The 144,179-nt window shown below is 44.3% G+C and overlaps 2 protein-coding genes and 1 long non-coding RNA gene across 5 annotated transcripts in view; 1 reads left to right on the plus strand and 2 right to left on the minus strand.

Moving 5' to 3' along the window:
• Positions 1 to 3,540: 3,540 nt before the first annotated feature.
• NUMBL (NUMB like endocytic adaptor protein) lies at positions 3,541 to 57,013 on the plus strand. The gene is made up of 10 exons (XM_044268615.1): positions 3,541 to 3,655; positions 37,940 to 38,083; positions 42,907 to 43,048; positions 43,815 to 43,889; positions 44,571 to 44,645; positions 45,991 to 46,131; positions 48,191 to 48,395; positions 48,652 to 48,951; positions 51,256 to 51,417; positions 51,701 to 57,013. Exons 3-10 carry the CDS (start codon positions 42,923 to 42,925, stop codon positions 52,414 to 52,416), a joined length of 1,800 nt encoding a protein of 599 aa, XP_044124550.1. The 5' UTR covers positions 3,541 to 3,655; positions 37,940 to 38,083; positions 42,907 to 42,922; the 3' UTR covers positions 52,417 to 57,013.
• A 5,903-nt stretch (positions 57,014 to 62,916) lies between these two features.
• PRX (periaxin) lies at positions 62,917 to 110,749 on the minus strand. 3 transcript variants are annotated; one of them, XM_044268830.1, is made up of 8 exons: positions 110,648 to 110,692; positions 86,747 to 86,903; positions 79,841 to 79,896; positions 79,661 to 79,756; positions 73,607 to 73,720; positions 73,038 to 73,197; positions 72,382 to 72,575; positions 62,917 to 71,368 (listed from the first exon to the last, which is right to left on the minus strand). In XM_044268830.1, the coding sequence occupies exons 2-8, from the start codon at positions 86,763 to 86,765 to the stop codon at positions 65,186 to 65,188; spliced, it is 6,822 nt and encodes a 2,273-aa protein (XP_044124765.1). In that variant the 5' UTR covers positions 86,766 to 86,903; positions 110,648 to 110,692; the 3' UTR covers positions 62,917 to 65,185. The 3 variants fall into 3 exon arrangements, with proteins under 3 accessions (XP_044124765.1, XP_044124766.1, XP_044124764.1); XM_044268831.1 differs by lacking the exon at positions 86,747 to 86,903 and having other exon boundaries at positions 110,648 to 110,749; XM_044268829.1 differs by lacking the exons at positions 86,747 to 86,903; positions 110,648 to 110,692 and adding an exon at positions 86,586 to 86,658.
• A 24,519-nt stretch (positions 110,750 to 135,268) lies between these two features.
• LOC122946636 overlaps positions 135,269 to 144,179 on the minus strand; it is an 11,643-nt gene continuing 2,732 nt past the window's right edge. The window contains exons 2-6 of the long non-coding RNA XR_006391248.1: positions 143,456 to 143,534; positions 140,912 to 141,003; positions 139,412 to 139,516; positions 136,676 to 136,771; positions 135,269 to 135,749 (exon numbers count right to left, since the gene is read on the minus strand). This is a non-coding gene — a long non-coding RNA (uncharacterized LOC122946636). The remainder of the gene's footprint in view (positions 135,750 to 136,675; positions 136,772 to 139,411; positions 139,517 to 140,911; positions 141,004 to 143,455; positions 143,535 to 144,179) is intronic.

Raw genomic sequence — 144,179 nt, forward strand, 5'->3', positions numbered from 1 at the left:
TTGCAATCGCGCATACAGAGACAAGCGAACGCCCATTGTCGCGCGTTCCCGAAAGTCTATGTACGGGAACGCGCGACAAGACGCCCCAAAGAAGCTCATGTACTTCTTGGGGCGTCGGGCGTTTTACAGCGCGATCGTACGCGCTGTAAAACGCTCAGGTGAGAACCATTCCCATAGGGAATCATTGGTTTCTCGTTGTTGAACGTTTTACAGCGCGTAGGAACGCGATGTAAAACGCTCAGGTGTGAACCCAGCCTAAAACCTGACATTATGTGTCAGAATTGTGCCAAATTTAAGCGCGTTTTATGACGGTTTTGGAGATTTTCCCAATTGTTTCTTGACATTCTCAGAACTGGCTGATAAAAGGGAACAATAGATTGCGTTACTTAAAGGGCTAGCTTGCTTTCAGCCAATAAAAGTTATTCGTTGTGAAATGAAAAGTTCTACAACTTTCCAATATGCGTTGTGACAATTCCTCACAATCTCTGCTTGCTGTCATTGAATAAAAATCTTTAACGTTCACTACCAGTGATTGAAAAATGTGTCCCGGCCATGTGATGGACACACACGTGTAAGGGCTCATGCACATGAACATGCAAACAGCGGGTTCGCAGTATACGGGCACTGGCCCTGTGCACACCGTATCAAGGATGCTGACCCATTCATACGGTGCGTAACGGAGGCATGGATTAGAAACACTATGGAGTGCGTCCATGGGTTTTCTGTGCGTGCCTCCGCTCTGCAAAAAAAGTAGTGCACGCACTACTTTTTTTGCGGTGCAGATTGTCGTATGCGGATCACGGACCCTATTCAAGTTAATGTATCCACGTCCGCAGACGGTGGGCACACGCTTGGTGCCCCTGCATTGTGGACCGCAATTTGCGGTCCGCAGCACGGGCCCGACCAGCACACCTTTGTGTGCATGAGCCCTAAGAATCACTAAGGACAGATTTTGAACCCCTGGAAGTAAATCACAAGGTCTAGATTCAAGGACTGCAAGCAGAGATCTTGACAACTGCAAGGATCTTACTCAGATGCAATTGCGTCAAGAGCAGCAGGTCAATACATATGGCTTTTGCTGCGCTTTTTGAATTTTTTTTAGGGTAGGTACGTCTACCCAAACATATTTTCTGGCCCTGAATCCGGGACTGCAAGCAGAGATCTTACAAACTGCAAGGAAATGATACAAACTGCAGTTGCGGCAAGAGCGGCATGTCATTTTTTAGTGCGTTTTCCATGCGGATTCTGATGCATTGCAAATGACGAAATCCACGGGGAAAATCCATGGAGAGAATTGAAATCCTCACTGCAAATCAGGTCCCATGCGTTTTTTTTCTTGTGGCATCCTCCATACATTTTTATTAGGATCCATATGTACAATTCGGGAGGAGCAGGGTAGATGTACGGAAGGGGATTCATCGGGGATTACCACTTAGCGGAGAGGTGAGGAACTGAAGAGGAGCCTGGCCAGGACATGCTGAGGCTTCCACGTTCTTGATGACCGAGTATAATACAATATGATCTGACTCCTGCTTGTTTTGGTTTGTAATCGACATGCTTAGGCTACATGCACACGAACGCTGTTTGTTTCCGTGTCCGCTCCGGTCTTTTTGTGGATAGGATGCGGACCCATTCATTTCAATGGGTCCGCAAAAAATGCGGACAGCACACCATGTGCTGTCCGCATCAGTATGTCTGTTCCGTAGCTCCGCAAAAAAAATAGTGCATGTCCTTTTTTTTCTAGTTTGCGGACAAGTATAGGCATTATTACAATGGATCCGCAAAAAAAAACGGATCCGCAAAAAAAAAAACGGATGCCATACGGACTTCATCATACGGACGGATGCCATACGGACCGCAAAACACATATACGGTCGTGTGCATGTAGCCTTAATTTAATTGTATGTGTGAAAACACCCTTTGGCTTCCTGCACACATAGCGGGTTAAGCACGCAAAAAATACGCAGCGTAGTACCGTACCAGCAAAGTGTGTGAGATTTCAGAAATCTCATTTACTCTTTACTTTTTCGTTCCATGCGGAAATTGACCTGCCGTGTCAATTCTTTGTGCCGTTCGTTTGTGCAGATTTAACCCTTTGCAATGCAAGAGCGAGATCTGCAGCAAAACCGCATCAAATCCGCACCAAAAACCGCAAGCGGCACATGTCATTATTGGTGCGGATTTAGTGCAGAGCCACATGCAGAATTTCTGCAAGACAGCCCCGCAGGTAGCCTTAAAGGGGTTGTCCGGGCTTTTACTACTAATGATCTATCCTCAGGATAGGTCATCAATATCAGATCGGCGGGGGTCCGACGCCGGGCACTCTCGCCGATCAGCTGTATGAGGAGATGCGCGCAGTGCGCACGTGACGTCTCCCTTCTGTCTTCCTGTCCGCTGCTGCGGCGGTGAACAGGAAGAGTGACGGCACGTGCGCACTGCGCGCATCTCCTCATACAGCTGATCGGCGAGAGTGCCCGGCGTCGGACCCCCGCCGATCTGATATTGATGACCGGTTATATAAAGTTATCTCCTCTCCACAGCATAGGAGACAGATAACTATTAGATCCGTGGCTGGGATAAATGAACAGAACATTTGCACGTCCGCTCCATTAATTTCTATGGGATGTACTCACCTCTCTCCGGAATTTCCATAACATGAATAAAGCACCTGTACACATGCCCGACCGGCTGCTCCGTTCATTTAGAGGGGCTCCACAGGGGCCCTGGTTCTCATGATCGCGGGGGTCCCGCTGGTAGGGCTTCCACAGATCTAATAATTATCTCCTGTCCTGTGGTTAGGAGATCACGTTATATAACCGGAATACCCCTTTAAGGCTACCCTTTAAGGCTTACCGCATTTACAAACATAAATTTCCGTGCAGATTTCTCTGCATTTACGCACCACATCTGCGGATTTGATGCGGTTTTGCCGCAGATCTCACCCTTTTAAGTGCAAACCAAGAATTCACTGCAGATTTCTAAATCCACCCGGCAGAGCGTACACGAGATCGGTGTAATCTCATACACTACGCTGGTGCTGTATTACGCTGCGGTTTTTCAGTGCGAGAATCCACGCGGAATCCGCTTCGTTTGCAGGGAGTCTAAGATTTCTCTGATCTTGACTTCCCGTTGGCAAATTGTAAAGATTGCTAAAAATTGGATACAAAAAGATCTGATTTTCCTAAAAACATTTCCTAAAAACATTTATATCTATCTGTAGCGAATCGTAAACCGCCCGCCTTCTGTTCATTGATTGCAATGTATCTTCCGAAATCCAGGCTGCAAATGTTTATTGACATGATTTCCTGTCCGCTTCTTCTGCTTTCTAAATTTAGGGAGAGGAATTCGTCAGATTCCAGATACTTTGTAACAGAAGGAAAGGAATCTGAGCCCCTCGAACAGGGGGGAGGGTCTCAGGAAGGGGCCAGAATGGACCTATTTGCATATTCCAGCCTCAGGGACCAGTCAGCAGGCAGGTGGGCGGGGTTATGGTGATTGTCTCCTTCCTAAGGAGCATGCGTGGATTCATGGGTAACAAAGCAGAGCCTCAGTCACTGCATTTGGGATTATCCGTTGGGAAGGACGGAACTGGGATTGTTCTCCTGCAGATCCTGTGGATCCGCTCACCTCTGGAGTGAGATCTGCTCTGCCCCCGGTGAGTACATGGCTGCTCGCCTGTGGCATGAAGGGAGGGGACGGTCACACAATGAATGAGTCAGGGTGGCATTTATTTTGGATTTGCAGGAAGGGAGAGTGGGCGGATGCTGAATTCTGCATCTTGGAACCTGAGGAGCTATGTTGGTCTTGATAGACCCGCAGGTGTATGATGTGGCGGGTTTACACATTTCTAACCTGGATGCATGTATGTTACGGTTCTTTTTTTTTTATTTTTAAAGGGGGTTAATGCAGTCCTGGTATTGCGCAGGCAGGTCTATAGGACGAACGTAGTACGCGCATATACGTCCAACTGCGGGGACGCTTACGGTATATTTCCCTATCGCCGATGTTGCATGCACCGACGATAAAGAGGAGGATGAGCGTCGGCGCCGAAGATACGAGGTGGATGTGTCACATTTGGCATACGTACGCCGTTACGGGGTATGCAGGGTATGCAGTTATGTCTACTGTACACAGTATGTGTGTGGCCTCATGAAAAAGACATTAACCACGCGTGTGCTGGCGGAGGAGAGCGAGGGTGGCTCCTCCACAATTCATCCCAGCTGCCAAACTGTTTGGGCTCTGGGATTTACTGGCATTTCATTCAGCCACAGTAATAAGTGCCAGCTATCCCGGGGCTCGCAGTGCGGAGCAGGATGCTGCATGCGTGTGCCCTGTCTGTGTGCAGGCGTCTATGTACGTCAATGTTCATATGCGGTTCTCCGCCATGCACTGACCAGTCACTGTCCATTGGTACTATACTGTCTCTACTCATGACCCAGAACACATAGGGTTAATCTATACCGCCATCTGCTTCTGTGCCAGTGTGGAAAAGTACATGGGCTGTCACCCATGTGATGCCCAAGCTCGGTCCTCGCCCCGTAGGTGTCCTGTCAGTGTACACCAAGACCCGTGTTGGTCAGCGCTGGTGACAACTTCTGATTTTGATGCACACGTATACCCAGAGCTCAGGCGCATCCCATGTGCTGCCAATAGTATGCCCCTTGTAGTGTACCCATCCACAGCCTTGCTGCCTTGTGCCCTGGCACAGCCTCTGCCAATGTCTCCTGGTGTATTGTGTGGATGGCAGCCGTGGCTGCTCCTGTCCGTGATCAGCTTGTATGATAGATTTCAGCCAGACAGAACACGTGTGTTTCATACATCATCATCTGTCTGCAGCGCAGGACTGAGCCGAGGCCTGGCCAACAAGTCCATTATATCTATGGGGGTGGGCCTCTCTGAAATAGCCATTATAGGGGTCTGCATGGGGTCTTCCCATACTGTTTGCTGGGTGGACAGTGTGGGGGATGATGAGACTTCCCTGGGCAGAATTATATTGGTTGTGGATCTCTACATTGAGTGATGGATATTGGTCTTGTATGACATCTGCATGCAGCTGAGCCCCTGAGGACCTCTCGTGTAGGGGTCCGTAGAAGATCGGTATGTGACACCTGGTGGTACTGGTATACCTCCTATGGCCTTCTTTTTCCTAGAACCTACACTATAGTCCTTCTGCCGGGATCTCTGTGGAGTCCTGCGCATTACAGATGTAGTGTCCTACAGAAAGGAGGGTCTCCTCAATAACCTGGCTGGGGTGTAGCTAGGGGGCGCCACAAAAGTGTTACTAGTAAAGAAGATACATAACGGTAGATGATGAATGTGCCACTGAATTACACATCTGTGTATGGAGGTGGCATACAGAGCTTTAATAGGTATACAGGGGGAGAGGTACCCAAGAGAAGGGTTTCATGACAATAAGCTGATTACAAAGTGTCATCCTGAGAATCATTAGCAATCAGCTGTAATCTCTTTGAAAGGAAGAGTTTCGTTTTCTGGCAGCGCCACCACAGGTGAAACTAAGCATTACACATTCAAATCAATGGGCTGGACAGGACAGGTCCTCCAAAGCAAGAGATGCTCTTCGTGACTGCTCTCCATTCTGGCCAAGGGATGAAGACCCTGATCAGGGGGGTTCCCTTTATTAAAAGGGTTGTCTCATCGCAAACTTTGATGGCAGGCATTTCGTTAGGATATGCCATCGAAGTAAGATAGGTGAGGGAGGGTCCCCCATGTATCTCCAGAACAGGACCCCCCAAAGTGAAGGAGAGCTCACTGCGTATGCACAGGCGCTCTCCATTCACTGCTATGGGAGTTCCAATTGATCTGGAAGACCCATAGCGGTGAATGGAGAGTGGCCAGCTTGGGTAGTGAGCTCTCCTTCACTTTGCGGGGTCCATTCTGATGATAGGTGTGCGTCCCACCTATCTCTGACATTGACATCTGACATTGATGGCATATCCTAGCGATATGCCCTCAAAGTCTAAGATAAGATGAGACAACCCCTTTAACTCCTTTTAGAATTCTTTAATATGGTTATAAAATGAGGTTATTAACCCAACGAAACAAGTCCCTTTAAGTGTTTGCCTCGGACTAGCGTCATCCATGGTCTGTAATATAGCATTATAAAGTATGGGTGGCTATGATCAGCACAGGCTGAATTAAGAGCCACACACAAGTCCATACTGACCGTGGTTAGTCACCCACCTGTCCGATATGCCAAAGAAGTCCAGTCTCACATATCAGACAATGGCAGATAACTGCACACATATTTTCCACCCTTCAATAAAATTCCCTACCATTTAGTGTTACTCTTCAGATGCAATCTCCGCTACAAGGCGGCATCGTCGGCTGTGCCGTGTGGTTTGGCCCAAAAAAAAATCAACATTTCAGTCTGTTAAATGACAACCTTTTCACACCAAGAACCATGGCTATTCCAGCCCATCCATGCATTACACAGACAGCCCAGTGATTTCAAAGGGCACCATGTAATGCTTCAAATCCCCTCTAGAGGCACTACAGAGAAACTGAACACTTGCTGCTAGGTTCCCTCCCCGATCACAGCTGATCACTAGAAAAATCTGTAATCTTCTTATCTTTTGGGAGACATTTTGTGCTATAAAAGGATGTTAAAAGTGGACACCACCATGAATGATATAATAGAGACAAGAAACAAGTCGGCAGTTGGGCAGTTGAGCTAGGCAGGGGCGTAACTATAGGGGAACCAGGGGAAGCGGCTGCTTTGGGGCCCTGACCCAGAAGGGGGCCCATACAGGAAGAGGAGGACTAATAGATTTTGTCAGGGCCCCCTCAACAGTATTACATAATGAAATTATTTACAGTGACAGTATAGACAGTGTAGAAAACGGATGGAACTGCTGCCGGGCCTGAGTGAGTGATCTTTACTAGCCACAGGAATAGGGGCGGCATGAAAAGAAGGAGTTGCGAAAAAATAACTGGAGGGGGGGGGGGCCCATTCAAAAATTTGCTGTGGGGCCCAGTCATTACTAGCTACGCCACTGCTGCTAGGCATACATTTCTACAATTCAAGCAACTATCTGATTGGTTGCTATGTCCCGGTGTAAATTATTACACGTTGTGTCGTATCCGTATCAATCGCCATATTACAGCACTCGTTTGAAATTTAGGGGGAGATTTATCAAGACCAGTGCTTTCTGCGCCGGTCTTGATATCCTCTGTGCTGCTGGAGGATACGCCTAATTTATGGCGAGGCGCAGGCCGCATCATAAATTAGGAGCTTCCTTCAGCAGTCCGCAAGCCTAAACAGAAATCTCCAACAGCTCTGAGCTGCCATAGATTTCTGGCTTTATTTACGCCAAAAAAAAACTGGTGTAAATGAAGATAAATTTGTCTTGGGTGTTGGTCGCGCCCATTTCCCACCCTTGTCAGGCGCCTCCCCCCCCTTTTTTTTTGTAAGTGGCGAGGGCAGAGTCAAAAGAGGCACTTGTTTTTTGTTTGTGTTTTTTTTTTTTCAAAAAGTCACATTTAAAAAGTTACAAACACACAGTTTGCAACTTTTTAAGGCCACTTTTCTGCCGCAGGTGTTTTATTTTGTGCTAAATAATACATTTCTTGCATACAATAAACAGGATATTACGAGTCACCCTGGAGCTCCCCGATCTGTGTGAAGGCATTCATGAGTATAATAATGGACCCCTATGGGATTTCTAGTATCCTTATTTATAGAAATAGAGGTTGCATTGTTCTCCATCGCTCTGTATATTTCACCTTCAGAGGGACCCGCTCCTTCACGTTCTTCAAGTTCTGTTCTCACCATGTGGGTTTTGCTACTGGCACTTGCGCGGTTCCTTGTAGCGAGTTTCAGTCTCTGGATGCAAACAAAAATGTTTCCATTCACTGACAGCTAGCAGACATCTTGGAAATGGTGGGAAACCAAATCACAAAGTATATTCAGCAGCTTTATTGCTTTTTCAGTATATAGTGGTCGTGGTCCTAACCCTCCACCGAGGGTCTGTCTACGTGTTGCTGAATCCGGCTTGCCGACCAGGGGTAAGGGGACTCCTCCCGATAGGTAGCGGTCCCAGAGGTGGGACCCGCACCCCCCACTGTCACTCATTTATAGCACATCCTGCTATTCAGCAAAAATCCAAATCTAGCTTTCTGGCTGAACAGAGAATAAAATGTGATGTTATTGCTAGTATATGCCATCACTTTACAGTCAGTCGGGGGTCTGACCTTTGAGACCCCAACTGCTTCTAAAAATGAAGGGGCCACAGCGCTGATGTAAGTTTTCCCTGCCCCGTGTTACCCCAATTTCAGCTGGATCCATTCACTGGCATAGCAGGTGGCCGTGGGGACGGGGGGCTAAATAGGCACTGTGGCCCCTTCATTCTCAGAATGGTTGCGGGTCCCAGAGGTAAAATCCTAGCGAATACTGTAAATATGTTATGCCAAAGCTTCCTGCCAACAAGCCACACACACGAATGTTCATATTCACTGACAGCAAGCTGAAAATTGTGAGAAGTTTAAGCATAGAATATATATAAATACAGGATATGATGCAACGCGTAATCTTCCTAGCGGCTCGAAGGTGGAGCGTCACTTTAATACTAGTTATGTGATACTTTTCTGTCCATGGTTTTGCAGAATAAGCGTTCATGCGTCCTTCTATGGGACAGGAAGTCTGCGGTGTCGGCTAAAATAACATCTCTGCCCATCCTCCCAAAAATGACAGCCGCAGGAGACTTTTCCTTATGGATTTTTTTTATTGGCATAGCTTTTTTTATGTGTATTTGCAGTAATATGGGCTTGGCCAGATATGACGGAAGCATTACACACCTCATTGATCCCCTGCCGTACGCAATATAAACTGGAGTTCTGGAGTTTCCCGTATCCAGTATAGCTGGACATGGCCGCGGATCCTCATTGACTCTAAAGGGATTCGACTGTGACCTGGCTGCCTTCCGGGATAAATGCTGGTTTTAGGCTGGGCAAGCAGGACTTTTTTTCCGTCAGAAAGCCAGCATGTACGCAGAAAAGTGGCCGGATCACCATTGTATCCCATTATAGTCAATGGGGATCCAGCGGTGCGCCGTCATGTCTGGTTATATCGTATAGTCCTCTGCCGGTACAGAGTACTGTGGTTTATGCCGCGTATGTGGACCTAGTCTTCCTAGATCCTCTGCGTGTCTGTATTTCCCAGTGCCTCTCTCCATCTGACGCTTCGGCTGCGTTCACATATGCGGCATAAACTGCAGTACTCTTTTCCGGCATACTAGAGTACTGGAGTGTTCTGTATCCAGCATAGCCGGACACGGCCACACACACCGCCAGATCCCCATTGGCTATGATGGGATCCAATGGTGATCTGGCTGCTTTCTGGTATAAATGTCACCATGGTATCCCATTAAAGTCAATGGGGATCTGGCTGTGCGAGGCCATGTTATGCCGGATACGGTAAACTCCAGTACTCTGTTCATCTGCCGGAATAGAGTACCACAGTTTATACTGCGTATATGAACGTAGCCTTCCCCGGTCCTCTGCTGCTCTGTATTTCCCAGTGACTCTCGACAAGGAAGAAGTGACCACTCAGCCAATCACTGATCGCAGCAACGATCAGACTCAGCCAGTGATTGGCTGAGCAATCATTTCCTGTTTGTGGAGAAGAACCAGGAAGTAAAGACCGGCATCAGTACAGTAGCGGCAGTGGATTGGCAAGGTAGGATTTTTTTTTTTCTTAACATTTTTTTCCTACACCATTTGGAGCCTAAATAATTTCTTTTGGCCTGGACAAGCCCTGGCCAAAAGTGGCACCACAAAGCACCTCACCTTAATCTAAACTTGATCATGTTGTATTTAGGGCCTATATATATCGTTATTATTCCGACAGTACATAGCACTGTTATCTTTGCTCTGTTTGGCACTATTAGGTAGGCGCTGTTTGGCGGTATTATGTGACCGCTATATGGTATTGCCATTAGACACTGTGGAGTGGCTAGATTACAGAATGATTCCTCCCCATCCTGCTCCCTGGGAAAAAAGATTTACGGAAGCTCCTACATCTGCCCCGGGGTCTTGATCAGACCCTGAATACACATTTCTCCTTAGATGAGTAATATTCCCCAGTTGTATGGAGTCAGGCGGCATTATACCACGTAGACCGGGCCAGAGAACTGAAGTTGAAGGACGGCCGCTGACAATTGCATATTGCTTATTAATGAATATGGAACAGAAAGCCCGGTCAATTTCTTAACAGACCCGGCTACATTATGTCAGATAATAAGCCGAGGACAGGAAGTTTATTCTCCAGAGAGGGATTGAAGTAAAAGTCGATCAGCCATGGACGTCTATGTGTCCTCCATACATTAAATGAGCTTTCACTCAGGGACTTATTGAATATTATTTGTTACTATGTATGTTCTTTTATTCTGCTACAGTAGACTATGTATTGTGGATCTTATGGGGGGTGCGGTGGTAGCTGTTGTATCTCGTATTTGTGCCTGATGGAAACCAAAGACCCCTCTTCTACCACACCAGCATTCTACATTGTAGTTGGGGACTTGCTATGGCGTTTGCATTAGGACCCATGAGCTTCAGGTTTCCTCTGGTTCCAGCAATCAAGGTGTTTTTGGCCGTATCGGGCGGTCTGCAACTTCAGGTTCATTCCTCCATGGCACTTTTCTTCCAGCATCATCTTCAGGTTCATTCCTCCATGGCACTTTTCTTCCAACATAATCTTCAGGTTCATTCCTTCATGGCACTTTTCTTCCAGCATCATTTTCAGGTTCATTCCTCCATGGCACTTTTCTTCCAGCGTCATCTTCAGGTTCATTCCTTCATGGCACTTTTTCTTCCAGCATCATTTTTCAGGTTCATTCCTCCATGGCACTTTTCTTCCAGCAACATCTTCAGGTTCATTCTTCCATGGCACTTTTCTTCCAGCATCATCTTCAGGTTCATTCCTTCATGGCACTTTTCTTCCAGCATCATCTTCAGGTTCATTCCTCCATGGCACTTTTCTTCTAGCATCATCTTCAGGTTCATTCCTTCATGGCACTTTTCTTCCAGCATCATCTTCAGAACATGTTATGGTGAGATGAAAATCTTAGTCTTTAGAATCTCTAGTTGCAAGAAAAAGTAAGTGAACCCTTTAGGATAGGTTCACATGGAATTTTTTGGAGGAGGCATTGAGGCAGATTTTTCTACAGGTTTTTCAACTAAAGCCAGAAGTGAATCCAGCAGGAAGCAGAAGTATAAGTACTTCTTTGATATTTCTGATTCCTTTTGAATCGACTTTTGGCTTCGGATGAAAAACCTGCAGTAAAATCTGCCTTAAAACCTCCTCCAGAAAAAGCTTTTTGTGAAGTACCCTTAGAATGACCTGCATTGATTACTAATAAAATGTGATCTGATAAGTCACAATTATAGACAAATGCAACATAACTAAAGCATGACACAAACAGTTGAGCAGATTGAGTAAACAACCACAATGCAGGAAGAAAAAGTAAGTGAACCCCTGAGTTTAATAAGTTGTAGAACCCATTTAAGCAGAGATTGCCTCTATCAGATGTTTCAAAATACTGCAAGTAAGATTGGCACAAGATTGAGGAGAGATCGTGGACCATTCCTCGCTGCAGATGTGTTTCAGGTCATCAATATTTCTGGGATGCCTTGCTTGTTCACACAGCCCTCTTCAGGTCATGCCAGAGCATCTTGATAGGGTTAAGGTAGGGTTAAGGTAAGGACCTGGTCATTCCTAAAGACAGATCTTCTTTTTCAACCGTTCTTTAGTTGTGCTTTGGGTCTTATTTCATTATCTAATTAAAAAAGTAAATAGACAAAGTATTACCTCACTGATCCCTTATATTCCAATGCTTTCCCGATCCCCGATGGTGCCTACTTCCTGGTCCATCTGAACACACAGGAAATTAGAGCTCAGCCAATCATATGCCACAGGAGTGACCCATCCCAGCCAGCGATTGGGTGAGCGGTCATTTCCTGTGTGTCAAGAAGGACCAGAGATAAGTAGAGACCAGCTGGGACCTGGAAAGCCATTCTGACCTCAAATTATTACCTGGATAAGTTCTTTAAAGTTTATGGGAAGTCCAGGAAGAGTTAAGCAAGAACACTGCATAAGCCTCTAAAGTTTCTGTTTTGTGGTCATTCCTAGATCAGAGGTAGGGTTCATAATGTCCAGCAAATGGGACTTCAAACCTCGGGAGGTATGTGGTTAGTCGGCTACATAATGACATAATGTCAATGATGACATGCATCCAGATATTTGGATAGCTCCAGCTTTTTGGCTTGGCAAGCAGGTTTACATTACGTTAGCTGGTATTTCAAGCGGCATAACATAAGCAGATGTGGCAGACCACCCATAAGCATTGCAGACTGGTCATAGATAGCACAGGTACCTGCTGCTATGAGAAGCCATGTACAGACACAAACCAGACACAAACCAGACACAAACCAGGCGAGAGCTGGATTTCTGCCTCTCATAACAGTCAGTGTAAGCCACTTACCAGCCGTTTAGCTTTGGAAATGAACGGCTATTTGATTATTGAACGTAGTGTAGTATATAAGACCTGTAAATATTTCCTAAAAGAGGGTGTATGACATTAGAAAATCATGTTTGTTTTGCTCCAGAAACAGCGCTACTCTTGTCCATTGGCTGTGTGTGATATTTCAGTGTTCTCAGTCCTATTCACTTAAAGGGCACAGGTCAGCATGATTAACCTATTAAACCAGATATACTGCCTAATAGATTTGATCTTGCCGATTAAAACGATACCTGTCTTGTGAAAATCAGTTGCAGCGTTCCCGAGAAAAAATACTTTTATTCTATAAGCAAATAAGTTCTTCTGTGCGTCAAGGGGCAGGACCAGCACTAGAAAGCTGAGGCCCCTCCCCTCAGTGCACTGAAGCTTTCATTTGCATTACAAATAAAAGTAATTTTTTCTCGGGAATGCCGCAACCGATTTTCACAAGACAGGTGTCATTTTAATCAGCAGGATCAACTCTTCTAGACAGTATGCTTGATTTAATAGGGTTGATCCGGCTGTTGGTGCCCTTTACAGTATCCATTTTGCTCATTACGAGACAAGCCAAACAAGAACATTAACCCCTTCTCATGTAACAGTACTGAGGTAGTTAGTAGTACCAGTACATCAATATGAATTTGTGGGCACTGCTAGTGTGCCCTCGTGGGTCAACTGCGGGTGGATTTTTGTAGTACACAGTTGCATTCCCATAGCAGCTTCTGGGCTCAGAGAAACCTATTTTCCCAGCAGTTAACCTTCTCAGTGCCATGTTCACCAGGGCCGGTGTCACTATGGAGATAGACTGGGATGAGATAGAGCTCGCCAGGGCTGTCTCTTGTAGAAGTCTCTTAAGGTATAACACTGATAAGCCCTAGCAGGTGTAGGTGTATATGTGTGCAAGTATATTGTAATTAGAAAAAGTAAAGAAATACAATTAAAAAGTTCTGTTAAAAAATGTAATAAACATGGCACAAAACACAATGGGGCAGATCGTAAAAAGACCACTGGAGGAAGATGTGCCATATCTATTAATTTAAATCTAAGCCATTTATGAGCTCATGTAAATACTCGTACTTTAATAAAGCTGCCCCAATTGTTTAAAAAACTAAAGAGGGTGCATGGGATTAAAGGGGTTGTCTCACTTCAGCAAATGGCATTTATCATGTAGATAAAGTTATTAGAAGGCCCTTACTAATGTTTTGTGATTGTCCATATTGCCTGCTTTGCTGGCTGGATTCATTTTTCCATCACATGGTTACGACCACCATGCAATCCAGCAACAGTGGTCGTGCTTGCACACTATAGGTTAAAGCGCCAGCCTTACTGCTGCCCTGGACTGCGCATAGGCACCCTTGCGCAGCAGACTCCTTCCCGGCCACCTCGTATCTGTGCTGCAGCGGTGGTCATAATCCCTGGAAAAGAGCAGTGTATAATGCGATGGAAAAATGAATCTAGCCAGCAAAGGAGGCGATATGGACAATCGCAATATATTAGTAAGAGCCTTGTATTAATGTTGTCTACATGATAAATGCCATTTGCTAAAGTGAGACAACCCCTTGAAGAAAACATGGCTGCATTCCCTTATGCGGAACCATTCACTTCAATGGGGCCACAAAAAACGGAAATGACTCCATGTCCGTGTGTTCGTTCCACAAAAAAATAGAACATGTCCATTACGGACAAGGATAGGACTGTTCTACTAGGGGTAAGCCATTCCGTTCCGCAAAATGCGGAATGCACACGGCTGGTATCTGTGTTTTGCTGATCTGCAAATTTCGGACCGCAAAACCCCTAACTAAAGAAAATGTTGTTGTACGCCTCTGGCACCATTTATCTAGGAGGCAGCAATGGAAAAAGCCCAATCTTATGCCACTGAACAAGGCATAAAACTTTAGATGATTGACGGCATCTTATGAGCAGCTTTTGTGGTGAGACACCAAGTACCTCGTGCCTCTGTGGGGTTACATTTATAGGACATGTTCATAAATTAGGAAAGGCTAAAAAAAATTGGTTTCATTCAAGGGCAATGAATTGTGCGGTACAGGAAGACAATGAGTATTTTTTGGTCATACTTCCACCATTACCCATATTTCGGAGCTCGTAACCCTTCTTTATTGGCTCAGCTTTCTGCAATGTAAGCTCCTCGACATATGCATATTATCTAAAAATTTGTATCGCCAGGAAAAGCATTACAAGTCAACCTGTAACACAACCCGATGTTCTATTGATCCACAGTCATGGAAACCTGCGACGGTCATGAAATCTATTCTAGAAAGGAGGAGGATGGAAAATGTAACCTCCATTTCCAGTAACTGAATCCATTAATTGCCTTCCATGTTATTAAGATGTTTTGTCCATACGTGTTACTTACATGCCCGGCTCCTGTCTGTTTTTTTTCTTTTGGGGTTAAAAGAGTTGTCTTTTTGCTGAATGAAACCAGTGCATACTGGAATCATTTTATCTATTAACTGGAGTTTCTGAAATCAGCAAGTCAGTCAAAATCTATATGATACGACGCATCCAAAGGGCAACCGACAGACTCTGATATGAGGCAGTGAGGTCCATTAATCATGATGGATCCAGCAGAGCATCATGCCCTCAGTTATAAATAGTACCATGATGCCAGTGTGAACCTTGCCTTAGCATTGCCATCAAAAGTAATGGACGCGCCGATGGAGATGCAGAACAGCAATGTGAACAGAGCTTAATCAGTAAATTGCATCCATTACGATCTCTGATGCAGAAGCAGAGGCCTTAGTCATTTAACCTTATAGCTTGTATATTTCATACGTTACTGGTATTTAAATGGCAGCTCTGGCAATACTCATGTGGACCATATGTGGTGTTTTCTTTCCAAGGACATCTGTGGTTTGCCAGTTCCACCCTATTTTCCTGCAGTTTTCTATAGGCATGTTTATATATCATTTAATTGGGAGTATAGTTGATAGATTTGTAATAAAGTTCCACCAGGTTTTCCCTCCAAACCTGGGTGTTGTTACTCACCTCTCTTCATTTCAGTGGTGGGTCACCACTTGCCGTGTAAGTTTGTTGGGCCATCTGACTCGCCTCTCGTAACTCCAGTGATGCCTTCCGCTCTCAGCTGCGGCTCAGCTGGCCCTGACCTTGGCCTTCCTCCTCCTCACTGCCATCTGGAACTTTTTGATAACATTGTTCATGGTGGTCTGTTGAAGGGGACTCCGGCCTTACTACCTCACTTTCTAATCGAGGTAATCCATTTTGTGGCTTTTCTCCTTACTTCTTATATTCATCATGGCTTCCTTATTGGATCTTGTTTTTGTATTTACCTGGTTCCTGTTGTCCTACTTCCCTAATTTCATCCATATTATCTTCAGGCTTGTGCCATCCTGACTGCTCTCTTGATAACGACTCTTGGCTCAGTTTGTAAGTACGTTACAGTTTCCTCAGTGCACCCAATGCCAATCTGCAACTATTCTGGGGATCATGACCTGGATAAGGAAGTGGGTAATCCTAAAATATAACATTTAATAATTTTCAGGATAAAAAACGAGAAAATCCTAAATAAAGTGTGCAAAGACAAACCTTGGGATAAAGGGTGATTGAGCCCTACGTAATACAAGGATAATTATCCCAAATGAAAATACATGAATATATTGAAAATATAGTGCACGGCGGCACTAGTAACCAGTAGGTCCTACCGGTGCCACGGGACAGGAATCAGATAGTTCACCACCAGCTGTACTCCAATAAGGATTTCTCCACGGATGAAAAACGATGAAGAAGTGATATCAGGCAGTGATACACAGTTGTGTAGGGTCCCTGTACAAGCCCTATGGCTGGCTAGCAAAGTGGCCCTAATACTAGATATAGGTAGCAGCCTCACCACAGGGCACTCGTCCTAACAAGGACGACCCCGTCCGGAACCTGTCCCTGAAGATCTAAATACTGTATGTCCCTAAAAATCTATGAAACGCTCCCCTGGGACTAGGAAAGTCCATACCTCCTTGCAGGAGTAAATATTGAAGAATGGGGGGGATACTTCAGGCTGCACACTCTAGTCTAGCCAGTGACTTTGCTCTCTAACTGGAGAGGTCTGTCCTCTAACAGGTGTTACTGACTCTCGTGAGGCTATTCAGTATTATCTGCCCTTCCGCCCTATAGCATCTAATTGAGATCTTTATAGCTGGAACACAGAAATATTTAGTAAAGAGTACTGTTTATAAAGGAAGAATGAAATTCAGATTTCTGGATATAGGCTGGTGGCCATTATAGCACCTTGACCAGGAATTTACTAGGTAACCGTGGGACCAAATTGCAAAAAATCCAATGGGACTCCTATAGGCAAGTAGCAAAAATGGTCTGTCCTGTTTTTTCTTGGGCTTATTTTAATACTTTTTCTAATCCCATTCAGTCTGGCAGCTTTTACTGGGTGTGTGCCCTTTGTGGTGTAACTGTCACAGCTTCTAGCTGGCAGTTGAAAGATAGAACTGAGCACGTGTGACCATCTCAGTGAGGTGGACAGAGAAATAAGGAAAAGAACAAACAGCAGGTGGTGCTATAGAGATACATTTTATGGTATAGCTCAGTGTCCACACAAAATTTTTAATCACATGCAATTACAAAATTATTTAGATCCAGGTGCTGGTTTGAAAAAATTAGTATTTTTTTCCTGGGACAACCCCTTTAAACTTCTCCCCTAAATTCATATAATCTTAAACTTCAACCTGGGGCCTAAGGAGATCAAAGGTCCCTCTCTCGCACATGACGAGACCAGTATTATAAATGATGCATCATAATTGGGGTACTGTGTTTTAGATTTTCTTCGGGGCACCTTTAAAAACGATTGTCTTGACTTTGAAGCCTCTAACATTATTAATTTTTTTGTTCTTGCTCCATTTTTCGGTTATGGATAGAGTGATACAAGAGTCCCTCTTGCTCTGCTGTTAGATGAATGCATACGATTAGGCCTCTTGTCCTTTTTCTATGCATTGTCACAGTTCTCGTCGGCTCTCTCACTCTGCCAGTATGCCGTCCTTGCACATTTTCCTTCATTCATTGAAACCCTTTCCTCCATTCATGCACTTTTTTAGGAAGCTCATTACCATATAATTGGGGGCTTTGAATAACGAGTGGGTGAGTGAATGAATGAAACCATGGTTTACTAAGACATAAAGAAAATTGTCATATCTCTCGCCCGCTGGTTCCTCAGCACGGTCTATGAAAAGCTGCTTGACTGTGTGTTTGCCGTTTATGGGAAGCACAATATAGAAATACATAGAATATCTGAACAGCATGTCCTCAAATGCCTCATTGCTTGGCCTATAAGAATTAATATGGTAGGGATTGCCTTCAGCCCACAAGATGCTCCTTGTTACACTGATCAGGCCGAGTGATTTTATGGTTCTCTTCCTGCAGGCGCCTGAAGGGCAGGAAGGAGGAGCTGTTAAGGAGTATTTTTATCCTTTTGTAAGTGCTGAGGATGCTGATTGACAGATTCATCCTTTGCTGCAGATACCGGAAGTAATAAACCATTAATATGTCACAGTGGACATTGCCGTGCACTTATATGACGCCTGGCAAAAAAATGAAGAAATTGCAATTACGAGGCTTCCCATCTGTAATGACAGTTGGTTTCATCCGATCCATCAAAATAATTTTTGATCCATCATCACTTCCATAGCAGTTGTCATGTTTGACTATAATGGAACATTACGGATGAATATTGGTTCGTTTGTCTGAAATCTTCAGGTCTTTGCCCATGCACATAAAATATTGGCCGACCGAAAGTTGTCTTGACTGCCGAATAGTGAAGCAGATGGGTTTAGCGCCGATTATCTGCTGAGGAAGGATTTCGTCAATGGAAATGTCTTAAAACCCAAGTTGGGAATTCGTCTCACCTTGTCTCCATCTCAGCTAAAAATGGATGGATCCACCAATATCAAACTGAATATGGAAGATTGGAAGCCAACCATGCACTTTAGACTAATGTGTATGGTGGCAGCTGAAATACCCTCGAGCTTACTATGGGGGTGGATAATATGTTGGCAAGTTGGGTTTCAACATTTGTTTCCTGAGAGAGGAGCCACTGACTAATAGGCCAATTTAATTATGTATATTTATGGGATAGCTCTGCTATGTGTATGTCCAGCTGAAGGCCAGAAGCATATCATGAAGCTCTAGGAGCCATGTGCCATTTATAATGTTGGTGTCTTCTTGGTTAGCAGAGGTATTTTTGGTTCCTTCCATACACCAGGCCCAGATGCCACTGCTTCCTCTCCACCTTGCTTGAGGTGTACTGCAACTTAGTATGTGGTATGGCTATCCAGACCCAGTGAAATCCAGCTTACTACCAACTTGGGTGATGGTCAAAGGTATAATGTAAACTAGCATCTACAGCTGAAGTTACAGGTGCAATCACTATTACTATTCTTTACAAAATGCTTCACCCTTGGAGCTGAATACTGCACAACCATGGAAAGCTTTTTCCAGATCTTCTGCGTCTTCCCCCAGCAGGTCCATAATTGAGTTTAATTAAACATTTCCCATCTGAGAGATATTGCACTGCTTATTTTTCTTGCTGTTCACACCAAAGAATCAAAATAGCAATTTCCCCCGGGAGAATACAAAGGGTGAGGAGGAGTTTTAAGATAATTTTTGCATGAGTCACATTGTGCAGACGTTCATGATCAGGTTACAAGAACCAGGAGATGTAAGGAATCTCTTCCCCAGTATCTTCCATCTTATATGGACAGGGTATTATTACTGTATGTCTTTGCTTGCTATGGGAAATAATTGCTCGAAATATTAGTCTCTTGCCTTGTGAGCTCCCACTAGATACCACAAGTTCTTGGCAGGATTGTAATTGTGGAACAAGGAGGATTTTAACGGTAAAATAAGGCGTTGCATTTTATCACACTACATTTTTTTATGGATTCCATTTGATGGTCCAAAAATATTCAGAAGAGGACAGTATTTTTCATGTAAATGGCCTCTTCCACCACCTGAGGAAAACTCACAGGTCTGTATCGCAACAAATCTAAAGGCAGCAAATAAGTGTTGGTCAACATTGACAGCTCCACCATCTTTTTGTCCAAATGACCAAATCGGTCTAATACATTTATTTTTAAGATTTTGAGTAATCAACCATGTTCATTAAAAAGTTGAATTAGAATTTTTGTTTTGTGCCAAATGAAATATACACAGAGAGATTCTTCCCAGACATCACTAAAAGCAAAGTTCCAGGATCTTCCTGGTGCCTCTCAAGCTTTTATTTCCTACATCCCTGCAGAAGGCAGTCAACATTGGCTTATGGAAAGTTAACAGACCTGTCTTCTTTCCTCTGAGGTCAGACTTCCATATAATTCCCCATCCCTCTAGCGGAAGGAAATCCTTTTGTTGATGTAAAAATAGAGACCCTCCCTGACGTCTCTCTAGCAGTCTCGGGGTCCGCACCCTTAAAGACGTTGAATGATGGTGATCGAGGAAGGAAGTGAGGAGTTAGTCTTTCTGTAGGAAGTTACACTCCCTGAAGAGCATTTTTTGGTCTTCCACAGTAGCACTCTGAAATCTCTTAATGATGTCACCAAAACAATGAATGATCTGTATATGTAAAGTCAGTTGTGTCCTTCATAGTGGTGACATAACGAATGAGTATTTATTATATGATGACTTTTATACTATTGTATAGTATATTGTTTTTGGTGTTTTTGTTTCTTTTTGTTTTGTATTTTTCGACCTAGACACCCAGTACAATGACTTGAAGTTTAGGACTGTGATGCTTAATGGCTAGTCCCCAAGTTAAACTTTTGCTCTGTGTTTCTTCCTCCAGGTTGTGAGAATTCCATATCCCCTGTTCTTCCATATGGGAGAAGCAAAATCACCACACTTATGGCCATCTCTCTGAGATGTTATCTGTTCCAATCTTATATTAGGATTGTAGCTATTTTCTTGAAAACATCATTGTTTTTCACTAAGTTTGATATGCATTATGGCTTTTACTCTTCTAATGTCATATTCGTAATGTAAAAGGTTGTCCTTTATGTAGGATTTTTCTTCTAATGGGGTTAAATTATTATTATTATTTTATTTATTTTTTAGAAAGGAATTACCGGTAATTGTGTGAATGTTAGGTTGCCCTTGAAAACAGTAAAAATAATTATATCTACCATGTGTTCTAGCTGGGGCTCCAGCAAGTGATCCCTGTCCTACATATGTTTTCATGCCTGCTTACCTATTATCAGTGCCATATTTGACAAAGAATCAGCAATACTACACAGATGATGGATAGGTATGATATAAGTGCTGGAGGGCATGTAAATTTCAAGTCGACACAGTGGACCAGTTACATAAATTACTGTACAGGTTGGCCAACTGCTGGTTTTCGGGTGGTTTAGGACTATAGGTGCAGATAGGGTTAAACTGCTGAGCTTTGGGGTTTTCTGATATTCATTCCTTATATGAGTTATTCCCAACCTTATTATCATGGGCGAGCTTCTAGGAAACCCCTAGAGGTTTAGTGTAGCAAGAGGTAAATGCTTGGCCAGGGCTATAGTCAAGCTGTTTTGCCAAGAATTCCTGAGCATGAAATTATTCCATCCCTAATATAAACGTGAGGTACCAATAATTCCAGCCATAGATATCTAAAAAGATTTTCCCAGGTCCAGTAGTTTCCGCAAAGACACTTTAATTCTGCAGAACTTAGCCTGAAGGAGAAAGTTTGTAATATACGACTTACCATTGTATGGATCGGGAACCTGGTCACATGATGCTCCCCTTCTGAAAATACAGCTTCTGCCAACGTCACATTCTTTAGCAGGTTTTCACACTGAGCTATGGATGAGACGTCACTTCCGCTGTGGATGAGGACAAAAGTATTCCTCTTCCTAGTTCATGTGCAAACTTCTCATGCACCAAGTAGAGGAATTGTTCTGGCCCAGTCCACAGTGGAAGTGACGTTCATCCATAGCCCAGGCTGGAAATCTGGTAAAGGACGTCACATCAGCAGAAGCTGGATTTTCAGAAGAGGAATATCATAAAGTGGCCGAACCACTCAACTTCAGAATGGTAAATATTTTAAATATGTTCTCCTACAGGTGAGTTCTGTGTAATTAAGGTGGCTTTGACGGACCCTCCAGGTCAAGGAAAACTCCCTTAAGATCCAGAAATAAGAAAAACATGGGTAGCATTTGATGTGTGGAGTTTTTGTATTAAACCCTGACGTCGGGGTTTATGTGTCTCCCATAGACATGCAAATTACTTAGTTATTCAGTACATCAGGTACTTATTATGATGTGTTTGCTGTGGGGGAACCGCAATGGTTGCATTACAAAGTCCTCTATGATCATAAGATGCCCATACAGGGCGTATGACAAGGCGTGGCTATGGTAGACAGGACATGAAGATGACGGTGAACTTGTGGACTTGTGTTCACCAAAGGAAGCCAAAATGGGGGGCTGCCAAAGTCAAAGCCTGTGATTCCCACGCATTTTAAGTTATGATCATCATGTAGATATGTCCTTCACATTAAAAGTGGATAAAAGTTGACTTTTTTTAGAAATTAATTCTTTATCTCTAGGAGGGGGTGTTTGATTGGATACGTCCTTGGTGACTAGTAGTTGTGTCTAGATGGACTTCTTAGGATAAAAGACTGAACCCTGGCCTTACTCCTGCCAACTGCTGGTTATCTGTTAACCTAGGGTGGGGGAGGAAAGTCTAGCAAACAGCTGTCCTGATTTTTTTTGTGTGTCTACGTTACTCCCCAGCTGCTTTCCATACCCTCTCCGCTGTCCGAATCCTTTGTCCCATCTCTCTCCGACACCTCCCTCGTCTATGCACAGCTGTTGCCAAGTATGACTTTTCTTGGCCTTAATTAAAACAAGGATACACAATGGATAGGAAGGGGGGCATCAGTCACACCTTCCCCGGCAACCACCCTCAGTCAGCTTTGAGGCCTAGTGTGTCCCTGGAAGGCCTATGGCTGCAGTAAATGAGATTTTAGTTGTTAAAGGGGGGGAATGTTTTGGGGAGGAATTACTGTTGTCACAGCATCTGTGTCCTATTCAGACACTCGTGCTGGAACTATTCAAGTGACATAAAAGGAAGGGAGATGGGTATTGTCTATGGCACACGCTGCCTAGCTCCTGCTACCCCCCTGTGAGTGAAAGGTCATTTATATTAATTATTTGTGTGGTAGAATTAAGTGACTTGCACTGGCCATCTGTAAGACACCACTCGGCTTGTGTCTTCAATGTTATTTACATGCTTATGTTAAACCCTTGACAGTCTGCACACGGTAATTTTTAAAAGAAAAAAAATATTATGGCGTCTGCTGAAATGGGATGGGCTATAAAAATATGGATTTACAGAATTTTCTAGGTCACCTTCTTGCTCGACCAGGAATCAGAAATCTCAAAATGTAGTAGTAAGTGTGTCGTTCAACTTTAAATGACATTTAGATGCAAAAAAAACATTAAAATAAAAAAATTGTCCAAAAAGTGCCCCTTTTTAAATTCTTGATTTGGGAAAACGTATATTTTAAAATTTTTGGAATATTTTCAGCTATTTTGCACCTACTTCAGCTTGACGTAGCAACCCTTTAAGATATAACAACATGGAAAATTGATATAAGTTCGCTTCCCCCTTCTGTAGTTGATTTGAGGTCTCCTACCTCCACCTCCTTCATCAGTTACAATTAAAGGGACCCACAAAATAACATGGGGAAGTCCAAACCGGACAAGCTTTTTAAAGCTTGATTGATGTGACGCTTGGTCACAGATATTTGACTTCTGGGCTATAATTCATTGGGAATAAATGGCTGATGCATTGTTTTAGGTAGAAACCATGGAACAGCATGTTGTCCTCCAGCCATGACGGCATTTGTTATTAGGCCTGGTCGGCCTGTGTCTTTAGAAGGGAGAGGTGCAGAGTCTCTCTCAATGGTAAATAAACCGGTACATGGTCAAATGCTGGTGGGATGAATTCTGTAGGGTTTTGGTGAAAGCAATGCGTTTTCTACAAAGTCTAAGGGGTACAGAATTCATGAAGGAGAACCAGATTGCATTTTTATAGGCCCCTTTAGGCCTATAAGTATGATATGATGCAAGTCTCTTCAAGGGGTTGTCCACTTTGGTAATCTCTCCTCAGACTGCTATCACATTGTTCTCTCTGCTTTGATCCACCTCCACAGAAATGAAAGTGACCCTCTGGTTCAAGAAACAAAATATACATGAACTGGGCAGTCAACACAATACTTACTTGGTGCCCACCTTTTCATCTGCAGATTTGTAATTTCCCTGGCTTCACGGCTTCTCAGACTATCTGAAGCACACTTGCACTTAGTAGTCCAAGACACGTCCTGCTTCCTTTGGATTGGCCAGCACTGTTTACTTGAACAGTACTGGCCAATCCGAGGGTAGGGCTGGACGAGCGGGAAGGGTCTTCATCTTGGAGGACAGAAGAGGAGCCCGAGAAATGGTGGATCTGCAACTGAAAAGATGAAAAGGAGGGCACCAGGTAAGTGTTCTGTTCGGTTCTCAGTTAATTTGTTTTTTTTCTTCTTGAAATGGAGGGTCACTTTAATCCTTTAGAGGCTCCAGTATGCCACGCTCGTACCATGTGACGTGGGCCTCAGGCTACTGTATCTTACAGGCCAATAGCAGCTCCAGTAGGTGCCATACAATGTCTATGCACGCTTTGTCTTTTGGAGCAAATCCCACCTTTTATCCTCTTGCCATGACTCCTCCTAGGTTGATGATGCAGCTCAATGGTGTCATGGCGCACATCTTCCTCCTTTGTGGGTCCAGGCTCTTCCTTTACCTACTTACCCTCTGTACCTCCTTCCTTCTTGCTAACTGAAGAAGACTATGTATTCCACCTCTAACTACTGCAGCTTGTCTTGGCAGCAAAGCAGGGCATCACCACCTACCATCTGGGCAGCCTGCAAAACGAGAACATGGAAACACATATACAGTATATACTGTATACAACCACATATTATACTAACACATATTGTAAAGCCCATGCCCGTGCTGTGGACCGCAAGTTCTATCTTTTTGCGGTCCGAAAGCACGGAACGGAACCCCAGAAAGCACTTCTTTAGTGCTTCTGTAGTGTTCCGTTCCGTTCTTCCGTTTCGCATCCCAGGATTTGCGGACCCATTGAAATTAATGGGTCCGCATCCGTGATGCGGAATGGCCACGGAACAGTGCCCGTGTATTGCGGATCCGCAAATGCAGTCCGCAATACGGCAAAGGGGCAGCGCACGTTCGTGTGAACGAGCCCAAAGCTATACACGTTACTGAGCAGTCTCTCTGCCATTAGCAAATCCATTAAAAGAAACTGATAATAGCCAACAATACTGCAAATTTTGAATTCTTCTGCAGCACCACAGCAGGTGAAAGTAAGCATTAGGCCTCTTTTTCAGTGTTTTGCGGTCCGTTTTTCACGGATCTGTTGTTTCGTTTTTTGTTTCAGTTGTGTTTCCGTTTCTGTTCCGTTTTTCCGTACGGCATATACAGTATACAGTAATTACATAGAAAAAATTGGGCTGGGCATAAAATTTTCAATAGATGCTTCCGCAAAAACGGAACGGATACGGAAGACATACGGATGCATTTCTGTATGTGTTCCATTTTTTTTGCGGACCCATTGACTTTATTGAAGACACGAACGTGATTTGCGGGCATTAATAGGACATGTTCTATCTTTCAACGAAAAGGAAAAATGGAAACGGAATGCATATGGAGTACATTCCGTTTTTTTTCCGGAACCATTGAAATGAATGGTTCCGTATACGGACCGTATATGGAACGCAAAAAACGGCCCGTAAACTGAAGAACAAAAACGGTTGTGTGAAAGCGGCCTTACACTGTTCTTACAGAAATTGGTAGGCTCTCTGTGTAATGCATGGGTGGCCGGGTCCTCCAGAGCCAGAGACATTCTTCATAGCTGCTCTGGTAAAATAGTTTAGTTCTTAGCTATCTTCATCAGTTGCATAGACTTTGAATAAAGTGTCAGGGTGTGCTCGACTGCCGCTTCATTGAAAGTCCACATACAGTCATGTGAAAAAATTAGGACACCCTTTGAAAGCATGTGGTTTTTTGTAACATTTTTAATAAAAGGTTATTTCATCTCCGTTTCAACAATACAGAGAGATTAAAGTAATCCAACTAAACAAAGAAAACTGAAGAAAAGTCTTTTCAAGATCTTCTGTAAATGTCATTCTACAAAAATGCCTATTCTAACTGAGGAAAAAGATAGGACACCCTCACATGTATTCCCTCTTAAATTGGCTCAGATCTCACACAGGTATATCACACCAGGTGCACATAATTAGTAGATCGTTACTCTGCATGTTGAATGAGGCTTGCCCTATTTAAACCTCAGACATTTAGTTTGGTGTGCTCCTGACTGTTGAAGTGAGAGTGAGCACCATGGTGAGAGCAAAAGAGCTGTCAGAGGACTTCAGAAAAAAGATTGTAGCAGCCTATGAGTCTGGGAAGGGATTTAAAAAGATCTCAAAAGATTTTGAAATCAGCCATTCCACTGTCCGGAAGATAGTCTACAAGTGGAGGGCTTTCAAAACAACTGCCAACATGCCCAGGACTGGTCGCCCCAGCAAGTTCACCCCAAGAGCAGACCGCAAGATGCTAAAAGAGGTCTCCAAAAACCCTAAAGTGTCATCTCGAGAACTACAGCAGGCTCTGGCTACTGTTGATGTAGAAGTACATGCCTCTACAATCAGAAAGAGACTGTACAAGTTTAACTTGCATGGGAGGTGTGCAAGGAGGAAACCTTTGCTTTCCAAGAGAAACATCGAGGCCAGACTGACATTTGCCAAAGATAAAGTTGACAAAGACCAGGACTTCTGGAATAATGTTCTTTGGACAGATGAGTCCAAAATTGAATTATTTGGACACAACAGCAGAGGACATGTTTGGCGTAAACCAAACACAGCATTCCAAGAAAAGAACCTCATACCAACTGTGAAGCATGGAGGTGGAAGTGTCATGGTTTGGGGTTGCTTTGCTGCAGCAGGACCTGGTCAGCTCACCATCATAGAATCCACGATGAATTCTACTGTGTATCAGAAGGTGCTTGAAGAACATGTGAGACCATCAGTTAGAAAATTAAAGCTGAAGCGGAACTGGACCATGCAACATGACAATGACCCAAAACATACTAGTAAATCAACCAAAGATTGGCTGAAAAAGAAGAAATGGAGAGTCCTGGAATGGCCAAGTCAAAGTCCAGATTTGAATCCCATTGAGATGCTGTGGGGTGACTTGAAAAGGGCTGTACGTGCAAGAAACCCCTCAAACATCTCACAGCTGAAAAAGTTCTGCATTGAGGAGTGGGGTAAAATTTCCTCAGACCGATGTCGAAGACTGGTAGATGGCTACAAGAACCGTCTCACTGCAGTTATTTCAGCCAAAGGAGGTAACACTCGCTATTAGGGGCAAGGGTGTCCTATCTTTTTCCTCAGTTAGAATAGGCATTTTTGTAGAATGACATTTACAGAAGATCTTGAAAAGACTTTTCTTCAGTTTTCTTTGTTTAGTCGGATTACTTTAATCTCTCTGTATTGTTGAAACGGAGATGAAATAACCTTTTATTAAAAATGTTACAAAAAACCACATGCTTTCAAAGGGTGTCCTAATTTTTTCACATGACTGTAGCCCTGGTCATGGAACAGGGTCCCTTAATCTAGTGACTGGTGGTGATTTCAGCGGTTGATCCCCACCTATCTAGTACTGGGGCTGTTCCCACTCCTGACATTGTTTTAGTAACTACTTGCATTCCCCATGTAATAATAATTCTGGAGCATTTGTTCTTATGACTCTATGATGTGCCATTCCTTTATTAGTCCTGCTAAAAGTTATGAAGGAATTACTAGCAGTTTGCAATGAAGGTCCAGATGGCTGTTACCCGTTGGGAGGGGGGGGGGGTTGCAGGGACACCTCTCCCCCCAACTGGTAACACCCATCTGGACCTTCATTGCAAACTGCTAGTAATTAATTCCTAACTTCTAGCAGGAATAATAGAGGAACAGCACAACATAGAGATATAAGAATAGATGCTCCAGAATTTTTTTACATGGAGGATGCAAGTAGTCACTAAAATAGACATGTCAGGAGAGGTGACAGCTTCTGTTTTTACGGTGGTCATTAACAGGCCTTATTATAGGCCACCGCCTTCCATAGGACAGCTGGGCTCCAGCTCAAAAAGGCAGATCTAAAACCCCTTAGATGCCACTGTCGATAATGACCATGGCATCTAAGTGATTCCCTCTTTCAGGCAGCGGCACCCCACAAGTGAGATTGCTGGGTGCTGATATCTTTGCATGGCAGCCGGGGGCCTAATGAGGGCCCCCAGTCTGCCTGCAGTATATTCCTATGTGTCAGAGGTGCAACCTGATAGTGCCTGTCAGAATCATACTGAAAGTATAATACACTGTAATATAGAAGCGATTAGAAGATCGCCTGTCAAAGTTCCCTTGTGGGACTAATAATTGGTAAAAATAAGAGTTAAATAAAGTTTTATTAAGTTTAAAAAATATATATACAGTATATATGTATATATATATAAAAGGAAAAACTGCAACACTTTCAATGTAGTGAAAAGAAAATGAAGTCCTTTATTCACCTGTGCAACATTTCAGTACGCTTACTGGGACCGTTATCAAGCCTGATAATGGTCCCAGTAAGCGTACTGAAACGTCGCACGGGTGAATAAAGGACTTCATTTTCTTTTCACTACATTGAAAGTGTTGCAGTTTTTCCTTTTTTATTTATTTGACGATTGGTTGCGTCTGTACTGCTGGCACTCCTGAATTTAAGTACGGTTAGTGCTGCCTTGGATTTTCCTTTTCTATATATACACACACACACAAAAAATTTTCCATTGGAATAAATGCTTTTCAATGGAAAAACTTTCAGAAATAAAACCCCTCCAGGCCTCACATATTTAGAATTGTCACATCTGTAACGATCCGCAATATATCCCACATGGTGAACACTGCAAAAAAAAAAAAAAACAACAACAAATTGCTGTTTTTCCTTATTCTCAACAAAAAAATGAATAAAAAGTGATCAAAAAGTGTCATGTAGCTCAAAGTGGTACCAATGAAAACTATAAGTTGTCCTGCAAAATTCAAGCCCTCACGTGGCTCTGTGGAGTGAAAAATAAATGGGTCTTTGGTTACCACAAGACAAAAACATTTTTTCTTTTCTTTTTATTTTTTTAAAGGTTAGGTTTTTATTGTGGATTAGTAATTTACAGTGCCTTGCAAAAGTATTCACCCCCCTTGACTTTTTTCGTATTTTGTTACATTACAGCCTTAAGTTCAATGTTTAGTTAATCAGAATTTTATGTGATGGATCAGAACACAATAGTCTAAGTTGGTGAAGTGAAATCAGAAAAATATATAAATAAAACTATTGTTTAGAAATAGAAAACAGAAAATTGGCATGTGCGTATGTATTCACCCCCTCTGTTAGGAAGCCAAAAAAAGCTCTGGTGCAACCAATTACCTTCAAAAGTCACATACTTAGTGAAATGATGTCACCTGTGTGCAATCTAAGTGTCACATGATCTGTCATTACATATACACACCTTATTTGAAAGGCCCCAGAGGCTGCAACACCTAAGCAAAGAGGCATCACTAACTAAACACTGCCATGAAGACCAAGGAACTCTCCAAACAAGTAAGGGACAATGTTCTTGAGAAGTACAAGTCAGTGTTGGGTTATAAAAAATATCCAAATCTGTGATGATCCCCAGGAGCACCATCAAATCTATCATAACCAAATGGAAAGAACATGGCACAACAGCAAACCTGCCAAGAGACGGCCGCCCACCAAAACTCCCGGACCGGGCAAGGAGGGCATTAATCAGAGAGGCAGAACAGAGACCTAAGGTAACCCTGGAGGAGCTGCAGAGTTCCACAGCAGAGACTGGAGTATCTGTACATAGGACGACAATAAGCCGTACGGTCCATAGAGTTGGGCTTTATGGCAGAGTGGCCAGAAGAAAGCCATTACTTTCAGCAAAAAACAAAAAGGCATGTGGTGAGATTGCTAAAAGACATGTGGGAGACTCCCAAAATGTATGGAGGAAGGTGCTCTGGTCTGAGGAGACTAAAATTGAACTTTTCGGCCATCAAAGAAAACGCTATGTCTGGTGCAAACCCAACACATCACCCAAAGAACACCATCCCCACAGTGAGACATGGTGGTGGCAGCATCAGGCTGGGGGGATGGACTGGAAAATTGGTCAGAGTTGAGGGAAAGATGGATGGTGCCAAATACAGGGATATTCTTGAGCAAAACCTGTCCCACTCTGTGCGTGATCTGAGGCTAGGACGGAGGTTCACCTTCCAGCAGGACAATGACCCCAAACACACGGCTAAAGCAACACTTCAGTGGTTTAAGTGGAAACATGTAAATGTGTTGGAACGGCCGAGTCACAGCCCAGATCTCAATCCAATAGAAAATCTATGGTCAGACTTACAGATTGCTGTTCACAAGCGCAAACATCCAACCTGAAGGAGCTGGAGCAGTTTTGCAAGAAGGAATGGGCAAAACTCCCAGTGGTAAGATGTGAGAAGATCATAGAGGTTTATCCAAAGCGACTTGGAGCTGTGATTGCCGCAAAAGGCGGCTCTACAAAGTATTGACTTTAGGGGGGTGAATAGTTATGCACATTGACTTTTTCTGTTATTTTGTTATTTGTTGTTTGCTTCACAATAAAAATAAAAAAAAAACATCTTCAAAGTTGTGGGCATGTTCTGTAAATTACATGATGCAAATCCTCAAACAATCCATGTTAATTCCAGGTTGTGAGGCACCGAAATACGAGAAAAGTCAAGGGGGGTGAATACTTTTGCAAGACACTGTATATGTATTTGGTATCACTGTAATCGTACTGACCCAGAGAATAAAGTTATTGTGTTATTTATGCTGATGATTGAATGTCGCAAAATTTACAAAGTAAAAACTCAGTGGCGATATTGGTGGGGGGTTTTTCCATCCCCCCCAGGCAATAAAAGTTAACCAGAAAGCTGTGTGTACCCAGCTATGGTGTTATAAAAAACTACTACTTGTTCCGCAAAAAAAACACAAGTCCTCATATGGCCACATCGACAGAAAAAAAAAAAAGTTATAGCGCTTGGAATGCGATGATAAAAAAATTGCTTGGTCTCTAAGGTCCCAAATGCATTCAGGGCCTACTTCTTCAAGTCAGAGCGCCACCCTTCTCCATGGACTATGTTGGTATTGCAACTTACTCATCCCATTTAAGTGCAATAACAGACACAGTCCATCAGTTAGGGTGGCGCAGTTCTTGTAAAAAGCTCATCCAATCATGTCCTATGTAGTAGAATATATCTAGTCATACATGTATTATTTAAAAAATAAATTTTTTGTTTTTACCCTGAATGTGACTGTAGTTTTTTTTTCTGTCATGCAATTTTTAAAACCTTGTCCCAACCTTGAAATATAGGACCCTGGGGGCTTTATGGTACATTCAGAGGCCTGTGCTACAATATAACCCTAAGGACTACCCCAGCCAGATCTTAATATGCCGGGTAATTAATCTTGTAGTATTAGATCTCCCATGTGTCCATGTCCGGCACAGTCTTTGGAGGTCACCTGATTCCCCCCCCCCCCCCCCCCCCGATAATGCTTCCATTGACGGGCACCATCAGCCGTCAGTAGCAGGAAAGCACTCACCTCTGCAACTCTGTCTCCACCATTCTTAATCCCGTCAGAATCCAGTAACCTGGCAACCATTTCCAAGGAGACAGTGTTCCCAGGATATGTGGGGAGAAGGATCTCGCTGACAGCTGAGGCCTGGGATCACTCATCAGTGCCGTGTCTAAGGAGGTAAGTATTCTTTCAGTGTCATCCTCAGCTTGGGGTGACATGTTAGATGTGTGTATATATATATATGTATATATATATATATTTATATAGAGGTGATATTTGCAGCGTCCTATGTCAAAATCAATGAGTGCATCTTGTCTCTAGTCAGTGCTGCAGGGTGCAGATTCATTGCCCCTTACTGTAATACTGCCCCCTGCAGCTCTACCTGTAAACAACAACCATAGATGGACCGGTCATGGACAGGGTGATCTGATTTTTAAAACTACCGAGATAGTGCTGTCCTGCAACGTTTCTAGTACACAAGATACAACATTCAGGATGCATCTGTAGTAAGGAAGACTGGGTGACGTGTCCTTTTAAACCTTAAAATAATCAAGGTTGCGTCTCTATGGCAGATGTTTTATTTTCAAAAAAGTCTCTCGCACATTCCTTCTTAAATACTCTGTGCTGTCATAAATATTATGATTCTTGACTTGAATGTATAATCATTGACCAGTTGTTACTAGGGAAAAATGAGGAATTACATTTTCAAACTTTATTAGAGTTTTTCTTTTCTTTACTATCCAGCCCAGACCTCCATGACGACTTCTCCCAATCACGACTGATATCGGCAGAATTTGACATACAGTCTTTTTTCGCTCCTTTACATTTTGAGCACCCTCCATACATTTTCCCCACCTCTAGACAAGCTCACCATAAGTAGATGTAATACTGCCCCTGACCATAATAATGCCTCCCTTGGTGCCCCACCTTCTCAACCAGTAATAGTACCCCTTTAGGCCGCATTCAATAATGGTGCAGCTCTGAAAGTCCCCCTTTGTGCCACCGCACATTAACAAAGCTCCCTTTGTACCCCCCACACTGGACATTGGTATCTCATCAGCGCTCATGACTTCCTGCAAGGGTAGGTGGTAGGGCGGGGAGCCGATGGCTCTCTGCTCGACCATAGCTTTGAACTGGATTTGTGACTGGAGGACGCAAATACGATTAAAAGGCAGACGCAAATACGATTAAAAGGCAGCACTTGCCATGGTGGGCCCCATTCTCCTCTGAGTTCGGTCATGGCTGCACCCCTTACTTTTGTTACACCACGTGCAGGGATTTTTATTTTGATGCTGGTCCTAAATGGACGGACTGGGAACTTAAAGTGACCCTGGAAAATAAAGTAAAAGTGGTCCCAATGTTGTAGGTGGGTCACAATTTACAGAAATTGGGGAAGAACAAGTAGATAGTAGGGCCAATACAAGTAGGGAGGGTTAGTTATACCATAGTGCAGCACAGAATACCTCCTCAGAAGCTGTCTCTCTTTGGTGACCACTTTCCGTTCTCTTCCTCTTCCAATTGTCTCTAATATGGATATGGATCAGGAGGCTTAAGAGGTGAGATGTGGGCCACAACGCCAAACCAGTCCTACCTTCAGCATGCCACCTGGACTTCCTCTAATAATGACCCCTATACATCCCCTAATAGTGTGCAGTGAGGAGGGCTCGGGTGGCATTGGCTCACCAGGAGAATACCCTATAGTGTCTATGGCCAATCCGCCCCAGGGTTCCCACACAGTTTTTTCCACATATCCCTTTGGACCTGGTGGCTCCATGTCTACTTATGCTTTAATGATGTAGATGGTTATGAGCTTCTCATCAACTCGTCTGAAATAGTTATAGATTATTTTGGGAGGAGAAAAAAACTAACCTATGTCCATATTATCGTCGCCCGTGCTGGGGATGTGACAGTCTGCATAGTAGGATGGTTGTACAGCGTTACTTATCAGGACCTCTCCAGGCGCCGGTCACAGTGGATGAGACAAATCTTCAGCCTGTCTGTGGCATTACTCCCTCTGCCAGACTCTAAATGTGGTATTAAAGCCTCTATGGAGATGGGATTTGGAGCCGTGGCTAATCCCAGCTGCACTGCGGTCACCATGCAGGGCTTTGTGGTGGGCTATGGGGTTCCTCACTCCTCAGTGACTTGCGGAATAGTGCAAAGTATCAGGATGAGCACATGTGCCGTCCAGTTCTGCCACCAGATTCTGCGGTATAGATGCGGCAGCACAATTATTATAGTGACTGCCTGAGAAGAGGATATCCGGTATAATAATAGCCACTTATAGACAACATCGAGGAAATAATAGTCACTTCATGGCTCAGTGCTCCTCGTCAGAGCTCCTGCAGTGTAGACATTCACACTGTGTACGTGGCGGCGATGCTTTATATACTAATTGCACCCGGTTGTTAATGTATCACTTTGTAATGCTGACAAGTTACCATAGGTGTAAAAAAGGATGAAAGGTTGTCACATCCTACCCGCTACTGGTTGTTGGTGATTGTCAGTATACTTTTCATATTCAACCTAATATCAAATATGCTATTAGAGTTGAGTTCATAGAGAAGCATCCTCCATACTGGACGTCAATTAGGCTGAGTTCACACGGGCGTGATTTCCGCGCGGGTGCCATGCATGAGGTGAACGCATTGCACCCGCACTGAATCCTGACCCATTCATTTCAATGGGGCTGTGCACATGAGCGTTTTTTTTCACGCATCACTTCTGCAATGCTTGAAAATCGCAGCATGTTCTATATTCTGCGTTTTTCACGCAGCCCTGGCCCCATAGAAGTGAATGGGGCTGCGTGAATAACGCATTGCATCCGCAAGCAAGTGCGGCTGCGATGCGTTTTTCACTGATGGTTGCTAAGAGATGTTGTTTGTAAACCTTCAGCTTTTTATCACGCGCGTGAAAAATGCATCAAAACGCACTGCACCTGTGCGGAAAAAACTGAACAACTGAACGCAATCGCAGACAAAACTGACTGAACTTGCTTGCAAAATAGTGCGAGTTTCACTGAACGCACCATGAACGCATCCTGAGCCAATCCGTCACGCCCGTGTCAACCCAGCCTTAGGGTACTTTCACACTTGTGTTGTGAGGATCCGGCAAGCAGTTCCGTCGCCGGAACTTCCTGCCGGATCCGGAAATCCGTTTGCAAACGGATATCATTTGTAAACAGATCCAGATGTGAATCCGTCTGACAAATGCATTGAAATTCCAGATCCGTCTCTCTGGTGTCATCCAGAAAAACGGATCTGGTATTTATTTATTTTCAAATTTTTAAAGATGGGTACCGGATCCGGCATTAATACATTTCAGTGGCAAGTGTTCCGGAATTTTGGCCAAAGAAAATACCGTAAAGGGACTGAACTGAAGACATTCTGATGCATACTGAACGGAATGCTTTCCATTCAGAATGCATTAGGATAAAACGGAAGCGTTTTTTTCCGGTATTGAACCCCTGTGACGGAACTCAATACCAGAAAAGAATAACGCTAGTGTGAAAGTACCCATACCTAGAGGAAAGAGCGGCCACAAAGAACATCTCGGGAGGACCGAACACGTCTGTGCACTACACACACGGCTCATTGGTTTCAATGGAAATTGTGTAATGCTTTGTTTGCCCTGCAGAGAAACAGAAACCTCATTGCCGGTTCCTCCACAATTACATCTGCCCAACTGAAGGACACCCTGTGATCAATTTATTGTCAGCGCTTGCTTCCATCTCAAAGCCGATCACACGTGAAGACACCTGGCAGAGGAGATGAGGAGAGTTTAATTGCCCCTAGGCTTCCCCTCTCTACTGCTTTCGGTCACATCTCTTCTGCTCTTAAAGCCCATCTGTCAGCAGATTTGTACCTATGACACCGGCTGACCTGTTCCATGTGCGCTTGGCAGGTAAAGGCATCTGTGTTGGTCCCATGTTCATATGTGCCCGCATTGCTGAGAAAAATGAGATTTTAGTGCATGCAAATGAGACTCTAGGAGCAACGGGGGCGTTGCCATTACACCTAGACAAATGCCCTTCAAAGGGTGCAGTTCTGTGAGTGAACTGCTGATGCCTAATTTCAAATTGGGGAATTAAATAACAGTAGGAAATTACACTCATGAGTCTTTTTCCTGCATTTTCTCTCTGGTGTAATGTTAAAACTGTGATGTGAGCTGATGAGGCGTCTCTCTGAGACTTCTGATTGAGAAGCTGCAGCTACATCCCCCTCCTCCCTCTCTCTGATAGTCGCTATTTTACAATACAGTGCTCCCTCAAGTTACAATATTAACCTTTGTATGTTGAAACCATTGTAACTAGAGCCCATAACTCTATGGAAAGCTAAGCTAGTAATTTGTTCCAAAGCCCCAAAATGTCTTCCCAAGATAAGAGCAAATAAAGATTTAAGAAAATAAGCAGATACCTGGCAGATAAAGTCCTTACATGTAACAGTCAGGAGTAGATGCTAGAAGCGGTAAATCCCTTTCTATGATAAGGACAGGAGCTTCTTCAGGGTCTTGTATAGCACACAGCGTACCAGTAACATAACATGGAGCCGTCCTCACCTGACATCCAAAGGAGCAGCTCATCATGGACACAGACAGGGGGCAGTACAGGACATGTAGTAACGCACTGTACTGTAAAGAGGAGCTACTAGACAACCAGTACCAGAGAAATGGCCATGTTGAGCCTGAGTCTAGTTTCAACTTTTGATGGCCCAGAAAAGGCTATTGTATAATGAAAATATTGTATCCTGAGGCCATTGAATCTTGAGGGACCACTGTAGTCAGATTTTTTTGGAGACTTAGATTTCCAGAGAGCCTTCAGACAGGTGAAGAAGAAGAAGAACAGCCTGCTGGGAGGTGAGGTTGATGCCACAATCTCATTGCACTGCAAAGTTTTATCTCTTTGCCTCTTTAGCACAGATATAACTATATCCATACATCGAAGGAAATGTTCCTTCAGAGATGACCTCTATTGACACGCAGTTGCTTCCACCATCCCACCAGATAGCTGTTTCTGCCACGGGAAGCTGCAGCCAGCCAGATATTTCACCTTCAGGTGAATGGCTCATCATGCATTACAAGCACTGCTCAATGGCTCACCATTCAGGGTCATAGAAGGGAGGTCCTGATCAGAGGACCCCAGCAATAACCATAATTTGACCTAGGCATGCATAAGAGCAGGGGTTGTCTTTGTGAGAAGACCCCTTAAATGGGGTGGTCCTGGACATACTCACTGATGAACTGATGAACAACCCCCCAAACACCTGTTTCCAGAAGCTCTCGGGGCACTGGAACCACCCGGCTGCGTCCACTGGGTAGAGGCCATGCCTGGTGCTACTAATGGCCATTACAACTCCAATACAGGATGCCATCAAACTTCAGCAGTCTGGTCATGCAGTAGTATTGGGGTGGCAGATGTATTATAATTTGCCACTCTGGGTGGTAGCCCCTATAAGCGTCGTAATGGCAGCCATTAGTGATTGCATATAGCTAAGAAACGGGTGCAGAAGAAGATGACAACCAAACAGCAGTAACCCTGAGAGACCCAGGTTTCAGCGATGTTGGTCCAGAATAAAAATAACTCAAGAAGGAAACCAGCCAGAGGAACAGGCACACACCCATCTTTATTTTTTTAGGGTGACTTTAAATAGATTTCAATGCTAACAATGAGCATAGCTACCCTGGCTGATAATACTGGCGTAAGAACATGAACTGTAATAGACAATGTATCAAATCCAAAGAGCGATCAATCAATAATAGCAAATCAATGGTGGCGAGGTGCGCCTGCCTCTAGGTGGAAGAGGAAGGAAATTTCACATAAAAACTGAATAATCCAATATTACAACCTGTTTTCATGTCTCCACCCTTAGTCGTGGTCATGATGAAGGATCGGCATTAAGGGGATCCGAAATGCGTTGACATGAACTGTTTGTATGGATTTTAATGCATTTCGTTGAACAATAAAGCTGCCACGTCTAAGGTGAAGCTGGATTTTCCTTCTTTTGTTTTAGTCTGCACAAGGGTTGGATGAGGTGAGAACAAGATGGATGGAAAACAGCACCTCTCTTGTCTATGGGGTGTGGGCGGTATTGCAGTTTATCCGCTTTCAAAGTGTAATATCAGACACAGCCCGAGAACAGGGATGACTCTGTAGCAGTTTGTGCTCCAGAGCTGTTCTTCCTACCATAACTGGGGGCAGGAAATCCATGGCAGGTGTCCATACCAGGCAAACCTGGGAGATGCCCCCAGGCTAGGGCATCTATGGTGGTCTGGGTAGACATGCCATACTCCTGTGAAGCTGAGCATAGGGGTCACACAAAGACCCATATATACCTTGAGCCAACCCTGGTCTTCCAAATTCTCTCCTCCTATCATCCCATTTTCCTCTTGTAGATGTTACTCCCAGAGTCAGGTGTCTGGACCTACTGTACTGGGATTAGGCACTAAACGGTGCACACGGGCACCCTACTAGCAATGCACGATTTCTCCTCTTTGGGTTTTGATTAATTTCAATGACAGGCACAAGTTACGAAAAAAGAGCAAAACATATCATTGTAAAATAATAAAAATTGGCCGTATTTCACTTGCGCACTTGTCCACAAGACGTCTTGTACTGGGAATATACTTTGCAACGAGGGCAAATAAAGATTTCTTGAGTCTTGTTCAAGGTGTTTATCTTGGAAAACAACAGGCCTTCTGGATTTCAGAATATATATTAAACTGCATTCTTCTGTTTTTCCGTAGGTCTTATTATCTCACCTCCTTTCTACGGTTATCTCTGGCAACCATCTCGCTGGCGGCTCTCTCTGTGCTTTCAGGAGGGATCAGGAGGAGAACTTTAACTATTGGATGCCCACATCAGACCACCCTGCCGCTCCCACCAGCACTGTAAGTAGGGACAGCTGTAAAGGGGTTGTCAATGGTTTTACTGCTCAGGATAGGCCGTCAGTATGTGGTCATTGGAGGTCCAACGCCCCTGCCGTTCCACTGTTTCTGAGTATCTCTGGCACCAGAACTACACAGCGCCGTCCATTGTGTAGCAGACAGAGCTGGTTAACGTCAATGAAAGTCCTGTCCACTACACAATGGACGGAGCTGTGTGGTTCAGGTGCCTCAATTACTCTAAAACAGCTGATTGTCACGGTGTCGGACCTCCAATGACCACATACTGATGGCCTAGCCTGAGAATAGTAAAGGGGACAACCCCTTTAAATGGAATGTCCACCATGTGTTTTTTGTCTAGCATTCTGTGCTAAATTATTTCTTAATACATGTTCAGGTTTTCTGATCTAGGCTTCCAAATACCTTGCGATACAGTAAAATGATAAAATTCTGGCTGCCTGCAGCCTCCACTAGAGGGAGCTCATTGCATACTGTTTTATTATTGCGTTCAAGGGATAAACAGTATGCAGCAAACTGTGCCCTGGGTTGACCGAAGATAGATATTCCACATCTAGGATGCCAGTCACAGGCACCTGCTACAGATCGCCCCCAGAAGTCTGCATCTTATATGAATTTCCAATAGTGATGAGCGAACTTCTGTTTTAAGTTCGGCGTCTAAAGTTCGGCTTCCGATTAGCGGAGAATCCCGATATGGATTCCGAATACCGTTGTGGTCCGTGGTAGCGGAATCAATAATGGCCGATTATTGATTCCGCTACCACGGACCACAACGGAAGTCGGAATCCATATCGGGAACCATATCGGGATTCTCCGCTAACCGGAAGCCGAACTTTAGACGCCGAACTTAAAACAGAAGTTCGCTCATCACTAGTCGTAAGATCTGGTGGCACGTCGTGACGACCCACGCCAGTATTCCAGCGGCAGAATGTGATTTAGGCCCCATTCACACGTCCGCATCTGATCCGCATTTTTATGGATGAGATGGGCAGCACACTGTGTGCTGTCTGCATCTGTATGTCCGATCCCTCGACCCGCAAAAAAGATTAGGCAAGAATAGGCATTTTTAATCTAGGGCGGTACATGTAGAACGGGAAAATGTGGAACGTACACTGCCGATATCCATATTTCGCGGATCCGCGATTTGCAGACCGTAACACGGATACAGTCGTTAAAGGAAGTATTTCTGATAGTAACCTATTGGGGGGGGGGGATTCGGGATGCACGCGGCCAGTGTCCGCGTGTTCCGGACCTGTGATTTACTACGTGGAAGGCAGTCAGGGCATGCTGGGACTTGTAGTACATCTAGAGCTTAGGATGGACAGAAGCTGTGTACAGAGGGGGCAGTATACTGTAGCTAAAAGAGAACCGAATGAAGAGAACACCCAGCCGGGATGAAGGGACTCTCTGTAATTGGCCATTTCGCTCCCGCCATGTATAGACGTGTATTTGTACCGTTTCAGCATTTGTCTCCAGCCATGTCTTTGTGGCTTTTATATAGCAGATGTGTAGGGTATATTGTTTTATCCCCGCTACAAGGCGTATATGGTGCCAGCCCCGTACAATTGGTGGTGCGTCTCATTAAAGGGGGCAGATGCCAGCTCTGTGCAGATCTGCATGGACGATGTGTCTGGGGGTCCGGGCTTGTAGCGGGGGGGACTAATAGATTCTCTTATGTGTTTTTCCACAATGTCTTCTATAGAATTCTCTTCTACAAAGCCCATACCCACGGAACGTCACTTTTTTTTTGCCAATCCAAGGCTAATTAGCTGCTTGCTAAACAAAACCGTCTTATGAAAAAGGGATCTGTCTGACTCGTCCGGCTCTGTGTTCCCAGCTCCCCTTTTTTCCTGAGCAGTGGGGGTCTGTTATGGGAGAAAGACCCCCACATACAGGGCCACACACATCACTACATCTACCGTCCTTAATTGTCGTGGAATGAAACGTTTTGTATCTTTGTATTATAACTTGTGTTTCGAATCTCCGTCATTTTCACGATCAGTGAATGTGAATATTCGTATGGCCTAAAACCAGTGCAGGACTAATACTTTTCGCCGTATCTAGTCTAGACTGTGAATGAAAGACACCATCAGCACAAAGCTTTCTCCTGCCCTGACAGTTTGTTACAATGTATCAGCGACGCTGAAATCTATCACGGTGAGAATTTAACCCAACATCTCTAAACTGAAATAGTGGGGTAGAGTATACCGGTATACAATATACTACCATACCTTTTCACCGATGCCGCAAAGCTCTGAATATAAAGATCTCTTGCGGTGCCGTTACAACACCCATCCCCGAGTGGGGTTCTCCAGTCAGGAAGATGACATACCTACCTTAGGAACACTAGGGTAGATTTATCAAAACTGGTGTAAAGGAAAACTGACTTCGTTTAGTTGCCTTTAGCAACCAATCAGATTCCACCTTTCATTTTTCAAAGCTCCTTTGAAAAATGAAAGGTGGAATCTTATTGGTTGCTATGGGCAACTAAACTAAGCCAGTTTTCCTTTACACCAGTTTGATAAATCTCCCCCACTTGTCCTGGCCTTCCTGTCATTGTATGGAGCTGGTCACAGTGCCTTTAGGTTACTTTTTGTTCAGAACTAGAGAGAAATGATTGCTAAAGTACTCTTTTCAAAAATCAATCCCTGGGCCTCAGGCCCTCCCACAATAGGGTCACGTTAATCCTACAAGTCAGTGCTGCAACATGTTTGTCCAGAAGACAAAAGTTTTCCCAATGCCTCCTGTATCCAAGGCAATGTCTCTCCCATCAATGGCATGTGACTCTGAGCTCTACAGGGTTATAACCTCCACACATTGCCAAGGATTGTACCCGCTTTATCCTTCCCTTGCCTGCTCATACCCCACCCGATACTCTCATTTTATCCTTACAGTCACCAAAGAGTTAAACAAAAATGGCAGCAGCTAATTTTTCTAAATTTAATTCATCTAATTGTCATTGTCTAGGCTTTATTTTTCCCAGAACAGCACCCCCTCTTTGTGCACAGTTTTATGTAGTATTGCGGCTCATTCAGATGTATGGGACTGAGCTGCAGTACTAGACACAGTCCATGGACAGAAGGGGGAGCTGTTTCTGGGAAGAAGAAAAAAAAAAGCGTTTTTTTTTTTCAGTTTCTGTAGTGATTTCATGGAAACCACCCCCAAAATGGGTATAACATGAACCCCACCTATCAGTCGCTCTCACCCAGATTTTCTGTGCAGCTGTCCTGAAGTCACAAAAAATGAATGCCCCTTTAATTTTATTTATTTTTTCCTATGGCCAAATGGCGCTCATTTAATGGCTCGATGTTAAATCCTATCCGCTGTTATTTCCCGGTTTGTCTCAGCAGATTTGAGTATACCTCTCCCGGTGACATAGGCCTATAATCGCCGTTCTCCAGGAGGGGGCTCACTTTATTTTGCTCTCTTTTCGCCCTGAGAGGAGTCTCGCTTTATTTTGCTATATTTTGGCCCTAGGGGGGGTCTAACTTTATTTTGCTCTTTCTTTTTCACCCCAGGAGGGTCTCCCTTTATTTAGCTTTTTTTTTTTTTTGGCCTTGTGAGAGGTCTCACTTTAGTTTGCTCTTTTTTTTGCCCTGAGAGGGTTCTCACTTTATTTTGCTCTTTCTTTTTCGCCCTGGGAGGGGTCTCGCTTTATCTTGGGCATTTTTAGCCCTAGAAGGGGTCTCGTATTATTTAGCTCTTTTTTCGCCCCAGGAGGGGTCTTACTTTATCTTGGTCGTTTTTTGCCCTGGGAGGGGTCTCGCTTTATTTTGCTCTCTTTTCGTCCCAGGAGGGGTCTCGCTTTATTTTGCTTTCTTTTCATCCCAGGAGGGGTCTCACTTTATTTTGCTCTTTTTTTTGTCCCAGGAGGGGTCTCACTTTATTTTGCTATTTTTTGTCCCAGGAGGGGTCTCACTTTATTTTGCTCTTTTTCCGTCCTAGGAGGGGTCTCACTTTATTTTGCTCTTCTTTCGCCACAGAAGGAGTCTTACTTTATCTTGGTCTTTTTTTTTTTTTTTTTTTTGCCCTGGGCAAAAATTTTCTCTTTATTTTTTTTTGCCCATGGAGGAGTCTCGCATTATTTTGCTATTTTAGGGCCCTATGAGGGATCTTGCTTTATTTTGCTCTCTTTTTTTTGTTTCTGTGTTATTTCTACCATTCTGGATCCAGCTTTCGGGTAAACATCTTCCTCAACATATGTTTTCAATCTCGCCTCACATATGTCTGGAAGGCAGAGTGTGGAATTCTAGGAATTATTGACTCTTTGAGGCTCGTGGATACATTGGAATATTTGTGCCATTGGGTCTCCTGTGAGGTTCGCCACCAGCCGCCCAAACCCCTGACATTTTGCTGTGCTACACTGGGTCAGTATTCTCCAACCTGTGGCTCCTTGGCTGTTGCGAAACTACAACTCCAAGCATGGCCCAGCTATCGGGACATGCTGGAGTTGTAGTTTCGGAACAGCTGAGGAGCCACAGTTGGAGATCACTAAATTAGTTTAGTGACAACCAGTATGGTCGCCATTACAGCTTCCCCAGTTACCAGTCATAGCATAGCTAATGTTCTCTGCTATCAGCCATAATGTTGTAGAGGTTGAAGGATATTGGGGGTGTTTGTTCCATGTTACTGACATGAACAAGACCTGAGACCCCCTCGGGAGGATAATGCTGCCTGCAGAGTGGTCATGCCCCCCTCACGGATATGTTACAGCTATACTTTTGTGTTACACGACCCCACTATCAGTTTAGTAAAGAGGGATATGAAAGCATTTCACTTCATGTCTTCATGGCCGCCTCACTTATTCTTAGCCCGGCACCTCCTGAGATGAACAAGCTGCGGCAGAGCCTACGGAGGAAAAAGCCAACGTATGTCCCAGAGGCCAGCCGACCCCACCAGTGGGGGGCAGACGAGGAGGCCGTGAGGAGGGGGAAATGCAGCTTCCCTGTCAGGGTGAGTCTGTCTATCTATCGACTGACCAAATCTATCTGTCTAATTCATATATTTATCCATAACTATCCATCATCTCTGTCATATCTATCTATCTATCTATCTATCTATATCTATCTATATCTATCTACCCATCATTTCAGGGGCGTAGCTATAGGGGAAGCAGAGGACACGACTCAGAAGGAGGACTGAAAGATTTTATTGTCAGGGCCCCCTCAACAGTATTATACAATGACATTATATACAGAGACACTATAGGAAACGGGCGTGGCGGCTGCCGGGCCTCCGCTGAGAGCGCACTGTTGACTTGCCACAGGAGTGGGGGTTGCACAGGAGTCAGGAGTTGTGAAGAAGTTGCTAGGGAGGCGGGGGGAGGGGGGGGGGCATGCTCAAAAATTTGCTGTGGGGCCCAGTCATTTCTAGTTACGCCACTGCATCATTTCTCTTATATCTTAACGTCTATCTATCTATCTATCTATCTATCTAATCAATCAATCAAAAAAGCTTTATTGGCAGGTCTAAATTATACATTAGTATTGCCAAAGCATGTGGGAAATAGAGGGTTGAGAAAAGAGGACACACCCGGAGTCAGTGTATAGGAGTCCGTGGCGTATCTATCTATCCATCTCTACCCAGTTGCCTTATTATATAGGAGTATAGCGCTCTATGCCGCCCTCTAGTGCTCACTTTCTGTACTGTTTTGCCCCTGATAAGCTCTTCATTGTGCTCCTGCCCGGGTATGATAAGATCTTTGCTGTTTTCTTCGCAGTACCTGGGGCACGTGGAGGTGGAGGAGTCGCGTGGCATGCATGTATGTGAAGATGCTGTGAAGAAGCTGAAGCTGGTGAGCCTGTACAATGATGTGTGACTCCTCAATATAGGGGCACAGATAATACTGCAGGGGTGGTCCTACAGCGAGTGGGGACACATCTGGATGGATTTGCATAATACATGTAGACTTTGTGAAGGGTATTATGAGGCAGGAAATCTGGGGCTATGTGCTCGCTGGAGATAAGATGAAAGGCGGCATGTCAGTGTTCTGCAGAATCCGGGGGAGGAATTAGGAAAGAGACCAAAGTAATCATCAAAGAGGCACTGCCAGCCATTCTGTGCCCAGTTATAGAGCGGTGAGAGGATGAAGTACATAATGTTCACTACACCCACCTGGGACCCCCCTCCCCATATGTCCACAGTGTCATATAGATTATTATATTAGCAGTGTTCTCACTCCATCAACCTATGGTAGACGATGGGATTATAGTGGTCCGTGCTGCCCTCTAGTGTTCACATTCTATACAGCAGTCCTCTTCCATCACATTAGAAACATTTGTAATGAATATCCCTAGTCCGGGAACATGGGGGACAAATCACTGCATGTCCTGGTAAACCGTTGACAAGTCCCATGCTACCTGTAATGGGTGCCGCGTTGGATGCCACCCAGCTTTCTTAGGACAGATACAATGTATTAAACATAACACTTTGACTTCTGTTAATTGCGCCAATTTTTCCTGTGTTTTTTTTTTAGCTCGGTAAGAAGTCAGTAAAAGCCATTTTGTGGGTTTCCGCTGATGGACTGCGAGTTGTGGACGATAAGACAAAGGTAAGGACAGGGTTAATTCCAAGCAGCCATGATTATAATGCGACACATAATTATCACATACCCTTTCTACAGTCTCACCAGCTCACCTGATCCTAAAGGGTTATAGGGATTGTCCTAGTGTTTAATACTGACGACCTGTCCTCGGGATAGGTCCTCAGTATCCAATTGGTGGGAGTCCACCTCCTGGAAACCCCTCCGGACAGACCAGGGACCAGAGCCTTTCCCAGTGATGTTGCGCTCATCGGTCACATGGCCTAGGGGCAGCTCAGTCTCATTCAATTAAATAGGGCTGAGCTGCAGTACCGCGCACAGCCACTAAACAATGTATTGCGCTGTGCTTGGTGAACTGCGAGGAGGCCGCGGCACTCGCCGGAGCGCCGCAACCTTTTTCAAACTGTTGATCAACAGGGTGTTGGGTGTCGGACCCCCACTGATCAGATGTTGATTACCTATCCAGAGGATAAGTCATCAGTATAAAAATCTCAAGCCACCACTTTAATTATGTCAGTTACCTTGGAACCTGCGTCTCTTGCATTAGGTTAAAGGGGTTGTCCTGTTTTAGAAAAAAAGGGGACTGCTCTTTTTTTTTCCGGAAACAGCGCCACTCTAGTCTAGAGGCTGGGTCTGGTATTACAGCTCATCTTTACTGAAAACTAAAGTTGTGCATCACCTCAGCCTACTTACCAACACAAGGCATGGGAACAACTACAGACCTTCCCAGGACCGCTCACTTATGGGCAATGCTTACCTAAGTCGTGCCCACTTTTGGTCCAGGACAGACCAAATTTGCCGGGGCTGTCTCTGAAAATTCGGAACTGTTGTAAACTATGCCTCAGTTTGGTAAGTGACCTGTTACCGGCCACCGCTGAAACACTAGGTGGTAGAAAGCTCCTCTCCTGAGGGAGCTGTAATGGCGGCCATATTGGTAGTCATCCAGATTTCCCACCCAAACATATAACATCTGGAAATTATGTCACTCCACACAAGAGGACAGCAAGGACTTGGGAGATTTTTTAAAGGGGTTCTCCATTATTTTAAAGGCTAGGCCTTCAATGTATGATAATGGTCGTGTAACCGGACCCACTGTCAGCAGAATGAAGAGTCAGTGGCGCTCTCTAGCAGGCGGCCCCTTCTCTGCAGTACCTGATGGAGCAGGTGCACACCCATGTGGCTGTGTCTGGTACTGCAGCTCAGCCCTGTTTAGAAAGCGCTGAACCTCCCCACCAGTCACAGCCACCCCCGTACGGAGGTCACTATCTCAGGGGCTGCAGAGAAGGTAAAGTGTAAAGTCCCTGACAGTAATCCACAAATAATGGCTTTCATCTCCTTTCTCTTTCTTTCCCAGGATCTCATAGTGGACCAAACCATTGAAAAGGTTTCATTCTGTGCACCAGACCGCAACTTCGACAAGGCTTTCTCTTATATATGTCGAGACGGAACTACCCGACGCTGGATATGTCATTGCTTTATGGCCTTGAAAGATTCGGTGAGTTTACTATAGGGGCGTATAGTAATAATTAATAGCACTGTGTGGTTAAAGCCCTATGTACATTAAATAGGAAGATATTGACGATCTATCCTCAGGAGTGGGGGTGGGGCTCTGACACCCAGCACCGATTCACAGCATACCAGACAGGGCGCCGTACATTGCATTGTGGCTGTCCTTGGTATTGCAGCTCAGCCCCATTCTCTTGAATGGTAGCGAGCTGCACATAGGCCACGCAATGGATGAATGTGATGTCACTCGGCACTCTTCAAAGAGTTGAATAGCGGGGGAGCCGAGAGTCAGACTCCCCACCGATCAGGTATTGATGACCCATCTTGAGGATAGACCATAAATATTAAACTCCCGGAAAACCCCTTTAAAGGGAATGTGTCATTAAAAAATGACTTATTGTTTAACTAACATTTTTATGTTTTATTTTATATTTTTTAAGAATTTTTGATGATATTTTTTAATTTACTATGTCAATATGTATATTTAAACAAAAACTATAAAATCCTGCAATTTTTGCACTGGCCACTAAGCCTAATAATAGTAAGGGTCCATTCACACATCCATATGTGTTTTGCGGATCCGCAAAACACGAGCTCCGGCAATGTGCGTTCCGCAATTTGCGGACCGCACATCGCCGGCACTATAATAGAAAATGCCTAATCTTGTCCACAATTGCGGACAAGAATAGGACATGTTTTATTTTTTTCAGGAACGGAATTGCGGACCCGGAAGTTCGGATCCACATTTCCGGATCCGGACAGCACATCGTGTGTCCCCGTAGAAAAGAATAGGTCCGCAATTGCGGACGTGTTAATGGAGCCTTAAGAGAGATACCACCGCACACTCAGGGTTATGATGCAAATAAAATACTTTTATTGTGACATATCCTCCAATGAGTACATTAGTCATTGCGGAAGAATTCCTATTTCGTAACTCAAAGTCTTTACGTTTCGGTCACTTCGGACCTTGGTCCCAGGAGTAGGGTAATCGGGATTTAGGGCCCCCGCCTCCCCCCGCAGCGCGTTCACGCTGTACCACGGGGGCCCTCCTGAAATCCCGATTACCCTACTCCTGGGACCAAGGTCTGAAGTGACCGAAACGTAAAGACTTTGAGTCACAAAACAGGCATTCTTCCGCAATTACTAATGTACTCATTGGAGGATATGTCACAATAAAAGTATTTTATTTGCATCAAAACCCTGAGTGTGTGGTGGTATCTCTCTTACTATTGTTTACCTGGATTCCATCCACTCCACTGAAGCACCTCATAGATTGGACAACGAGTGCAACCCAATCAATTTACCTTTAAGCCTAATACACTTCTTGGTCTGTACAGATCACTTTACTGCAGTTATCTGCTTATCTGTCATTCTAATCCTGCCTGTAATGATATTACCTCTGTGTATAGATAAGACAGGATCCTCCATTCACATTAGGTGATTGTCAGAGCTTCTCTATTCCTTCCTTGTACAATGACCTCTGCACAGAGCATGCCCAGAAAACTCTCCCATAGAAGTCAATGAGGTCCCCCCCTGACCATTGTGTCTATGGATTATGGGGCTGCCGTATAGCAATTTTCTTAATGCTTTGTAAATGATGTTACGAACAGCTCAGGGGAGATGCCTCCATAAATTATGTTCAGGAAATACAATTTAAAAAAAATCTGCAATCAGAAAATAAAAAGCGTTTAGAAAAAGGAGATGTGCTGCTATCTGGTTTTAACTGGGTGATAAATATTTTGGTGACACATTCCCTTTAAAGAGTTTGTATAGGATTTAAAGAAGATGGCTACTTTCTTCTAAAAAGAGCGCCACATATGTCCACAGGTTGTGTCTGGTATTGCAGTTTAGCTCCTCTGACATGAATGAGGCTAAGCTGCAATACCACACACCACCTGTAGATAGGTATGGCACTGTTTTTGAAAGAAAGCAGCCATGTCTTCTCTATTTATTAAGAACTTATTTAACAAGTATTTATCCAGTTTTGGACAGATTAGGTGGTGGTCTGGTCCCAGGGCATCTAACCTACGTGTCTGACTTACCCATAGGGGGAGCGCCTGAGTCATGCTGTGGGCTGTGCGTTTGCTGCCTGCCTTGAGCGAAAGCAGAAGCGAGAAAAGGAGTGCGGAGTCACTGCATCCTTCGATGCCAGCCGTACCAGCTTTGCCCGCGAGGGATCCTTCCGCGTCACCTCGGGATCCCAGCAAACGGAGCGCGAAGATGCGATGAAGCAGGCACAGGATAAGAAGAAAGGTAAAATTGTGGAGAAATGCAAAATGCCCCTAGAAACTGTGATGGCTAACCTCCGGCACTCCAGCTGTGGTAATACTACAACTCCCAAGATGTACACTTGCTTGGCTGTTCTCAATAGAACTCCATAGAAATGAATGGAGCATGCTGGGAGTCGTAGTTTCACCACAGCTGGAGTGCCGGAGGTTAACCACACTGCCCTAGAATATGGAACGGAGAAGGATCTGAGTAGGTCACTGGTGGTCTCTGTGTTCCTCAGGTGAAGCAGCTCAGACCCAGCCTATAATTGCTCCACCCAACCCGGCGCTGCCAGTCCCACCGGAGAGTTCTTCTCAGCTACAAGGTCACTCAGGTCCGGCAGAGAAGGGGGACACTAGCGGCCAGCATGCAATCCCCCGCAGACACGCTCCCCTGGAACAGCTTGTGAGACAGGGATCTTTTCGAGGGTTCCCAGCTCTGAGCCAGAAGAACTCGCCCTTCAAGAGGCAGCTGTCGCTGAGACTCAACGAGCTCCCGTCCACCTTACAGCGCAAAACCAACTTCCAGGACAAGAGCCAAGGTGAGACCTAATGTATGAAGACAGTAAATCCAGGGGTCCGGGTATCACGCTGCTTCAGCACTGAAAGGTAGCCTAAAACTGAATTGGTGGCTTATTCACACTGCTTGGTGTATGCACCGGAAAGATCTCCGGATATGTACAGCAAATGTGTGATAGTCAGGTCCTCAGCTGGCACTGAAGGGGCAAGGAGGGATGACTTAAAGGGGTTGTGCTATGATTGATGTAAAAATGAGCATCATATAGCATATGACATTCTCTTTCTAAGGCGAGTTCACACGGGCGAGATTTCCGCGCGGGTGCAATGCGGGAGGTGAACGTATTGCACCCGCACTGAATCTGGACCCATTCATTTCTATGGGGCTGTGCACATGAGCTGTGATTTTCACTCATCATTAATGCGTCGTGTGAAAATCGCAGCATGTTCTATATTGTGCGTTTATAACGCAACGCAGGCCATATAGAAGTGGATGGGGCTGAGTGAAAATCGCAAGTATCCGCAAGCAAGTGCGGATGCGGTGCGATTTTCACGCATGGTTGCTAGGAGACAGTCTATTCACTGTATTATTTTCCCTTTATAACATGGTAATAAGGGAAAATAATAGCATTCTGAATACAGAATGCTTAGTAGGTGATCAATTGAGGGTTAAAAAAAATAAAAAAATTAACTCACCGGCTAAATTAACTCACCGGCTGAACTACCGGCTAAAGGACCTGTGGTGACGTCAGATCACATGCTCCAATCACATGGTCCGTGATTGGAGCATGTGATCTGACGTCACCACAGGTCCTTTAGCCGGTAGTTCATCATTAAAGAAGTAAAGAAGAGACCGGGAACTACGTGATCAAGAGGAGAAGGTGAGTTAATTTTATAAAAATTTTTAACCCTGAATTGACCACCTACTAAGCATTCTGTATTCAGAATGCTATTATTTTCCCTTATAACCATGTTATAAGGGAAAATAATAACATCTACACAACACCGAACCCAAACCTGAACTTCTGTGAAGAAGTTCGGGTCTGGGTACCACAGTCGGTTTTTTATCACGCGCGTGCAAAACACATTGCACCCACGCGATAAAAACTGAACATCGGAACGCAATCGCAGTCAAAACTGACTGCAATTGCGTACCTAATCGCTGGGTTTGCCTCAATACACCGGGACGCATCCGGACCTAATCCGGACACTCCCATGTGAACCCAGCCTAACAAAGCTAGAACCAGCCCTGTACCTCACATGGATCCAGAGATCTCCTCATTCATTGTTCCAATTGCTCTGCTACATCAGGCTGGGGTGTCCTTTCTCAGGGGGTCTGTTCTTTCTGCAGCAGCTCTCTCCCTGTAGCTGTCACAGCTTCTAACAGAAGATAGGGCTGGTGGCAGCTGAAGTATTAAACTGAGCACGTGCGACCACCTCAGTGAGGTGGACGGAGAAATAAGAAAAAGAACAAACAGCAGGTGGCGCTCTACGGATACATTTTATTGAATAACTCATTGGCTATACTAAATTTTTAATTACATGCAATTACAAAAGTATTCGGATCCAGGTGCTGGTTTGAAAAATTTAGAATGTTTTTTGTGGGACAACCCCTTTAAACTGTGGCTTTCAATGTTCACATCAGTTTTGCGACTTCCATTTACAACAGATGCCACAACACTGTGACGAATCCGTTGCACAACATCAGTGGCACCAAAAAGGCCCTATTGACTTATAATGGAGTCTATTGGTTCCACCAAAGTGTCCGTCTGCATGCAGAGCTAGGTTTCTCGTCAATCACAATGCAGAGAACAGTTTTGAAAATATAATACATCGCTGTGAAGCTTTAAGGGGTTGTCTAGAAACAGCGCCACTCTAATCTGCAGGCTGTGTCTGGTATTGCAGCTCAGCTTAATTTACTAAATTAAGGCTAAGCTGCAATACCAGACATAGCCCATGGACAAGAGGGGCGCTGTGATTTGCTGAAACCAGACAGGACCAGGCGGTGAAAACATCATCACACCTGACCCTGTCAATCAAAGTGCAGAGGGTGCAGCAGTTGCAGAGAGAGCAGAGCCTCTAGGTGTAACGGTAACGCCCCCATTGCTCCTAGAGGCTCATTTGCATATATTAAAACATCATTTTTCTCAGCAATGCGGGCACATAGGAACACAGGACCGACACAGATGTCTTCAGCTGCCCAGTGCACATGTAACAAGTCAGCCAGTGTCATAGGTACAAAACTGCTGACAGATGCTCTGTAAAGAAGGGTGACATGCCTCAGGGTCCTCAGGACACAGTAGTGATGGCTATTTGTTTTCTTCTCTCAGTCACAGAAATGGATCCTGCAGGACCACCGGATCCAGATGGAATTACCGATCTTTGCAACCAGATCAATAACTCCTTTACTAACAAACCTCCGGAAGACCCCTTTATCAATGGCAATGGAACTATGACCCCTCCTAATGTGGCACCACGGCAGACGGCACAGAGTGAGTAACCAGTAAGAAAGACAACAGGGTCTACCATTTGGCCTTATGTCATCCAGACTCTCAATAAAGTCCTCAGGAGGTTTATGGCAGGACGGTAAGGGTGTGGAGCTGGAAAGGGTGCCATAGTCAACTCTCTTCTGGCAATCCATGGGTGTCTTAGCTCATGAACCATAATATGCCAGGGTTTCTTCGCCCTTTGCAGTCTGTCTAACAGCTTGTTAGATATGTGTATTACAAAGATGACTCCATATTGGCACCTCTAATTTTGTCCATTTCTTTCTAGACGTCCCTGGATGGACAGATCAAGCAATGACCACCCCAGCCCCTTCTAACTTTCAGATGGGTCATCGCCGAACACCATCTGAGGCTGAGCGATGGCTGGAAGAGGTAGCGAAAGCAGCCAAAGCCCAACAGCAGCAGCAACAACAACAGCAGCAGCAACAAGAGCCCATGCCTCAACCTATGGTGGCTGTGCCCATGGCAGTACCAGCTGCTGTGCAGGCCTATCCTGTCTCATACGATGCCACCCCTGCTCCCGTTGGCATGTTTATTGCTCCTCATATGCAGGCTGCCTATGTACCTGTAGGTAGTTATACTCCATCTATGGCCAACAGCATGTCCTACCCTGCTCCCAGTGTGCCTGTGGTGGGTATTACGCCGTCTCAAATGGTGGCCAATGTTTTTTGTTCTGCCACCCAAGTCCCATCCTCCAACCTGGCATGTAAAACCAACCCATTCCCACAAAACATTCTGCACTCTTCAACCACAAGCATCCAGAACCCTGCCTCTTCCCAGCCACCTCTCTCATCAGGACCAAAGTCAAACGGCACAGCCAATGGTACATGGCCTCCAGATCCCAGCCAGCTTAGATTGGCCTCCACAGCACAGGAGGTGGACCAGTTTGAAGCTCAGTGGGCAGCACTCGAGTCCAAGTCTCAGCAACGTATGGCCAACCCTTTCTCCAATGAACTTCAAAAAACTTTCCAGATAGAATTGTAGCCAAGATGGCACCAAGTCTACGTAAACTGTGTTCAGGATGAAGTGTCGGTCCAGGACCGGCCAGGAGGGTTTGCCAACTCCGCTATGTCTACTAAGACTCCGAATGCCAGTGGTGGGGGGTAGGGTGGGGGGTATAACTGGAGATCATCTGATAAAAAAAAAAGACCACATCTATATTTATGGATGGGATTGATAGGGTCACCTGTTATGTTGTAGCCACTGGGGATGAGGACCGCCAGACCTGCTTATTGAATGTGAACACAAAAATCTAGAAAGATCTTGGTTTATGGGAATAATGTATGACTGGAACATGGAGGTAGGAAACACGAGAGTTCTAAGAACAGCAGAATGGTTATGTAGGTGCAGAGGAGGTTTGAGGTAAGTGATAGCGAGGCACTGAGGTGGGATATGTTGGACGTGGGGCGGATGTCACTCACATCATTGCATAGTTTTACCCCACAGTGGGCACGCTGCCCATACCGCTGCCCGTGGGGGCGCTCTTTCTGTCGCTGGGTCTTCTATCAGGTCTTATTATTTATTTGTATATACTGCTGGTCTGTTCTAAATTATTCATCTAGAGGAGCTTCCAAGCCTCTGCTGCCTCCTGCTGGAAGAGCGTGGAACTTGCACACACAGCTATAGACGCACACATTTAGGGGAGTATTTCACCCATATGAAGTGATGGCATCTCGGTAGGCATCACATGCTGATTGTGGGGTTTCAATCTCCGGCACACAAAGTGATTGGGCTGCGGCGTTCTGGATTTTTCCCTGCATCGTGCCAGGGCCTTCTAGGCAAGTGCAGCTCAGTGCAATTTAGTTGGCATGGGACTGAGTGGTTGGACCCACACCTATTGGCAAGTGATGGCATACCCAGCGATATGCTGCCACTGCAATACCAACTGGACAGAATCAGCAATTATATTTAGCCAGGATCAGAAAGCAAAGAAGTCCATGGCACCTACATAAATGGCGCTCGTGTATCCATTTATCCATGTTATAAAGTGGCGCACTTTTCTTCCGCGCTTTAGACTTCTTCTTGCTTGTGTCGGTGACGCACCGGGCATCCAGGCTTCTCATTTCCAGGATTTAACCCTTCATGGCTGCGTCTGTGGGCGGCTGCGCAGCGTGCATCCTCTGCACATAGAGGAGGCAGATGTTATTGGTGGCCTCATATTGGCTCTGACCACAATAATGGCCGCCTCCTTTATGGACCGGGGAGGGAAGCTTCACTGTTTCATCTCATTTCTTTGTGCCAAATCATAATTCGTGTCATTTGTGACCAAACCGTCGATCGCAGCATAGACGATTATACTTCTTGTATAGACCCAGTTACCTTTTATGTTTCTTTTTGTAGCTTTATGTTTTATTTGTATTTTTTTTATATATATATATATATAAATGTAACTTATATGCCAAATGTATTCCATATTTAATATATATTTTCCTAGTTCTGTTGCATTTGTTAAAATTAACTTTTGGAAATGGAAGTTGACTAAATTGGGAGATAGCCGGAGAAGTCGCGTCAAGGTCCATTACAGATTTGTTTCTCCACCTTTGGCCACTTACTACAGATCTGTATAGGGAATATGGATTACTATGCTCCCCATGCAGATACATGCAACTTTCTTTGCTTTTTTTCAGACCCAACAGCATGGGCGAACCCATGGTGAGCATACTTACCTGACCCCAGCCACTGCGTTCCGCCTCCCTCGCTCCACCTCGAGCACCACTGGTACTGTAGCTACCCGCTTCAACATGGTGGTTGACCGCCACAGCCAATGTCTTGTTGCAGCAGTGACAAGTAACCCATGTGTCACATGACCCAATGACATGACACATCACCGTCATAGCCAGCAGCAGTCACGTGACCTGTGTCGAACAGGATGTTGATGCAGGTAGATACGACATCAGCAACGTACAATGGGGAGCAATGGAGCCGGAACCCATGCTCACCACCACAGGTCCGGCCACAGTGTTGGGTATGGAAAAAAGCACAAGAAAGGTGGACAACCCCTTTAATGGTACATGCACAGTGCACTTTTTTGCTGTGTTACCGCGCCAAAATCCACAGGTGTTACTTGTGGATTTTGTCACGGACTATGACATGGATTTGCCCAAGATCTCATGCTTTGCATTGCAAATCTGCACAAACAATTGACATGCCACAGATTGGAAAATCCGCAGTTTCTGCGCAGAAAATTACCACACCGTGTACATGAGATGTTAAAAACCTCATCCACCACTACTGTATTACACTGTGAATTTTCTGAATGGAAATCTGCACGCATGTGGCTAAATTCATCCAAGAAGTGGTCAAATGTGGAAAAAAAATGCTATTTTGCACAATAGTTTTTCGTCATCTGAATTTTACTCAACAAAGACTTCTAGACAATTAAAGGGGTTGCATGGGACTAGATAAACATGGCTGCCTCCTTCCAGAAACAGCGCCACACCTGTCCGCAGGTTGTGTCAGATGTTGCCGCAACTCTGCATGCTTGAACTGAACAAGGTTGAGCTGCCGTACCACACACAACCTGTGGTCAAGTGTGGAGCTGCTTTTGGAAGAAAGCTGCCATGTTTATCTAATTCTGTGCAACCCTGAATCTGTCCGAACTACAAGAGCAAGCGCTGGTCTAAAAGGTATAAAGAGCTGCAGGACCTGTTGGGCCACCGCTCCCTTCACTTCTATGGGACTGATGTCGACAGTCCTCCGAACTTGTAGAAATGAAAGGAGCGGTGGACTGGCATGCGCACTCAGTGACCCCCATTTCCAGTATGCATGGGGTCCCAGTGGTCAGACCCCCCAGCGATCCTACATTTTATGACTTATCCTGTGGATAGATGATATTCGGGAGATCATCCCTTGAATGTCATACAGGTAGTTGACCAATGTCCCGTCCTAGATAGTGTCCTACTGAAGAAACTCCCAGAAGGACAAAAACTTAACTAAATTATCATGAAAACAAGTAAAGAAGGGCAAGTAAAATGAAATGGGTCCCCAAAAATAGCTTGGGGACCCCCGTTACCCTTTATTATGCCATGTGGCATAAGACCAGGTGTGTCTCCCACCAGCATCTCCTGATGAAGTTCTAACCATTGATTGACCGCAGTGGTCTTCTTGCTCTACCCCATCATAGACAATGTGAAATGGCACGTATTCTTCACCTGTCTTGCTGAGAGGGATCACTTGACCAGTTCCATGGTGATCTAGTAGATTTGCCTGGGGACAGATTCTTTTTACAGCCTGCCATCATCTTGGATCATCTCATAATTTGTGTAGACCGCCAATGTTCTTGTGATGTCATTTGATAAACCTTAAGTGAATGTCTGCCCTTGAACGCAACATATTTTTCTCTAAATAGATTAAAAATTCTGTGCCGATTAATGTCTTAAAGCTGTCAGCAGGATCAACCCAATTCACCCACACCTACTGCCTGGTAGAGTTGATCCTGCTGATTATGGTGTTCCGGTGCCAAACTTCTGCTTTCCAGAACGCTGCTAGTTTCACACATTCCTATTGTGCAGTCAGCGCCGGGACGCTTGTGCAGTAATGAGCTGTTAACTGTGCATGTGCCGGAAGCTCTGCTTCTACTACTAAGCTGGCCTGCAATGTACATGACGTTTGTTATAACGCCCGCACATTCGCCTGGACCAGAAAACAGACTAGTGAATCTGGAACAGCATGTCAGCGGTAGTGAAGAAAACGAGGTTAGGGCCGCTTATTAAATGTCTGATAGGCGTGGGTTCCACCCCTGGTCCTTTCTCAAGAACGGGGCCCCTCTATGCTCTCCATTCATTGCTATTGGACTTTGAAAATAGTGTAGCGAGTGCAAGGACAAGAGGACACTGCGCATGCACGGCCACCTCTTCAATCAATTTTTTTTTCGGAAGTTCCATAGCAGTGAATGGAGAAAGACACATATGCTCGGCTTTCCATCTTTAAAGATCTTCCATTATACTTGAACTCACTTATATAAAAATCCACAAAAATTGAAGGCCCCGGACTGAGAAGCCATTTTATTTTTCATGCTACACCGCCATCTACTGGTCACGAAGAGAAATTTCAGTCAAAGTCTTTATGTATATATATATATATATTATCTGCAATATACGTGTCTGGCCAATACCAATAATGGGCCATTTTCTTGCTGTTCCCCTAGGGCAGAGTTTACAATGATATCTACTCTTTAAAAAAAAAATATTACATTTTCATTTATCCCCAACACACAGGGAGATTACTGTCCCCCCCTCCCCCTCCCCCCCCCCCTTAGACCGTATCCATATATAACGTGTATATAGACATGTGCATATTCAGAATTGACTCAGGTGTCCGTTTAAAGTGTAAATTTACCTCCATGATAGATTATAATTCTACGCAGATCATGTGTCTACAAGAGTATAAAATCTGCATATACAGTATCTAACAGGTGCTTACATATAAGAGAGTGTATTTACATGCTGGATGTATTCAGGTATCACAAATGGAGACAAAGCCACCTCCACCGACAGCTTAGGGTACTGTCACACTTGCGTTGTTTGATTCCGGGAGGTAGTTCCGTTGCCTGAACTGTCTGATCAGGCAAACTGTATGCAAACGCATGTCATTTTTTCTGACTGATCAGGCATTTTTCAGACTGATCTGTCAGAAAAATGCATTGCAATAGCGGATCAGGCAAAACAGATCCGGTATTTATTTTTTCCTCATTTTTAAAGGTCTGCGCATGCAAAGATCCGACATTCCAGTATTTTGAATGCCGGATCCGGCACTAATACATTCCTTTAAGGAAAAATGGCATTCAGGCAAGTCTTCAGTTTTTTTTCGCCGGAAATAAAACCGTAGCATGCTACGGTTTTATCTTTTGCCTGATCAGTCAAAATGACTGAACTGAAGACATCCTGATGCATCCTGACCGGATTACTCTCCATTCAGAATGCATGGGGATATGCCTGATCACTTCTTTTCCGGTATAGAGCCCCTGTGACGGAACTCTATGCCGGAAAAGAAAAACGCTAGTGTGAAAGTAGCCTTACTAGACTGCTTCTTAATATATGCAGTCAAGCCCTTTAAAAAGGGGGCCTGTCAGCAAGAAATTCACTGTCACAGCAGGCGCAATGCTCTGCCGAATATCATGATACCCCTCACTTAACAATCCATTGTTTCATTCTGGAGAAAAAGTACTTTTATTCTATATGCAAATGAGCAGTTCAGTGCACCGAGGGCGGATCCAAGCCCCCCTGTGCACCCTTGCTCCTCCTGCTTCCTCTGCCAGGCCCGCCCTCTTCTCCTTCTTCATTGAATGGTCCATGTTCCTGCATAGGTCCTCTTACCTGGTCCTGTCAATAGGGGGTGGCAGGAGGAGCAAGGGTGCACAGAGTGACTTGCTCCTGCCTCTCGGTGCACTTAAATGCTTATTTGCATTTGGATTACAAGAATGAAGGTCTCATTACATTTAGCTGATCTAGCCCCACGAGGCCATGCGAATTTCCCGCTGACAGATTCTCTTGAATCATTTACATATGCAATTTCATTTATATCCATGACCTCAACACCATGACTTGTAGCCAAAGTCATCAAATAGCCCTTCAACTTCCCCAGTGATCAACTTTTTTTTTTTCAAGCACCACTTTTGGCAAGGCAACCCTCCAAAAAGGAGCAACAGGAGCATCAGCCGGTGAGTGACTACTGTGAATCCTCATGCTTCTCTGGAGTCTACTGTAGTCACTGTTGTACAGAAGGCCCGGTAGTGTACGTTGATGTCATGCAAGGATGTAGCTGTTGGGGTGGAGGTAGCAGTCACAGCCAGGCCCTGGTGCCTGTGAAGGCCCATTAGGTATTATACATACAGTATAAGTGGGGGGCCCTGTTATTGATTTTGCATTGAGGCCCAGGAGCTTCAAGTTATGCCTTCTATGACTTGCCACCAGAACCTCCACGTCAACATGTCTCCTAGGACGATGACCACCAGACTTGCTGAAATAGACAAATGGAGTAACCCACATTAACCAGTCAGGTCACTGGTTACCTATTCCAGCTCACCCTGAAATATTAAGGGCTGTACTCTGATTGGTGACTGTGGGCGCCTGTCATTTCTACACCATCCTCTTCCATTTCTGGTATCTCTAGGTGGAGGTCCTGCAGTCGCTGTCATTGTGCATGTGGTGCTCCATCAATCACTGCCATTCAAAAACACAATGGGCCTCCAGACACAGGACGAGGCCCAGTAATAACACTGCCACTCGCAATCTTTCTTAATCATGTTTTTTAAAATCTGATGGGTTTCTTAAAGAAGACGCAAAAGATATTAAAATTCTCACCTTTCCCAATCTGTTCTCCGGCCTCGAAACCACGAATCCTGATTGTCCAGATTTTGTATCTAATCCTTCTGTATTTGTATGATAACATTGTGAAAATGAGAATAAATCCAGTGACCTCCTAAAAGTCCAAACTGTGTGCCGGAGCCTCATTTACTTGTGGTGTACCGTGTACGACTTACAGTGTAAAGCATGGTGGAGGGACTGAGTAATAGGATGGGCGAATGGTGGGTCAGGAAATGGATTCAGAGTACCCCCAGGCTCCAATGGATAAAGCAGCTAATCTGGAGTCCTAGGCAGGTACAACTGGGCATCCCATTGAAAGTGTGCCACTTACTCATATACTATAGAGGCAAGGGGTTGTCTCATCAGATGACTGACATGGCATTCGCAGCAGTCTGTGAGAAAGGTGGTCACGGGGAAGCAGTCTGTGTGAGAAAAAGGTTGACACGGGGGTGGTCTATGTGAGGCAATGGGGAGAGAAGTGTGTAAGAAAGAGGGGGCATGGGGGGCATTCTGTATGGGAAAAAGAGGGGATTGGGGAGAGAAGTGTGTGAGAAAGAGGGGGCATGGCGGGCATTCTGTATGGGAAATAGGGGCAATGGGGAGAGAAGTGTGTGAGAAAGAGGGGGCATGGCGGGCATTCTGTATGGGAAAAAGAGGGGATTGGGGAAGAGAAGTGTGTGAGAAAGAGGGGGCATGGCGAGCATTCTGTATGGGAAATACGGGGCAATGGGGAGAGAAGTGTGTGAGAAAGAGGGGGCATGGGGGTCATTCTGTATGGGAAATAGGGGGGATTGGGGAGAGAAGTGTGTGAGAAAGAGGGGGCATGGCGGGCATTCTGTATGGGAAAAAGAGGGGATTGGGGAGAGAAGTGTGTGAGAAAGAGGGGGCATGGCGGGCATTCTGTATGGGAAATAGGGGGCAATGGGGAGAGAAGTGTGTGAGAAAGAGGGGGCATGGGGGGCATTCTGTATGGGAAATAGGGGGGATTGGGGAGAAAAGTGTGTGAGAGAGGGGGCATGGGGGGAATTCTGTATGGGAAATAGGGGGCATTGGGGAGAGAACTGTGTGAGAAAGAGGGGGCATGGCGGGCATTCTGTATGGGAAATAGGGGGCAATGGGGAGAGAAGTGTGTGAGAAAGAGGGGGCATGGGGGGCATTCTGTATGGAAAATAGGGGTCAATGGGGAGAGAAGTGTGTGAGAAAGAGGGGGCATTCTGTATGGGAAATAGGGAGGATTGGGGAGAGAAGTGTGTGAGAAAGAGGGGGCATGGCGGGCATTCTGTATGGGAAATAGGGGGCAATGGGGAGAGAAGTGTGTGAGAAAGAGGGGGCATTCTGTATGGGAAATAGGGGGGATTGGGGAGAGAAGTGTGTGAGAGAGGGGGCATGGGGGGCATTCTGTATGGGAAATAGGGGGCATTGGGGAGAGAACTGTGTGAGAAAGAGGGGGCATGGCGGGCATTCTGTATGGGAAATAGGGGGCAATGGGGAGAGAAGTGTGTGAGAAAGAGGGGGCAAGGTGGGCATTCTGTATGGGAAATAAGGGGCAATGGGGAGAGGTGTGTGAAAAAGAGGGGGCATGGGGGCATTCTGTATGGGAAATAGGGGGGATTGGGGAGAGAAGTGTGTGAGAAAGAGGGGGCATTCTGTATGGGAGATAGGGGGGATTGGGGAGAGAAGTGTGTGAGAAAGAGGGGGCATGGGGGGCATTCTGTATAGGAAATAGGGGGCAATGGGGAGAGAAGTGTGTGAGAAAGAGGGGGCATGGGGGGCATTCTGTATGGGAAATAGGGGGCAATGGGGAGAGAAGTGTGTGAGAAAGAGGGGGCAAGGTGGGCATTCTGTATGGGAAATAAGGGGCAATGGGGAGAGGTGTGTGAAAAAGAGGGGGCATGGGGGCATTCTGTATGGGAAATAGGGGGGATTGGGGAGAGAAGTGTGTGAGAAAGAGGGGGCATTCTGTATGGGAGATAGGGGGGATTGGGGAGAGAAGTGTGTGAGAAAGAGGGGGCATGGGGGGCATTCTGTATGGGAAATAGGGGGCAATGGGGAGAGAAGTGTGTGAGAAAGAGGGGGCATGGCGGGCATTCTGTATGGGAAATAGGGGGCAATGGGGAGAGAAGTGTGTGAGAAAGAGGGGGCATGGCGGGCATTCTGTATGGGAAATAGGGGGATTGGGGAGAGAAGTGTGTGAAAAAGAGGGGGCATTCTGTATGGGAAATAGGGGGCAATGGGGAGAGTAAGTGTGTGAAAAAGAGGGGGCATGGGGGGCATTCTGTATGGGAAATAGGGGGGATTGGGGAGAGAAGTGTGTGAGAAAGAGGGGGCATGGGGGGCATTCTGTATGGAAATAGGGGGCAATGGGGAGAGAAGTGTGTGAGAAAGAGGGGGCATGGCCGGCATTCTGTATGGGAAATAGGGGGGATTGGGGAGAGAAGTGTGTGAGAAAGAAGAGAGTATGGGGGGAAGCCTTTGTGATAAATAGGGGGCATGAAAGAACAGTCTGTGTGAGAAATAGGTGGCATTAGGGAGGACTGTGTGAGAAAGTGGGAGCATGGGGGAACTGTATGTGTTAGAAAGAGGGGGCATAATAAGAGGTCTGTTTGAGAATGGGGCAGAATGGGGAGCATTCTGTGAAAATGATGGAACATGAGACACTGTCTGAGTAATGGCTCATGCACACGACTGTTATTTTGCGGTCCTCAAATTGCGGATCCGCAAAACACTGATACCATCTTGTAGATTGTAAGCCCTCGCGGGCAGGGCCCTCTCTCCTTCTGTACCAGTCTGTAACTCGTCTTGTTCATGCAACTGCCTGTTTTATGTATGTGTACCCCTTTTCATATGTATAGCGCCATGGACTGAATGGCGCTTTAATAATCAATAATAATAATGTGCATTCTGCATTTTGCGGAACAGAACAGCCAGCCCGTAATAGGGCAGTCTTATCCTTGTCAGTAATGTGGACAATAATAGGACATGTTCTATTTTTTTTTTTCAAAATGCACATGGAGTCATTTCTGTTACATACGGGCCACAAAATAAAACGGAACAAACATGGACAAAAAGTAGTTTGTGTGCATGAGCCCTGAGAAAGAGGGGGGTTTGGGGAGCAGCCTGTGTGACAAAGAGGGAACAGTCTGTATAGCAACCTCATTGCTCTTAGACTAGTCGCTAGGGATACATTCAAATGCCGGTCTCAAACGATGCGGTTTTTGGTACTTTGCAGATGGGACAATTGGCTTGGTAGTCCTACCATGCCACTCCTCATTTCAGCCTGCATTATTAATCAGATTTTCAAGAATAAATAAGTGCCCCCTGGGCCAGTTTCACACAGCAGTATTTCTCATCACTATTTGTAAGCCAACATCAGGAGAGGGAAATGAACAGAGAGAAACTATCATGGAAAGATCGTACCTCTTTCGTGTTTTTGACTCATTCCTGGTTTTGGCCTAAAACTGCTGAAAAATACTGCCAGATGAATGAAGAGTGGCTTTTTGAATAATACATTTGGATGAATGTTGCCAGATTGCCACTGCAGGTATCTAACAATCTGTTTTTGAGATTTCTTCACCAGCCCCATCGACTAATTTAACTTATAAACTTTACCCATGTCGTTCATATGACCACACAACCTCAAAAAACCCTTTAGGCTACTTTCACACTGGCGTTTTGGCTTTCCGTTTCTGAGATCCGTCATTGGCTCTCAAAAGCGATCCAAAACGGATCAGTTTTGCCCTAATGCATTCTGAATGGAAAAGGATCCGCTCAGAATGCATCAGTTTGCCTCCGATCAGTCTCCATTCCGCTCTGTAGGCGGACACCAAAACGCTGCCTGCAGCGTTTTTCTGTCCGCGATGTGGTGCTGAGCAAGACGACTGTGTCCTGGCCCGCAATGTAAGTCAATGGGGACGGATCCGTTTTCTCTGACACAATAGAAAACTGATCCGCCCCCCCCCATTGACTTTCAATGGTGTTCATGATGGATCCGTCATGGCTATAGAAGACATAATACGACCAGATCTGTTCATGACGGATGCATGCGGTTGTATTATGGTAACGGATACGTTTTTGCAGATCCATGACGGATCCGTAAAAAACGCTAATGTGAAAGTAGCCTTAGCTTGCAATAACCCAAAGCGTAAAAAAATGGATGAATAAGCTAAACACAGACACCTTCCAGTTTTCATGGCTTTCAATTAAATGTTTATTAAGACGTTCTGATTAAAGATTGGATTACTACATCAAAACACCACTTAAATAAAAAGAAGAAATCAGTAAGCAGGAAGGGGTTAGCTGGTACTTTACAAAAACGGTAGGTTCCACTTCAAATATAAAGTTTTTATTTATTTTTTTAATAATTAACAATTATAGTAAATACAAAAAATGACAATATACATCTTGTAGTAGCTTCTAGAATAGGGGTCTCCAACCAACGGCTCTCCAGCTTTGGCAAAACTACAACTCACAGCATGGCAGGAGTTGTAGTTTCGTAAAAGCTGGAGAGCCACAGGTTGGAGACCACTGGTCTAGAGATTCACAATTATGTTTACACAAATGCGTTGTTATTGATGGTGAACACAGATATCACATCAGTCTGCAGGGCAAGAAACTCTCTCACACGCTAGTATCATACTCTAACCTCCAAAGGAAAAAAAACCTAAACTTTGTTTTACACACAGCTACACAGCCTCCAGTTGTCTATGTAGAAGAAGGCTTCTCCTAGCTCATACTTCACCTAGAGACCACCTGAGATATACAAGCGCCCCCCCCCCCCAGACCTCAAGGGTACTGTACATTATTGCGATCATTGGGTTCTGGAATGGTGACTGCAGAATGCTATAAGGGTGTTGAGCTTTTATGAAGATGCCTAATTTCACTGGTGAAGTCAAATAAGCCCTAGAGAGATTTTTTGGGGTGACAAGGGTTTTGGTGTGACTGATGTTTTTTTTAGGACAGATTAAAAAAAACATGAAATAGCAGCTGGGCAATTGTAACCCTGATGTAACCCTTACTTGATGGACTTTTGTATTTTTTCAACCGTATCAACTATGTAACCCTCTGAGGCCCTTTTGCAAGTTTAATAATAGACCACACATCCAACAAATGTAGAGCTGAAACCAAAACTGCGATAATGGAAATTATATCTCATTGTGGCCATACTCTATAAATCGCCACCATGGAAAAAATCCCAACAGGGAAGTTGCTAACTGCATTTTTTATGTTATGGCATTTTTGAGTAAAGAAAATTGGGTCTCAGAAAACCAATTTTCCTTTCACAATTTGGTTGCCAGAATGTTTTTGGCTAGGGTGAGTTAACACCTTCAATAGTTTTGCCAACTTTATCTAAAATAGTAGAACTTAATGAAACAAATGGCTCTGCAACCATAAAGAACATGATTATCCGAAGGAATTACTTAACTGTCTATCGTCTCCTCATCTTTGTTTTCCTACACAGAAGTATTTGGGGGGAAAAGTAAGCCCCAGACTATAAATTCAACAGACTTTTTACTTGAATTTGGAGGTGGCACTAAAAATGATCAGATGGTGGACTATGAAGACATGTTGTTATTACATTTTACCAACTTTTTATTTTTGCAGTTCCAAACTTCAGGAGGAGGCAAGACGTGGTCACGCTCTGTGGTCATGCTGTTTGTAATACCAAAGAAATAAGGCACATTTTCTATATAAATAACATTCTACAAAATTACCTTGCTTGTGTTGCACAGTGAAATAGGTAAATTGATACATGAATTAATTAAGCAAAACAGCTTGGGGGCTTTAGCATCAACTGGACAAAGATAGCCGGAGGTGCATCATTAACAAGGTGCATCAAGAAATGTGTAAGGATTGTAAGAATGCTTTAAGGTGCCCACTGTTGAACTGCACCCATACCCTGGCTAGGCATGTACTAGTGCGAATGTTGAGTACTGAGTAGTTCTTCAACGCTATCATATATGCCAAACTTTGCTGAACCACAGAATGGTCTGTGAAGTTTCCTATCGCCAAAGCCAAATATTGGGTGACCAGTCTCGCTCTATTGTCAGAGGAAAGTAAACAATGGCACTGACCATATAAAATAAACTAATCAGACCCCAGAGGTATCAGTTTCAATATTATACTTCACTCTCTGCTTAAATTAAGACATGGTAGCTACAACCCTACTAAAATTTGTATTTATTTGCAAGTCTGGGTGGAAAGAAGCAAACACCATTTTAATCTACATTTCTTCTAATAACCCTGGTATTAAATGATAAGCACATCAATTTAAATGAATTAAAATACAGACAGGTATGGTAACCTTCATTAAGACAATTTTGGAGGACCACCACTGTAGTCATTGAGGTGCAGGAGAGATTAGAGTGGAGAGATTATTTTGGAACATGCAGCCTGCAACATTTAAGGATACTTGTTGGTAAATTAAGTCCTTGACGAACACATGTACTGTCTTATATGGCCAGGGTCTTCTCTGTTACAGTCTCTGTCTTGATTTGTTTTGTTGTTGTAACTTTTATGAAGCCCAAACTTGTTTCTTGCTCTTCTGTGGTTTCTTCTTCTTGATGGGTAGTAAAGCTCATCTGCGGCAGGGTAATTTTGAAACCTTCTTGAGAACTTTCTTCCTTCATCTCTTTACTCAATTCCGATTTTGAGTTCAGAGATAACTTGGGAATCTTATACTTGGTTGACTTGTCTTTACTGGTGCCACCCTCATTGTCTTTATGTATACCACTATTGTCCACTGTGTATTCCCCCTTAGATTTACTCGAAAGAAATCCAAGGGAGATCCGACCCATCCCTGACTTTGAGTCACCCTCACTAACATTTTCCATAGTTGCCATCTCGGTTCTTGCAGAGGAGCTAATTATGTGATCTTCACTCTTTTCTTTTTTCTTGAAACCAGAGAAAGCAATTTTAGGAGACTTAAATTTGTAGGAAAGAGAGCTCTCGGTGCCTTCATCTTTTGATTCGGGTTCTTCTGTCTTGACTAATTTTAGATTCATTTCAGAGTCTATTTCTTTGCCCTTGTATGGTGATGAAAATTCAACCTTAGGAAACTTTAGCTTACCAACCTTTACAACACCATCTTGTGATCCATTTCGAGTAGATACCTCATTTTCCCCATTTACATGGCCAGAGGTTCCATTTATATTTACTTCCCCGGATTCCCCAGAATTAACTCTAGAAGAAGAAAACCCTAATCTGGGGAACTTGATCTTTGAAGACTTAGCCGAGACATCACTTGAGTCTGCATCGGTTTCTTCTTCTCCATTTTCTTCAGACCCTTTACCTTTGCCTTTTGACCGACCAAAAGAAGGTTTCATTTTTATTTTTGGCAACTTGATCTTCAATTCAGGACCTTCCAATTCCAGACTTGTGTCAATGTCAGATGATACCATATTTGCACTTTTGTCCTTGGTTTTGCTAAGAGAGAAAATATTCTTTTTTGTCTTTTTCCCTTCATGCTGATGTGACTCATGTTCAGAGTGCAGACTTTTCATACTGATCTCACTGTCTTTTGTCTCTGCCTTCAATTTTGGTGGAGAAAGCTCCACATCTCCAGATACAGCTTTTGGTAAACTAACTGCTAATTTTGGTAGCTTTACTTTGTATTTATTTTCAGCATCCTCTTCAGATGAGTCATGTTTGTATTCATCCTTGATTTTACTGCTCTTCTTTGCAAAATCACCTACTTCTGAGCCTTTTGTTAGCTTTTGCTCCAATTTTGTTCCATCAACTTCATATTCACCATGTGCTTTAATCTTTGGAGTAGACAGTTCCACATCTGGCATCTTGAACAATGACTTTTTTCCTTTGGATTCCTCATCAAGAGTCATTTCCATGTCATCATCTCCCTTTCGTCCTGGAATAACAATTGTTGGCATCTTAATTTTTGGCAATTTCAGCCCTACATCTAATTCTAACTCTTCAAGATTTGAAGAAGTGATGCTTTTTACCTTGGTAACTGTACTAGTATGGTCACTTTCCAAGGAAGCCCCCACTCTTTCACTTTCACCTCCTGAAAATCCAACATCAGGCAAAGTCATTTTTGGCATTTTAAACTTTAGGTCTACACTCTCCTCAGAAGGATGCAAAAGTTCTGTGCCTGCTTCTGTGGTCCCTTTTGATATCCCAAATGATGGCATTTTGATCTTGAACATACGGCCATTGTCAGAATCTTCATGATCTGAGACCTTCACATCACTTTTCATAGACATTTTGTGGTCGCTTTTTAACTCTTTATCCTCTTCTTTCCCTTTAAGAGATCCTACTTGAAGCTTAGGCATTTTTATTTTGAAGTCCATGATACCTGATTCAGAACTGTCTTCTGTTTTGGAAGTCTTGACATCTGCTTTAACAATGCCTTCCTCTACACCTGTCATGGAGTCTCCAAATTTAGGAATCTTTATTTTTGGCATCTTGAGCTTTAAATCATGTTGTTCACCTTCAGAACCACTTGATTCTACTTTGAGTGACTTAGATAAGTCACTCAATTTTAAATCATCCTTGCTTAGACTGATATCTAGTTCCAATTCTGGAGCTCTTATTTTGGGAGTGGACATTCTTGAGAGCTCTACTGATGGCAAACTGAAGGTTTCTTCAGAAGCACTTGCTTTAGCACTTGAACCTTGTACTTTGGTCTCACCTTCAATAAATGGTATGTCCTCTTCATCAAATTTTACTTTTGGAAGAGAAATATCAACGTGTGGCAGTTTCAGCTTAGGCCCTTTAAGTTTTTCTTCGGAATGAATGGCTTTTGCTTTATCACCACTAATGTCCACCTTGGCTTCCAATTCCTGAAACTTAGGGAGTTCAACTCTTGGTATCTGTATTTTGGCAGATGATTTTTCCATGCTAACATCAGCCTCATGCTCCAATCGTATTTTGGGCAAACCAATATCGAATTTGACATCTGAAACTGAAGCACCAATGGATGAAAGCTTAGGTATTTTTAAATCACCTTCATATCTTTTAATGTCTGCATCAGAAACATCTACTTCCACTTTTGGTTTTGATGTACAGATGTCTGATTTACCACACGGGACAGAAATCTGTAATGAAGGCGCGGCTGGAGGTGTAGATATTTCCAGAGAAGGCATCTTCATTTTATCACTAAGGTGGAAGTCAGAATCTTTTGGACCCACTGATTTTTCTCCTGTCTTTGAAAGTGACACTTCAGTTTTTTGATCACTCTTTAGTCCAAAAGAAGGTAACTCAACCTCAGGGACTTTAACATGGACATCAGGCATCTGAAGATTTTCTTTTGAACCTTTTAAAATCAAATTTACTTCTGGTGCCTTTACTTTTGGAGATGACATTTTAAATGTGGGCATTTTCATAAAAGAAGTTTTTCCATCGCCACTCTCAGTCTCTAGAGAGACTTTTGAGTCCTGCGTTACAGTCTTAACTTTCTTAGTTTTTTCTTCTGGAGAACTTATTACAGGTTTTTCCTCAGAAACATCTGTATCTTTCCTTGATATTCCAAATGAAGGCATCCTAATAGTAGGCATTTTCATTTTTAGCTCTCTTCCTTTTCCCTTGGCTTCAGTACTCTTTCCATCAAGTTCAGCAGAAGCGTCTTCTGCTTTTGCTGATTTAGATGAGGACATTTTACCCTTAACTTTAGTTTTCTCAATATCTGCATCTTCTTCACCACCTTTGCTTTTCCCAAATTTCAGCATGGAAAATTTGGGAAGGTTCAACTTCACATCTGGAATGTCAATATTAATTTCAGGTGGTGGTGAAGCATCTCCTTTGGGAAGTGCAACATCAACCTCTAACTTTGGAGCTGAGATATCAACGGTTGGAAGTTTACCTAATGGAACTTTAACTTTTCCATCAGAAGATAAGTCCACCTGACCAGAAGAAGTGTCCACCTTCTCTTTGCTAGCTTTTATTTCTCTTTCTACTGCAACATCTTGCTTTGATTTAGGAAAAACTATTCCAAACTTAGGCATTTTCATTTTTGGTGATTTAACTGCAAGTTCAATGTCTCTTTCTGCATCTGTTGTTTGTCCATCAACTTCACCTTTCTTAGCTTTTGATCCAGAAATTCCAAGTTTACGAAAAGAAAACTTGGGTGCTTTCCATTTAGCTTCACCATCACCAGAAATAACAGCTGCCAAATCTTCTTTACCAGACACATCGGTTTCAACTGTTGGAATGTCTGCACCAATGTCCACATCAGGAATTTTTGGTGTAGCTATCTCAAGAAATGGAAGTTTAACAGATGGCAACTTCATTTTAGCCTCTTCATCTTCTACAACTGGCTTTACTTGTTTTGCTTTAGAAAGTTTCACTTCAGCCTTTTCTTTTAATTCACCCTCACTAACCTCTGTGGATTTCCCAAGTCCAATTTCAACTTTTGGCAAACTCATCTTGAGTCCTTTATCTTCTGTGTCTACCCCAGTCTTCATTTCTGTAGTAAGATGTGGTGAACAAATGTCACCCGTCACCTTTGGGACATCAAGTTCAACAGCCATATCTTTGGCTACGTCACTGAGCTTAGGAAGATTTAGCTTTGGCATCTGGAATTTAATGTCTTTGTCTTCAACAAATGCATCAGTTCCCTCAGTTTTCACTTTTGGCAAATTTAAACCAACATCAAGTCTAGGAGCATCTATCTCAAAAACGGGCATTTTAATAGAAGGAATTGCTACTTTTGAATCTCCAGTCTGGCCATCAAATGCTATTGAATCCAACTCTACTTTTGGAAGTTTAATTGCACCTTTAGGCTTTTCCACTGAAATATCTAGGTCAGGTTTTGATGAGGTTAAGCTAAGATCAAAAGTTATTTTATCTTCTTTCTCTTTGTCAACTTTTTTTTTTGTATCAGCACCAGATATGTGAATTCCAACTTTTGGAGGAGACATATCAGGCTTTCCAAGTTTTGTTGTCACATCAAGCTTAGGTAAGGAGACTTTGGGCATTTTAAACTTCAAGTCCGTACTATCTAATTCAAGTCCTTTTTTATCTACTTTAGTTGTGGGTAGGGTGCCCTCCAGTTTACTTGGATCACTGTCTTGGACTTTTGGTAAGAAAATATCAACTGATGGCATCTTAATTGAAGGAAATTTTAATTTCCCCTCTGTTTCTGTAGAAGAATCTGATCCATCTACCTCAGACTTTTCTTTTACAAGCAACCCACCAAAACTTGGTAGTTTAGGACCTTTCAGTTTAAGTTCTGCTTTTTCAATTTTCCCAGCTGATACCTCTGACTCAGCTCCCAGTCCTTCATCCTTTAAGCCCAATTTAGGAAGACCTATTTTAGGCATTTTAAGTGTAACATCTGGAATTTCAATAGAACTTTCAGCTTCAACTTTCTCAGATTTCACATCTAATTTTGAAATAGTACCAGCATAGGCATCTTTAACTTTCATGCCTACCTTAGGAGGACTCACTTTGTGCATCTTAAGGGTTACATCTGGAACCTGAATAGGTTCAACAGAAGGATCTTCTGACTGTACATTTAGGTCTAAGTTCACTTTTGGAGCAGAGATGTCAATAGATGGAAACTTTAGGGAGCTTTTCTTTTGACTTTCAGGACTATCTCCTTGAATTTTTTCTTTAGAAAGAGAAATTCCAAATTGTGGGGTTTTTACAGAAGGGATCTTTACCTTATCCTCAGAAACTTTCCCCTTAATATCTTTCTTGACTTGGGGAGGGGTTACTTCCAAAATAGATTCTGCTGTTTTAGTGGACATGCAAAATTTTGGAAGTTTGATCTGTAGGCCTTGACTAGTAGAAGCTGGTGTTTCCACTTCTACAGAACCTTCTACTTTTGGTAAACTTAAGTCAACATCCAATTTAGGTGGTGCTATTTCAACTGAAGGTAATTTTATTTCAGTCTTTGGCCTTCCATCAACTCGAAGAGTGAGGTCTTGCTCTTTTTGTATCTGTGGTGTACAAATTCCTACTTTTGAAATGGATGGTTTGCTTATTAGAGCTTCTGGTGCTTCCACTTCAACACCAGCTACTGGCATCTTAATTTCAACATCTGGAATTTTAATCAAGGTGCTTAAGCCAGTTGCTTTAATACTTTCAGAAGTTTCTGTCTCACTTTTCTTGATTGTTAGTGGTATATCAAGCTCCACTTGAGGAGTCTTAAAAACTGTCTCTTCTTTAATTTCAGTTCCAACCTGTGGTGCTGCAATTCCAACCTTTGTTGTTGCAAATTCAATATCTGGCTTTGCCACTGTGACATCAACTTTTGGCTTCTTCATTTTAGGAATATCAATACCAACTTGAGCTGCAGATTTCTCTTTCCCTTTTACTTCATCTTGAGCTTTCCCTGAAACATCTTTAGCACCAGAAATGTCCACAGAAAGTCCCCCAGCCACTGCTGCGTCTTTGACCCTTAGTCTTGGGAACTTCATCCTTAGTCTTTTCTGTTCTGTAGTTACTTTAGTAGAGATCTCTGTGCTCTTAGTTTCAGTAGTGGTGTCTGCTCCTCCCTTCATTTTTAGGATTTTGGAGAACTTTGGAAAGGAAAATTCCACATCTACTGGTGGAATGTCCAAGCTGGCAGCAGAAATTTCTGAACCTTTTAAAGCTTCCATGGAAGCTTCTGAGTCCTTAACTTCACCTGGAACCTTCTTTTTTTTCTTCTTCACTGGAGTCAGGCTTTTAACAGTCTGCCAGAAAAATCAAGATATCTTATTAATACATGCATCACATCACTAGGTTAATGTAGAAAGTTTATTTATGTGGCAGTTATATTTATGTGTTATGTGTTTATGTATGAATTTAGGAGAATTACGCATGTAGCTTTTGCAACCGCATGGCTGGCATGCCTTAAAGAGAATGTGTCATCAGAAAATGACCTGTTATTTAAATCTTTTTTTTCATATTTAGGTAGTTTTTTTTCCATGTCACTATTTAGGTTAAATATTTTTTAGAAAATCTTGCAGTTTTCACTCTGGCCACCAGTGCTAAAATATTTTGAGACTTCCCGACGTTTGAGAGCAGCACTGGACAGGAGCTGACCCATTGACTTCTATGGGAGAGTTTTCTAGGCATGCTCTGCGGACAGAAGGGAGTAGATAAGTCACGATATCATCTATTGTAAATGTTGGATCCTGTCTTATCTATATAGAGGAGTTACTAGTCATTGTAATTCTGCCTATGAGGATAAGATAGCTGCTGAAAAGTTACTTGTACAGAACAGGAAATCATGACCTATTATAAGGCTTAGTGGCCAGTATGAAAATTGCAGGGTTATATAAATTTTTATTAAATCTAGATGACATGGAAAAAATTTATTCACAAAAAAAAAAATTAAAAAAATCGTCATTTAAACAATAAGGGGGTCATTTATTATACTGAAATAAGCCTAAATTAGCCACATTTCAGGTGCAGATGCGACTTCTCCCCACTCACACCAGGTCTTGTGTCAAGTGTAGAAAAAGGTCTAAATGTAAGACAGCTAGTAAGCTGTCTTACATTTAGAACTGGCACTGGATGCCAAAGTTATGGAGAGGCCAGCACCTAAGCAATGGGGCTTTACTAAGACCAGCATCTAAAACGCTGGTCTTAATAAATTTGCCCCTAAGTCGTTTTCTGATGAGACATTGCATTTAACATATAACATTTGCACCACAAAAAAGAGCATCAGTAATACATTAGTTGAATATACACATTTACATACCATTTTTGGCATCTTAGCTTTTGGACCCTTCACTTCCACACTCCCAGAGCTTGGAGACACAGTAACATCACTAGACGGCACTGTCCTTTTGAGGCAGTAAGAGACTTTATATTGCTCTGCATACTGGAGGATCTTCATGGCATCTTCATATTTAATGTTTTCAAAGTAAACTCTGGCACTTATGATCTGGTCCCCTGTGAAAATCAGATGTGTTAGAAGCTGAGGGTACAAGGATATCTGTGACTTAATTAGTTCCAAATTATTATTAAAAAAACTGAAGATAGTTATACAGTGAAACATCTTCCAAAGACCACCTCTTTGAGAAGACTACCTCCTTTGTGATGGATTTTTAGTTTAATCATAAACTATGTATACTGACCATCTTCTTTTAGTGAACCACCCCTCTAGTAGACCATTTTTCAATGTTTTTTTGGATGTCATCTCAACAAGACTAACATGTGAACTTTACTATACTGTCAGTCCTGTGTTTATATAATGCCTGTTGTATCCCCGATATGGAGATGGTACCTATAGAGAAAGGATCTCCTCACCCATTAAAATAACCAATGTGGCCTATCACAGCTTGGTCCACTATCTCCAAGGGCCCCATGGCAGCCATATGGGCTGCCTGTATGTTTTATACAAGCAATATTTACCTTCAAGCAGAGACAAATTTTTGGCAGCAGGGGAGTCCTTAAGGATTTCTGAAACAAATAGTCCGTCTTTGCCTCCTCCAGAGATGTTTATGCCGGACATTCCTGCCTGTGCCTCAGTTTCTACAATCACCTCCACCATCTCTGAAGCTCTTAGCTTCTCCTGGAAAAACATGGCAAGACATTAAGCACCAGAGTCTAAAATTATGTTCATACTTCCCAAACCAAATTTCTAGAATACATTTTTGTTAATCAAGTTTGCTTTTGTGTAATAGTTATGATACCTTATAATCTTTTATTAGATTGGTTGTTTTGATGCCTATAATTTATAAAGAAAATCAGCTCTACATACATTGACCTTCTAGTGAGTCTATTTATGATGGGCTGTGTCATACATTGACCTTCTAGTGAGCCTATTTATGATGGGTTTGTGCTTATACACAGCAGTCAATCAGAACAGGCAGAGATGTAAAGCCACATGCATAGGATTTCCCAAAAGTGCTTTATACCATACAAACTGTGGCTCCACATCTGAGGTTGGATTATAAGTACAAAATTGGAGGATATCCCACCTCTGTTATCTTCACATTAGCCTCCATCTTCGGTTCCTCTTGTTCTGCAGAGTTTCTTTGCCCTTTCAGTAGCAAAACTTTCTTTAACTCTGCGTGTAGTTTCTCCTTCTGTGCCTGAAAAAAAAAAAAAAAACCTCATCAAAAACGATAACCACCACCATTATCTGCAGCAGCAGCATCCTATGTCTCATTATCAGGAGACAACAACTGAAGGTGAGTTGAGCTTCTCATCTATGCCTGGCATATAGAGACCTCAGAGTGCCATATTAGATAGCTTTCAATAACATTGCTGATACCTCAGGTGTGATTACATGGATTTAGACATTTGAAATTAAAGGAGGGAGGCATACTAGCACGGACTAAGCCGAAAAATTCATCTACTGTCTCCTTGTGTATCATGTGGAGGCTGACACAGTTAGAGACAAAGTTATCCTTTCCATCACCTGTGGCCCAAGCCTTGTATCTGAATACCATGACCACACCAGATTCTTACTGCTCCCTGGTGACCTAAAACAGGGAGATATACACCACCAATCTCTGGCAATAAGCTTGGGCTGAGGAGATGCTGACTCTATTCTTCATTGGGCCTACTGACAGGAGGCCACACAAAAAATTGCCCATTGCCCACATAAACCATTGTCCTTTTTTAAGCTACCCAAGTAAGCTGCAGACTTTTAGTTCATTCTAGTCTTTGGTGGAAATGAGTAGGAGAACTTCTGGCTTCTTTACAAGCGAGTTAGAAAGGAAACACCACAGAATTTTATTCACAGGAAAAACCTGTGTTGATGTAACACGTAAGACATACTGGCAGAGATGAAAACAGGAAACAAGAGATCAAGACGGACTGAGATGTTTTGCATGGGGCTGAGGCTCAGGGTCAGATTATGCTCCTTCATTTACAAAAGCCATATATGAAAATGTTATTATGATCCCTAGGAACATTGACACATCACCCTTAAGGATGGTCCTATAGTCCTCTGCATAGGTATGATGGAATGTCCAGCTTCAGGCTGGCAAGCACAATACATTTTTGCAGCACCTCGGCCCCAGTTCATTATCTGCACCAGGGTCCTCACCAGCAATCCCTTGCCATTATAGTACTAAAATTCTCTTAAGTGATAGAGAAGCCTTTAGGTCCCAACTACTGCTTGCCAAATGTCAAACTGAATCCCTATTGCTATACCACAGAGTAGGGTAAGCTCCTGGTGTCCAAGTTAGGGGTTTCAGAATTCAGACCGAGAAGTTCAGCATCAGTGCTGTTGGAAAATCATCTATTGAATTGCTCTCTGTCACTTTCTTCCGACCTTGCCCTCATTTATAATACCTACTCACCATTTCCTCCACTCATGTATCTGTAGTAAGGTCCACCGGCTCCTGCCGTTCCTCTCCTGACTCTATCCTTCATCAATGTTGCTTAGGGTAGGTATTGGCTCTCCGTAAGGAGACTGGCTGTGTATGAAGAGTTAGTGGAAATACTCCATGTGAAAATAATATGCAAAGAGGTATCCTTAAGGAGAGGGAGAATTGTCTCCCCTGGCTCCATCCCTTAATCAAAATTGCTATGGGTAGGTACTGGCTCGCCTTAAAAGGTTTTACCAAGCCTTATATACTGATGACCTATCCTCTGGAAAGGTCATCAGTATCTGATTAGTGGGGGTTCAACACCCAGGACCCTCTCTAATCAGCTGTTGAAGAAGACCCCAGCGCTACTGTGAGCGTCGTGGCCATCTCCCTACTCACCAAGCACAGCGTCATACATTGTATAGGGGCTACTTGGTATCTCAGCTCAGCCCTATTCACTTGCATGGAATTGCTTCTAAGCCCTGAGACCCATAAACGTTTGGTCACTGGACTGCCATCAGCAGAGAGTGTTAGCTGTAACTTACAGCCAACACTCTGCTGCAACGGGTGAAATCGGCGCTGGCACCGATCTAGGCCGTTTAACCCCATAGATGCCGCGGTCAGCAGCCGCCTGCGGCATCCATGGGGTTGAGAGGGAGTGAGCTCCCTCTCTCTTGCATCGGGCCGCCGCTGCTGCAATGGCAGCAACCAGATAGTTGCCATGGCAACCGGACGCCTTACAAAAGTGTCCCGGCTGCCATGTATCTAAGGCTGATCAGACCCTGAGTGTCTGATCAGCCTTAGGCCTCATGCACACAGCCGTTGTTTTGGTTGTTTTCGCCAAAACAGCGGCTCGGACGCGGACCCATTCACTTTAATGGGGCCGCATAAGATGCGGACAGCACTCCGTGTGCTGTCCGCATCCATTGCTCCGTTCCGTGGCCCCGCTAAAAGAATATAACATGTCCGCAAATAGGCATTTATATTAAAGGCTGTCCGTGCCGTTCCGCAAATAGCGGAATGCGCACGAACGCCATCCGTGTTTTGCGGAGCCGCGATTTGCATGAGGCCTTAGGGTAAGTTAAGCACTGACTATACAGTGCATTGCAATAGATAACTATTGCAATGCACTGTATAGTGATCAGGCCCACTGGATCTTCAAGATCCAGGTGGGTCTTGATAAATAAAAAAAAAGTGTAAAAATAAAAAAGTAAATAAAAATGGTCTTTTCTCATATCCGTTCATTTATGTCATAAAAGAAAATCAAATAAATAAATAAAAATATTCATATTAGGTATCACTGCGTCCGTAACGACTGGCTCTATAAATATATCAAAAAGGCGTATGTCCCACAAAATAGTACCAATAAAACCTTCACCTCATCCCGCAAAAAATAAGCCCCTACATAGGAAAATCGCTTAAAAAAAACCTACCCCCCTCCCCTCCTCTTCCCTTGCACACTACTACAACTATGTGTATTGCTGCTATTTTTGTTCAATTACGCTTGGTAATAGCTGAGCTTATGTTCTATATTTCTCTAAACTCTCCTGTAAAACGGTATTGAATAATAACAGAAGTAGCAGGTTGGCAGCATGCAAGCGGATGCCCTGGTACTTACGCATAATAGAATGTGTTACTGCATACTTATTGTGCTATTGTGTATTTTATGTATAAGTTGTGTGCACTCTTACGTGGCTGCGTCCACAGTGTGTGTTCGATTTTATTGCACAAAAATTCTCGATAAAAACCTATTGCAACTAAAAATAAAAAAAACTATAGCTCTTAGAACGTGGAGACACTAAAACATCATTTTTTTGTTTCAAATATGCTATTATTGTGTTAAAGTTAAATAAATTAAAAAAACTATACATATTAGGTATCACCGCGTCCATAGCAACCACATGACCTAACCCCTCAGGTCACATGACCTAACCCCTCAGCTGAACACCGTAAAAAATAAAAACTGTGCCAAAAAAGCAATTTTTTGTCACCTTACATCACAAAGGTTGCAACACCAAGCGATCAAAAAGGCATATGCCCCCACAATAGTACCAATCTAACCGTTTCCTCATCCCGCAAAAAAATGAGACTCTACCTAAGACGGTTGGTCAAAAAATAAAAAAGCTATGGCTCTCAGACTATGGAGACACTAAAACATAATTTTTTTGTTTCAAAAATGCTATTATTGTGTAAAACTTAAATAAATTAGAAAAAGTATATATATTAGGTATTGCCACGTCTGTAATGATCTGCTCTATAAAAATGTCACATGACCTAACCCCTCAGGTGAACGCTGTAAAAATATAGAAATAGAAACTGTTCCAAAACAACCAATTTTTTTGGTCACCTTGCCCCATAAAGTGTAATAATGAATGATCAAAAAATCATATGTACACAAAAATGGTACCAATAAAAACGTCAACACTTTCTGCAAAAAACAAGCCCCTGCACAAGACTATCGGCAGAAAAATTAAAAAAAATAAGGCGTTCAGAAAATGGAGACACATTTTTTTCAAAAATGCTTTATTATGTAAAACTGAAACAAATAAACAAACAAAGAAAGTAGACATATTTGATATCATTGCGTCCGTAACAACCTGCTCTATAAAAATAGCACATGATCTAACCTGTCAGATAAATGTTGTAAAAAATAAAAACCGTGCCAAAACAGCCATTTTTTGGTTACCTTGCCTCACAAAAAACGTAATATACAGCAATTAAAAATCATATGTACCCCAAAATAGTACCAATAAAACTGGCACCTTATTCCCTAGTTTCCAAAATGGGGTCACTTTTGGGGAGTTTCTACTGTAAGGGTGCATCAGGGGAGGCTTCAAATGGGACATGGAATCTAAAAATCAGTTCAGCAAAATCTGTCTTCCGAAAACCATATGGCGCTCCTTTTCTTCTACGCCCTGCCGTGTGCCCTTACATCAATGTACCACCACATGTGGGGTGTTTCTGTAAACCGCAGAATCAGGGTAAAAAATATATAGTTTTGTTTGGCTGTTAACCCTCGATGTGTTAAAGAAAAAAAATGGATTTAAATGGAAAATCTGCCAAAAAAGTAAAAATTTAGAAATGTCATCTTCATTTTCCTTTAATTCTTGTGGAACACCTAAAGGGTTAACAAAGTTTGTAAAATCAGTTTTGAGTAGCTTGAGGGGTGTAGTTTCCACAATGGGATTTATTGGGGGTATCCACTATGTAGGCCCCACAAAGTGACTTCAGACCCGAACTGGTTTAAAAAGTGGGTTTTGGAGATGTTCCTAAAAATGTTAAGAATTGCTTAAAAAATTCTAAGCCTTCTAACGTCCTAAAAAAAATAAAACGACATTTACAAAATGATGCCAAAATAAAGTAGACATATGGGAAATGTTAAGCAATAAATATTTTATGAGGTATCACTTCCTGTTTTAAAAGCAGAGAAATTGAAATGTTTAAAATTGTGAATTTTTCCCAATTTTTGGTAAATTTGGGATTTTTTCATAAATAAAGGTGAAGTATATTGACTCAAATGTATGACTGTCATAAAGTACAATGTGTCATGAGAAAACAATCTCAGAATTGTAAAAGTAAAAGCGTTCCAAAGTTATTACCACATAAAGTGACACGTCAGATTTGCAAAATTAAACGTGGTCACGGGGGCATCAATGACCCTTGGTCATGAAAGGGTTAAGGAGACCAGCTACAGATGAAGACTTAGTGGCAATGCTCCATGGGAAAATAATATTCAAAGAGTTATCTCCTAGAGAAAGAGAACTGTCTCACTAGTGCCACCTATTGATGTGGCTCAATATAAGTCAACGTTTAATTTTTCAACAAGCCTTGGAACATGACAAGGGTCAGTTGTCAGGTCGTATACCCGATCAAAAGGAAGCGCTCACTGAACCCTGGTACCTGCTTTATTAACATCCTCTTGGAGACAGAATCCATTTGTTTGTGTAAAGAACTTTAGAGGTAGGGCATTGTTACTAATCCCAAAAATGTGCCTATGGTGCCCTAGGTGGTTGCCTGCTCTGTCCACCTTGTCTATTAGTAAAATCTCACAAACATTTGATGAAAAAGTTAACTGAATGCACAAGTAGGCCAAAGAGAAAGTTAAAAGTTGTGTAATTCTATATTTTGGGTGATGTTAACGGTGGTGCACCTCCAACAGACAAACCACAAAACTCAACTGTTTCATGTAGTCATTTGTTTTACCTGTAGCAACCACTAGGGTGAGTTTATGGCTCCTGCTGAGTTCAATGCTAGTTCTAAAAAGCCTTAATGCAATTAGCTCCCCCTAGTGGTGGCTGCATACTGTGTTTTATTATATAACGATCGGACTGAATTTACATACAGCTCTGATCCCAACAAAGAGATATCATAATCAGCACAGAAGTTTGTACCTAAAATTGGAAAGGTGGACATGAACTAAAAAAAAAATTAAAAATCTTTCCATTTTAAAATTTCCTATGGGACCCTGGGGCTGTTACCTTTCTCAATGTGCTGCCCAGAGGGATATAAGCCAAATGAGCTGCCAGGGCAGGAAATAACTGAGAATCAAGTTAATTCAGATTTGAGGAACCTCTCATCGGGTCCAGTTCTCCATGGCTCTTCACCTAGTAGCATTGCACAGGATGTCGGGTGAAGGAGATGACCCCACTGCATGCTACATCTGAGCCCAACATCCTTTTCCCTTTCTTCTAATGAATGAAAGGAAATTCTCACCGCTCGATCCGCGTCTTTGATTTCCTCCGGGGACAGGTGGGGGCGGCTGGCGGGGGGACTCCTCTGCTTCAGGGGGCTGAACTTCTCTTTTACTGCCTGAAGAGAAAGTGAACAATTCCATCAGACACGTGTATATATATGACATTTCTGAACAATATCATCATGAATAGAAATACTTACAGGGGGTTCAGGTGCTTTACTAGACACATGCCTCTCCACTCGTTCAACCTCTGGACCTACGAGAAGAACAATAAGCTATTAAGGTCATGAATCCATGATAAATATATAAATCCTAGGAAATCATTGGTTCCAACTGGATCCAGCAGAATTTTGAAATGCAGCTTTGAAACATGTGATTGGAACCCATCAGGTTCTGACAACTGGATGTCTTGCTCTTATCTCTGAATTCTTGACACCTCCTCAACATGCATCTAAGGCCTCTTTCACACGACCGTTTTTTTTCCGTTTTGCGGGCCGTTTTTTGCGTTCCGTATATGGTCCGTATACGGAACCATTCATTTCAATGGTTCCGCAAAAAAAACGGAATGTACTCCGTATGCATTCCGTTTCCGTATTTCCATTTTTCCGTCCTGTTAAAAGATAGAACATGTCCTATTATTGCCCGCAAATCACGTTCCGTGGCTCCATTTAAGTCAATGGGTCCGCAAAAAAAACGGAACACATACGGAAATGCATCCGTATGTCTTCCGTATCTGTTCCGTTTTTTAAAATGTATGCCCAGCCCAATTTTTCCTATGAAATTACTGTATACTGTATATGCCATACGGAAAAACGGAACGGAAAAACAGAATGGAAACACAACGGAAGCAAAAAACGGAACAACGGATCCGTTTAAAACGGACCGCAAAACACTGAAAAAGCCATACGGTCGTGTGAAAGAGGCTTAAGCCATATTCTTATCAGTTTGATAACAATTTGGCTATATTGAATGTTTATGAGCTGTCAGGAATTCAAAGATAATGACTATACAGTACGTCCAGCCATCAGAGCAGCAACTGGATGGGTTCACTGTCAAAACGCAAAGCAAAACATACTCTGCAGATAGACTAACATTTAACCCTGTTTTTTTTATTTTTTTTAATAAGGGCCAAATGATTTTTAGCCCAAAATGAGTAAAACGCAATCAGAAACAACTTTCTCTTCAAAGATGTTCATAGCCTTTAACCCCTTAAGGACCCTTGCCGTACATGTACGTCACAGCTGGATGACGTCACTTAAGGACCAGTGATGTACATGTACGGCAGGTCGGGTGGGTGCAGGAGCTGCTGCATACGCCGGCATCGGTGAAAACACTGATGCCGTTGTGTTAACCCCTTGTATGCCTCGGTCAAAGCTGACCGCGGCATACAGAGGGTTTGCGAAGGGTACGGGTGCCCTCCATTTCCCCATCGGGTCCCTGCCACTACAGCGCAGAGAATGCAAGCGATGCCTTCCATAGACATCGGAGCTTGCCTTCTACGGAAGCCTGTGAGATCCAGCCCTTAGGCTGGGTCTCACAGGCAGGCTGTCAGCATACAAGCTGACAGTCAATGCATTACAATACATGTTGTAGTGTTATACATTGCAGAAGGGATCAGACCCGAGAGGTTGAAGTCCCAAAGTGGGACAAAAATAAAAAGTTAAAAAGTGTTTTTCATAATAATAAAAAAATTAGGTTCCAAGTAAAAAAAAAAGATTCCCAAACTAAAACATAAAATTGTAAAAAAAAAAGAAAAAAAGAAAAGAAAACCAGACATATTGGGTATTGCCGCGTCTGTAACGACTAGCCCTACAGAAATATCACATGATCCACCTCCTTACCTGAATGCCGTATAAAAAAAAAATATGCTGTTAGTGTGTAAAACTTAAATATATAAAAAGAAGCATACATATTAGGTATTGCCGCGTCCGTAACAACCACATAAACTAACCAATCAGTGGCCTAGGAAGAGGCTGTGGTTGGTAAACATGAACAAGTTGCTAAACAAACAGCTCACAGATGGCCTCCATGTGCTCTCCGTTTTTAGTGCACACTCGTTCACATGAATGGGCAAGTCTTGGGTGAAAATCGAACCTTCAGCCGAATATCGTACAGTATATATTAATTGGTCCATTGTTTTTAATGTGTCAGCACCCGGACATAAACATCACTTGTCCCAATGAGCCCTTAGCCTTCCTTCACACATATTTTTTTCAGGGTTTTGGGCCTTTTTTTCAGGCACTTTTCCCCCTGTAGAGACATCTAAGAGCAAATGTCAGAAAAAAAGCGATACCTAGAGCAGGCTGCATTTTGAAAAAACGAACAAATTAACCCACAAAAAAAATTAAATGCAAGTGGAAAAAAAAAAAAACGATTTACTGCCTTTTATAATTTCATAAAAATGCTGTGTTTTTGCAATGAAACCCTATGAGTGAAACCGGTCACACCGCGTCATTTGCCAAAAATCCTTTGCAAAATCCACTTCCCACTGTTTAATGGGAGGTCGCAGTTTATGGCCCCGACCACGCCAAGAAAGGGCACGACAATAAACCAATGCTGTACGAATGGCAGTGCAGCCACCTGGAGGCTTTTTGGCATGGAATATGCGCCAAATTCTGTCTGCAAAATCCAAAGTGTAAACAGCCCCTAAGAAAGAGTTTTCACTGCAGTCCTACTGTACAGTATATCAGCCAAGATGTTCCCACGACGAAATCAGGACTAATTCTGCCAACAATCGAGGGGAAATTCATCCCTCGTTCGCATGTTATCTGCACCGAATATGGTCGACACCGCAGCTTGTTCATTGTTCAAGTGGATTCTGTGATGAAAAGCTAAATATTAGCCCCACTGATCTAGAATGGAGCGAATCTAGAAATCCACGTTTCAGGTTCTGCCGTAGATCTCTCTGAAAATCCACAGCAGTCTTGACCATCCCCTATAAACCTGCCCTATAGTGTGTACAGTCTTTGATATCTGTGGTGAGCCATAGGTGTTACATCAACCATATGCCATAAATGTCTAATAGGTGCAGGTCTCACCTCTGGGACCCTCTCCTATCTCAATAATAGGCCCAGAAGTGCTATTTTTGGAAGTCCCATAGAAGTGAATTGGGATGACCTGCATGCAAGGTGTGCTCTGTTCCCTTCTATACCCCAATCTTGACATAGGAGTAGGTCCCAGAGGTGTGACCAAGGGTGCACCTAGCCTTTCTGCTGCCTGAGGCGAAAACTGAAACGGCAAATCCCCCCCCCCCCCCCCCTCAATGCCAATTTCTTAACCTAGACGAAATGGTGAAAACCAGTTGAACCTCTTCTGTGGGCGCTGCCAAGGATCACATCAAGATATGGCGTATGGTTCTAATAATAACTTTATTGTCGACGCGTTTCAGGAGTGAATGACCTCCTTCCTCAGGACAGTGATACAGGATTTCTTAACCCCTTTGCCACAATGAAAGCGCTAATTGCCCTGTAGCTGCCCCTCTCTTGCCCCTACCTGGTGCCGCCTGAGGCGAGCGTCTCACCTGGCCTCATTGGTGGTGCACCTCTGGGTGCGACCTGCAGCTATCAGAGATTTATGGCATATCCAATATGCCATAAATCTCCCAGATGGGACAACCCCTTAAGGACTGTTCACCCCCTCAGAGAAGAAAGGACTCCTCACGCATTAATGGAGAACACATGAGAGGGTAGCCCTGGGCAGTTTCCCGTCTGTGCCAAGGTCTCCTCTATGATATTGGAAGGCAAATGTGCCCTTGACTTCATCCAAGTAGAACATAGAAACATCTACGTTTTACTACACACCAAAACTATAGGTACACAGCATATAATTAATCAGAATATACACTTTATTCGTTTTGCATCAATTATAAAAATATAAAATCAGCAGCAGTAGCAGAAAAACAAGCCACATTGTATACGTCACATGTTACTAAGCAAAACCCATCTATAAACTCTATGTTGTAGTATAGTTCCCATACTTACACGGTATAAGAGGGTAATGTTCATTCCTGCATAGTGCAAGAACCATCTATATACCGTATTTTTCGCCCTATAAGACGCACTTCCCCCCCTCAAAAGTGGGAGGGAAATGGCAGTGCGTCTTATGGGGCGAATGCTGACGTTTTTACACTGATACACCGCCGACCGCATGCTGCACAGTGCGGCCGGCGTGTGTATCAGCGAGGAGCGAGGAGGGGCTGGGGGCCGGCATCTAGTTTTGTAATGGCAGCGGGGCCCGCTGCAGTCACTGTATTCTATTGCACCGGGCCCCGCTCACTGTACTAATTGTATCTACGGTAACTGCAGGCAATGTTTAACTATAGAATATTTTCGATCCAGCAGCCTGTACTTACGACCATAGCAGGCAGGGCGGGCACTGGCAGCGTAACTTCCTACGTCACGTCCCTGCTCCGCCCACTTTATGAATGAAGCAATCGGCGCGGGCACGTGACGTAGTGAGTTACGCTGCCAGTGCCCGCCCGCCCATCCTCCTGCCTGCTATGGTCGTAAGTACAGGCTGCTGGATCGAAAATATTCTATAGTTAAACATTGCCTGCAGTTACCATAGATACGATTAGTACAGTGAGCGGGGCTCGGTGCAATAGAATACAATGACTGCACTGGGCCCCCGCTGCCATTAAAAAACTAGTGTAGATGCCGGCCCCACCCCCTGTATTGGGGGTCATTCACAGTGGCTGACACTGTTATGGGGGGGATCTGTGGATGACAAATAGCATAAGATGCTATTTATCTGTCATCCATAGATCCCCCCCACAGCAGTGTCATGCCATCCACAGATGCCCCCATAACAGTGTCAGCCACAGACCCCCAAACAGTGTCAGCCACAGATCCCCCATAACAGTGCCATCCACAGAGGCTCATAACAGTGTCAGCCACAGACCCCCATAACAGTGCCATCCACAGAGGCCCATAACAGTGTCAGCCACAGACCCCCAAACAGTGTCAGCCACAGACCCCCAAACAGTGTCAGCCACAGACGCTCATAACAGTGTCATCCACAGACCCCCATAACAGTGTCATCCACAGACCCCATAACAGTGCCATCCACAGACCCCCATAACAGTGCCATCCACAGACCCCCATAACAGTGTCATCTACAGACCCCCATAACAGTGCCATCCACAGACCCCCATAACAGTGCCATCCACAGACCCCCATAACAGTGCCATCCACAGACCCCCATAACAGTGTCATCTACAGACCCCCATAACAGTGCCATCCACAGACCCCCATAACAGTGTCATCCACAGACCCCCATAACAGTGTCATCCACAGACCCCCATAACAGTGCCATCCACAGATCTCCATAACAGTGCCATCCCATAGGACCAATATATATATATGTAGTTAGCTCCCCCTGATGGCAACTCCCGGATTAACCTGCTCGGCCAGGTCTCTGGGACCTCTCTTCTATATTTCAGGGGCCAGAGGCAAGTATGTCTTTAGATGTATGGCCGATGTACAACTTGGCCTACTAATAGTACATATCCTCTTATCCAGTGGACATCTGCCCAGTTGCTTCAGTCACACAAGACAGTATTTTGATATACAATGGGATGACTGGGCAATGCTTCCATATCACGCTGCAAGACTCTCAGCATATCCCCTGCTAAAATGGCACAGGTTCCTCCGGTGTAGTCAAGTCTATGAAAGGGGCCTCGCCACTACTGATAGGGTCTTATTATCTCACCTGCTCCCCTAGGATTTTTTGCGGGTCGTATGCGGACCCATTGACTTCAAAGGGGCCACAAAAGATGTCGACACAGCACTCTGTGTACTGTCCGCAACCACACGTCCACCGCCCAGCAAAAAAAATAGACATGTATCATGGACAAGGATAGGACTGCTCTATTGCGGGCTGGACGATCCGGAAAGCACATGGCCGGTATCCGTCTTTTGCAGATCTGCAATTTGTGGACCACAAAATGGACACGGTCATGTGCATTAGGCCTTATACCAGAGCATTATCCATTGAGAACCACCATGGCCACTCAACCCAAAACCAAGAAACTAATAAGCAGGACTTTGGCGTCCTCACCCCCTGACTCTCAAAACCGCTCCTGCACAGCTTCACAGGGGGGCTTTAGGTGCTGTGCAATTGCCACGGCATCTGTGCCGCCCCCGTCTGCACGTGGCCTCTACCACCACCGCATGCACATTTTAGCAGGAGATGTAGTTAGCAGTCCATTAAAATATATATATAATTTATGTGACTAGTACTCCTAGCCCCTTTTAGGGCAGAAATGTACTAAAATGACCCACTGGGTACAGTTTTAATACGTTTTATGGGCACAGGAACTGCAACAGCAGCTTCACAATGTAACGGACCTTGTAAAACAGCTCCTCATATCTCAGCTTCTGCAACTCTTAGGGTCCATTCACACGTCCACAGTGTTTTGCGGATCCGCAAAACAACAGGCCGGTACCCCAATAGAAATGCCTATTCTTGTCTGCAGCTGCGGACAATAATAGGACTTGTTCTATTTTTTTACGGAGCCGCGGACCGGAAGTTTGGGGCAGCGGACCGGAAATGCGGATGCAAACAGCACACTGTGTGCTGTCCGCATCTTCTCCATCCCCATTGAAAATGAATAGGTCCGCACCTGTAACGCATAATTGCAGAACGGATCTGGACCTATAGCGCGGATGTCTGAATGGAGCCGTAAAGGTTTTTCTTGGGATTGCTGCAGTTTTTAACAGATATATTCAGGGATGGACTGGGAACATAAAGTGGCCCTGGAAAAAAAAAAAAAAAGTGGCCCCATGTAGTAGGCAGGTCAAATTGACACAAGGCGGAGCAACACAAGTAGGCGGGGACAGAATAAGTGGGTGGGCCAGGAATACCATATTACAGCACAAAATACCGCCCCAGCAGAGCCAAATAACACAGTGCAGCACAAAATAATGCTCCAACTACATAAAATACCAGAAGCAGCCCCATTGCGGTGGCCGGCGCCAGCTGCCATGTTCTGTCCTCCTAGTCCAGTTGCCTCAGGACAGTAATACAGTTGAATTGAGGGGTCAGGACCTGCACCTGTAGCCACTGGCCAGGGACACAGGTACTTGAAGCTCCCAGCATTACTTAACTGTGGGAGCACCAGATCATTACTTATCTGGCTGATGGTCATGAGGGGGGCTCAGGTGGCCCCACTGGAAAGTTTCCATGTAGGGTCTACGACCAGTTCACTCCTGGATATGCTCATGTAGTTGCCTCACTTATGTTCCCCCGTCTTCACGCTGGTTTCTGTAAAATACATTAGCCATGGCATTACTCGCATTTCATACTAACTCATTCTGTAAGGTCAAGATCAGCCTCATTCTTGGGGCAGGGTAGACATGAACTGCGGTATTTTAAGAAACACGAGATGGATGTTTCTGGACATATCGATGCCAGGGACAGGCACCTGCCACCTTCACTCTGGGGGCTCGCATGGTGTAATCGACATCACAGGGAGTTAGATAGCACAACATAGTAATCCATACAGATATGTAATATATAAGAGGGCGAGGGGCAGGCGACCGGATGTATGTCTCCCTGTGGAGATGTGGCACATATAGCGTGGTCCTTGACCATGTAAAGAACGTTTGAATGAATGAATGAAAGCAAGAACGATTGTTCATTCAAACTCCTGAATATGACAGTAATAGCTGGCCCCGACTGACGTCCCGTTTGCTCGACCGGCGCTCGTTTGGCAATTTGGCTGCCCATGTAAGAGGACCCAGAGCCTTCTAGTCCTTTAGGCAATGTCCTCCAGGTGGCCCAATACTATAGCTACAAACTGACACATAAATCTTTGTAATATTTCCTTTTATGCTGCTTCCACTTTTCTTTTTGTTCATCAGCCGGTGGAAACAATCAATAAGCAGGTTAGGATTTTATTATCAGAAAACATAATTTCAGGGCTCATGCACATGGCCGTAGATCGGCCGTTCCGTGCATTGCGAACCACAATTTTTGGTCCCTAGTGCATGGGCAACATCTGTGTGGATCCCGCAGACGGATCCAGACCCATTCAACTTGAATGGATCTGCGGTCCGTCCGCACCACAAAAAAGTAGTGCATGCACTAATTTTTTGCTGTGCGGAGGCACGGACAGAAAACCACCGAAGCACTCCGACCTTCCGGATTGTGGACCTATTTAAAGGGAACCTGTCACCGGGATTTTGTGTATAGAGCTGAGGACATGGGTGTCTAGATGGCCGCTAGCACATCCGCAATACCCAGTCCCCATAGCTCTGTGTGCTTTTATTGTGTAAAAAAACTTATTTGATACATATGCAAATTAACCTGAGATGAGTCCTGTACGTGAGATGAGTCAGGGACAGGACTCATCTCAGGTTAATTTGCATATGTATCAAATCAGTTTTTTTACACAATAAAAGCACACAGAGCAATGGCGGCCATCTAGCAGCCCATATCCTCAGCTCTATACCCAAAATCCCGGTGACAGGTTCCCTTTAAGAGAATGGGTACATATCCGTGTGATGCGGGGTGCACACGGCTGGTGCTCGCATATTGCGGACCCGCTGTTTGCCGGCAGCTATACGGGCACGGCCGGGTAACAGCCATGTGCATGAACCCTTATCGTAACTTTGGCTTGTGTGAATGCCTAAGGCAGTCTGTCCGTTTGCACATATATTCCCTGTGTTTGCTCATAAATCCACAGATATCATATGAATAGCTGACGCTAGTATTGGAGATTCACTGCAGAGTGCAAAAATGTATTTTCTGTATTTGCAGACGATAATAATAGGCCATAAGCACAGCCACCACTAGATGGGGCTGGTGTCACCCTCTATGTATAGAGAGGAAGAACATTCTAGAAAGTCTGGTGCAGAGCAGTATCTGCTTTTCAGTTTTCCATCACATTATACAATGCTCGTTTCCAGGGGTTACGGCCACCATTGCAGCGCAGATACACAGTGGCTGTGCCGGGGAAAACGTGTGTGTCTATGCGCACTCCCACGGTCCTGGCCACCAAGGAGGCTGGTGTTTTTTTCTATAGTGTACAAGCACTACCACCGCTGCTGGATTACAGGGTGGTCATAACCCCTGGAAACGAGCTGTGTATAATGTGATGGAAAAATGAATCCAGCCAGCAAAGGAGGCAATATGGACAATCACAATACATTAGTAAGTGCCTTGTATTAACTTTCTCTACATTATAAATGCTATTTGCTGAAGTAAGAAAACCCCTTTAAGTAAAGGCAGCTAGAGAAGTGCAACGTATAGAAGATTAGTCAAAAGTGACACTTTGGCCTATCAACGACCTGTGCAGCTGTGAAGCCTGTAACATCTGTGAAAGTGCCAGTCCATGTATGCTAAGAACTGTCCTGACTGGAATTCTTCAGCAATAGAACCGTTTTGATGCACAGTTGCCTCATCATTGCTTCCTGCACTGCTACACTGCACCAACATCCACAGCTGCACCAAGGGACCCTTCTTTGCACCTCAAAACCTTCAACATCAAGGGCACCTCAATCATCAGGCAGGAGAACCTCAGAACTAGAGCGTATTTCGAAGGAAGAACGGTGCACCCTTCCCATTAATGCACAGCCCAGGGGAGCGACAGAGTAAGTGAATACTACTACCCCCATTCTCGTTGCTATCACTCCAATCCTCTGCTCTCCTCTCCCGTGGCATGCTGCACCTGCAAGGTGCATTGAGTCAACCAATGAGACAACAAGTACTCTTTTCACCCTCAGGCACATGACTGTCCACGGATCCACAAAATATAGATATCCCTTAAGGTAAGACCAGATGGTACGGCTAAAATGCACACGGGCAAGCTCCACCTACCTACGGTGGCCAATGGAGAGATGATTTTACCTAAAAATCATGCATCCATTGCTCCCTGTGAGCGGGTGGAGCTTAGTTGTGACCAATCAGCCGCAAAGTCCGGTATTACCTTTCTGCATCCAAAGCACTAAATAGACACAAAGGTCCGTAAACAGCAGCTTGCTGATGGCTTCCAGATTGCCCAAGTAGATTTCTTTTTTATACACTGATAAGAATAAGAGCAGTAAAACAATACAGAGATGTAATAAAATATATAAGCAATGTTAATCAATTGTATACTTTTTGCGCTATCTCAGCTGAATGTAATGAAACCTTTCACTGAGCGATTGTTTGCTTCATTCTGCGATTTTAAGCAAATGAGCAATTAAGTGCACTGAGGGCGGGCCCAGACCACTCTGTGCACCCTTGCTTCCACCGCCAGTCCCTCCCTCTCCTTCTTGATTGACAGATCAATCGGCATGACTACTGCCAATCAAGATGAAGAGGGAGGGGCTGGCAGAGGAAGCAGGAGGAGCAAGGGAGCACAGAGAAACTTGGGGCCGCCTTCAGTGCACTTAACTGCTCATTTGCATATAGATAAAAGTACCTTTCTCGGGTGGCTAAGTGAAAGCTATCATTACATTAAGCTGCTCTAGCCCTACAAGGCACTGTCCCTGGTACCAGAGAATTTCCTGTTGACAGACTCCCTTTACTACAGTACAATTTCGATAATCTGGCACAGACATTGCTGTGTACATATGCTATCTACAGCAGAGGTGTCATCAGGATCTTCATGGATGACCACTATTGTCTAGGACTGGGGTCAGCAACCTTCAGCAGTCCATCTTCTGTGAAACTACAACTCCCAATATGCACACTTGCTCAGCTGTTCTTTAACTTCTATAGAAGTGATTCTGGGAGTAGTTTTATGACAGCTGGAGGTTGCTGATCCCAGGCCTAGTAGAACTTGGGCCTTGGGACTCAGCCATTAGATTAGAGGGTGATCATGATGTTGCACAGGGCCAATGAGATCCAATGTAATCACTCCAAATAGGAGGTCGCTGCTTTAACATGAATAATTACCATAGGAAACACCAGTCTGATCCCCTTTATAGGGACTGCCCCACCTTCCCACGTGTCCTATAGTATTGTAATATATGGACACCTGCTACTCTGCTAGATCTTGAGCATCTGGTCTTGTGAGATTGCAGAATATTGGAATTTCAGGACTTTTGTATATTAAACTAAATAATTATTATGATATATTTATATAGTAATGAGTTTCAGCACTACATTGTGTGCACCACAATATTTAACTCTTACTAAAATCCATACAGTCTTATCAAGTGGCGTACTTTCAATAGAAACAGACCATGGGGCAGCTCCGGGGACCATGCTGAACTCCTTCTCTTCCTGACATAAAAACTAGGGGGAGCTCAGTGCAAAGAGATCATTATAGCTTCCATTGCTGTCAATGGTAATTGTATAATTTCCTATGCACTGAGCTCCCCCTAGTGGTCGATGCTGGCAGAGAGTTTTGTAATACATTTTTTGAAGATATGATTTAGAGCTGTATTGGTGAGCTTCTTTTAATACACTTTTTTTAAATTAAAATTTAATTAAAAAAAAGTTAATTTGTGAGAAATTTGGGGTGTGGAGTTTTGCCTTGGAGTGGTGACGCACGTGTACTGGGACATTGGGAAGTGGTGCCCATGCTAAGTTTTGCTATGGGACCCTATGAGATCTGTATACGTCCCTGCTCCTATCCTAGCAAATGCTAAATCCTTTCCTTCTAGCTGCAATGTACGGAACCGGAGATAATTTCCGTATTCTGCGAGACGTGAATAATTACGTTAGCATTTGTTGATCAACTCCATGTAAGTGCAATACATCTGTTGACTCAGAAAGAAGCTTTGGTGCCCATTCCAAAATCCCACGCCCGGCACAGCTCTGCCCACGCTGACTGATTCTCATAAAGGTCACTGCTTCATAGACGAAATTCTCTGCCCCTCTAGGGACAATAGGGAGCCATACTCAGACTCCCTCAACAGGCATTACAGACATACCAAAGAAAGGGTTTTACGCTGCTGAACAATGGCTCCCTTAATACAAGGCAGAACGCCATGCTTCTTAACCCTCCCAGTGCTGGGTTAGTGCCGTGCAAAAATACAAGGGGTCCAAAAGTAAAACTCTGGTATCTGATATCTACCTGGTTAAGTCCAAGTACAATGTTACAGGTATGGCCAGGTACACGTCTGCGGGCTGAGCCTTCTTTGCAAACTAAAAAGGAGGAAATACTGCCACATACAGCGGTATTTTATCTGGAAGAATGCCAGTATTATAGTGAATGAGATCCGTCGGGCGCCTGCAGCGTCTGGCATATGCCAAAACTGGTGGTTCTGGTATTCTGTTCCTATGCTGGAGAAGAATGCTGGAATCCTAGCGCAGATGTGCACTTAGCCTACAGACAGCAAGACTCAAGAGACGATGATATTTAGCGGTATGTGTGACAGAACCCATGAGAAAATACTGTATATTGCCACGTTAGATGTGGTATTACAAAGGCAGAAGTGTGGCCTGATGTAAAATCTGCACTAAGGCCCCTTATCTACCATATGCCATTTAAAATATTAGCGTCTTCCTCATTAGGCACCAGGGCTTGACTGCGAATGCTAGCCCTGCACCCTCTAAAGTTACCCCTTTGTACAGAGGTATTATGCCTTACAAATATTGCCTATAGGGAGCACAGGGGTGCTATAAAGCGGCACACTGAGTGCCCATGGCTTTTGTATTCTGAGTGCAACACAGAACACTGGTACAGACAAACACAATCTTTCATCCTTGAAAATTAAAATATTAATAGGGACAAGGTATAACTTACAGCAACTCCAGGGCACGAGCAGACAATAATGGAGCAGCAGATTTATAGCAATGGTGACGAACAGGCAAGAGCTCTGAGCAATGTACGAGATGCTAAATGATTCAGTAGATATGCTTGTTGGAGATACATGGGCCCAAATGTAAAGAAAAAAATGCCCCCCTGTGGCATCGCAGCCACCCCAGTCCCCGAGATCAGTGATCATAGTGCCTAACCTATAAGATGTGTCCTATATTACTAAAAGAAATCTATTCCGATAATGATTGAAACTCCTTAGGTCTTACAGACAGTGGCAGTGGTACAGCAGGGGGCATTACCACTATGTCACCTTCCTAGAATTGCTTCTATGTGATGATTTTTAGTTGGCACTTGGCTCTTTTGCAGTGACATTTATGCAGCACACATGTAAGTTAGCGACAGCATCTGAAAGGGCAGGGTTAATAATTTGGGATGAGTCCATACTATGTGGTGTTAATGGGGGAGGGGGGTGCTATAGCATCATGCCAGGAATCTCCAATCCTTCTTGATGTTGGATAAATGAGGGTCTATTTTTGGACTGGAGCGGAATCCCCTCTGGCTGGCGAAACTCGTCATATCTGCTTGTATCGCCTGTGTTAATACGGAGCAGACCCACAAGCGCACATTGATTATGTGACGGGCTTTATAATGACATATGGCAATATAGGGCTGTATAGACTGACGAGGCTGGAGACCTGCTGGCACTATGCACTATGGCACGTATATGTCACCAGGCTCTCAAGCACTTAACACTCTAGTGGGTGACAGTAGGTGACAAATAGCTGCTCTTGTAAGTTATCAGCCCAGTGACCTCTAAGTAGAAAGAAAGACGGCATGCTCTATTGCCACTTCTTGGATATTCCTTTGGGGGGTCTGTAGTGATCAATGGATCAGTTTTGCCCTAATGCATTCTAAATGGAAAAGGATCCGCTCAGAATGCAACAGTTTGCCTCCGTTCTGCTTTGGAGACGGAGACCAAAACGCTGCTTGCAGTGTATGTTAGTTGGGTTGCTTTACGTGATCTAACCTGTGTTCAGTGATGGCGAGCAAAACCCCCCACTGAGGTCCAAGTCATAAGTAGACAATCTCGAAAGGATAGAAGCATACACAGGCTTGCCAGGTATGCCCAACATGCGTCCCACCAGTTGTTGCAAAACTACTACTCCCAAAACTGCAAAAGAATGGAATTTCGTGTAAAATATGCTTTTACTGTTGTGGGGTTTCGCTCTGGTAGGTAGGGTAAGCGGGTGCAGTACAGAGGCAAAATACAAGTTCTTAACTCAAAACATCAGTGTTTATTCACACTTGAGGCAATTGAACAAAAACAGCACGTAACTTTGCAGTCTTGGTGTTAATTCACACACAATGGAAAGTTCATATTTCACAAGTCACCTTGCTGGCAGTTCTCCCTCCAGTAGTCCACAGCAGGCTTTAGGGGGCCTGTTAGCCCAGCATGCGGCTCTCAGCCCACCAGCACTGCACAAAGCTTCAGATCCCAAAAACAGAGACATCTCTGCTGAGCCCAGCTGCCTATTTAAGGACACTTAAACTCCGGTCCGGTATTTGACCTCACCTGGCTGGAAACCAGCCCAGCCCCACATGCTGGGAGGAAAATACCTGCCTTGCCAGACACAACCTCTCACTGTGTCACATACCCCCTTCCCTTTGTTCAATCCTGAAGGGGTGTACACACGCCAGACAATGCACCCGGGACAGGGCATCCGCGTTTCCCTGCAACCGGCCTGCTCTGTGTTCTACCAAGAACTTAAAGTTCTGCAGAGACAAAAACCATCTGGTGACCCGGGCATTACTGTCTTTGGCCTGGCTCATCCACTTGAGAGGGGAGTGGTCGGTCACCAGGCAGAACTTTCTCCCCAACAAATAGTAATGGAGAGACTCGAGTGCCCACTTGATAGCCAACAGTAAAAACATTGCTGTGATTATGCTGCTGTTTGAATAAATCAACCGCATTTTTTTCACCTAATTGGCGAGTGCTGCAGATCCTTTTACTGTTGGCATCTGAGTGGGACCCCCAGGCTGGATCTCTATTCGCATGCACCACAACCTATTCTTTTTCTATTGGCACATTTATTCCCAAATTGGGATGGGTGCTGCTGCTTCTTCATAATTTTTTTCACTTGATGGCCAGGCACTCTCTCTCCTCTATACTGTACCTGGTTTCAGCTGGGGTGAGCTTGCTGTTTAGGAAGACAATGGGATGCTCTTCCCCGTTGACTTCCTGAGACAGTGCAGCACTGAGGCCTACTTTGGAGGCATCTGTTTGTACCACAAACTCCTTCTTGAAGACGGGCGTCACCAAAACCGGTGACCCACACAGGGCCGACTTCAAAGCGGCAAAAGCCTCTTCCGCCCGATCATCCCAGCGAACCATCACTGATTTTCGTCCCTTCAAGAGCCCTGTCAAGGGCGCAGCGTAGCAAAGTGGGTAACAAACCTCATGTAATAGCCAACCATTCCCAGGAATGACTTCATTTACCTAGTGGTGACAGGTCGGGGCCAATTCCGTATCACCTCTATTTTGTTCACTTGGGGTTTGATGACTCTGCGCCCAATGACATACCCCAGGTACTTAGTCTCTTCTAACCCTATCGCACATTTTTTTGGATTAGCGGTTAGGCCAGCTTTCCGAAGGGAGTTCACTACTGCCTGCACTTTGGGTAGATGACTTTCCCAGTCGGTACTGTGGATCACAATATCGTCCAGGTAAGCCGAAGCGTACCGACGATGTGGACGAAGTACAATGTCCATTAGTTGCTGAAAAGTGACGGGGGCGCCATGCAGACCAAAGGGTAAGACCTATATTGATATAGCCCCTCAGTTTTCTTTTTGGCAGCCTCCGATAAGGGCACCTGCCAGTACCCTTTCGTGAGGTCCAAAACTGAAAAAAACAGGCTTGTCCTTACCGCTCGATGAGCTCATCAACCCGGGGCGTGGGATACGCATCGAATTTGGAAACCTTGCTAAGTTTTCGAAAGTCATTACAAAACCGCAATGTCCTGTCCAGCTTGCGTATCAATACTATAGGACTGGCCCACTCACTTTTTGACTCCTCAATGATGTCTAGCTGCAACATTAGCTGCACCTCCTCCGATATGGCTTGTCGCCGATCCTCGGGTACCCAGTATGGTTTTAATCAGACTTTTGCCTGAGGCTCAGTGACAGTGTCATGCTGGATTATGGAAGTGCGTCCAGGGAGGTCCAAGAACACACCCATGTTCTGACTAACAAACTCCCTGGCTTCCTGAGTCTGTCTAGAGTAGAGATTGTCAGCAATTTTTACTGTGGCAGCCGCCTCTCTTGCATCAGACAGAGGGACCGGTACCTCTTCTCCTAGAAAACCTGGCCCGGGCTGTCTTCTGTACAGGTCTCTCTATCTTTCCACGGTTTTAGTAAATTCACATGGTACACCTGCTCCGGCTTTTGCCGCCCTGGCTGGTGTACCTTGTAGTTTACATCTCCAATTTTCTCGAGTACCTCGTCGGGCCCCTGCCACCTAGCTAGGAACTTACTGTCCACGGTCAGCACCAGAACCAAAACCCGATCACCTGGGTTAAAGATCCAGACCCGAGCCTGATGATTATAGACCCGACTCTGGGCTCGCTGAGCTGCCTCCATATGCTCCCTAACAAGAGGCAACACTGTCTCTATCCGATCTTGCATCTGGGTAACGTACTCAATGATACTTTTATGTGGAGTGGGTTGCTGTTCCCATGCCTCTTTGGCCATGTCCTAGAGACCGTAAGGGGGGTCTGCCATATAGAAGTTCGAAGGGCGAGAACCCAGTAGAGGCCTGGGGTACCTCTCACACTGCGAACATGAGATACGGCAGAAGGAGGTCCCAGTCCTTCCCATCTTTAGACACTACCTTTTTTTAACATATTTTTTAATGTTTGGTTAAACCGTTCTACCAGACTGTCCGTTTGCGGATAGCAAACGGACGTCCATAATTGTTTTATGTGCAGCAACTTACAGAGTTCCCTCATCACCTTGGACATAAAAGGGGTCCCTTGGTCAGTCAGAACCTCTTTAGGTAGTCCTACATCTCCATTAACTTCTTAGCTATGAGTTTGGCCGAGGTATGTCGCAGTGGCATCACGTCCGGCTACCGAGTTGTGTAGTCTAGAATGACTAAGATGTGTTGATGCCCTCTGACGGACTGCGGTTATGTCCCTATGAGGTCCACAGCTATTCTGTCAAACGGTACTTCGATAATCGGGAGAGGTATTAGGGGACTACGGAAATGTGGCTGGGGGATAGTTATCTGGCAGGTCAGGCAAGACTTACAAAACTCTTCCACTTTTTTGAATATGCTGGGCCAGTAAAACCACTGTAGAATACGATCCTGAGTTTTCTGCAGCCACAGGTGACCCCCGAGAACGTGTTGGTGGGCTAGATCTAACACAAGCTTGCAATAAGCCTTGGGGGCCACCAACTGTTCAATAGGCTCTCCCCGTAGTTGGTTTACCCGATATAACATATCCTGATGAACCACAAAACTGTATATGAATGGTATTAATAGGTCATATTCACAGCCACCACTAGATGGGGCTGGTGTCACCCTCTCTATATAGATAGGAGGAACAGTCTAGTAAGTTAGTCTAATTAGTCAGTTAAGACAAGTCATGCTAGTCTGAAACAGAAACAAGAGTGAGTGCTGACCGCTTAGCCTGTCCTGGATCTAAGTACCAGCCTGGCCAAGGGCAAATAAGACCTTTATCTACCGAAGAAGCAGGCCAGATGAAGAGAGGGAGTGTAGAGTCAAGGTCATTAGAGAATTGCTGTCGTAAGATTGGATAATTGCAGATTGGCCATCTATGTGAGTACAGTGGCTTGCAACCTGTTCAAAAAAGGTGCAGAACTTAGGCTGCCATTTAGGTTCTGCCCTGTTGGTTGCATTGCTTTACAAAAAGCATTGCACCCCATGTCAGCTAGAGAAGAAAAGTCAGCTAGAGAAGTTCAGTGGGGCTAAGCGTGATACCAAGCACAACCACTATACAATGTAAGCTGCAAGAAGGCTTCTCAAATAGCTGATCAACGGGTGTCCTGGATGTCGGACCCCCACCAATCACATACTGATGACTTATCCTGAGAATAGGTCATCAGTATCAAAATCTTGGAAAACCCCTTTAAAGAGACACCTGTACAGCCATGAAACCCATAGTATCTGTGGAAAGTACATTTTGTGTTTCAACCGCCAGTCCACTACATGCTGAGAACTGTCCTGATTTGTTTGCATTTGAATTCTTCATTAAAGAACTTTTCTGCTGTACAACTGCATCATCATTGCTTCCTGAACCGCTACACTGTATATTTCTGGTGTCATCAACGGAGACCTGCCTTGCACCTCAAAACCTCCAACATCAAGGGCACCTCAACAGTCATCAGGAAGGAGAACCCCAGAACCAGAGTGTGCTCCAAAGGAAAAAAAAGGTGCTCCCTTCCTATTACTGCACAGCCCAAGGGAGCAACAGAGTGAATGAGCACTACTACCAACCACAATTCTTGCTATTATGCAATTTTTTATCTTTCATGTCCTAGATCAGGGATCAGCAACCTCCGGCTGTTCAGAAACTACAACTCCCAGAATGCTTAATTCACTTCTGTGAGAGTAAGAAGATGTTTGCATGCTGGGAGTTGTAGTTTCACAGCAGCTGGAGTGCCGAAGGTTGCTGGTCTTTGTCCTAGATCCATTCAAATCTATCCTGTGGTGGTGTCTTACCAAAGTTAGGAGGTCGCTGCTTTCCTTCACATCTGTCCTGGGGGGAATGTCTCACCTGGTAAAGGACAAACTCCCAAGTGTGCCAGTGAAACCTTCTAATTTGAAAATGACAAATCCGCCTTGTACTTTAGCGAATCTTACACAATGATATATTAGTAAAATTGTGTAGAATCACATTAATATGAGATCTGTGAATTCTAAGGTGTTTCTTTAAGGTATTTAAAACACTTTCTTCAGTTGGTTCCATTAAATAAGGTCTATGAGCAGAGGAGGAGAGCGGGGCAAGGGCAAAACATGGGCTCTCTTTGTGGTGCTGGTTCATGTCACCATACCATCTTTATGCCAATCTCATGATCCTCCACATTTGGCCCTCACTTGGCTCTCCGCTTCTCTATGGAGTGGAGACTTGTTCTGTTTTACACCACCCATTGAGAAGAAGTCTGGGACAACTTGATTTGGGTTTCTTCCTTGATGAGCCTCCTCAGTTATGTATTCACTTGTCAATCAAATATTTTTACTTTTACAATAAGCCAAAGAAGAAATATTTAAAGAATCTTCGCATATTTTCAAATTGTATTAAAAGGAAGGAAAAGCTCTTTCCTGTCATCCGTGGTCTCCACCAGTCGACAGACACAAGGGCGTCATCTCTTGTCTCACCCACTAACGCACCGTGCCTCAGCATCCGGGTGCTGGCCATTGGCCTCATATTCTATTTACGTCTAAGATAATCTACTCACATCCTTCCGGTCTCGTCATGCCGTGACATCCACACCAACACAATGACATAGTAATCATCCAATAACGCAATGATTCATGAAACATTCCTTGTTAGGGACCACTAATGGATTGGCCCGGATTAGAATCAAACAAAAGTTATGCCTGGTATGTCTATGGCAATGGCTTCACCAGTAAGGACACTGTCACCATTTCTGGGACCTTGGGTGTAATGGAACTTGATGATGATGGTTATACATGTTTTCCTTTGGGCCGAAACATAAATATCCTACTTTCTTTCCTAGCTATGACTCAGGAATGTATTTAGTCTCTCTTTATATTATATCATATTGGAGGGAAAGCAGTAATATGATGAAAGTCTCAGCACTAACAATTAATGGGTACCAACGAAGAGTCATTGTATCTTAACGTGGCTCTGATGGTCTCATTGCTACTCTATCTGAGGGCCATATAGGATACAGGAGGAAACACAGACCTCAGGGATGTATAGTTTTCTATGATTATATTTGGTATTTTTCCATATGTTACCCTCGCACACTTATAGGCAAAGCCTGTGAGTCCTGCTTCCCCAACCAGTCATAGATAAAGCCTGTGAGTACTGCTTCCCCAACCACTCATAGATAAAGCCTGTGAGTACTGCTTCCTCAACCACTCATAGAGAAAGCCTATGAGTCCTGCTTCCCCAACCACTCATAGATAAAGCCTGTGAGTCCTGCTTCCCCAACCACTCATAGATAAAGCTTGTGAGTCCTGCTTCCCCAACCACTCATACATAAAGCCTGTGAGTCCTGCTTCCCCAACCACTCATAGATAAAGCCTGAGTCCTACTTCCCCAACCACTCATAGATAAAGCCTGTGAGTCCTGCTTCCCCAACCACTCATAGAGAAAGCCTGTGAGTCCTGCTTCGCCAACCACTCATAGAGAAAGCCTGTGAGTCCTGCTTCCCCAACCACTCATAGATAAAGCCTGTGAGTCCTGCTTCCTCAACCACTCATAGATAAAGCCTGTGAGTCCTGCTTCCCCAACCACTCATAGAGAAAGCCTGTGAGTCCTGCTTCCCCAACCAGTCATAGATAAAGCCTGTGAGTACTGCTTCCCCAACCACTCATAGATAAAGCCTGTGAGTACTGCTTCCTCAACCACTCATAGAGAAAGCCTGTGAGTCCTGCTTCCCCAACCACTCATAGATAAAGCCTGTGAGTCCTGCTTCCCCAACCACTCATAGATAAAGCCTGTGAGTCCTGCTTCCCCAACCACTCATACATAAAGCCTGTGAGTCCTGCTTCCCCAACCACTCATAGATAAAGCCTGAGTCCTGCTTCCCCAACCACTCATAGATAAAGCCTGTGAGTCCTGCTTCCCCAACCACTCATAGAGAAAGCCTGTGAGTCCTGCTTCGCCAACCACTCATAGATAAAGCCTGTGAGTCCTGCTTCCTCAACCACTCATAGATAAAGCCTGTGAGTCCTGCTTCCCCAACCACTCATAGAGAAAGCCTGTGAGTCCTGCTTCCCCAACCACTCGTAGATAAAGCCTGTGAGTCCTGCTTTCCCCACTCTCCAATAGAGAAAGCCTGTAAGTCCTGCTTCCCCATCCGCTCATAGATAAAGCCTGTGAGTCCTGCTTCCCCAACCACTCATAGATAAAGCCTGTGAGTCCTGCTTCCACAACCACTTGTAGATAAAGCCTGTGAGTCCTGCTTTCCCCACTCTCCAATAGAGAAAACCTGTAAGTCCTGCTTCCCCATCCACTCGTAGATAAAGCCTGTGAGTCACGCTTTCCCCGCTCACCAATAGAGAAAGCCTGTGAGTCCTGCTTCCACAACCACTCGTAGATAAAGCCTGTGAGTCCTGCTTTCCCCGCTCACCAATAGAGAAAGCCTGTGAGTCCTGCTTCCCTTGCCCTCTCATAGAGAAAGCATGTATGTCCTGTTTCCTCCTCCCACTCATAGAGAAAGCCTGTGAGTCCTGATCCCCCCCGCCCACTCATAACGAAAGCCTGTGAGAAAGGCTATATTGAGCGGCAGTGGTCATTCGCAACTTGCCGTTCCATTCATTTGGAGGAACAGGACCCCTATTCTCGTGATCCATGGGGGTCCCAGTCCCTGGATCAGACACTCATCCATCATCTTGGCACAACCCCTTTAACTGTTAAATAGCCTCTGTGAGTAATCCATTCACAAAATCCAGGTCGCTATAGATATCTGCTTTATCCTTAACCCCTTCACACATTGTCACGCTTCTTGCCACATCCTTACGTGCATGTACGTGATTTTTTCAGCAGCACGGACCTGGCTGTTACTGATAGCCGGGCCCCTGCTGCACCGCCGGCATCTCTGTATGTGGTAATGCCGGCTGATTAACCCTTTCACATGCCACAATCAGCGCTGACCGCGACATGTGTGGGTTTTGCATCGGGAGGGGGCTCCCTCTGACTCCATAGACCCCCCGCACTGCGGTGACAGGGGGCCGATGGTTGCCATGGCAGCTCCAATGCCTTACACAGGCATCGGAGTCTGCCAGCTACGGTAGCCCAGGAGATCCAGCCTGCAGGCTGGGTCTCCTAGGCAACTGTCAGCGTCTTACTGTGTAAGATGCTGACTGTTCAATTTAGTACAATATATAATGTATTGTACTGAATTGAAACAGGGATCAAACCCTGAGAAGATGAAGTCCCACAGTGGGACAAATATAAAAAATAAAAAAAGTGGAAAAAAATAGTTGTTTTTTTTAATAATAAAAAAATTTAGTTTAAAATAAAGGAAAAAAAGCCCCCTTACTATAAAATTGTGTTTAAAAATAAATCAATAAAAAACATACATATTAGGTATCGCCACGTCCATTATGACCTGCTCTATAAAAATGTCCCATAATGTACACAAACATAGAAGAGGATTCTTTACGGTAAGAGCAGTGAGACTATGGAGCTCTCTGCCTGAGGAGGTGCTGATGGTGAGTACAATAAAAGAGTTCAAGAGGGGCCTGGATGTATTTCTGGAGCGTAAAAATATTACAGGCTATAGCTACTAGGTGATCCAGGGAGTTATTCTGATTGCCTGATTGGAGTCGGGAAGGAATTTTTTCCCCCTTAAGTGGGGAAAATTGGCTTCTACCTCACAGTTTTTTTTGCCTTCCTCTGGATCAACTTGCAGGATAACAGGCCGACCTGGATGGTCTTTTTTCAGCCTTATGTACTATGTTACTATGTTACTATGTAATCTACCACCTCAAGTGAATGCCTTAAAAAAAAAAATTGCAAAAAATTCAATTTTCTTGTCACCTTACATCACAAAAAGTGTAATTCTAGGCGATCAAAAAGACACATGTTCCCCCTTATAGTACCAATTAAACCGTCATCTCTTCCTGCAAAAAATGAGCCCCTACATAAGACAATCACCCCAAAAAATAAAAAAATATGGCTCTCAGAAAAAAAACATGATTTTTAGTCATAAAAAAAGCTTTTATAGTGTAAAACTGAAATAAATGTAAAAAAAGTTGACATATTAGGTATCACCGCGTCCGTAACAACCTGCTCTATGAAAATATCACATGATCTACCCCCTCAGGTGAACGCTGTAAAAAAAATAAAACTGTGCCAAAATTACATTTTTTGGTCACCTTTATCACAAAAAGTGTAATTCCAAGCGATCAAAAAGTCATACACAAATGGTACCAATCAAACCATCATCTCTTCCCGCAAAAAATAAGCCCCTACCCAAGACTATCAGCAGAAAAATAAAAAAATATATAGCTTTTAGAATATGCTAACAAAAAAGATTTTTTTTTCCACAAATGCTTTTATTCTAAAAAATAGACATATTAGGTATTGCTATGTCTGTAATGACCTGCTCTAAAAAAATATCACATGATCGACCCCCTCAGCTAAACGCTGTTAAAAAAACATAAATAAAAACTGTGCCAACATTTTTTGGTCACCTTGACCCAAAAAAGTGTCATAATGAATGATGAAAAAATCGTATGTACCCAAAAATGGTACCAATAAAAATGTCAGATCTTCCTGCAAAAAAAGAGCACAAGACGATCGGCAGAAAAATAAAAGAAATGTAGCTTTCAGAAAATGAAGACAAAACTGAAACAACAAAAATAATACACATATTTGGTATTGTCGCATCCGTATCAACCTGCTCTATAAAAGCAACACATGATCAATCCTGTGAGGAGAATTCCGTAAAAAACTATTTTTCATTACCTTGCCTCACAAAAAGCGGAATATCGTAATATCAAAAATCATATGTACCCTAAAATAGTATCAATAAAACTGTCACCTCATCCCGTAGTTTACAAAATGAGGTCACTTTTTGGGAGTTTCTACTCTAGGGGTGCATAAGGGGGTCTTCCAATGTGAAATGGCAACTGAAAATTATCCCAGAGACATCTGCCCTCCAAAATCCTTATGTTTCTCCTTTCCCTCTGTGCCCTGCTGTGTGCCCATACAGCAGTTTACCATCACATGTGGGGTGCTTCTTTAAACTGGAAAATCAGGGTAATAAATATTGAGTTTTCTTTGGCTGTTTAACCTTGCTGTGTTATAGGGGACAATAGTTCGTTTTTTCTTACAGTACAAAATGAAAATAAAATTTAACAGTGCTGATTCCGAGTACAGCAGTATACAATCTGCCAACATAACAGGTATACAGAATTATATCACATTGAACAGACAGAAACATACAGATCTAATGAGTAATCTCCACTGTTTTAAGAGAGTTCAAATACTCCCTGTTCAATTCCATATTAGAGTTGACTCGGATCACCTACTGTCTATCCAAACTTGTCGCCCATCTCCCGCCCCCCCCCCCCCCCCCATGATGGTCATCTTGGTAAACTTCACCAATGATCGCTCCAGTCTCTCTCCCCTCCCTCACCCCGCTCCGCCCTGGGACAGAGATGACACATATTCAGGAGGAAAAAATTGATTAAAATGGAAAATTTTAAATTTCACCTCCATTTTCCTTTCATTCTTGTGGAACACCTAAAGGGTTAACAGAGTTTGTAAAATCAGTTTTGAATAACTTGAAGGGCGTAGTTTCTAAAATAGGGTCATTTATGGGTGGTTTCTATCATGTAAGCCCCAGAAAGTGACTTCATAACTGAACTGGTCCTTAAAAAAGTGGGTTTTGGAATTGCTTCTAAAATTCTAAGCCTTCTAATGTCCTAAAAAAATAAAATGACAACATGATGCCAACATGAAGTAGGCATCTGGGAAATGTAAAGTAATAACAATTTTATGAGGTATCACAATCTGCTTTAAAAGCAGAGACATTCAAAATAAAAGAAACATTTTATTTTTCTAGATTTTCGGTAAATTATGGAATTTTTTATAAATAAAGGTGGAACATATTGACTCAGATTTACCACCAACATGAAGTACAATATGTCACGAGAAAACAATGTCAGAATCGCTTATATAAGTAAAAGCGTTCCAGAGTTATTACCACATAAAGTAAAACATGTCAGATTTGCAAAATGTGGCTTGGTCCTTATGGTGAAAACTGGCTTGGTCTTGAAGGGGTTAAGGAACTCTCCTACTTGAAAAGAGGCCACAACCAAGTTCTCCAGACATACCATGAATGATGGGATTCTTATTCCAGTACATTAAGGTCACTTTAAACCAACTTGTATATGACATTGTTAGGTTAGGTCTCCACATAGTCACTTGGTCAGCGGTGGCAGAGCTGGAGACTTTCATGGTGTAATAAGATGGGCAAGATTCATAAGAATTCCAACATGGTTACAATTCCATTTGGCCTCTTTCACACGTCAGTGAATCATAGATGCGTCCTGTCCATGGTCTCCGCAAACCTCTCATGTATCCAATGACTTTAATGTGTATATTGACACATCAGTGGCTTTCCATGGATCGTGATATTGTGGTGACACCACGGGAGAATGCTCTGTTTGTGTTCGTGATTATGGATCCCTCATGTACATTATAGTTTATGGCTCCATGAAAACCACGGACATAACACGGATGGCATCTGTGGTTTTCACAGACTATTGGTAGAAGATGCTGTGGAAATCAATTTTCAGCCTACGGATGACACACGAAGGGCAAAAAACGGACACACGGACAAAACACAGATCCTTCACAGATAAGCAGGGGCAGACTGGGAACTTAAAATGGCCCTGGAAAAAAAAACATCTAAAAGTGACCTTATGTTTTAGGCAGGTTCAAGTTGACTGAAGGTGGGCCAACACAAGCAGGCAGGGATAACAGAAGTGGGACTGGTAGCAATACCACGGTACAGCACAAGACACCGCCCCTGAAGAACCAAATACCACAGTGCCGCACAAGACACCGCCCCTGCAGAACCAAATACCACAGTGCCGCACAAGGCACCGCCCCTGCAGAACCAAATACCACAGTGCCACACAAGGCACCGCCCCTGCAGAACCAAATACCACAGTGCAGCACAAGACACCGCCCCTGCAGAACCAAATACCACAGTGCAGCACAAAATACGGCAGCAGCAGAATCAAATATCACAGTGCAGCACATAATTCCGCTGCCCCCTCTGCAACATTGAACTGTATCGCCATTCTAAGGATGGTGATACAGTTGAATTCAGGAGAGCACCTGCAGCCGTTGTCCAGATACAGAAGTGTCTGATGCTCCTACATTATTTACAGGGCCGGTGCAACCATATAGGCGAACTAGGCGTTCGCCTAGGGCACCGGCCTGCTGTCCCCAGCGCCGTTACAGGGAGGCCAGGAGGTGGAGGTCCTTCTTAAATATGGCAGAGCAGGCATCTGCTTACCCTGATGGCAGGAGGCGGGCGGCAAGGGAGGCTGTTCTAGCAGCTCCCCACTCCTCCCTAGTGCGCCCTCTGTGATGCCGGAATATGACGTCATTCCGGCCCCGGCATACTAAACGGCGCGCTGGAGGACTGAGGAGCTGCACCACACTGGACCCCAGGGAGGTGAGTGTTTAAGTGTTTGACTGAGTGAGTGTCTGCCTGTGTATTTATGTCAGTGAGTAAGTGTGTATGTATGTCTGTCTTTCTGTCAGTAAATGTATGTGTGTCTGTCATTGAGTGTCTGTGTGTGTATGTCAGTGAGTGTGGATGTCTGTCGGTCACTAAGTGTCTGTGTGTTTGTCAGTGAGTATGTGTATGTTTGTCAGTGAGTGAGTGAGTGCCTGTCAGTGAGTTTCTGTGTGTGTGTGTAGTTGAGTGGGTAGGTGTATGTCTGTCAGTGAGTGTCTGTCAGTGAATGAGTGTGTGTCTGTCTGTCAGTGAGTGTATGTGTGTCTGTCAGTGAGTATGTCTGTCAGTAAGTTTCTGTGTACATCATTGAGTGTCTACGTGCGTCTGTCTGTCAGTGAGTGTATATCTGTCAGTGAGTTTATGTCTGTCTGTCTGTGTATGTCTGTCTGTCAGTGAGTGTATGTCTGTCTGTCAGTGTGTGTGTGTCTGTCAGTGAGTGAGTGACATGAGGGGGCGGCAAAATGGATCTTTGCCTAGGGCGGCAAATATCCTTGCACCGGCCCTGATTATTTAATGCTGAGAACATCAGATTATGTACCCAACTGGTGGCCGGGAGGAGGGCTCCAACATCCCCCAGCGCATCAGCCCACCAGGAAATTTCCCTGTAGGGTATATGACCAGTTCACCCCTGCAGATGAGCCACTGACCACCTTGTCATCGATGTCATCACGGACATGGACGTGTGAAAGAGGCCTTTTCTTGCAACTTTTTTCCCTCTTAGGAAAACTTTGAGGTCACCAATGCCACGATTTTAGCACATCCTACAGGCGCCCAGATGTCACCATAGACTCTTAGCCTGAAATCATCCACTCAGCAGCGAAACCAGATACTATTTGTGGTAGACACCAGAACTGATGATACAATTGTGATACAGAATAAAGACACAATGTACAAGATAACATTCCAACAATAGCCCCACCATCCTCGGCCTAAGTAACGGTCCGGGCTCGGGGAACACAATTGTATCTGATGTGCACTTCAAGGTAAGGTCAGGTGGAGCAGACTATGCTGATACAGAATACAAGGACCTCGCTTGTCCACTGCATTGTCCATGAGAATAACGGAGGCGGGAGGGATGAGGGGAGAGGGCATGAAATCTGTAGGGTACTGAGGATTACCTGCAGCCGAATAACAATGCATACATACGATACATGGGCATTGTTACACCTCCGAACTGTCCTACATTACTGCTCATATAATGAGTTCCATACATAATTAATACTGCTTGTATAGTCAGCAACCACTGGAAACCAGAAATAAACTGCTGTTGATGGATCCATTTTTCTTATGGTATAATGTTAAGTGTAAAGGCTGTAGGGCGGAATCTCTGCTGTTTTTGCTGTAAAATCTGCCCGTGTTAGGCCTCTTTCACGTTAGTGAATCACAGACAGGACACGTGTCCATTGATTTTAACATGCTTATGCTTCATGCACACAACCGTATCCGTTACGCGGACCCCACAAAATACGGACACGGCCTGTGGACCCATTGGGGGACATTTACTAAGACGGCTTTTTATGCCGTTCTTAGTTGTCCCCCCTGCACTGCGTTCACCTCGTCATAAATTAAGCGCATACATGGCAGTCCATGCGCCTGTCTAAAACTCCGTTTTTAATCTACATTTTCGCCTGTTCCCAGGCAAAAAAGTAGTACATTTTCCAGGGCCGTCATTTCAGTCCCAGCTCCACCTCCGCTCCACCCGTCTGTTGTACTTGGTATAAAAACGTCTGTGCCAGAAGACCTTAATAAATGACCCCCATTTACTTCAATAGGTCCATGGTCTGCCCTTTGCAAACAAGTAGTGTTGAGCGAATCGAAGTCAGGGAAAAATCGATTCGCCACAAAGCCGAATTTCCTCGTGCTTCATGGTAGCAAATAGATTTTCCCTGAACAGCGGTAAAAAAAAATAAAAAAATCATACTTACCTCATCCGTTTGATCGCGATGGGCCGGCTGTCGCCATCTTGATTGAAGATCTCGCATGAAATCCTGTGCGCGGTGATGTATGACGTCACCACACTGGGAGAGACCTGATGACATCATCACGGGCCTCGCAAGATTTCATGCTAGATCTTCAATCATGATGGCAGCTGCCGGCTCTTCGCAAGCAAATGGATGGAGGTAAGTAGGATTTCATTTTTATTTTATTTTTTTATACTGTGATTTTTACTTTTGTGTTTTAATGGGAACCTGTCACCTGGATTTTGTGTATTGAGCTGAGGCCATGGGTTGCTAGATGGCCGCTAGCACCTCCGCAATACCCAGTCCCCATAGCTCTGTGTGCTTTTACTGTGTAAAAAGAACCGATTTGATACATATGCAATTTAACCTGAGATGTGTCCTGTACGTGAGATTAGTCAGGGACAGGACTCATCTCAGGTTAATTTGCATATGTATTAAATAGTTGTTGTTTTTTACACAATAAAAGCACACAGAGCTATGGGGACTGGGTATTGCGGATGTGCTAGCGGCCATCTAGCAGCCGATGTCCTCAGCTCTATACACAAAATCCCGGTGACAGGTTCCCTTTAAATTTTACTGTCAGATGCCGTGATCATCTATGAACGCGGCATCTGAGGGGTACAATGACGGGGGGCGGTGCATTCGCCGCTCCCTGTCATTGCACCCACTACTTACAAAGAAATGCGCTTTGTGAAGTAATTTGTCATGAAGCACAATTTTTTGTAAAATTCAGCTGAATCAAATTTTTCAATACTTTGCTCATCACTACAGACAAGTATAGGACATGTTCTATCATTTGCTAAATGGACACCTCCATAGTAAGGCCTCTTTCACGCTATCGTTTTTTTTTTTCCATTTTGCGGGCAGTTTTTGGGCGTTCCGTATATGGTCCGTATACGGAACCATTCATTTCTATGGTTCCGCAAAAAAAAAAAATGGAATGTACTCCGTATGCATTCTGTTTCCGTGTTTCCATTTTTCCGTTCCGTTGAAAGATAAAACATGTCCTATTATTGCCCGCAAATCACGTTCCGTGGGTCCGCAAAAAAAACTGAACACATACGGAAATGCATCCGTATGTCTTCCGTATCCGTTCCGTTTTTGCGGAACCATCTATTGAAAATGTTATGCCCAGCACAATTTTTTCTATGTAATTACTGTATACTGTATATGCCATGCGGAAAAACGGAACGGAAACACAACGGAAACAAAAAAACGGAACAACGGATCAGTGAAAAACGGACCGCAAAACACTGAAATAGCCATACGGTAGTGTGAAAGAGGCCTAAGTGACGGTATATCTCTATGGTATGCCCTTAAGGGCACGGTTATACAACAACAATTCAAAGGGTACGGCTACAGGGCGACACGTCATGTAACGCATTTCAATGGTGTCGCAATGCAACACGACTGCAATGCGACAGTTCCCAAAAAGTCAGACTTGGATGCGTCGCAGTATGTCGCATTGCAAGACCATACATGAAATGTCGCGCGACACATGTTTCTGTGTAGCCGTACCCTTACATTTCCACGGACGGATGTTGTGCCACTACTGGGACTGAGCATCATTCAGGGTAGTTGCACTCACCGCTTGTTTTTCCGTTCTTCTGATCCGCCAGAAGAACAGAACTAAAAAAAAAAAAAGTATTCTTCATGTTGAGCAACCATTGTGCTCAATTTTGCATCCGTTTTAGCCATTTCCGCCTGAGATCCGTTATTTTAGGAAAAAGCCGAAGGGGCAGTGAAGTCAATGTAGTCGGACCCCCACTAATCAGATAGTGATTGGATACTCTAACACAGGGGGATCAACAACAGCTGTTGTTAAAAAACTACAACTCTCAGCATGCTCCATACACTTCTTTGACTTTTCTGAGAAAAGCCAAGCAAATGTGCATGCTGAGAGTCATAGTTGGTGACCTGTGATCTAGCAAAATGTCATACCTCACTATGGTGGGACGACACATGAGTACTAAATACACGTAGAAGACTCTCATAGACATTGGGATCTCCCCTCACTTTTGATGGTGAGAATATCGCAGCATGCAGCACTCTTCTTTGCCATCAACATGACAAGAACCCTGATGGACTCCATCGTAGGTCAATGAGGTCCATCGGTGACTGGCTAGATCCGACATACTACGGATTCCTCACATCATCATGGCTTCTGGCGTAAACGGAAGCCAAAACACTGGTGTGAATACCGTCTTATCTTAATGAGCATCATTTATGTGTACTGTCTATGACAGCAACATCAGGGGGGCTTCTGTGAGCAGGGACCCCCTCCGATTATTATTATAATGAAGGGTGGATAAGGCATGCAGCAGCCCTCCCGTAAAACAGCTGCGGAGCATATGATGGATAATATATATAATATTTCCAGTAATGTACATACACATACTGGTAGATTTAAATTGTAATATATATATATAATTATATATATATATATTTATTTATATTTATATATCATTATTTATATAGATTTAAATATATTTTTTTATAATTTTTGTATGTAATTTCTAGAATTACAGCTTCATCCCCCCCCCCTCCCCCCCCCATCCAGCTCAGATGATGAACACAAATATGGCGTGTGATAATGTTTTACAGCCCCTGTTGATTCAGATTGTCCCACCGGTGACGACGCGGTCATATACAACCCTGGAACAGCTGCATGCAGCGTTATATACATCATTCGTACCTATAGGCAGCAGTGATAGCCTGCAAGAATTGCCAGAGAGAAAGGTACAACCAAAGTTTGTGATCGAGCACTGACCTGAAACGCGTGGACTGATGTGAGAGATTACAGTCTGTGTGCAGCGCTGCAGTATACGCTGGCGCTATAGAAATAGTGAGCAGTATAGCTGAGCCGTACTCACCAGGTTATCAGCCTCTAGCCGCGGTGCCCTCTGTCAGATCCCCCCAGCCTGCTCGCTCCAGTGTGTGAGCTGTCACTGCTACTCTGACACTCAATGCCAGAGGGAGAGGCTAGGGAGAAGGGGAGAGGGCTGACGCTTCCCAAAAAGTCTCTGTCCAGCCCATGATTGGCTGCAGGATGTTGACATCAGTGAGACACTTCCAACTTTTGACATACAGTCTCAGTGTTACCAGATGGCGATACTATCCTTCCCAGCTCACTATCCTCAGTGCAACCGCAAAGGATCCTTACTGTAAAGGAGGGCATCATGAGCAGCTCCCTCCTGCATACAGAGAAATTCCTTTGATACGGCATTTGATTATCCAAAATGTCTGCATGTCTCCGGATTCTTACAGATTAAACAACATACAATGTGTCGGCAGATAAGAACCATTTGGCCCATCTAGTCGGCCCAATACAACATATTTGTGTCAATCATCTGAGCTGGGGAGGGGGGGGGGGATGAAGCTGTAATACTACCCCCTTTTGTAAGAAGAGTGCCCCGATGATAAGGGGTGAGGGGGGGACTGAGTGTTCAATTTCCTTGCAGCGCCTCCACAGGATTACACGGATTTCCTTTAAATCGATAGATCGCATTCTCCAAAGCAAGAAACGCACTTTGTAGCTGCTCTTTACTATGGCAAATTTATGACAGTCCTCCGTGGTGGATTCTGTACGATTAACTCAAAAGGGTTTTGTCACGAAACATTCCACATATTTGAAATCAGCTCCTGGATCTGAAATACTTCTGTAATTGCATGTAATTAAAAATGTAGCAAAGCCACTGAGATATTCAATAAAATGTATTTGTATAGCGCCACCTGCTGTTTGTCGTTTTCCTTATTTTTTTGTCCGTCTCACTGAGCTGGTCGAACGTGTTCAGTTTAAATCCGCCAGCCATATGTTCTGTTAGAAGCTGGGGCAGTTACAGGGAGAGAGCTGCAGCAGAAAAATGATGTTTTATTATATGCAAATGAGCCTCTAGGAGCAATGGGGGTGTTGCCATTACACTTAGGGGCTCTGCTCTCTCTGCAGCTGCCGTGCCCCCTGCACTTTAATTGACAGGACCAGGCATTATAAACGTCATCACACCTGGACCTGTCAATCAAAGTGCAGAGGACACAGCAGTTGCAGAGAGAGCAGAGCCTGTAGGTGTAATGGCAACGCCCCCGTTGCTCCTAGAGGTTAATTTGCATATATTAAAACATCATTTTTCTCAGTAATGCGGGCACATAGGAACATGGGACCAACACAGATGCCTTCAGCTGCCAAGCGCACATGCAACAGGTCAGCCAGTGTCATAGGGACAAACCTGCTGACAGATGCCCTTTACCTAATCCAGTCAACATAACATCATACATAATTTAGTACATGACGACCTCTTTCTAATAAAGCTAGAACCAGCTCTGAACTACACATGGATCAGAGATTTCCTCATTCATTGCTTCAATTGTTCTGCTAGATTTATTTCAGGCTGGCAGATCAGGGGGTGTGTTCTTTCTCAGGGGGCGTGTCCCTTCTGCTGCAGCTGGGGGCAATTGAAGAATTAAACTGAGCATGTGCTTCCATTTCAGTGAGCAGGACACAGAAATTAGAAAAAGCTCAAACAGCAGGTGGTGCTATACAGATACATTTCAATGAATAACTCAGTAGCTATAATAAATTTTTAATGACATGCAATTACAAAAGTATTCAGAGCCAGGTGCTATTATTTGTGAGACAACCCCTTTAGCAAACGGTGTTAGGCCATGATTGGTTCCCTGCATCGAACATAATAATATGCCGAAACACTGTCTGTTTTTCAAAAGTATGCGTAAGAATATTGTGTATAGAGTAGTCAACGATGCTATTCCGTACAGATGCATCCCGCAAAACATGTATGGGCGGTATACTCTGCCTAGGAGTCCATGGGCGATGTATGCCATGGTATATCTGTTGTTCAGTCACAATTCAGCTGTGCTCGACTCTTTGCGACCCCATGGACCACAGCACGCCAGGCCCCTCTATCTTCCACTGTCTCTCGAAGCTTACCTAAACTCATGTTTGTTGCTTCCATGATACTGTCCAGCCATCTCATTCTCTGCCGTCCCCTTCTTCTTTTGCCTTCGATCTTTCCCAGCATCAGGGTCTTCTCCAATGACTCCTGCCTTCTCATTATGTGTCCAAAGTATTTCAGCTTCAGTATTGCTCTTTCCAATGAACAATCAGGGTTAATTTCTTCAAGGATTGATTGATTGGATCTTCTTGCAGTCCATGGAACTCTCAGAAGTCTTCTCCAGCACCACAGTTCAAAGGCGTTGATTCTTCTACGCTCAGCTTTCCTTATGGTCCAGCTCTTACAACCATACATTGCTACAGGAAAAACCATGGCTTAGACCATATGAACTTTTGTTGGCAAGGTGACATCTCTGCTTTTAATTACACTGTCCAAGTTTGTCATTGCTTTCCTTCAAAGAAGCAAACGTCTTAATTTCATGGCTGCAGTCACCATCTGCAGTGATCTTTGAGGCCCAAGAAAACAAAATCTAATACTGCTTCCATTTCTTCCCCCTCTATTTGCCAGGAGGGGATGGATCCTGATGCCATGATCTTAGTTTTTTTTTATTTTGAGACTTAAGCCAACTTTGGCACTCTCCTCTTTCACCCTCAAGAGACTCCTTAATTCTTCTTCGCTTTCTCCCATATCTGCATATCTGAGGTTGTTGATATTTCTTCCAGCAATTCTAATTCCAGCTTTTGCTTTATTCAGTCCAGCATTTCGCATGATATATTCTCCATATAAGTTAAATAAATAGGGTGATAATATACAGCCTTGTCGTACTCCTTTTCCGATATTGAATTGTTCCATGTACAGTTCTCACAGTTGCTTCTTGACCAGCATACAAGTTCCTCAGGAGACATGTTCGGTGATCCGGTACGCCCATCTCTTTAAGACCTTGCCATCATTTATTGTGATCCACACAATCAAAGGCTTTGGTGTAGTCGAAGAAGAAGAAGTAGATGTTTTTCTGGAACTCTCTTGCTTTCTCCATAATCCAGCGAAGGTTGGCAATTTGATCTCTGGTTCCCCTGCCTCTTCGAAAACCAGCTTGTTCTTCCGGTAGTTCTCGGTTCACATTTTGCTAAAGCCTAGCTCGCAGAATCTTTAGCATAACCTTGCTAGCATGTGAGATGAGGGCAATTGTTCGGTAGTTTGAATATTTTTTGGCATTGCCCTTCTTTGGGATTGGGATGTAAATTGACTTTTTCTAGTCCTGTGGCCATTGCTGTGTTCTCCAGATTGGTGGCATATTGAGTGCAGCACTTTAAACAGCATCGTCTTTAACTATTTTCAAAAGCTCAGCTGGAATTCCATCACCTCCACTATCCTTGTTGTTGGCAATGCTTTCTAAAGCCCACTTACTGTAACTTCACTCTCTAGAATGTCTGGCTCTAGGTCAATGCTCATACTATCAGGGTTATCAGTAAAATTGAGATATTTTTTTTGTACAGTTCTTCTGTATATTCTTGCCATTGCCATCTTTCTTAATCTCTTCCACTTCTGTTAGGTCCCTAACATTTTTGTCATTTATCATGCCCATTTTAGTGTGAAATGTTCCCTGGATGTCTCAAATTTTCTTGAAAAGATCTCTTGTTTTTCCCATTCTTTTCATGGTATATCTATATGTCGTAGGATCATGTCGAACTTATCCCTCCAAAATGCACTGTGAACAGAGTCTAATTCCAACCCTCTTACCAGAGCTGTCATATAGCGATATGCGATACATATATTTTTCCTGTAAAATTAACCTTGTGTGTTTGAACCAGTGACTTTAAATTGCCACATTGGGGACAGAGACTCAAAGGTTACCCCAAAATGTCACCCTAAATTTATGACCACCATCCAGGATGGCTTCATAGGTTGGCTAGAGAGGTCTCCTACGCATATGTAGCCCCTCTGCGGACAATACAAGAAGAGATGCCCGGCTGCGGGATCTCTGGCAGTCCCATCTTCATATGGTCGGTCGGCAACTATGTGACTTCAGTAGTTTTCTATGTGATGATTGGCAGGAAGCTGTGGAGCGTGTGTGTGCGGTGGGGGCCCTGGACCGGGTCACTATACAAACTATGTGCTCTATCAAAGGGACGCAGCCCCTTCCTGCCGCCTTATCTACACAGGGAATGAGGACTGATTTCCCTCCAGGATGTATACGCTCTGTAAATACATGTGCGTTTGTATGGTTCCCAGGACTGAGAAGGGAGAGAATGAGAGTCGTAAGCTAAACTAGAATCCTAAAGTCTACCTTAAAAATTGAAGTGTGGCTGCCGTCAGCCCCAATAGCCTTGTCCTCCATGTTAGATCAAGCAGCTCCTCACATCTTTAATGGGGTTTATCATATTGATAGAAAAGTCATTGTTTTGTTTTTTCCCCCCAGAAACAGCACCACTCTTGTCCGCTGGACATGTCTGGTATTGCGGCTCAGTCCTATTTAAGTGAATGGGACAGGGCTGCAATACCAGGCATGGCCTATGGACAGGGGTGGTGCTATTACTCTGAAGAATAAAACAGATCTTGTTACTAATATAGAAACCCTTTCAGAGCATTTCCACCTTTGGGCACTTAAAAGCGTTTTAAGGAGTCATTGATTTGGGCAAAAAGTGAGGGTCCTAGCTGCAGGGTTATTCCTATTTCAGCTTTTCATGGCTAAGATAGATATAAACCATGCTAAGCGATGGCCGCACTGGGCAGAGTTACGGAAATAGTGCAGCATACATAGTCTTTTGGCTGTGCCGGTAACTCCAGCCACTCCCAGTCACCGCTTATTATGATCTCTGTCATGAAAGGCTGAGACATCATGGCCTCGGCCAGCATGGTGATGTCATACGTCACCGCAAACGGGATTTCGTGCGAGATCTTCAATCAAGATGGCGGTGGCCGGCCTGTTGCGAGCAAATGGAGGAGATAAGTATGACTTTTTTTTTTATATTTTACACCATTTCAGGGAAAATCGATTCACTACCACGAAGCACGAGAAAATCTGGCAAATTTTCCCTGCACTACTTATAGTCAATAGAGACAGGCACGCACATGCATGGCCACCACTCCATCCAGTCTCCTCCACACAGAACAGGGGATCTCCTAGATGAGACCTCCATCTATGAGACATTTATGCTTAAAGTGGGAAAATCCCTTTAAATTTCTTGCTTTAGTGCCCCTTTAAACACACAAGTAAGTCAAGAAAACATGAGGGCCTAGGGGACATTAATAGAAACTGGTGCTAAGGAAAACTGGCTTCATTGCCCATAGCAACCAATCAGATTAATCCTTTCATTTCCCAAAGGAGCTCTGAAAAATGAAAGGTGGAATCTGATTGGTTGCTAAGAGCAACTAAAGCTTTTCCTTAGCAGCAGTTCTGATAAATATCCTCTAGGCCCATATTTATTAAGAACGGAACAATTTATGCAATTTTTCCCTAACTTTCAGATTTATCAAGATGTTGCACGCCCTCATAAATTTTGCGTAATTTCAGATAGCAGAAACTGAAAATTACAGTTGTCAAATTAATGTGTTCTGAGCTTATTGAAGGACACTTCTGACCTATTTTTGTGCCTTTTTACACATGTGCTGTACACTATAGGGCAGTGATGGTGAACCTTTTAGAGACCGAGTGCCCAAACTGAAACCAAATACCCACTTATTTATCGCAAATTGCCAACACAGCAATTTTACCTGACTACCAATATAGTACATCTTCCATGTACTTTATCATTTAGCTATAATAGCTTAATAGCCTACATACAATGCGCTGCCTGTGCTGTTCATAGTGCGTCCTGTGCTGATGAATGGCAGGAAAAGTCTAAAGTATATTGGTACGCCATAGAATTTTTCCAAGGCGCAGGGTGCCCACAGAGAGGGCTCTGAGTGCCGCCTCTGGCACCCGTGCCATAGGTTCGCCATCCCTGCTATAGGGGGTGCAGGGCAGCCACACCCAATCCTGGTGTACAAGGTGCCTCCACTACATAAAAAGAAATCAGTATTACAAAATGGCGTATAGTAGGTGGGGGTCCTGTTACAGATTTTGTATTATGGTCCAAATGCTTCATGTTACACCTCTGGGGGGTTAATAACTCTATGATAAGTCTTACTAGAATATAATAGCTAGTGCCTTGGTGAGGCCTGTTATCTTACCTGCCATAAGTCTTGTGTCTTTATTTTATATATATATATATAAATAATTACGTATTTTGTCCTCGGTTCCTGCTCTGACGATATCAAAATGTAGAGAGTAAAGTAAGCATGAAGTCCATACAGCTGCATCATAGCTCACCTTCATATAAACTTTGTATGGTCGCCCTATTGTTATCTGCTCAGATGGGATGGAAGACGTGATTGAGGGTTATAATGACACGGGTTTGTGCTCTGCCATCACCATTTAAGTTGTCAACTGACAGATATAAATGGTATGATGGCTAAAAGTGGCATGTTCAGTGAACTACAGCCAAGAAGCCGGCTTGGACGTCCACATCCAGGGTTGTATTTACAAGGAACTTTTGTGAATTGTAGCTATAAGTAAGAAGATTTAACCCTCACACTGCTTTACCTACAGTGAATGTAACACTTATCTCTTCAGGAAGGCAGGGAAAGGATTAAATCCCCGACTTGGTGCTGCAGGTAACAAAAGCAAGTGATAAGGAGACATCAGAGCAGTCATATAAGGAGAAAGGTGATAAGAAGACATCAGAGCAGTCATATAAGGAGAAAGGTGAAGTCAGTATATGACCCATATGTTTACTGCCAACTAGCAGATAGGAGTTCTCTACCTGTCATACAGCAGACCATCCCATAATCCACACACTGACAGCAAAGCAGTAGAGCTCCTCAGTATAACTAAAAAAAATAGTGGCCACAGAGTAAAGGCAGCCATACATCTAGAAAGAGTTAGGGCTCATTTAGATAGGTAAAGTTAAACTTGTTTGTGCTCCGGCATGTGAACATGGACGCAATTTTATACGGACTACTTACTGATGATGTCCACATCTTGTCTGTTTTTCACTTGGCTGAATGAACCTTTCAGGAAAATCAGAGCTGGATGTGCAGGCCATCATTTTTCAAATCATAGTATGCACCATCCACTGATGGAGCTGCCTTCAGACGTGTGCATTGGGTTTATATTTTACTGCCTGTGTGAGGGTATATTCAGATGAGATGATTATAACCACACAGTCAAAATTGCATCAAAAAAGGCATTTAAAACCGCACACGATTTTACAGGGTTTGCTGCGGTTTTGTGACATGGTTATTTGCCATGCATTTTTCCAGGTTAAAACTGTAATATAAATGTATTTCACTTGTATAAACTACATGGCCAATAACTAAATCATAAAAAAAGTCAGAATACCCTTAAGTGAATAGGCAAAAACAGCCAAACTAATAGGGGGCGTGATCACTAAACAAGCCTAAGGCAGCATAAACTGTAAATACAGCCCTACCTACATCTCCCGAAGGTTGGGCAAATATTGACCCAAAAACCTCATACCACTGTAAAGATTAGACTCTTAAAAAGTTGTGATTAAAATAGTTGTCTCATACTTACATAGGATGAAACCCTACTCAGATCAATCACACAACACTCTTAGATGAATAAAAACCCTCAATAACATTTTCTACTAAATAAGCATCTAGCCCGTTCCAAGCAGGCGATATGGAGCCTAGAATGGGGAGCCATTTGGTAACAGCAGCTCCCGTGCTGGTGGACTCAACCCGTCCGTTCATCAGAATAGCCATGTAATGTTACACATGATGTGTAGGGGGCTGTGCTGTGCTACGCTATTTGCATAGTTGCCATTCACTTCTAAGGGGGGTTATGGAAACCCAGTTTGCTTGGCTGTTTCTGTAACCCCTGCCACCTCTATCTGGCACAATACTATAGGTATTCTGATATCAGTCATGAATGGTTGAGATGGGACTATCCCTTCAATAGACTGAAATTCTGTGCTGATTCATTTCTTAATATATATTTATAGGGACCAAAGGACTGTTTCTCTGGTAAAGATTTCCAAATATCCTGTAGGTCCATAAATGTAACTGATATTCTGACTGCCTGCTGCCACCACTAGAGGGAGCAAAGGAGCTTACTGTATACTGAATATACATAAAAATACATAATAAAACAGTCTACATTCAGCTCCCCCTAGTGGAGGCTGCAGGCAGACAGAATTTTATTATTTCACATTGTCTATGCTAGATTGTCTATGCTAGAAATTTGGAGCATTTTATCATAAAATCGTGGTTTGAACTGCTATAAAAATATAAAGAAATGAGTCTGGACCTATCACCAGTCACTTTACGGATAATTTGTTCTTAAATCTAATGCATTGAAATGCAAATTGTGACTGGTTAGATTTGTATAACTGGATGTCTGTCACGGTCCCTCTGGTGACTGATGTCAGGAAATCAAGGCGTTTGGCTGAGCGTGGAGGAATCCAACAGCCTCCTTGATTTCTCTTGATTTAGTGTTGATAGTGGTCATCACTTCTACCCTTTATAGTCTGACCCCACCCTTCTGACTATGCGGTAGATAGCTTCATTTGGGTTTGGCTGAGCTGGTATGAGTTTGTCTCTGGTGTTCCTGCTCATCCGTCTCTACAGAAGTTAAGTGTCACGTTTGTTTGTCTTTGTTATTTTCCCTGTTGTTTGTATCTGGGCCTGAGAAAGAGACTTCCATTTGTCCATCTGGGGAGGAATGGGTTGTCTCTGGTCCTCACCTCATTCTAGGGCATTATAGGGATATAGGAGCCTAGGTTTCCTGCATATGAATATTTCTACCTTCAAGGTCTATTCATATTGATAGGTAGCTAGGGCCCAGTTACTGTCCCCCCCCCCCCCCCGTGTTTAGTGTGGAGTTTCCCCCCACACTGATCGTGATAATGTCACAAATTCTCTACTATGTGGATTTCAGCTGTTGATTTATTTTATAGACATAAATTTGTGAAATGATAGGGCGTGGTGACTTTGTGCCTTCTCCATAGAATGAATTCCGCAGATGAGACAAGCGTCCTCCACCCATCCCTCAGTAATCTGCTCCTCCAGTGACGCCAAATCTGAGCTAATTCTTCTGTCAATGAATTTAAACTTCCTGCTTTTATTCCCCAGCTCCCTCAATGACACGGAAAAGGACCCGCTCTAGAATTCGAAGAATATTAATTCAGATGAGTAGAAAGGTCACATTTTTTAGGCTTGACTTCCTCCTTGTTGGGGTCCTCCACCCTTTCCTTCCTAAACACAAAATCACATCAGCAGTTTGTTATGGCCCGGCCCGTCATTACAAATACATGAGCACAATGCTATAAATTAACCAGTTCTTATGTGATATTGAGGACATCTCACATATCTACTGTATAAAGATTTAGATCTAAAGTGACATCTGTCCATGTAAGACTAAAACCCTCCATACACGTAAGAGAAAGGGTAGCCAACCCACTGATTTGGGTGGAACAGGACTATCTGATGTGTATGAAGGTCTACAGAATCTCCCCTGACAAATGATGTCAAGGAAAGGAAGAAACGAGCATGTTGACGTTTATAAGCCACCACCAGAGGTGTCTGGCAAAGGCTTGTTCCCCTCTCACCATTGAAAACACATGCAAGCTCGGCAAAGCTGAGAGTTGGGAGGGATTGCTGTTGAGCAAATGAGCAATGGGACAATTTGTATTGAAGGTATACAAGAGGTAGGTCCTCTCTGGTCATTAGATTCCAGGTGATCAAAAACCTACCCAGGCTAGGTAAAGCTTTAGGGGTCTACAGGATTACATTCTGGTCCCAGGTTCAAACCTAAACTAATACCATAAAAAGCATTAAAGGGATATTCTGATTTCATGACCCATCCTGAAAAAGCTGATTGGAGACAGCGATGGCCGTTGGACCCCAACAATTTGATGATAATGACCTATCCAGAGGAGAGGTCAATAACATTATGAAGCCGGAATACCTCTTTAAAGAGGACCCTTCACCGATCCTGACATTGTGAACTAAGTATACAGACATGTAGAGCGGCGCCCGAGGATCTTACTGCACTTACTATTATCCCCAGGCGCCGCTCCGTTCTCCCGCTATGCCCTCCGGTACTTCCGGTCACTAAGTTATAGTAGGCAGAGATTTCAGTCACTAAGTTATAGTAGGCGGAGTCTGCCCTTGTTCTGCTGTAGCGCTGGCCAATCGCAGAACAGAGCTCACAGCCTGGGAGGTTATTTTCTCCCAGGCTGTGAGCTCTGCGATGCGATTGGCCAGCGCTACAGCAGAACAAGTGCAGACTCCGCCTACTATAACTTAGTGACCGAAGATACCGGAGGACATAGCGGGAGAACGGAGCGGCGCCTGGGGATAATAGTAAGTGTAGTGAGATCCCCGGGCGCCGCTCTCCATGTCTGTATACTTAGTTCACAATGTCAGGATCGGTGAAAGGTCCTCTTTAAGGGGCAGGTTTTTCAAATAAACCCTACCAAAGCATTTGATATGCAGCTTGATTTGATATGCATTTACATATACCCAGTGGCATAACTAGAACTGACTGGACCCGGCAGCAAATTTTTGAATAGAGAAGGGTCCCTCATCCAGAACTTCCATGAATTATCCAGAGTGGAAATTGGGTACAAAGTGGGTCATCCTCCCTGGAGGACCTGGCACATTTGGCCATTATGCACACAGAACATTGCTTTTAGTAGACAAAATGCAATGCTTTATTCTCCCTATGGTACCACTGCAGAGAAATGAAAGCTACAGGGTTCCCCTGAAGATTACAGCTGACTTCTAGGGGTCTCGTCAGTGGGACAACCTGTACTCAGTTTATTTTTGGGGGGCTTTTTCTAACATAGAGCAAAAAACTCTTTAAAAAACGACTTCCCTACAACACCTTTGTAAAGATACTAGGAAATATGTATTATGAGTGGCTCAGATGGCTGTGACTGTCTCTCCCTCATGCTCTACACTGCAGCTGTGTATTCAGATTGGGAGAAGGAAGCAGGGTCAGGACAAGGTATTTTGATGCCCTTGGCAGATAAGGATAATTGCATGCCCAGGCCCTGGTATACAATCAGTTCAAGTGAAGTCAAGAACCTGGTGTCTAATGGTTTACATACCATCTAAGGCTCCAGTACTCTAATCACTAGTCTACAACTAGGCCGGCAGGAGCTGAGGGTGCAGAGATCCTGCCATACAGAAAGCCAGGGACAGGTGTGGGATGACTGCGGTTTTATTGGCAACATAGCCCAGCACTGGAGAGAGATTAGTGGTGGTGAAGGACCTGAGTGATGTCATCATATAACCAGCGCAGAGTGAGCTCAGCAGAACAGAGGAGAAGTGGTGAAGGACCTATGGGATGTCATGATGTGAGGGACTTGAGCTTCTCTGTGTGTGGGAGAGAGGTTAGTGGTTTCTCTTCCTCGAAAATTGTAGTTGTAGTTCTTTACTTATACTCATTCCCTGTAATGTCCTCGATATCCCATAATGACAGTCTGGTCATGCTGGGAGTTGTAGTTCTCTCTTCTTATACCCTTCTCCTTATAATGTCTACTGATGCCCTGTAATAACAGTCTGGCCAAAATGCGAGTTCTTCTATCCTTTTATATCCCGCTCCATGTGATATCAATTGGTGCCCCATAAAAACATTCTGGACATGCTGGGAGTTGTAGTTCTCTCATCATATCCCTCTCCCTGTAATGTCCACTGATGTCATATAATAACAGTATGGACATGCTGGGAGTTGTAGTTCTCTCCTCATATCCCTCTCCCTGTAATGTCCCCTGATGCCATATAATAACAGTATGGACATGCTGGGAGTTGTAGTTCTCTCCTCATATCCCTCTCCTTGTAATGTCCACTGATGCCATATAATAACAGTATGGACATGCTAGGAGTTGTAGTTCTCTCCTCATATCCCTCTCCCTGTAATGTCCACTGATGCCATATAATAACAGTATGAACATGCTCAGAGTTGTAGTTCTCTCTTCATATATTTCTCCCTGTAATGTCCACCGATGACATATAATAACTGCCTGGACATGCTGGGAGTTGTATTTCTTTACTCATACCCTTCTCCCTATATTTACTGATGCCCTATAATAACAGTGTGGACATGGTGGGAGTCGTAGTTCTCTTCTCTTATATTCCTCTCTCTAAAATATCCTTAGCCCATAATAACATTCCAGAAATGCTGGGAGTTACCCGTGTGACACGTCACCCGTCACTGCTGTGGCCAATCATTGACTGCAGCGGTCACATCCTCAGCATCAAAATGAATGTTGCTGCGGTGACACAGGACATGAAGAGTTGGCAGTGGTGCTGGAACCCAGCAGTGAGGACCAGGTAAGTATGATCACTACTGCGGGTCTGGACATAAGGTGATTTACCTTATGCAGCGGGTGGTTACTGGGGTTGCGGGGAAGTTGCTTGGAGAAAGTGGGAGACCCCTTCAAAAATGTGCTATGGGGCCTAGTCACTTCTAGTTACGCTCCTGTGCTAGATCCTGGTCCTAAATTTATTTGAGGCCTTCTAGTACAAGGAGAGAAGTCATCAGAGTAGGGTCCCATCTAAAAGAGGTCACCTTGCTTTGATAGATGGGCACAAAGGATTTTGATGAAAATATATTTGCTAAGTACCTCATCTTCATGCGTATACTGAATATAGCGTTAGTGACATAGTCTATGTATTCAGTGTTTGCAGAGTGCTGATGCATTGTGTTTGGTTTGACTTTAGCATATACACATTCAGACACACACCCCATGCAAGCGTACTAACTTATGACATGTGATATTAGGGAGGTTCCAAGAAGCAGTCTGATAAGCCATTCATAAAAGTGGCCCACAATAAATAAAGAACTCTCAGTGTAGCAAACCCAGGCACTTACACAAGGCGGCTTACACTCTGATCTTCACAGATTCTGTGGAACCTTGCAGCCTTCTGACCTCAGGACCTGCACAATATATGGTCATGTGACCACATCTATGCAGGTCCTTCTACAGTAAAGGCTCTAGACACTGCTTTCAGGGATCAATGCATATTGTAGTTTTGCAAATCATGGCAAATCCCTGAAAGAAGCTATGATGTACCTTAACCCCTAGTCCTAGCCCTGGAAGAAGGCCTGCAGTCCGTTGGGTCAAAATGTGGGGAATTCAGGGACTGCACATAGGGACTGGCCATAAAACATAAAAAACAGATTACAATATAGGTCTTGCAGCTTAAAGAGGTATTCTGTATATAAAGCTTACAGATTGTATAAAGCAAAGTTATGCAACTTTCTAAAATTGACATTTTCAAGATCTCTGTTTACTGTCAGTGAATGGACTCATGATTTTTTTTTTTATATATTTACTTAAAAAACAGTCAGTCCCACCAGGAGTAACATTGCATGCGGGGACTTACTGGCCAACTAGAGGGATTCTCTTATGGCCTCAAAGATCCAGCTGAAGATCACCCTATTTGGATATGAGCATGGAGAAAATGGCTTCTTATTAGTAAACACTGATGTTTCCCATTCACTGACAGCAAATCTTGAGGATGGTGAAGAATTGAAACACAAAAAACTATGTTATCTATTGTCTATGTGGTTTTTTTCCATTAAGTGACATCAGGATACAGAGTTTCCTCAATGTATCCTAGTTTGGCTCATATCGAAACTTTCCCAGCAATGTGATCATGGAAATGAAAACACTCTTTGCAATCATTAGTCTTAAAGGGGTATTCCCATCCCGTTGAAGAGAAAATGTAATATTACAGGCCAGCTGACCAAATGAATCCGCCAGAGCAGGCGCCAGGCACCACTTTTCACACAGTTTCGAGGTGATATCCTGATGGAAACCTTGGGGGAATGCGTTTAAAGGGGTTTTCCGAGATTTTGATACTGATGACCTATTCTCAGGATAGGTCATTAGTATCTGATTGGTGGGGGCCCGACACCCAGGACCTGCGCCGATTAGCTGTTTTGATAAGGCAGTGGTGCTCCTGTGAGCGCTGCGCCCTTCTCCGCGCTTACTAAGCACAGCGCCGTACATTGTATAGTATCTGTGCTTGGTATTTATTTCAATGGGGCTGGGGGTGATACCAAGCACATCCGCTATGCAATGTACGGCGCAGTGGTTGGTAAGCACAGAGAAGGGCGCCAGTGCCTTATCAAAACAGCTGATCGGCGCAGGTCCTGGGTGTCGGACCCCCACCAATCAGATACTAATGACTTATCCTAAGAATAGGTCATCAGTATCGAAATTTCCCCCAAAAACTTTAACAGATGCCACTGTATGGCATTCATCACCCCCTAGCTGGCCATGCTAAATATATATATATATATATTTATATATATATATATATATATATATATTTTTTTTATGGCTCTTCATGAAAGGCTCTTCAGACTACTGTACTATTACACACAGTAAAAAAAAAGGAAAGCCCCTGACAGAGACCAAAAGAATGCTCATTTGGCAGCCGGCGGTATAAGGGGCATCTATGGGTCTGTTTAATATACCGTATGTGCTGTGAACTTTCTTGGTGCATACGTTAAAGGGGTTCTCTAGGCTACAGATAATTTCAGGCAGCTCAGGAGATTGTGCAGTGCACGGAGCTGGAGGCAGAAAGCTCTATCCACTGTGAGGCGGCCATGCTGGAGTAATGCAGCTCATCTCCTAATCAAGTGAATGGGAGCTGAGCTTTAGGCTTGGTTCACACCTGAGCGTTTTACAGCGCGTTCCTACGCGCTGTAAAACGCTCAACAGGCAAGAACCAATGATTCCCTATGGGAATGGTTCTCACTTGAGCGTTTTACAGCGAGTACGATCGCACTGTAAAACGCCCGACGCCCCAAGAAGTACAGGAGCTTCTTTGGGGCGTCTTGTCGCGCGTTCCCATACATAGACTTCCGGGAACGCGCGACAATGGGCGTTCGCTTGTCTCTGTATGCGCGATTGTAATCGCACATACAGAGCGCTCCATCCCGTACGCTCAGGTGTGAACGCAGCGTAAGTACATCGGCACCGGAAACAACACAGTGTATGGAGCCTTCCGCTTACGCATCATACACGATCGCGACTGCCCAAAACAGCTGATCAGTGGTGGGGCTAGGTGCTGGACCCCCACCGATCTGATATTGATGATCTATCCTGAGGATAGTTCATCAATATCTGTAACCTGGAGAGCCCCTTTAAAGTTAAACTGCAGATGCAATGTGAAAAGACCCTAACCCTATATGCACGTGGACAACCCCAACTACAGAGAAACTTGTTCTCTAACCCCCAGAGCTGACTATCACTATGATGCAGGAGCCAACACATGGTGCATATAAATATTCCGTATGCGCTAATCTTTGGAGTGTGAACAAAAGGCGGACGTACAGTAAGATGACTATCAACACATGGATTGTTCTTGACACAAGTCCAGAAGCTACAGCAACACTTGTGCCTTCTGCAGAATGTTTCTCCTTTTGCTCTGAGTATTCCCAGGCCCCACTGTAATCGCCTTACAAATATGTAGCAGTGACATCACCCCACCCACGGGAGTCAAACGCCTCACACTGTGCAGTGCAGCATTCTCAGCTTGGATGCCGGGGTGTACGTAGAGGTATGGGAGCCCCATGGCAAATATTATAATTTGGTCCCGTTTAGCTGCGAATTAAAGGGGTTTTCCAAGACTTTACTACTAGTAGTGCTGAGCAAACTTGGATCCAAATTTCATGGAAAAATCGATTCGCGGCGAAGCCGAATTTCCTCGCACTTCGTGGTAGCGAATCGATTTTCCCCGAATGCTGGTAAAAAAAAATCATGCTTACCCCATCTATATGATCGCGACGAGCCGGCCCCCACATCTCGATTGAAGATCTCACACGAAACCCCACACTGGCTGACGGTGATGTCATCACAGGCCGCGTGAGATTTCGCGCTAGACCTTCAATCAAGATGGTGGCAGTTGACTCGTCATGATCAAATGGATGAGGTAAGTATGATTTAGTTTTTCTTTTTCATTTATTTTACACTGTATTATTACTGTCAGATGCGGCGATCAGCTATATCGCCGCTCCCTGTCATTGCACCCACTACTTACAAAGAAATGCGCTTTGTGACGGTCTAATTAGTCACAAAGCAAATTTTTTTTGTAAAATTTGGCGAAGCAGCCGAATTGAATTTTCAAATACTTCGCTCATCACTAGTCATCAGTATCTGATCAGTGTGGTCTGACACCCGGCACCCCCGCCGATCAGCTGTACGAGGAGACGGCGTGCCCAGTGCGCACGTGCCGTCTCCCGTATCTCTTCCTGTCCGCTGCTGCTGTCTGTGGTCTTTGCCGGGTGTTGGACCTCCACCGATCTGATATTAATGACCTATCCTGATTATAGGTCATCAATAGTAAAAACCCAGAAAACCCAGAGAAAAAATCCATCAGACTCATTTACGTGGAAAAATAATGGCAAATCATCACTTTTACGCCACAGTTCTGAAAAAATGTCTACCAGGTACAGTGCTTTCCCGACTAATGAAAAGGATTGACTTTTTAGAGGGCCACATTATAGAAAACTTTGCAGCTGCTGCACCACTCTGATGGCAGCGATAAGAGGAGGCTTTGACTGCTGTTTAACCATTTGTATGCCAATCAGCATTGACTGCAGCATGAAAGGAAAAGGGTGAGGCTGGGCCTCGTTTGGATTGCATCACAGGGCATCGACAAGATATGATCAGGATAGGTAATCAATACAAAAATGCGGACACCCCATTAAATAAAATGCATTGAACTTATAGTCCCAAGACACATATACACATATTTGGTGTCTCCACAGCCAAAAAAACTTTACCATAAATGTTGAAGATCGGTGTATAATAATAATAATAATAATTATAATAACAACTGGGTTTTTCAGCTTTTTTAACCAAAATAAAAATGAATACCAAATGCTAATTCATATATGCCACAAACTGGCACCTAAATTGAGTGCAACATACATACACAAAATATATACATTAGTATACAAGACTGGGGGTCTGTTTGGGGGTTCTGATCTGAGGTCTCATAAAGATTGGGGGTCTGATCTGAAGTCTGATGATGATATGGGGTCTGATCTGAGGTCTCATAAAGATTGGTGATCTGATCTGAGGTCTGATGAAGATTGGGGATCTGATCTGAGGTCTGATGAAGATAGGGGGTCTCATAAAGATTGGGGGTCTGATCTGAGGTCTGATGAAGATAGGCGGTCTGATCTGAGGCCTGATGAAGACAGGGGGTCTCATCTGAGGTCTCATAAAGATTGGGGATCTGATCTGAGGTCTGTTGAGGGTTGGGGATCTGATCTGAAGTCTGATGAAGATTGGGGGTCTGATCAGAGGTCTGATGAAGATTGGGGGTCTGATCTGAGGTCTGATGAAGATTGGGGATCTGATCTGAGGTTTGATGAAGATTGGGGGTCTGATCTGAGGTCTGATGAAGATTGGGGGTCTTATCTGAGGTCTGATGAAGATTGGGGGTCTGATCTGAGGTCTGATGGAAGATTGGGGGTCTGATGGAAGATTAGGGGTCTGAAGGAGGATTGGGGTCTAATCTGAGGTCTGATGAAAAATATTTTTCTTATTTTCCTCCTCTAAAACCTAGGTAAAGTAAAAATATGGTATACACATTAGTATATACCTATACAATACATACATTAATATACAATAGTATATATGATAAATGTTCCAAATAACACAGCAAATTTACATCTTCCCAACCACTCGTCAATGGTCAGACTGGGTTATACCGATCTATAGGCATAATTTCCAGTCTCTTGGTAGCTACCTGTATACACACAGGAGGTAAGTTGTATACTGCCCAACCAACAAACTGCAGTATAACATCCGAGCAGTCATCCCCACATCCCCTTAGGAGAAATGGCCGCTATATACTGTCTGCCTTACAAAATACAGACAGGTGAACACTTACCATAGGAGGAAGACGGAGACCAGGTAACCCCAAATATCTGATGAAAACAGTCACACATTTTTCTCCTTCTTATTCCCCACTGTCGGATAGTTCCCCAGCTGCTGTATATCCCACCGCAGACTCGCCACCGGGTACGACGTAAGCCGGGGCACACACAGAGAATGGCATATAACCCCTGTAGATTAACACAGTGGCCCCGTCAGCATTTCACAAAAGCTGCTCACAAACATCCACCATTGTCCAGCATGGGCTGGGTTTAACGAAGCAAAGACAAAATCCCTTTTTTTAAAGCTTTGGGGTGAGGGAGAAGGGACAGGCATCTAGACAAAAACTGCAGAGCTAGTCTATCTACTGCGGATCACTTGTCAAATGTGGGGACAGGTCAGTGAAAGGTGGTGGTAGATATGTCTATGGGGACAGACGTATGGATTACAAGCACGCAGACTCCTCAGCTTCCAATAGTACATATGGGTACAATAAGTTGTGGACGTATAGATTCATTTTTTAATCTAAATTTTTTTTAGCCATAATTCTGTGCAGATATTTCATAATATATATCTCCGAAGAGCTCTAAAACCCCAATCTTCCAAATTTATTGGCACTTTAAAAGGGTTCTCCGAGAGCAGGAACCCCTTCTCATATGTCCAGGCTGGGTGCAAGGGTTAAAAAAAACTCCCCTGTAACCAATGCTCCAGTTCCAGCACTGAGCTGCCTTCTCCTCCGCTTCTGGTCCCCACTGGACCAGAAAGGTGACGTGCTGTTTAAATGCATGTCACCACTACCGGCCAGTCAATGGCCTCTGCAGTGTGACCACTGGATGTTTGACATTTAGGTGGCACATCACACTTCTGGTCCAGTGGGGACCAGAAGCAGAGGAGAAGGGAGCTTAGTACTGGAACTGGAGCATAGGTTACAGGTGAGTTTATAATTGACTGCCAAAAATAATTAAGGGGGTTGCCCCATCTGGACATTTACAGAATATTAATAGGATGTGCCACGAATGTCCGATAGGTTTGGGTTCCGCGACCTCTGAGACCTGCTCCTTTTTTAAGAACGGGGCCCCATCGTGAATGTACAGCATGCCGCTCATGTGTGGAATCCTCTCCATTCCCTGTTATGGAACTTAAAGGGGTTGGGCAAGAATGGGTGGAGGGGGTTTGGGAACCTACAAAGGTAAGATGACTTATCTGCTTACTGGCCCCGGCTTCCCGCTCCTTCTCCTGCAATGCTCAGCTGGACTCCAGCGATGTCAACATCCAGTTTGACGTCGCCGCAGCCAATCACTGGCCCACGACAGTGTCTGGATCCCCTTGCAACGATGTGACCATTTGCCATGACGCAAGGAGAGCCGGACACCGCCATGGCCTGTGATTGACTGCTAGACAAGAAGGAGCGGGGAGCCAGCATCGGGAATCATATAAGTTATCTTCCCTTTGAGGGTCTGGCTGAATAATAGGGGCCAAACCCCATCACCATCCCATTCTTGCACAACCCCTGTAAGAATCATAGGAATGAATAGAGAAAACTGAGCATGTGAAGAATGCCCTCCATTCATGGTGGGGCTTCATTCTTGAAACATAAACTTGTCCCAGAGGTGGATTCCACACCTATCAGACATTTATGGCATCTCCTATCAATATGCCATAAATCTCCAGATTGCAATGTACCCCCTTTAAGAATGAGAGGACACATTGGGTGACCCGGTGATGGAGCTATCAGCCCCGTGAGAGCTAATATGGCTGACAATGGTGGGTCAGACAGCTACTTTCTGTCACTGAAGAAGCTGAATACAGGAGAACAACAACAAAGCTTCTGTGCTGCAGGACATAATAAATGTTGAGATTTCTGTAATATCTCAGGAGGCCTGGTCTGCATTCACTCGCTCCCTGAGTAAACCGAAAGGATTAAAGCGTCTCTAATTATAACACTGGGGACTGCGGGTTACAACACTAAATGATGTTGGATCACAAGTTGGAAAAATAAAAAAAAAGTTTATTTAATAGTGAAATAAATCCAATTTCTCATTGCAGTTGACCTACCACGAGCCTTTTTTGGTTTGAATGGGGCCTGCATGTCTCTCCTTCCTGTGGGGTAAACCAAATGTTATCTATAGGGACTGACTTAGGGGAAAGCATTATAAATTCTGTCCTTGTCACAATAGCCTCACGTAACGATAAACCGAGCACCCGGTCTCGAGCAGTACCCCCTTGTCACCATCGCCGCCCCTCCTCCACAGTGCTCTAGACTCAAGCTATTCTTTCACCATTTACTGGAATGTGCTAAACTTGTACATTGGGATCGGCAACCGTCTCGAACACAAGCGTTTATTCTTAGACTGAGCGCGACCTTACTGGGAGTTACTTCAGGGCAGATGTGGCTGCGACAATAGGCTATGAAATTAGGTGATGAAACTGACCTAAACGAGAGGTATAACTAGCTGATCGGCACTCGTTTAAAAGGCCTTATAACTGAAAACAGGACAAGTGATCAACAGTACGATCATTCATCCCCATTTAACTTGCATGCACAGGTCATGTTGCTGCCAACTAGCGAGCCTTTTTTCGCTTGCATAAAAATTTTGTCAGCTCACAAATGTGAGTTTGCTTGGTTTTCGGCTGATCAGTTCTGGTGTATAGACAGGCCAATAATCAGACTCGTGAACCTTTGTTCCGGTTTATCAGATCAGGCATAAGGCCCTTTATGCTGGATGTAGGAACAAAAATCTACAATGTGGGATGTGCTGCCAGGTAGTAGAAAGTAGGGCCAAGCATGCACGAAGTGGTAGAGTTTCCTTTATTCGGTGGTCTACATTTTAAAGAACAGAATTAGTTCTAACCAGAAACATGTAGGTGGAGATTTATCATCCCCCTACGCCAGGCATCCTCAAACTGCGGCCCTCCAGCTGTTGAAAAACTACAACTCCCAGCATGCCCGAACAGCCTACAGGTATCAGCCTACAGCAGGGCATTGTGGAAGTTGTAGTTTTACAACAGCTGGAGGGCCGCAGTTTGAGGATGCCTTCCCTACGCCATGGATTTGGCAATAGGAGGTATTTCATTTATGAGGAGTCCGGCTACGCGTCATAAATTGAATGTCTCCTCTGGTGGTGCACACTGGTCTTGATAATACGGGGCCGTAGTCCTTTGAATAAAGGTAACTACTGGGCAGCAAATCCCACATTGGGATTTTTTATTTCTACTTCCATTGGAGTTTTTGCTAAGAGAACCTGGGGATCACAGTGGCCTCCATCTACTTATCCTACATGCTATTGCTAGAAGAGTGTCTACATTTACACATCTCCACCAGGTTTGGCACTTGGCCAGGGCATCCACTCCATTTCAGATTATACCACCCTGGTGTGGCATGTCATTTCATTTTTTTTCTAAACCATATACCGGGATTCAGATGTTAAAGGGGTTATCCAAGGCCTATAATGCCCCCTCATATGCCCAGCTTCTCACACAGATTGTACTTACCTCGCTCCCCGGCCCCCGCGTTGCTTCTGATGCTGGCATTGCTGCCCCGCTACATCTCCTCGTTGCGCGGATGAAAAAGAGCCTCCCTAGCATCGCGGGAGGCTTGTTCTTGCTGCGGCCTGTAATTGGCTGCCCCCCCACCCCCGTTATGTTTTCATCCACGCAATGGGGAGATGTAGCGGCACAGGTGCTGGTGAGCGAGGTAAGTACAATGTCTGTGAGGAGCCTGGGCATATGGGGGGACATTGTAGGCCTTGGATAATCCCTTTAAGGCCTCTTTCACACTGGCGTGTGCACCCCGTGGTCGTGCTGCGGCTCGCACAGTCCGTGGGGCAGCCGCAGCGGATCGCAAAAAGATAGGACATGTTCTATTTTTTTGCAGAACGGAAGTACGGGACGAAACCCCACGGAAGCACTCCGTAGTGCTTCCGTAGGGTTCCGTTCCGCATCTCCGGATTTGCGAACCCATTCAAGTGAATGAGTCCGCATCCATGATTCAGAATGCCCACGGAACGGAACCCGTGTATTGCGGATCCGCAAATGCGGCAACGGGGCGCACACACCAGTGTGAAAGAGGCCTTACTCTTTGTCCAGTTTAGAAAACTAATTTTCAAATGTCCTACTGAAGAATTCTGTTCCCAATTCAGAAGGTGCATCTCACACTCTGTAGGACCCAGTCTGTCTACATATTACACAAATTTAAATGAGCCCCCATGTAATGCCTCATTTTCCCTGTGGTGGTGCTGCAGGGATAGTGAACACTTGCTGCTTTATTCCCCACAGATCACAGACGATCGCTGCAATACTCTGTGATCAGGTTATAGTTTGGGAGCACTTATACCAAAAATGCATTGTACAAAGCAGACAATCCCTTTAAAGGAAAATTCCCATGATCCACCCGTACAATGCCAGTGATGATAGGGACCTGACTAAATCTAAAATAATGGACTGCCAGATCTTCTCTCTACTTAATTTCTAACACACATCTGTAAATCATTCTCCCGTCACGCACCCGACACCTGGGGCTGACACAAGCAGGAAACAGTTGTGTCATGGACTTCGTGCTACAATATAGAAAACATGCAGTAGCAGCAAACAGCACAGAGCGCAAAGCCAGCAATGTAAAGCACTGAACTCCTGTAAACAACATGTGATTTATTTTTTACATAGCTATTGTTTATTGTAAAAAGTTTTTTGTACTTTTATTTTACCTTCAAAAATTATTTTTGAAAATTTTTACTTTGATATTACTTTATTATATTTACTGTAAGTTTGGTATATAGTGCTTTTACGAATCCAGTCCTTCAGCAAGTCTCATTTACCAAGGGTACATAAGGTCCACCGGACACAATATAGAACATTAAAGGGGTATTCTTATCTTAACATTTATGGCCATAAATTTCCACTAGGTGCTGGTCCCAAGGGGTGAGTAAACATGTTTGTCTATTTTCAGAACCCCTATACACCGGACGCCAGATAGGCCTAGTTCTTGAGATAGGTGCGGGTTCAAGAAATCGGCACCTATCATAAGTGTTTTCTTTGCTGGCGTTTTTTTAGGTAAAAAAAACTCCAGGTTCAGGTGTTGCATAGAATGCTAAATGCAGCACACACAGGCATTTGTTTTTTTTGTAGTGGCATTTTTCCATCCTTGTAGTACACTTTTTGGGTCAATGGCGTTTTTTCCAAGAAAAAAAAAATATTATTATTTTAATAGTATCCTTATAATGAGGGCTGTTGTGTCAGTAGGCCAAATTTCTGACTGACATTTTATCGCAATACGATACTGGCCAATAATTTAGTAATAACAAATTTACTATAGTAATATATGTAAGTAATCAGGTTACTTAGAGAGAATTTAAAGCATATTTACTGGAAGACAATTTCTGAACTTCCTGAAATTTTCGAAATTCCTGTAAGTAAATATACAATGCTCTATGCATTTAATAACTGGAAAACACTGTTATACACTGAATAATTGTAAGAAATCTATGAATTTGCTTATCACTGTTTATAGTATAAGGACAGGGGAGAACACAAGAGAGGTGAGAACTGATTATCTATCACCACTAGAACACTCTGCTTATCACTGTTTATAGTATAAGGACAGGAGAGAACACAGGAGAGGTGAGAACTGATTATCTATCACCACTAGAACACCCTGCTTATCATTGTTTTATAGTATAAGGACAGGAGAGCACACATTAGAGGCGAGAACTGATTATCTATCACCACTAGAACACCCTGCTTATCACTGTTTATAGTATAAAGGGACAAAAGAGAAAATAGGAGAGGTGAGAACTGATTATCTATCACCACTAGAACACTCTGCTTATTACTGTTTATAGTATAAGGACAGGAGAGAACAAAGGAGAGATGAGAACTGATTATCTATCACCACAAGAAAACCCTGCTTATCACTGTTTATAGTATAAGGACAGGAGAGAACACAATAGAGTGGAGAACTGATTATCACCACTAGAACACCCTGCTTATTACTGTTTATAGTATAAGGACAGGGGAGAACTTAGGAGAGGTGAGAACTGATTACCACCACTAGAACACTCTGCTTATTACTGTTTATAGTATAAGGACAGGAGAGAACACAGGAGAGGTGAGAACTGATTATCTATCCCCACTAGATCACCCTGCTTTTCACTGGACAGGAGAGAACACAATAGAGTGGAGAACCGAGTATCACCACTAAAACACCCTGCTTACCATTGTTTTATAGTGTAAGGACAGGCGAGCACACATTAGAGGCAATAACTGATTATTTACCCCCACTAGAACACCCTGCTTATCACTCTTTTATATTATAAGGACAGGAGAGCACACAGAATAGGTGAGAGCTGATTATCTATCACCACTAGAACACCCTGCTTATCACTGTTTATAGTATAAGGACAGGAGAGAACACAAGAGGAGATGAAAACTAATCATCTATAATCACTAGAACACCCTGCGTATCACTGTTTATATTATAAAGACTGGAGAGAACACAGGGGAGGTGAGAACTGATCATCTATCACCACCAGAACACCCTGCTTATCACTGATTACAGTATAAAGCCTCATTCACACAGTCAGTGTTTGGTCAGTGATTTCCATCAGTATTTGTAAGCCAAAACCAGGATTGGAGCCTCCAGAGACATAAGATATAATGGAAAGATCTGCTCCTGTTCTGTGTCTAGATACGCACCTGGTTTGGGCTCAAAATTACTGATGGAAATCACTGACCGAACACTGATGTGTGAATGAGGCATAAGGGACAGCAGAGAACACAGGAGAGGTGAGAACTGATTTTCTATTATCTTTAGAACACCCTGCTGATCACTGTTTTTGATAAATAAGGATAGAATGGATAGAATATAACATATATTTATGATTAACATTTCTAAACTTTTCAAAATGTATATGAAAGTTAATAAATTAATCACAAAATATTAATAACACTCAAATCTAGCTTCGACTCCAACTCCACAGCCCTAGACAAGTTATAATAAAATATATACTGGCAGAATAGTGACTGCATAAAAGTGACATTGGATTCTGCGTTGTCATTGTAGTAATCCTGGATGGAAGCATGAATCCACCTGCTCCAAAGAGATTCTCTCCATCAAAAAATGGTCATGTCTCATAAATCACCATCCTAGTTCTTCACCACTGAAAAAAAAAAGACAATAAAAGACACTTTCCATTAAAGCAAAGAGGCAGGAATAAAACGATGCAGCCAGCTAGCAGGAAAGTAGACATCCCTACCCTCTCCTATTCAGTGTGATGCAGACTCATATGAAGAGCAATCACAACCCCAGAGATCCCAATGATCCCAACACAAAACCCTGGGATCCCATGAAATCCAGTTTGAGAAATGCTGACCTGGAACACTTTGAGGATAAAACACAAATGTATGGTATGGGAAACACTGTGGGGTGTTTCCAAAATTATTACTTCCAATATATAAGCAGTCAAAAACAAGACCTCAAATTGAAGGCCAGGAGATAAAACTTAACTTTTACTATGTCATATTAAAATACACGCTGCACCATTATGACAAACACACGCAAATACGTAATAATCTAGGCTTGGATACCAATAATGTGTCCCCGTTCTTGGGCTTTTCAAATAAGAAGACATATATATTGAACACTTCATTAGGGTTCATAGTAGGGATACTGCCCGGGTTAGGGTCAGGTATCCGGACGGGGTCGCCGCTTTCGGGGCGAGTGCTCTGTGTAGATAGGCAGTTCCCCTCACTGTACTTAGGGATATATAGGGACTCTGGTCTGGCCAGTTGCCTATCTAATACAGAAGCTTTTATTGATATCAGGACCTTCCATCACTTGGGACCACTCCTTTCCAAATTGAACTATCTTGCAGACAGACTACAGGATCGGTCAGAGTGATCCATATATACTTCTTCTTATTGGAAAAGAAGTGACGCCCAAGAACGGGGACACATTATTGGTATCCAAGCCTAGATTATTACGTGTTTGTGTGTTTTTGTCATGATGGTGCAGTGTGTATTTTAATATCACATAGTAAAAGTTAGGTTTTATCTCCAGGCCTTCAATACAAGGTCAGACAGTTACCATTGTGCGGGGCCACCGCCGCTCACATCTCGCACAGACCCTCTCTGAGTTGGAATACGGTTTACACTTCACATTTCCAAGTGCCGTCTCTGCTGCCTGAGAGGAAAAAGACAGGGAATAGACGAGTTGAAAGACAAAAAAAATGATTTTTGTATTCACCATAAAATCCTTTTCTCGTAGGATGCATTGGGGGACACAGCACCATAGGTATATGCCCAGCTGCCACTAGAAGTAAAAAGTGTTGGCTCCTCCTATCTGGGCTATACCCACTGCACATGCAGGAGCAAACCAGTAGGTAAAAAAGCAGTAGGAGCCCAACTGAAAAAAATAAGAAGCCAACAAGTCCTAAACCATAGAGGACCAACAATAGAAAAAACAATCCAAGAGGGTGTCCCCCTATGCATCCTACGAGAAAAGTACAAAAATCCAGTTTTCTCGTGAATGGCATTGGGGGACACAGCACCATAGGATGTCCTAAAGCAGTCCACGAGGGAGGGCAGAAAATAGCCTTGCAACGCAACTAACTCATGGCTGCTTGCAGAACCCTGCGACCCAAACTGGCACCAGCAGAAGCCAAGGAGTGGATGTGGTAAAACTTGTAAAACGTATGGACAGAGGCACAGGTGGCGGCCTTGCAGACCTGGGAAGTCGAGGCCTGATGTTGAACCGACTGCCTTAGTGGAGTGAGCGGTCAACCGAAAGGGAGGAACACTACCCTTTGCAACATAGGCCTCCTTGACAGACGACTAATTCCAACGGGATATGGTGGCCTTGGAGACTTGCAGGCCCTTGCGAGGGCCCTCAGGGACTACGAAGAGGGAGTCCGGCCGGCGGAAGGACTCTGTCAACCGAAGGTAGAGGCAAAGTGCCCTAATGACATCCAAACGGTGAAGAGAACGCTGAGGATGAGACGGGTTAGGGCAGAAGGATGGAAGGACAATCTCCTTAATTAATGTGGAATGATGACACCACCTTAGGGAGAAAGGAAAGGACCGGACGTAGAACCACCTTGTCCTGATGGAACACCAGGAAAGGGGATCTGCAGGAGAGCGCAGCAAGTTCAGAGACTCTGCGGATGGAAGTAATCGCCACAAGAAAAGCGACCTTAAAAGAAACAAATGAAAGAGAGATATCCTGCAAGGGCTCAAAGGTAGAGACCTGAAGAGCATCAAGAACAAGGTTTAAGACCCAGGGTTCCACAGGAGAACGAAAAAGCGGAACACAGTGAGCAACCCCCTGGAGAAAGGTTCTCACTAGGCGGCGAGAAGCCAGGGGTTTCTGGAAGAGAACGGACAGGGCCAAAATCTGACCCTTGAGTGAGCCCAGATGAAGACCCTTGTCAAAACCAGCCTGGAGAAAATACAAAATTCTGGGAATAATGACCAGCTTCACATCAGGAAAAATAAGCCCTCCAGGTGTGGTGATAAATTTTGGATGATTGGGGATTGCGTGCGTGGAGCATAGTCTGGATAACAGACTCCGAGAGAACAAGGAACCTCAGGACCGCGGCTTCAACAGACACGCCGTTAAACTCAGCCGAGGTAAACTTGGGTGAAGTAGCGGACCTTGGGAAAGGAGGTCGGGACGTAGAGGAAGACGCCACGGAACGTCGGCGAGAAGAAACAAAAGATCCGCATACCACGCTCTGCAAGGCCAGTCCGGGGCCACCAGAATCGCTGGGACCTGGGCCGCCTTCAGGCGTTTGAGGACCCTGGGAAGGAGCAGAATGGGGGGAAAGAGGTATAAGAGGCTGAACTGGGACCAAGGAAGGACCAAAGCATCTGAGACCAGAGGGTCCCGGGACCTCGCGACATAACGCAGGAGCTTGTGGTTCAGACGGGAGGCGAAGAGGTCCACGTCCAGCGAGCCCCAACGCTGACAGAGTTGTAGGAACAACTCTGGGTGAAGGGACCACTTGCCCGGGTTGGCGACTGAGGGAGTGTGCTGCCAAATTGTCGACCCGGGGATATGAACTGCGGAGAGGACCGGAACAAAGTTCTCCTCCCACCGCAGTTACTTACCCTCTGACATCTTTAGGAGACGCAGGTTTACCCCATCAGCAGACTCAACACGGAACCCGACGGAATGTTGGCAGGCCACTGCAGAGGAAGGAATGGGGACTCGGTGACCGGCGAGGTATCGAAGTAGCGCGCCCGCAGGGGTTGCAACTAAAGTGGCAGCCCACGATGGAGCACCCACCTGCAGCAGGTGAAAAACCTGCATAAGGAAGAAAACATCAAGATGAAAAAATAAAGTAACAAAATAGCAACAAGACCTGCAAAAAAAAAAAAGCAGGTCATGTCTGCCTCCTATGGACACTAGAAAAAAACAGGTTTGCCCCTGCGTGTGCAGTGGGGTATAGCCCAGATAGGAGGAGCCAACGCTTTTTACTTCTAGTGGCAGCCTCCTAGTGGCAGCTGGGCATATACCCATGGTGCTGTGTCCCCCAATGCCATTCACGAGAAAGTCTAAATGCCTTTCAGAAATGATCAATGGATGGTACATCTGATACCCTACAGCAGGACACAAACACACATGGAGGTTACTGTAGGGGTCTTATTCCGCCAGATCCAACATCCTTTTGCTGGGCAGCAGTGAAAAGACCCCAGTTTCTATTTGCACCCTCGTCACCTCCTTGCAAGTTCATTCTTGCAAGATGGTAATTAAGATGCAGGAGATTATTCTGCACCGCTTACCCAATAGTAGAGCCGGGCGCAGCTGGCACAAGTCACTCACCTATTTGCTTTGGGGCGACCCCAATCATACAGAGCTTGCATTGTTTCTTCTTCATGGGGCCTTAGCCTTTTGCTTTCAGGTCACAGCCATGGAGACGAGAGGACTCTAAATGAGAAAGTCAATGTGAACTAATTGTTATTCACCAGACAGAACAATGACAGGCAGGCAAGAAGTCGGCACATAAAATCTCATTACGATTACCATCTGCCACGCATACATATAGTCACTGCAAAAAGTTGTTGCCCCCTCATTCCACTGTAAAAATGAACCTCCAATGGTTCTTCTTATCTTGGAAAGAGGTTAGTCATCAAATGAGAAGACATGATGATTTCTAGGAGGAATAACAGAGGAACGATAGAACACATAGTCCTATGAACAGATGTTCCTCAATCGTTTGTTCACAAGGAATACAAGTATTTAACAAAATCAAAGGTCAGAAGAATTGCCACGAACGCTTCAGAGATACACATGAGAAAAACATGGCTGCTTTCTTCCAAAAACAGCACCACCCCTGTACATGGGTTGCGTCTGTTACTGCAGTTCAGCTCTATTGGAGTCAATGGGGCTGTGTTGCAATACCGCACACAACCTGAGGACAAGGGTGGTGCTGTTTTTGGAAGAAAGCAGACATGTTTTTCTGATCCTGGACAACCCCTTTAATCCTGCACCCGATATTCCAAAAATCCTGACAATCTGGAAAAGCACTCCATGATAATCTCGATTATCCAGAACCAGAAGACCGAGCAGTGAGAATGACTAAGTAAGTGCCCCGATGCTATACTCATACATGCAACACCCATCGGGCTCTGTTCACATCACGTTTTGGCTCTATATTTCGCAAACAAAGATAGTGCACCGTATTTTTTTGAGAAAAGACCATGCGAACCTACGGACACAGAATGCACACAGAGTCATTTCCGTTTTCTTTTGCGGCCCCATTGAATAGAATGGTTCCGCATATGGGCCACAAAAAAAACTGAAAAGAACACAGAAAAAATATGTTTGTGTGCATGAGCCCTTACAATGGGAGCCTATACATTGGAGTATGACACAGCCTCCATACGCATTGTGTGCGTCTCGGGTTGAGGTGTAACCTCTGGATGTATATAGTGCATTTCCGGACTGAGGAGCTATAATAAGTGCTCGCTGTCACGTTCACAGATTAGCGCAGTCCCTGCGTTATATTTAGTGCTGCAGGTAGACGGCGTTATCTGTATCATATCAGGGAGGGGACAGGCTTCTGCTGGCTGCAGGATATCCTGATCAGTGCGCTAGAGACATCACTGACCGAGTCATATAAACACCACTCTCCATCCCCCCACTCCAGCTGTGGTGAAACTACGACTCCCAGCATGCTCCAGTCATTTCTATGGAGTTCTGAGAACAGCCAAGCAAGTGTGCATCTTTGGAGTCGTAGTTTTACCACAGCTGGAGTGCCGGAGGTTAGCCATCACAGATCTATGGTATGGTGCATGTATGAAGCGTGTGGCAAGTGGTTACCTGGCATGCGACAGCCACAAGCTGCAGGGGGTTCCACGTACCAACGTGTCCTTCCGACGTGTGCAGCTTCATTGGGGATCCATGCCTCAGATCTGTAATGACATAAGCAGAACGCTGACATTTATCATAAGATACAGGGTGACATCGCGTGTGCGCTAACCGATGACATCACAGATCACGGGAGGGGTAGGAACTATAGAAACGTACATAACCTACCTCCATATGAGTACCGGACAGAAGGGGAACATGGGACAAGCCGCTGGCATTCTGGGTCACGTGGCACAGACGACAAGGGGCTCAGGAATTCAGTGTGGGCTCGGTGAAGGGCAGAGTAGGCAGCCGGGTACAAACGTATAAGTGTGCAGAGCAGAATTGTGCACAGCTAAGCGAAAACCAACGTGACCGCTTCACAGCCACAACATCTGTCAGCATTACAGACACACAAGGACTTACCTGCAGTCTATAGACAAGCCATAGGTACCTAGGGGTTAACTGTGCCATACATAACCCATGGGTGAATGAAAGTAAGTGGGCCATACCCTTACCCTAAGTTCACACCTGAGCGTTTTACAGCGGTTCCTACGCGCTGTAAAACGCTCAACAAGGAGAAACCAATGCTTCCCTATGGGAATGGTTCTCACCTGGGCGTTTTACAGCGCTGTAAAACGCCCGACGCTCAAACAAGTTCTTGAGCTTTTTTTTGGGCGTTTGTCGCGCGTTCCCGTACATAGACTTTCGGGAACGCGCGACAATGGGCGTTCGCTTGTCTCTGTATGCGCGATTGTAAACGCCCGTACAATCGCGCATACAGAGCGCTCGTTTCAGAACGCTCAGGTCTGAACCCAGGGTTAGTGCAGAGCCGTATGGCCCTCAGTGTGCTGCTATGTACGCCAACTAGAGCTGGTGATTCCTAAAAGTTGCTCTAGGACAAGGTTGGAGTCATTAAAAATAATCCACATTTATTCACACGAGCAGCAGCCCTGTCATATATGTCCCATACAAGCAATACATACTGTGCCTATAGGGTTTATTTTGTGCACACACTGTATGACCGAGAAGATAACCTAAAAGTATGAAGGCATAGACAAGAAAGTGCTGCCACCTAGTGGCCATAGCGTGGCATTTCAACACATGACTGGTAATCGTGCAGCAGAGAGCAGAACATTACCGTGGACATTAACCTTTGTATGTATTTATCACGCGCCTATATGGCCACAGTGCCCGTATTGCGGACCACAATCTGCACCGGCCATGTGCGGATGTGGACCCATTGACTTGGTTCCCCGATCCGCAAAATACAGAAAAAAAGATAGGACATGCCCTATCTTTTGCGGATCACGGACCCGTTCAAATCAATGGGTCCGCACTGCAATACGGGACTCACATAGCCGGTGCCTATTTGCATCCCGCAACACGGGCATGGCAACCATGTGGTCTTAGAAATAAGCCCTATAGGGTCCATTAACACGTCCGTGGTGTATTGCGAATCTGCAAATTGCAGATCCGCAATACACCCGGCCGGCACCCCCCATAGAACTGCCTATTCTTGTCTGCAATTGCGGACAAGAATAGGACATGTTCTATTTTTTTGCGGAGCCGCGGCCCGGAAGTTCGGGGCCGCGCTCCGGAAATGCGGATAGCACATAGTGTGCTCTCCGCATCCATTCCTGCCCCATTGAGAATGAATGGGTCCGCACCCGTTCCCGATATTGCGGAACGGATGCGGACCCATTTGCGGACGTGTGAATGGACCCTTATAGCGATACCAAATTGATATTTATGTTTTCCTACTTTTTCCCATTTTTTACTGATGATCTATTTTCTGGAAAGGTCATTAGTATCTGATCGGTGGGGGTCTCAGAGGTCCCTTTTCCTAGGCTGTCATGTTCATCGGTCACATGGCCTAGGCGCAGCTCAGCACCTTAGAAGTGACTGGGGCTGATCTGCGATACCAAGCAGGGCTGCTATTCAATGTACGGTGCTATGCTTGGTAAACAGCTGATCGGCAGGGGTCCCGGGTGTCGGACCCCCACTGATCAGATACTGATGACCTACCCAGAGGATAAATCATCAATAAAAAAAACTGTCAGAAAACCCCTTTAATTATTACTGTAGCAATGTGGCTTTGCACTTGTGTGAACTTACCCTACAAGAAACTTTGGGGGTCATTTACTAAAGACCAACGTTTCACACACCAGTCTTAGTAAAAACTTCGCTGTTGGAAGATCTGACCCATTTATTACGCCTCTTAATAAATTTGTCGCATCCTCTGTACATACACCAGTACTGAAATCGTCAGTAGTACTCCAGTGGTGTAACGTGAGGTCGTTTTCTGGTGCGGATATAATGAGTCGGGTCACGGAGCTCACTCTCACTTTTTGGAAAAGTGGCAAGGGAGTCAGAAAAAGCTAAGAAGTCACAAATTTTGTTTCAAACCGTCACTTGGAGCTATAAGAAATGAGCCCTTATTTGATCAAAGCAAAACTACAACCCCCAACATGCGTTCTAAGCTAATCTTGAGGTGGCACAGTGAGGGAGCCATACCTCCATGAGCGAAACTCCTGGACTCCTTCATATGGACTCCACCAGTAAAGCCAGGCGACGATCAGGTCCATGAAGATTCCTGCACAATAAGGAAAACACGTAAGATCAGACTGCGTCACCGCGCTCACCTACCTGTGCAGGGATTTAAATGCCCCCCTCCCATATGCCCGGGCCCCTCACACACAATGTAGTCACCTGGCTCCCCGGCACTGCCGTCGCTTCTGAAGCCAGAACTAAATCACCCGCGATGCTAGGGAGGCTCGCCCCTGTCACCACCTGCTATTGGCTGCCGCCCTTCCCCCCGAATGTTTTCATCCGCACGACGGGGAGATGCAGCAGCGCCCTTGCGGGCTTCAGAAGCGATGCGGGTGCCGGGGAGTGAGGTAAGTACATTGTGTATGAGGGGCCCGGGCATATGGGGGGCATTTCTGGGGTCGTATAACCTCTTTAAAAAAAAAAAAAAGCAACTCTACAAATAGTCATGTTAACAAATCTCCAACCGTTTTGTGTTTTCAGCTCCCACGCAGACAAATGTATCTCCAAGGTCACAGGCTACATACGGGCCCCGTGTGATGTGATCAGGCAGTCGTATTCCCTCCCACCCGGCTGGTCCTCCAGGTTACGTTCACATGTCAAATAATGATTTTACATCATTTGTATTTTCGTGGCAACGATCGGAAGCTGACCCCAGATGTCTGCCGCAGGAGGATTAGACCCAGGGGCA

This window comes from Bufo gargarizans, chromosome 9 (assembly GCF_014858855.1).
Source record: "Bufo gargarizans isolate SCDJY-AF-19 chromosome 9, ASM1485885v1, whole genome shotgun sequence".
In the NCBI taxonomy this organism is placed as follows: domain Eukaryota; kingdom Metazoa; phylum Chordata; class Amphibia; order Anura; family Bufonidae; genus Bufo; species Bufo gargarizans.

Bases quoted from the DNA above. Each gene is read 5' to 3' on its own strand.
- NUMBL (XM_044268615.1), top strand. From the start codon at position 42,923: ATGAACAAGCTGCGGCAGAGCCTACGGAGGAAAAAGCCAACGTATGTC. The intron at 46,132-48,190 runs GTGAGTTTACTA...ACTTACCCATAG, and splicing joins TTATGGCCTTGAAAGATTCG to GGGGAGCGCCTGAGTCATGC. The intron at 51,418-51,700 runs GTGAGTAACCAG...ATTTCTTTCTAG, and splicing joins ACCACGGCAGACGGCACAGA to ACGTCCCTGGATGGACAGAT.
- PRX (XM_044268829.1), bottom strand. From the start codon at position 86,625: ATGGCAGCTGGCGCCGGCCACCGCAATGGGGCTGCTTCTG. The intron at 79,897-86,585 runs GTATTTTATGTA...TTCTTCTCGTAG, and splicing joins CCGCAATGGGGCTGCTTCTG to GTCCAGAGGTTGAACGAGTG. The intron at 73,721-79,660 runs GTGAGAATTTCC...TTTTTTTTTCAG, and splicing joins TCAAAGACGCGGATCGAGCG to GCACAGAAGGAGAAACTACA.